We start from the raw sequence: 116354 nt of genomic DNA on the forward strand, positions 1-116354 counted from the left end.
GTCATCAGGGAATCATTTATTAAAGCCATATTAATATACTACTACTCACTTGAGTTGATAAAAATTAAAAAAATATTTTAAATACCAAGTGTTAGCAAGGATATGAAACACTTGAACCTCTCATATATTGTTGGTGAGAATAAAAGATAGAATAACCACCGTAGAAAATAATTTTACAGTTTCTTATTAAGTTAAACATATCCTTTGTATATGACTCTGTAATTCCAACTCTAGATTTTTCTTCAGACAAAATATGAGAACACATGTCCACATAAAACATATGAAAAAAACATGAGAACATGTCCACACAAAATCTTGTCCATTAATGATCATAGCAGTTTAATTCAAATAACCAAAGCCTGGATAATCAAAATGTCCATCAACTGGTAAATAGATAACTTATGGTATATACATACCATAGAATATTACTCAGAAATAAAAAGTAACAAACTAATGATACCTATAATAAAATAAATGAACCTCGAAAGCATTAGGCTGAACAAAAAAAGAAAGATATAAAAGAGTAGATTCTCTATGATTGCCATTTATATAAACTTCTAGAACAGGCAAAACTTACTTATCTTGTCAGAAAGCAGATCAGCAGTTGACTGGGGCAGAGCAATCAACAGCAAAGGAGCATGAGGTTACTTTTTGGAGTGATGGAAATTTTAACTACATGGGTGTAAATACTTGTCAAAATTCATTGAACTGAGCACTTACAGTGGGTGTATATTATTTCATGTAAATTGTAATTCAACAAAGTTGATTGTTCTGATAAAAGAAAAAACAGTTAAAAATGAAAACAGTTGGGCCCCATAAAAGCAGACTAATATGGGGCCCCAAAATCTGCATTTTAAACAAGCTCCATGGGTAATTATTCTGCAGGTTGTTTCACTTTAGAAATAAAATTGGTCTCTATGAGTATCCAACTCTTGGACGACAAATCAACCGAGCAAGCAAAGAAAATTCAGAAGAAAAGTGTTCGTGAGTTTTGTGTGCCCTTATTCCATCCCCCAACCTCCACTCTTTAGTTGGAATACTGATCACTACTAAAGTATCCTCTTGAGTGCTCTATTCTCTCAATTGTTGACTCAGCTGTGGATAATCTTTCTTCACTCATTCTTTACAAAAGGAAGTTTGCTAAGAAAATAAATGGGAGAAAATAAAAACAAAAACACATAACAAGGAAAAGACACCAATATATTTTCAGAGCACAGATCCCTTCCCATAAGGTCATTCAAGTGTGGTGCCAGGTGGGCTTGTCTGGTTCAGGTCACTGGACAAATGGTATCTACAGACATACTTTCCCTGGGGAACAGCAGGCAGCCAGGGAGCCTGATGGAACACCTATGGGGAAAAAAGAACAGCACTACAATAGATATGCTAAGAGCACTCAAAGCCCAAAGGAAAGGGTCATTTTCTCGACAAATTAAACTACAATGCTCTATTTCCATCCTTAGTCTTTTCTTCTGTCTGACATGTGTTGTGGCCCCCTGTTCAGTTTACCTGTTGAAATCCTTCTCATCTTTCATGGCCCAGCTTGAATGACACCTCCTCCTTACCAGGTTCCCATAGTCAGCTCTTCTTCCCTGGAACTCCTATGGCACTTGACCTGAAGAGCTCTTACAGAAATTTTGATTTGTATTTTAATCATTATGTGCAGGCCTTATCTACTCTACCAGATTGTAATCTTGTTGATTATAGAAACTATAACTTATTATGTATGCTAGGTGTAACCTGCATACTTCCTAGTACATTACTTAGAACTTAGCAGGTATTTTATTGTAGAAATTAATGAATGATTCAGTCCAGGCTCATTAATATCTCTGAGCTTTTGCTTACGCTGTTTCCCTCTTCTGGAAAATCCTTCCCACTTAAAGTGCTGTTTCCTCCAATGAGCCTCCCAAGGTTCTCCAAGCTGTTGGGCTCCTATAACACTCTGGACTTTTCCCTATCATCATTTACAACCACCACCGTATATTAAAATTAAACATTTATTACCTGTCTCACCTACTTATCCATAAGCTTAAAGAAGCCAAAGTTTCCATTCTAGTCATCCCTATGTTGCCACCCGTAGCCCAGTGTTGGGTAGCAGCATGCACTTTATAACTGTTTTTCAAACCTTTGTATGATCCTTTCAGAAGCTTCTGGAAGCATTAGCTCATGACACAGAGGGCCTGGTTTACTTAATGTGTGCTCTTATTAGAGTGGTCGAAACTGTCCTGAGCTTAAATTCCTAGAGAAAACCCAGCATAAACAGCCTTGTTATTCTAAGTTTCCTGTTGGCTGAAGGGAGGAGTAGGGCTAGGTGCTCTCCAGGGTTCCTTATAGTCCTATGACCCTTGTCTTCCAGGGAATTCCCCAGTAGGACAGGTTGTTGAGTACAAAAGAGGCAAGTGTGGCCTGTTCTCAGAAGGTCTTTAAGATGGACCCCCTTCCTCTGGGATGGATGGACTTAGGGGAAAGAATTAGAGACCCTGTCAGAGTGCCCATGACTTCCTCTTTTTAAACACATTTCACTCTCTTTTTGCCACCTTCCCTTTTTCTGCTTCCTCGTTCTCTCAGCCTCTCTCTCTTCTTTTCCTCTTTTCTTATCCGCTTGTCTTGTTCCACTGCCCTTTCCCAGTATCTCTACTTCTGCTTCTCCCTCTTTCCGTTGTCTTCAGATTTATCTTACCCATCTTGGCTCTCTTTCGTCTATCCTCTCCCCTACCCACTCTCTCACTCGCCTCCCTCCTCTCCCTCCTGTCAGCCCCGCAGGAAGCGAAGACTCCTCAGGAAGCCCGGAGGTGGGAGGGTGGGTGGGTCCGGTGCCGCGGGCCCGCCCCTTGGTGCGTGTGTAGATGTGTGGCGGTGACGCGGCGCCCGCCAAGGGGAGGGAGGTTGCGCCCGCGGGAGAGGGAAGCCGGCGCATCGCTGGGGCTGCTCCGCTCCAGCGCGCCCTCGCGCTCGCTGCTGCCCGCTGAGGCGCGGGCAGGGTGCAGGCAGCCGCGGGAGGCATGGAGAGCCTGTTGGAGAATCCGGTGCGTGCCGTGCTCTACCTCAAGGAGCTCACGGCCATCGTGCAGAACCAGCAGAGCCTCATCCACACCCAGCGCCAGCGTATAGACGAGCTGGAGCAGCGGCTGGACGAGCTAAGCGCCGAAAACCGCAGCCTGTGGGAGCACCAGCAGCTGCTACAAGCCCAGCCTCCGCCTGGGCTCGTACCGCCATCGCCATCCCAGTTGCCGGCTATCCCGGCCACCGCTGCCACCGCCGCCGTGGCCCAGGAACCTCTCCAGAACCACGGACAGCTCCTGTCCTCCTCGCCACAGACCGCGCCGGAGCAGCCGCCGCTTCAGCACCACGGACAGTTCCTGGTGCAGCCCCCACCGGGCCCTAGCAGTAGAGCGCACGCACCCCAGTCGCCCCACCAGCACCCGGTGGCGCCAGCGGCCGTCGCCAACAAGGAGAAGGAGCGTTCCCCGAGTTGTTGCGCTGCCGCTGGAGCCCTCCTTCAGCACAAATCCCCTGCTGCCCTCGGCAAGGGCGTCCTGAGCAGGAGAACTGAGTGAGTGGGGAAGAGGGGTTGCGGAATGTTGTGGTAGGAGAAAGGAAAGCAAATGAGTATGAGGAGGAGACAAGGGGGAAATTGGGTGCACCTAAGAGTCTGAAGGACTGGGGCAACGTGAAGTGAAAGGGTGAGAAGATGTTTGGGGGTAGAAGTGTGTCAAGGAGAATTGGGCAAAAGGAGATAATTATATCAGTGTTTGAGAGGGGTTGGGAGGGGAGCAAAAGGAAATATCCAGACCATCACTTGGGGCAATGGAAGAAAGAAATTAGGTTCAAGTGATTGGGGGTGTTGGAAACTAGCCGGTTTTAACAGGGACAGACTGAAAGGAAGTTGGGGGTAAGATTAAGCTGAAGAAAAGAGAACAGTTGTATAATGTATTTAAGTTAGGAAAATCTTGGAAGAGAGTTTGGGTAGTAAATTATTTGAGTGGAGAGTAAGAGATGAAAAATACAGAAGCTTGGCAAACAGGCATGTTAAGAATTTTAAAGGGGTTGGGGTCCCGGAAGTGTAGTGTTGTGATCTGAATTCAGGAGGCAGAGGATAAGGCTGAAAAGCAAGAATGATGTGAAAAGTCGGGGGGAGGAGGCTAGAGATAGAAGAAGATGAAAGGTGAGAGAAAGCATTTCCCAGAGGAACAAGGTGGCTTTTTAATTGATGCAGTGGGAGTCGAAGCCAGGAGTAGCTCATTTGGGGAAGGTTACTCTGCTCTATCTAACCTGAGTGGGTGCCTTTCTTAGGAATCTCTACAGAGCCAAAGGGGTGCAAGGTAACAGCCAACCAAGCCAATGGAGGACTGAGTTATAGTGTGAGAACTCGGTGTGGTTATAGCTTTCCCTCTGACTCAAGGAGGATTTCTGTGCAGGGTGGTTGGCAATCATGGAATGGGAACAATGATGAGAGAGACAGTTGGCAAACGAAGTTGATATTTGAATGCAATTTCTGTTTAAATCTCTCTGTTATAGCTAGTGACTGCACACCTTGTTTCCCTTTCGTTTTTTGGTGATGACTGAAATCTCACATTGAATCCAGGGAGAATATGCTCATTAACCCCCCTGGAGGGACTCCAGGACCTTGGGCTCTTTCTTCATACCCAACATCCATGAACTAGGAATATGGAAAGAAGAAATGAAAGGGGACTGGAATATTCTCTCCTCTGTATTGGGAAAGCTGTGATCATGTCAGCTGCCTCTCTCTAATTAGACAGGTGATAGAAAAACGCATAGAAGAACAATGGGGGCGGGGGAGATCAGCACCTGGTCAGCACCTAACCCTGACAATGACGATGCTAAAGGAGTTGGTTAGGGGGAGGAGGGAAGGAGGAAAACCAAGAATCTCATCTTCATCCAGCCTTGGTGTGCTTTAGGTCTGAGGATACTTGCGAAGATTTGATATATTTCTTAAAAACTCATTTTCTCTTCACACCTACTGTAGAGTTAGAGAAGTTGGGTCAGGACATGTTAGCTCACCGGGTTGATTTGACCAGAATCATGAGACGAGATCTAATGGGAAATATCTAGGATGATCTGACTTGGCAAACCTAAAGCATTTGATTCGAGCCCCAAGAAGATGCAGTTTTCTTCCCCAGCTCTCCCTGTGGTCCATTTGCCCTTCTTTCAGTTCCACAATTTCCTTTCCTTATCCAGCATAAAAAGCAGAGAGTAAGTTTTCCCTCATGCCCATAGCTCATAAAAAAATCCAAGATGCTATATGGCTTTTTCCCAAATAGGGTGAAAAAAACTGTTCTATTCCCTTTCCCTAAGGCAGCCACAGCTTCCCGATAATGATAGTTCTTCACCTGATTTACTCATGCCCTTTGTGGTCTCCTCTTCCACTGCACCTCACTTTCTTTGCATCCTTATGTGGGAAGAGGGGTTGAGAAGAGATAGTTTTTTCTTGGATAATAACTTTGCTGTGGGCCCCAAAGTGGTTTGGAGAGCCCAGACTCTCTTGCTGGGAATTCAGAGATTTAGGAATCACCTGGATTCCATCCAGCCTCACATGGCAAAACGAAAAAGGGTATGTCATTTTTTCTCCTCCCTTGTCTTCCTTCTACTTCCCAAAAAAGAAGAACAAAAATAAGAAATAATTAGAATGGTGGAGGAGAGTGGAAATTGTTGGAAATCCTTCACTTAGGAAGTTGTGCCAGGCACTAAAAGGTTAATACCACTGGTAGATCCTTCATTTCCCCAGATCCTCCAGCTTTTTCTCCTTCTCCCCAAGTCTGACCACCCAGAGACTTAAAGAGGCATGGACATATATGCCTCTCCTCCTCCTTATGGCTCTCTCTCCCCTTAGATGTGAAGTCATGGCCATGTTGGCTTACTGAATGCCTTTGGGGCACCCATTTCTCCCCACGGGTTTGCCTAATTTCAACCCCATTTCCTCCCACAGCACCTCAGGAAAGAATCATCTTTGCTGACTACATGTTTGGCCCCAACCTGCTCTCTGTCCATGTCCCTCATTTTATAAGTCTGTCCTCCTCTCCTCATACCTCTCAATAATGCAGGGCTAGATGCAACCAGCAGGCAGGGAGAGATCTCCTTGGATAGATAGGGTGAGGTGAGAAGAAGAACAGAGCCAGCAGGTCTCTCCCTGGCGTTTCTCCTGGGGAACTCCCTGCTGAATCAGTTCTCTACTGGGGATGCTGAAGTAGAAGCAAGAGATGGCAGAGGGGGGTTTTGGATTATAATTTTTCTGAAATCTTTTCTCACTTCTTACTTTCCCTTCTTTGGCCTCATTAGAGTGAGAATATGGCCCTGGTGAGGTTGCTCAGGGCTGGGTGAGAGTTACCAGGGGACAGGTCCCATGTTAGATGCCTTATCTCATCACACAGTTTGTCTCTCATCCCCAGAATTCTTCCTGCCCAAATCCAGGGGAAGCAGGAGCCCTGGGGAACCTGGGACTGGGAAATAATGGATTGTTTAATTGTCACCATATCTGCATTAATATGCAGCTTGGCCTCTCTACCTCTTTCAGCTAAAGGAGATAGAAGGGTGGTGGCCTTGGAGGTCAGGCCAAGGGGAAAAAACTCAGGAAGGGGTGAATGCAGAGACATCATGGAAAAAGAGGCTCAAGGGGTTAAAATTCTTTTTCTGCAGGCATCTTGGCTCTTGCTAAGCTCCAGCCCCCACTGCTTTTGCCTCTTAATGAAAGCAGCAATCATAGCTTCCTCCTCTTTATTTTTTCAATCAAGGCTCACCACATCTACAGAATTGATTATCCCATCCTGGCTGGAGCCAGAGCCTTACCCTGACCTGGCAAAGTCTCCTCCTTGCCTCGGAAGCACACGGCCCTACCTGAAGCTACTGGCTTCAGTGTGACCACAGCTTCTCTGTTTGAGCACGGGTTTGCCTAGCCACCCAACTATGCTTTTAGAGCTTCTGGATCCCAGAGCTTGCCCATGTCCCCAAGCACATGGGTAGAGGATTATTGGAGGCTGGATAAGATCCCTGCATTATAATTCAAATTTATCTCCAACCCCAAACTCTCCACCTCCCAGTAGCCATGAAGTCTAAATGTCTCAGGAGTTTCTGTCCTCTTTTCTCTTCCTTCCTCCTTTATCTTCCTTCTATACACTTCTTCCTCACTAGTCCCCCTTTCTCTTTTTTATTCCCTCTCTTTTCCCTTTCTTCCCTCCCCTCACACACTTTCTCTCTCTCATTTTTCTTCTATGTTTTGCTTCTACTTAGCTACATAGGGAAATTTCCTCCTCTCTACTCGCATCCTCTCGGCATAAAATAAATCTTGGGTCATCATTTGAGCTCTGTGGTCTCATACTGACTGGTATCTGGAGGATGTTTAGAAGATCACTGGATGTGCTTTTTACCCTGTTATCTAAGGTGCTGGTTGGACTGGGTGTCTCTAATTGAAGGTGTAGCTGTGACTGGCCCATCCTGGGAGCTATTAAAAGAGTATGATAGCCTGTCAATCAGTCAACTCTATTGTATCAACCATCCAGTCCATTCAAAACCCTGCACTCTGGGCTGTGAAAAGAGGAAATAATCAAACAGTCCTGGTTCAACATTCAGGGTACACATATCTGGAAACATCTAAACAAGTGTAAATAGATTGGAGCTGCCTAGAGCTACCCTCTGTCAGAACAGCATGGTGAAAGGGGCAAACATACAAGTCACATTCAGACCCCAGACAAGGTTTTCTTGGTTGGAGTCAAGAGTTTATGTCAGGAACAGTAAGAGTCAAGGATAGCTGGATGTTCTCTATCCAAGAGCCAAGAAGATTCAATGCAGGAAGGACATATCTGTACTGCATCTGCATATCATCCCATCCTCTGTGGTACAACCCCCCACTACCCTAATCCCCTCCCACTAGGCTAAACCCTATCAACTGGGCAAGGAGAGCTCCAGTACTCAGGGTCCATGTCTATCTCATGCCTAGAAGGCCTGGTTGCTAAGGAAACAATCTTATAACCAATGATCATCCACCTGCCTATCCTCTCTTCCTCTATCCATAGCAAGGAGAGGGCTCTAACTGGTAAGCTGAAAAATGGGGCCAGAATGAAGGCTCATTGAGAGGAGGGAGTGAGTGCCATTTTGCTCATCTGAAAGCTGACATGGAGTGGGCACTTGTAAAAATTTGCTGTCCAACTCCTTTCTTAGGACCCACACTGCCCCTCATCCCTCCCATTCATCCAAAAAGAAAACAATTTTAGAGAAACAAACCACTCCTGACTCCTGGGAAATGCTGATAGCCTTTCTCCTCCTCACCAGCCCCCTTTGCTTTGCTCCACCCCTGCTCTTTCCTTCCTTACTCCCTAGCCTTCCCAGGCCCACACAGTCAATACCATAGGGCTTCACAAAGGCATCCTGGAACATTTTCTTTTTTTGTTTATTGATTTCAGAGAGAGAGAAGGCGGGGGATAGAGAGGGAAAGAGAGAAACATTGATTATTATTGTTCCACTTATTGATGCATTCATTGGTTGCTTCTTGTGTGTGTCCTGAATGTGGGGATTGGACCTGCAACCTTGGTGTTAATGGTCAACACTCTAACCAAATGAGCTACCCAGCCAAGGCATTCTGGAACATTTTCCAGGTGGCTTAAAACCAAACAAGAGCATCAGTTGGTCCTGCTGATTCTGCAAATATCTGTGCAGCCTGAGTTTCAAAGGTTACTCATGAGAAAAGGCAGATGGAGTCAGGTCTGTGTAGAGAGCCAATGAAAAGGAGGGTGATATGAAAAACAAGTGGGGGTGGGGGGAGCTGGGACAAATAGCTCTACCCATTGTCTGGAGAGAAACTCAGATCCTGAATTCAAATTCGATGTAAAGATTTTTAGATAGACTGGCTTTGTTGTGGAGCCTAAACATTTTTTCACTAGAGTCCCAAACATACTCTCAGTGACCCTGGACACAGGGTATCAGCAACTTAGTTAGCTATTTCTTAGTAAGAGGTTCTTGGGACTCTCACTGTATCTGTCAGATCCCCAAATACAAGGCCATACGGCAGGGTTTCTGAAGCTTGGGCCACTGAGCTCCTTCCTCCTCCAAAGGTTCCCACACAAGCTGCAAAGGGTTTCTTGTTTCAATGGAGCAAGAGGGTAATCATTTCCATTTCATGCAACAAAGGAATTAACAAACAGAAAAAGATCAGGAGTAGAGTGAAGGGGAAATTAGATTTTTCAGGCTGAAAGGACCTTAAGAAAAAGATAGAATCACAGAATTTTCAAGATCTAGGTGATTAACAACATAAGCTTTGCAGTCAGGCAAAGCTGAGAATGAATCCTGCTCTCCTACCACCAACATAAGACCTTACATTCATTATTTACCTCTTTCGAGCCTGTTTTTTCATTTATAAAATAAATAATATGTACTTTGAAGGATTGTTGTAAAGTTTAAAATTTAAGTAGTATCATTTGCTTAGTGCTGTTCTGGGCACACAGTAAGTGCTCAATACATTGTAATATTTCTACAGATAGAGAAGCCAGAGCCCAGGGCTCACCCACAGTCAGACCATAGTGATAGACTGGAATCTAGGTTCAGGATCCGCTTGCTTCTTCCAGGTCAGCTGTCTACATCTGCCCTTTCCTCATGTGCCCTTCTACCTCTGGACAATGTGCACACAGGCTGTTCCAGATACATGAATGTGGAGCTTACACAGAAATGCAGCCAGGCAGGCCAATTCACCACCAATTAGTGACATGTGACGAAGGCTCACACTTTGAGAGCTGGGAAATGTTTCCTTCAGCCCAACTTGAATCTCAACTGTTGCATTTTGAGATTATTTGTACTTTTCTTAAGGACATCAAAAGGATCTGAGTTATCACCCAATGTCCCTCGGCAGGTAAGAATAATCTCCCCAATTTCTAAATGGGGAAACTACAGTCTCATCTAGTATATGAACTTATCCAGGACAAAAGGAGAGGGTGGGAGGAATGAAGCAAGAACCAGGAAAATGCCTCCCTCTTGAAATGAATGAAAGCTAAATCCACTTCTCCAAATTTTTCCATCCTGGATATGAAAGAGTAGACCTGCTCTTTGCAGGACTCTCAGGTCAGAAAGCTGGAAAGTGCTTACCAAGAAAAGCTAGGAACCAGGAAAAGGAGAGGCCTGATGTGTTGTGGGGTTTTGGTGGTAGGTGGTGGAAGTGGAGGTTACAGGAGGACTCTGCTTTATCTGGTCGAGCATAGCACGTAAAATAGTTTCTTCACATAAGGACTTTCTCAGATGAAATACTTTCTAAGAAAAACAAAACAAATGGAAAAGAAAAGATGGTGAGCTTCTAAAATTGTCTCTCAGGGTGGCTGTGGCTGTGAGGCCACAATAGGCAAAGACCACTGTAGGTGTCTGTTGGGGCTGTTTTGTTCTTGCTCTTTGTTTGGAATATCCCATCTGGGAGGGTTATGTAACTCTGCAGGACTGGTGTATGCACTGAGTGGTACCTCTTGTCTTTGGCCAGTGGGAAGGCTACTGTGGACAGAGGGCATGCAGGCCTGTCCAAGTCTCTGCCCACTTTCTGTGCTGGCATCAGGCCATTCCCTCCCTCTAGACTAGAGCTGCAGGGGCTGGGGGGAGGAGAGACTTTAGGAAATGGAAGAGGGTCCCCCTTCCCTCTGGGGAGTCAGGTGAATGTCAGAGCTGGAAAGGTCCTATACAGGTCATTTTGTCTAAACTTCTCATTTTTAAACTTCTCATTTAGAAAATGAGAAAACTGTGGCCTGAGACAGAAGTGACTGGTGCTTCCAAACTAGTTAGTGGCAGAACTCTTCATCCAGTACTCTTGATTATACACAGTGAACTGGGCAGAACAGCTTTATGGGTGCACAGGGCCAAACTTACAGCTAATTACGGGTGGTTAGGAGACTCAGGGAGATCTCTCTGCCTTCCAGAATATCTCACTTATGCCAGATATTAGGGAGGGATTCCTTTGGGTACTTCAAAGTTATACCCTTGTTAAAATGTAAATTATCCCAGGACAAGAGAAAAACAACACACTTAGCTATATAAGCCTTTTACACTTCAGCATGAAAGAATTTATTTGAACCAGGTCTGAGAGCAGGTTTGATAAGGGAGGAGGTTGCCATGGTGACACTGGTTGACTTAGGACAAGGACAAGAGGCTCAGAAGGAGTTGAAGGGCTTATGAAGGCAACTGTCCAGAACTTAAATGATCTTTATCTCTGCTATATTTTGCAGGGAATTGGAACTGCCTTGCCTGGACCTGGCAAGCAAAGGGGAGGGCCCTAGGGCGCTCCCTCATTGGCTTGTCTTGGAAAAGTAATTATCTGGGCCATAGATAATTCCCAATGAGCTTCATGTGTAAAAGTCATAAGGCAGGAATTTAAGGAGTATCCTGGTGCTTGGTAAGTTCTTTTGACTCTTTCTAGGATCTTAAAATAATTTTTTGGATTGCAAAATTTCACACAAGTCTAGGGAGTTTGCTACAGAGCAGGAAGACATGGGTAGGAAGGGCTAGCAGGCAGTAGGGTTGGTGTTGCATGGGTCTGAAGAGAATCGGAGATGAGAGGCTAAGTCAACATCTAGGAGGTATTTTATAAAAACTTCTTGAGTGAATAAACTATCAGTACTTAGGGCCCAGGCAAGTTCATAGATGCTTGAGTGGAGGGAGAAGAGGGTATGGTGTCAGAGTTCAGCTGGAGGGAGATCCCACTGGGCAAGTGGGGTGTGCTTAGGCCCAACAGCAGTTTCTGCAGCTGAGCATGTGGGAAGAGCTGGACTTGAGGCTCAGCTGTTCAGGCTAGTTGGGGAGTGAGGGGGACATAAGTGCTCCTCCCAGCTAACAGACCCTACCCAAATTCCATCCATAAGCATGACGAGACCCCCTCTCCCTCTGTGTTTGCCTCTGACCAGCTCAGTCCTCAGCCTGTGAGGCTGCATTATTAAGCATGAAAAAGCACTTTTGAGTGCTTCATGTCACTCATACACACACACACAGCCTTGTCAGCAGGTTGAACTAGAAATGGGCAATGGGTCTATGGGAATGGGAGGGAAAGGAAGCCTAAATTGTGGCCATGTTTCCAGGTAGAAAGGGATGGAGGAGAGAGAACTGGATTCTGGGGTCACCCTCTGGCCTGGGGATGTGACAGAAACCAACAGCCAGGCTCTAGGACTTTTCTTCCTATTTCTCAATCAGGCAGTGTCAGCTCTGTCCAGGAAAATGTTAGGACACTGATGGGAGGGTGAGTGAATGTGTGTATGGTTTGGATGTGTGTGTCAGACTGCTTATGGGTGAGTGTGCTGCTGACTCGGGCGGGGGGAGATGGATGTCACCCACAGAAGATGCATGGCTCTCACAGTGAAGCTCAGCATAGGCCTTCTTCCTGCCTCCACACGACAACCTGGTTTGTCACCCTGCCAGGACTCAGGGTTCCTTCTTACTCTGCATGGCTTGTTTCATCTCCCTTTTTGGCTGGCCAGTTCCTCCTGGCTCTTTCCCTCTATAAAGTGGGGTGAATCTACAGTGTTTGGCTCTAGGTTTTCTATCCTTCACTCTGTTTCAAGCAAGAAGGAGACCAGGTCCCTGGAGGCTGTGAGCTCCTGGGAGAAGGCTGACTGCAGGGTGAGTGGGTGCAGGGGTGGGCCATCTGGGGCCACTCTATTGAGATGTTATGTTTGGAAGCTCAGGTACCAGGCAGCAGGGAGATGTACCAGATACAGGAAAAAGTGCAGTGTAGTGTTTCCCTGCACATGACTTGGCCTAGCTGTGTCCACAGCCTTGTGCCACATGGCCTCTCATGGCTCTGGATACCTCAGGTCAAACCAGCTGTCTCCCTGCTTCCAAGGAGGAATGCACCCCACATCCCAGGCAGAGAGGCAAAGTAATTCCATAATTTCTTGACAATGATTTGAATTGACCATAATTTTCATTCCACATATCAACTCAGCACAATGATTATTTTAAAACAGCAACAAAAACTCTGCAAAGCAGTTGGGAATCTCTTCCCTGTGTCTAGTTTCAGTGAGTCCAGTGCACAGCCTGGTTTTTATAAACAGATGCCCAAAATGCTTCCAAACTGACTCATTTGCATCTTTGACATTCTTGGAGCTACTTAAGTCATAAGAGCCCATCAGGGAAGGCCAAAGGTAATTCCACAGACAGATAATGGGGATATTTTAGTTCCAAGCAGCTGGTTTCCACCAAGAAGTCAGGACTCCTGCGTTCTGTGCCCACCCTCACAGACCCCCAAGTGTAAGTTTGGAGCAAAGCGTTCCCTTTCCATAGGCCGATGGGGAACAATGATTTTGTGCCCCTCTCTCCCCTCAGCTCACAAAGTTAAGAGGTTGCTACAGCACGAAAGACCTAGCTAAAATGTAAAAAGTGATTTCCAAATGATAAGAGCCTTAGGAAGGGAGCTCAGGATGGGAGACCGATTGTGACTGTATTCACTCTCCCTTCCAAGAAAAGAAAACAAAAGGAGACAGACACGGATGGGCCCCACGTAGGTCGGCCCTGCAGGTCCGGGAAGGATGACGTGAATTCTGCAGGAGCCTCCAGCTCTAAATACCCCAGGAATTTCCACTGGGGTCCTTCCAGCCATTAATGCTGAAAATACGAAAGCAGCTGGAAGGCAGAGCTCAGGAACCAGCCCAGTCCCCACCTCGTGTCTCCTCTCTTGCCTCCTGCTCCCAAACTCGCTCCGAAAGCCTGGGGAAAGCCTGTCCTCCTCCGGCCGCGTTCCCGGGGGCTTCTCTTTGGGGAGGGAACCCGCAGTCGTGCTTGAGGCTGTGTGGGCGGGCCGGAGAGCTGCTGACAGGCAGAATGGAATCTCCTGGCCCACGCACCCCGCTGCGCATCCCCGCGGGGCGGGCCCCCAGCACGGGGAAGCCAAGTACGCCAGCCGCACCCCACGGGCTCGCGCGCGCCCCCACACCCCCACCGAGTGAGGCGATGCTGAGTCACACGCTCAGGAAGCGCAGCCGGGGCGCTGTTCCTGCCCCGCGCCACATCTGGGCGCTCAGGCGCTGGCGGGTCTCGGCGCCCCCTCTGGGCTTCCGGGACCCCACGCTCCCCCGTGTTCCCCACCTCCATCACCGGGCCCGTCTCCCTAGTGTGGCTGTTTCCCTTGGTCTTTCCCCGCCACAGCGCCCTCGCTGGCTCAGCCTGGAGCGGTCGCCGCCCGCCCGCCCACAGCGTCTGGGAGCATCCCCAGCGCCTCCGATGCTTCCGGACCTTGCCTAGGAATAGGGGAGGGAAGGGGGCTTCCGTGGTGCGTCACCGCTCGGCCCTGCAGTTGCTGACGCCGTAGCCCGGGAGCCTGACGGTATCCTGGGCTCCAGACCACTACCCGTTCACCCTCTGCCCAGGCTGCTCCCCCAGGGGTGCCGGCCCTTGGAGCTGATGTGCGCTCCTTTTCCCGGCCTCCGTAGGTCTCAGCCCGGGCTGCTGTGCGTGGATTCCCTTTGAAGAAGAAGGCGGGCGGTGAGGACCGTTAAGAGGATCAGGGATCAGGATGGTGTCACGGAGGTCAAGCTTCTCTACTCAGCTTCTACCTTCCTTGTTCCCAAGACACCTAGGCAGGAGAAGCCCAGCTCTATCTTAGCCTCCCCATATTTATATTTGAATTTACTGGATCACATAATCTTAGAATTCTGGGCCAACCTATGATGAAGCATTTCAGCTAACAGATCTTACCCTAATTCCATCCGTAAGCATGACGGTCCCTCCTCTCCCTCTGTTTGCCTTTGACCAGTCCTGTCCTCAGCCTGCGAAGCTGTGTTATTGAACATGAAAAAGGACTTTGAGTGTTTCGTCTCAGCAACACACACACACAGAGGGTGGCACTGGGTTGGAATCCTTACTGCGTGATCTTGAGCAGTGACAACTTTGGTTTTCTTCTCTGTAAAGTGGGGATATCACTAACCTGGTAGGATTGCTGTGAAAATCAAGATAATAAATCACCACGTAAGCCAAGTGACTAGCACATGGAGAGGACTCAGAGTTGTTGCTGTTATTTTGGGACCCTTCTGGCAGGAACTGGGCCAGAAAGTGCTTTTGAAGGTAGAGCACACTTCCTCACCTTTCTGTGTCTTCCAGAGGGCTCAGAACAGGGCTCCTCTTTCCTCTTTGGCAGCCCTTCAAACATTTGAAGTCATACCTCCTTCCTCTGGCCTCCCTGTCCACTATCTCCCCATCCCCAGTCGCCTTTTCTTTCAGGAGAGCACACCTAAGCCTACCTCTTCCTGCTGCACTTGGCTTTGTGGGTTGCTATGCCTAATCTCCTCACTGCTCTCCAAGAACCTGAGCCGGGAGGGAGCCCTTTGGTCCAGGGGATATAGCTAGACCACCCCTTAACCCCCTGCATCAACCAAGCAAGTTCTGACCCAGCCTGGCTCTGGATGGCACCTAGGAACCCACGAGTTGCTCAGCCCTGGGCCACAGAAGGGAGAGGTCAGCTAAAGCCTCTGGGCTCTTTCTACTAGAAGGACTCTGCTGACTTCAGACCACCTATCGTTATGCAGGTGGCTTGTGTTTTAATACCAAAAACCCTGAACTGTTCACATGGGCCTATTGGTTTTTAATTTGTCAATCTTGTTGTGTTCCTTGAAAAATGTAATTCATTCTTTTCAAGTAGGTAATATATTGATACAGTACAATATTTTAAAGATGCAAGAGTTTACAAAGAAAAGTGTCTCCCCACCTATTTCCAACCTACTCACTCCCACTGCCACTCCACTAGCAGCCACTGTTAGCAATTTGTCATGTATCCTTTCAGGGAATTCTGTGTACGTTCGTGTGTGTGTGCGCACACATGCACGTGTGTACGCTCACACACGTGTGTGTCCCTTTACCCAAACAGTAGTATATTATACACTGTTTTGCACCTTGCTTTCCCCCCTAATAATTTGTCTTGGTGATCCTTCCATCTTAGGTAGAAGAAGAACTGACTCATTGGGGTTTCTTTGTTTTTTAATTTTTATCATTATTCAATTACAGTTGTATGCCTTTTCTCCCCATCCCTCCACCCCTTAATAGCTGCAAAGTATTTCATTGAATGGCTGTGCATCTGGGTTCTTTCTTCTTGCCTGCTGAGAGTTTGGAAGGCAAAATCTGGATAGCCTGCCTCTGTGAGATCAGTTGGGGTGGCCTTTTCTAAAGGTGCAGGGGTGGGAGTGGGCAGACATTATTGAGGGGTTCCATTTGAACTTGGCCCTGCAGCTGCTTTAGTCTCCTATAGATATTGGTAAATTACATTAGAAATAAGATTTATGGAGTATTATTCGCAGCCTGATAATTTTTCAACACTCTTCTAGCTTGGCTCCCCTTTGTTCCCTGGGGTCAGGGAACCTGCCAGGGTGTTATAATCTGGTTCCAAAGGAGCTGAAACCCCATCTCTTTCAGGAAGTCTTGCTGAACTGATATGAGGAATAAATTGAGGTTCTTATAGCCTCTCCCCCTACTCAACACCCTAGACTGAGCATACTCCAGTCCTTAACAAGAATGAAACTAATTCTTTTTTCCTGTGACTTAAAAGTGCTTGTTTTCTTCTCCACGTAAGTTTGTGTTCATCGCATCTGCATCTTTTCTTTCACGTAACAAATGTTTATTGCTTGTTTACTGTGTACCTATTACTGGTCCAGGCACTGGGTACAACAGTGAACCCAAAGCCCACAAATCTCTTCATGAAGTTTACAGACAAAAAATAAACAAGAATAATAATGAACACATATAGTAAGTACATCTGATGGGATAAGTGCTCTGGAGAAAAATAGAGAAGGGGGCCTGGGACTAAAGGGATTTGTCATTTCAAACAGGGTGCCCTGGGCAGGCCTCACTGAGAAGATAATACCTGAGCAAAGACATGGAGAAGGGTGTTCTCTACAAGGGGCAATAGCCAGCACGAAGGCCTGGTGCAGGAGCCTGACTGTTTGGCCCAGTAAGATAGCAGAGGGAGTGCAGGGAGAGGAGTCTGAGGCCAAATCGGAGCCATCCATGGGGTGGAGGAAGGGCAGGAGAAGGCAGGGGCACAGCAAGTGTTGTAAGAGATTCTCAGCTGGGAATGTGTGGAGACATTTTGGTTGTTACATGGCTGGCAGGGTTAAGGGGGAGATTCTAGGTACTTTCATGACAGCATCTTTGCCACAGATTTCTTCTCTATAAGCATTTTTGCTGCGAACATTTTCACCTCATAACTAATTGGCCGTATGGCAATTTTGCTGTAAAAAAGGATAAAATAACTGGTTGACAGTTCTTTGGTTCTTGTTGAGAAGGACTGGGGGTTGGTCAGGTTGGTTTCACTTCTCCATTGAGGAAGTGGTGGTGAAAATAGTCACATAGCAGTGTTTTAAAATAGCCTTTCTTCCACAGGAGGATTTTTACGCCAAGAGCTAATTGGTTTCTTATTTTGAAACCTCACTAGGAGGAGAGAGAAGGCACTGAGTTGAACCCACACTTCCCATAGAATGAAGATAAGTGCTTAGGTACAATACACGATATAAAATCAGTTTTATATTACCATGAATCTACACATTTTAAATGTATTCAAAATTTTGTATTTCACAATAAAATATTTTCATTTTGTTACTCATTTTAATGTCCCTCTTTTGTTATGATTTTATCTTTTTTTTTACAGCAAAACTGCCTTACTGCCAATTAATTATGGGGTGAAAATGTTTGCAGTGAAAATGCTTGTAGGAAAGGTGCTACAGCGAAACCACACCTGTCACGTGAGGGGAAAGTGTTTCTCTGCTGGCATCGAGGGAACAAGGGCTGTCAGAGAGTCCAAAAGTGCACAGGACAGCACCACAAGGAAGAGTTTTCCTGCCCAAAATAACAGGGTTTTTTTGTTGAGAAATACTCTTAAGGCCTTGGAGTTTGTTGTGAAGAGTTCGGCTTTTCCTTAAGAAAATCCAGTAACAGTTGGATAGTTTTGAGCAGAGAATGCTTACAGGGAACTTTAGCTGCTTGGTTGAGTCTGGGTTGAGAATAGACTGAAGGTAGAAGAAAGCCAGAAGCAGAGAGATCAGATAGGAGACTGTTGCAAAGTCCCAGTAAGAGATGGAAGCAACAGTGCTTCCCAAGGGATTAATGTGGGGTGTGAGAGAAAGACAAGTAGAGGGTGAGTCGGAGAGTTTGGGTCAAAGTTATTGGGAGAATGAGTTGGGGAAGTCTGTGGGAGGAAAGATGAGGGGTGGAGACTTAGACATGTTAAGGTGGAGATGCCTATTAGATATTCAAGTGGAGACGATAAGTAGGCTTTTGGAAGACACTGCAGATATAAATTTGGGATGGCTTTTAAAGCCTTGAGACTGGATGACACCTTCTAGGAGTGAGTAAAGAAGACTGAAGAGGAACAGAGATGGAACCTTGGAGCACTCCAATGTCAAGAGGTGGGGACAGAAGCTGAGAGGGAGGGGGAAAGCTGGAAGACCACTCTGTGTTCTAGCAAAGAGGTGTTTCAGCAAGGAAGGCAGGAACATGGAATCAAACCCTGGAGAAGGGTGAGGAATGAGAACTGTCCACTGGCTTTAGCAACACCAAGGGAGTTGGTAACCCAGGAAAGTGTAGTTATGGGGGTGGAAGGTTGGTTAGTGTGGGTTTAAGACAGAAGGGAAAAGAGACTTAAGAAACAAGTCAACCAAATGTAACGTGTGGACCTTGATTAGATCCTCATTCAGATGAAGCAACTGTAAAAAAACATTTTTAAGGCAATCAGGGAAATTTAAACACAGATGACATATTAGCTGATATTAGAGAATTGTGTTAATTTAGTTAGGTGTAATAATGATAACCGTAATATCTTTTAAAAATTCTTTCCTGTTAGAGATACATTCTGGGTGAAATGATATTATTTCTGGGATATGCTTTAAAGAAGTGGTCTCCAACCTCTTTGGCACCAGGGATAGGTTTCATGAAAGACAATTTTTCTATGGACCAGGGTTGGGGTGGGGTTGGTGAAACAGGAGGTGGAGCTCAGGTGATGATGCAAGCAGTGTTTTCTGACCAGAAAGAGGGAGGTTGGGGATGCCTAATTTAAAGTACTGCAGCAAAAATGTTGGGGCTAGCCCTGGCTGGTATGGCTCAGTGGATTGAGTGCTGGCCTGCAAACCAAAGGGTTGCCGGTTTGATTCGTAGTCAGGGCACATGCCTGGGTTTCCAGCAAGGCTAGGTCCCCAGTAGGGTTTGTGTGAGAAGCAACCACACATTGATGTTTCTCTCCTTCTCTTTCTCTCTCCCTCCCTCTCTGTCTAAAATAAATAAAATCTTTTTAAATTTTTCCAAAAAAAATTGTTGGGGATAGAAAACTGGCAAAAAAATGTTTGAAATTTCCCTAATAAGTTTAAAAGATGACAGAATGAGAGGAATTGTAGAACATAAGTATAGAAAACTGTTTGATGAGTTTTACTACAAGGAGGAGTAAGTAAATGGGGTAATAGCTGGTAAGAGACGGTTGTTCTGTAAGATGGGTGTGCGGACTTTGAGCAGGGGAGTGATGTGACCCACAACTACAGAAAACAGATTCAAAGGACTAAAGAGGGACAGCAGTTCTGCATAGATAGCCCTGGAGTTCAATTCACAATCGTTTGATATTTACTTATGTATTCAATCTTTTAATATCCATGTACTAATTTCTACTATGTTCTGGGCATTTATGTACATTTATTGTCTCATTTAATCCGCACAATCCTAATAGAAAGGTATTATCCCTATTTCACAGATGGGCTAACTGAGACTCAAAGAGGTTAAGGTGACCAACCCAAGATCACACAGCTAAAGTGGCATCTTCAAGATTCATATGCAAGCTTAGCCTCTTAAGCACGGACATAGCTATCCCCACTCTAGTTGTGGGGGGTGCCCTGTGGTATGGGAAGTGCCTGCCCCAGTGAAGGCCTGATCCAGAACATGGCTCAGTGTTTAGGGTCAAAAAGTCTGGGGGCAGCATGCCCATGTGATGGCTGTTCATGTTGCTGCAGCTCTGAACTTGGCACTTGGTCCACTCATCTCTGTCCTGCCATGCAAGGCTGGACTAGAGGACTGGAAGAACGCCATCCACGTGTAGCCAGAAAGTGGATGAATTACAGGTGCTTATGGGACATGACATCCTTCCATGGCCCACACGCTCTGGAGGGCTCCCATAGGGGATAGAACATTCTTGTCTCAGTCCTGCATGTGTGAGAATGTGTGTATACACACCTGCACATGCAGGGTTGTATGTGGAAATATGTATTTGTGTATCTATGCATTTAAGAGTATGTGTGCATGCATGTACAGATGTATGCAGAATCATGTGTGCATAGGCTTGGGGAGTGTACATTGAGCATGAGACTGGGACAGCAGTCGGCCCTCCATATTTGAAGATTCTGCATCCGGGGATTCAACTAACCATGGATCAAAAGTATTTGCAAGAAAAAAAAGTTATGTTGTTGCTGACATGTATTATGTAGTAGGCCTGCATGGTTTTGTCTATACTGAGCGTGAACAGACTTTTTATTCTTGCCATTATTTCCTAAACAATACAGCATAACAACTATTTACATAGCACTTACAATGTATTAGGAATTATGAGTAATTTAGAGATGATTTAAAGTTTACCAGAGGCTGTGTGCAGGTTATATGCAAACACTACATATATATGAGATGAGCATCTGTAGATCTTGGTATTTGTAGGGGATCCTGGGACCAATCCCCTACAGACACCAAGGGACCACCATATATTCAGGACCGATGTACATTTTTATGAGAGCCCTGGATGTGTTCATGAAGTAAGGTGTGTGTGTTAAGGTGTGTATGTGCACCAAGAGGCATGTGTGTGTTTATGTGTAAGAATCTTCACACACCCAAGCAGGTGTATGAAAGCATGTTACATGTTAGCATGTAACTGGTTTATCAAAAGCAACAGAAGTTTCTGTAGGTATGTGAGTTGGATGGGTACACATGAACAGCTGGCTAGGAGGTCCGTTGGAACTGTAGGATTGGGGGTTAGCTGAATGAGGTTTTGTGTTTTTGTCTAAGTCCCCAAGAGTCTGCCAGTGCTATGGAGGACAAGATCAAGGCTCTTCCATTCATGGCCCAGTGGTCTCCTCCTCTGCAGATGCCTGCTGTGGGGGTGAGTGGTATAGTGGGAGTGAGTGCCGGGGCAGCGCATAGCATTGGAATGGCGGGGGGTTAGAGTCTCAGCTGTGGGTTCTCAGGAGGTCACCAAACCTTGCTTGGCCTCAGTTTCCTCATCAGTCAGGTGGCATTAATATTAACACTAATTATTATAATTATAATATTATTACTACTACCATTTTCCATAAATCAGAACTACTGCACAAATGTAGTCATCAGTATTGATCGTGACTTATCTTCACTATTCCTAGAAAAACAATGCATGCCCACAGTTGATTAAGAGTGGGTGAGTTAATGTCATGTGGTCAGGCTGCTCTGGTGTCATGGGGTTGGCAGAGGTGCAAAGCAACCTCTGAGGTCGGTATGGGCCAGATGGCCTTGATGTGTCCTCTCAAGCTGGCTTTGCCTGGCAACCAGGTACCCGTCTGCCAGGTAATATAGAGATATCTTTATTCTCTCTTGTGAGGGAAGCTGGCAAGGTCCAGCCAAGCTCCCAGCTTTAACATTCACACTGAGCCACCCTGCCTGACTCCCTACAAAGGTGTTGGACTTCAAATTGGCTTTGAGGTAGGCAACTGAATGGCTTTGGGGTTTCTGGCAGTACCACCCTACTGGGCAGGAAGGAGAGAGGGCAGTGTGCATCTTGGGGCCTGAGAAGAAGCCTGTCAGTTCTAGGGCTTGCCTGGAGTGGTGAGCGTAGAAGAAGAGAATCTTGGGGCCTCCTGGCACACTCAATTTACAGACAGAGTTTCCTGGTCTGACTTAAGGTTCCCCAAGACTGCCAGGTTGATGCCAAAGCTGTGTGATATTAAGCAAGTGTCTTAGTCTCTCTGAGTCTCCTCATCTGTGAAATGAGGGAATGTATGGAAACGGATTGCACACTGCCTTGCACTTGTGATGATGATGTCTCTATGGTACATGCTTGAGCTTTTTCCATGCATGCTCCCATTTCATGTACGTGCATGTTTAATTCCTATTTCTCTGTAGCGTCCTCAGTAATAGAGACTTATTCATGCATTGAGTCTCTATGAGCCGGTACTGGTTGTAGGCATGAATTGGTCACAGTCATGGCTCTGTCCTGGAAAGCTGACTCTAGTATAGGGGGATGCAACATGTATATAAACATTGGCAATACAGTGTGGAAAAAATTGACATTGGAGCCTACTAGGGAGGCTGCTGTGGGAGTCCAGACGTGAGTGCTTCCAGCCTGGGCAGGGGCAGTGGAGGGGACGGGGAGGCACAAGCATGAGCTAGGAAAAACTTTGGAGGGGGAATGTCCTTGGTGCTTGGCTCTGAAAGGTGGGCAGAATTTGGAGATTTGAAGATTAGGGCAGGCTGGGATCTCCATCTGAGACTTCCATCCACTTTAGTCTGTTTCCTAATCATAAAATTTGGCTATAGATAGAAGCTGTGCCATCCCCACAACTGAGGGTGAGGCACTCCGGGTCTAGGAGCAGCAGGAGCATACTAACTGAGCCTGGCACAGTTCTTAACACTTTGGATATATTCACTCACTTAACCCTTATGATCACACTTGGATGTAAATGCTATTAGTGCCCTATTTTACAGGTAAGGAAACTGAAGCTCAAGCAGGCCAAGCTATTAACCAGAAGGTGGCAAAACTGGGCTTCGACACTAGATTTCCTGTACCCCATACCACTACATGGTACAGATTCTCTATGTTGCCCCGCCACATGCTAAGCATTGCATACCAAGTGTGATATTAGGTTATCTTGTTTGACCTTCACAAAAACCCTATGAGGTTATTTCTTTTATGACTTCACCTTTACAGCTGAGGAAACTGAGACTGAAGAAGGTCAGATAATCTATCTAAGATTCCTAGCCACTCCAGTAGCCAAACCTAGAGCCTGCTGGCTTTCTGCAGAACCATGCTACTTCCTCTGGTTTGACAAAGGGCCCTGATGAAATTCATCCTTTGAATATAGGTTCCTCCCTCGCTGCTTCATGGTGGAGTGCTCCTAGGACCATAGGACCTGAGTGCAATACTGGTTCTACCCCTTACCAGTGGTGTGACCACAAGAAAACTGGGTCACAGCCTTGTCCCTCAACTGCAAAGGGGATTACCTAGGTGTAACTCACAAGGCGGTACAAAGATTAAAAGATCTATGAGAAAATGCTGTATAAACTGTGAAGTGATAATAACAAAAGAGACAGCAGCACTGTGTGTCCACCACTGTGGCAAATGTGATAAGGAATGCACTAGGCAACAAAAGCAAAAATTAACAAGTGGGACTACATCAAACTAAAAAGCTCCTGTGCTGCAAAGGAAACCATCAACAAAATGAAAAGGCAACTAATGGAATGGGAGAAGATATTCCCAAATCATATATCTGATAAGGAGTTAATATCCAAAATATATAAAGAACTCAGACAACTCATTATCAAGAAACAAACAATCTGTTTTAAAAATGGGCAAGGGGGGAACTTCTGGCAAGATGGAGGTGTAGGTATATACACTTTGCCTCCTCACACAACCAAAAGAAGGTCAACAACAAATTTAAAAATAAAAAATAACAAGAACTACCAGAAAATCAAACTATATGGAAGTCTGACAACCAAGGAGTTAAAGAAGAAACATTCATCCAGACCAGTAGAAGGGGCGGAGCTGGGCAGCGAGGTAGAGAGGACTTGTGGCAAGGTGGTCGCTAGCAGATCATGTGAGGCAGTGGCTGGTGGACCAGGCGGTCCCACATTTGCTTGCAGATAAACCAGGAGGAACAACTGGGGAGCAAGATAGACCACACAACCCAGGGTTCCCTCATGGAGAAATAAAGCCCCAAAAACCTCTGACTGCGAAAACCTAGGGGGGTTGTGGCAGCAGGAGAAATTCCCAGCCTCATAGGTAGGTTTGTTGGAGAGACCTACAGGGTCCTAGAACATACAGAAATCCGCACACCTGGGAATCAGCACCAGAAGGGCCCAATTTGCTTGTGGGTAGCGGGGGAAATGACTGAAAGCTGACACAGAGCTGAATAAGTGGCACTGTTCCCTCTCTGACCCCTCCCCCTTGTACAGCGCCACAGCACAGTGATGTGAGTTGCCCTGCCCTGGAGAATAACTAAGGCTCCACTCCTTACTGTGTAACAGCTGTGCTGAGACAAAGAAATAGAGCCCAAATGAAAGAACATACCAAAGCTCCAAAAATACAACTAAGCGATTAAGAGACAGACAACCTATCAGATGCAAAGTTCAAAACCCTGGTAATCAGGATGCTCACAGAATTTGGTTGAGTATGGTCCCAAAATAGAGGAAGAAGTGAAGGCTATGCAAAGGGAAATAAAGGAAAAAAATGTAAAGGGGACCAACAGTGAAGGGAAGGAAACCAGGACTTAAATCAACAATTCAGACCAGAAGGAAGAAATAAACATTCAACCAGAACAGAATGAAGAAATAAGAATTAAAAAAAATGAAGAGAGGCTTAGGACTTCCAGGACAAATTTAAGTGTTCCAACATCCGAATCATAGGGGTGCCAGAAGGAGAAGAGAAAGAGCAAGAAATGGAAAACTTATTTGAAAAAATAATTCAGGAGAACTTCCCCAATGTGGCAAGGAAATAGACTTCCATGAAGTCCAGGAAGCTCAGGGAACCCCAAAAAAGTTGGACCCAAGGAAGCATACACCAAGGCACATCATAATTACATGACCCAAGATGAAAGATAAGGAGAGAATCTTAAAAGCAGCAAGAGAAAAGGAGACAGTTACCTGCCTACAAAGAGTTCCTATTAGACTATCAGCTGATTTCTCAAAAGACACCTTGCAGGCAAGAAGGGGCTGGAAAGAAGTATTCCAAGTCCTGAAAGGCAAGGACCTACATCCAAGATGACTCTATCCAGCAAAGCTAGCATTTAGAATGAAAGGGCGGATCAAATGTTTCCCAGACAAGGTCAAGTTAAAGGAGTTCATCATCACCAAGCCCTTATTATATGAAATGTTAAAAAGACTGATCTAAGAGAAAGAAGATGATCAAATATAAGAACAGTAAAATGACAAGAAACTCACAATTATTGATAACTGAACATGAAAAACAAACAAAGCAAACAAGTAGGACAGGAACAGAATTACAGAAATGGAGATCACGTGGAGTGTTATCATTGGGGAGGTGGGGTGAGGTAGAATGGTGTAGAAAGGTATAGAGAATAAGAAGCATAAATGGTAGGTACAAAATAGATGGGGGGGGTGTTAAGAATAGTGTGGGAAATGGAGAAGCCAAAGAATTTATATGTATGACACATAGACATAAACTGCTGGTGGGAGAAATGCTGGCGGGAGGAGGGGTGCAGGGCAGAGGGAAATAAAGGGGAGAAAATAGTGGGACAACTATAATAGCATAATCAATAAAATATATTTAAAAATACAAAAAATATAAAAATGGACAAAGAATCTGAATAGATGTTTTTTCTAAAGAAGACATACAATTGCCCAACAGGCACACAAAAAGGTGCTTGACAATGCCAATCATAGAGAAACACAAGTCAAAATAGAATGAGATATCACCTCACACCTGTTAGAATGGCTATCATCAAAAATACAAGAGATAACAAGTGTTATTGGGACTGTAAATTGGTACAGCCACTGTGGAAAACAGAATGGAGATTCCTCAAAAAAATTGAAAAATAGAAATACTACATGATCCAGCAATACCATTTCTGGCTACATATATGTACAGGAAAACAGGACCTGGAAGAGATAACTGCATTCACATGTTTATTAAAGCATTATTCACAATAACCAAGACATGGAAACAACTTAAGTGTCCATCAATGGATGAATGGATAAAGAAAAATTGAGATACACATACACACACACAATGGAATATTATGTAACCACAAGAAAGAAAGAAATCCTGCCATTTGTGCCATCATGGATGGACCTGGAAGACATTATGCTACGTGAAATAAGCCAGAGAAGGACAAATACTACATGGCATCACTTATATGTGGAATTTTTTAAAAAAAGTCAAACTTAGAAACAAAGAGAAAATTGGTTGCCAGGATCTGAGGGGTGGCAGAATAGGGAGAGTTCGGTAAAAGGGTGCAGATCTTCAGCTATTAAATGAAAGGTCTGATAACCTAATGGAAAACACAATGACCATAGTTGATAACACTGTATTGCATAAGTGAAGAAAGAAAGAAGGAGCTCCTATCCTCAGTGACAGCATGGATGGAACTGGAGAGCATTATGCTAAGTGAAATAAGCCAGGTGGTGAAAAACAAATACCATATGATCTCACCTATAAGTGGAACCTAACCAACAAAACAAACAAGCAAGCAAAATATAACCGGAGACATTGAAATTAAGAACAAACTGACAGTAACCAGAGGGGCGGTGGGAGGGTTAATGGAGGAAAAAGGGGAAAGGGTTTTCAGGAATATATATGTATAAAGGACGCATGGACAAAGCCAAAGTGGGTGTAGGATCAAGGGTGGAAAGTGGGGATGACTGGGATCGGGGAGAGTGGTGGGTAGCAATGGAGACAACTGTATTTGAACAACGATAAGAAATGTGGTTAAAAAAGAAAAGAAAAGAAAGAAACGCAGCTGACCAGGCAGACACTGCCCTCAGTTTAGCAAATGTTGAACAGGTAATCAGTGGCAGGCCCGAGCCTATTCATAGGGATAGAGAGACACTCAAGGCATGGAGCATGTCATTTAATGGGGAAATACAGCAACTAATTCAAGAATACACTGACTATCTTTTAGTACACACTACTGTGGGCTGAATTCCTAAGGTACATTTTCTCATTTAATTCTTAACTATCAAATGAGGTTCTACAGTCATTACGCCTATTTGAGAGGCAAGTGAAGTGCTCAGAGTAGTTCAGAGACTTTCCCAAAGTTACAGAACTATAAATGGCAAAGGTGCTATGTGTATTCAAATCAGACTGATTCTAAGCCAAAGTCATTCCCTTGTGCCTGCTGCCTCCCTGGAATTAAATCATGCTTTCAGAAGAGCATATGGTGGTCCATGAGATGGGCCATTGCAGTAACAACTAGCAATCCCATGCTATCTGTGCTCTGCGCTATCCACAGAGCTTTCATGCTGGTTACCTCTCAGGACACTCAAAGCAACCCAATGACGTAGTAGACTTCACAGATCAGGGAATAGACTCAGAGAGCTCAAGTGACTAGCCCCAAACCACACAGCTAGATGTCTCTAGAATTTGAACCCAGGCCTCCTGTTTGTCCCACTGTACAGCACAGCCTCTTCTGTGGCAGCAGAATAGTGTAGGGGGCTGTGATCAGGACTGGATTCAAGTCCCACCTCAGCCTGTTCCTAGCAGTGTGACTTTGACCTTGTTACTAAATTTCTCTACTCATCTGTAAAATCGTGATGATGATATCTACCTCCTCAGTCTATTGTTTTATAGTTACTGTATGTCAAGTCCTGGCAGGCAGTAAGGACTCAGTAAATAAGTGGACAGGCAAGCAGTTATGGAGTATTCATTGTCTTCTGAGTTCTGTGGGGAGAGACTGAGAAAGGAGAAGAGATGAACCTTTCTGTTGGGGAAAGGGTGCTTTCATGCCCTCTTAAGGAAACGGGAAAAGGGGGTGGGGTCCACTGTTTGCTGTTTGATTTGAACCACTTCTTTTCTCTCAGCCTCAGAAGCCAGTTAGTGAAAGCAAATACCATATGATTTCACCTATAAGAAGAATCTGATGAACAAAATAAACTAATGAGCAAAATAGAACCAGAGACATGGAAACAAGGAACAGTCCGACAGTGACCAGAGGGGAGAGAAGAGGGGGATGAGGGTAGGAAGCAGGGGAAGGGAGTAGTCAAGGAACATTCATGAATGATCCATGGACATGGACAACAGAGTGGGCAATGACTGTGGAAGTGGGGAGTGGGCTGGGCAGAGGAGGGTATGGAGTGGGGGGAAATTGGGACAACAGTAACAGAGTAACAATGAAATATTTTTTAAAGATGGGGGGAAGAAAGGAATGGCAACATTAGTACCCACCCCACAGGGCTAATATGTATGGGAGTACTATATTAATTCAATCGGTATCTGATACAGAGATATCTCTCCCTGAAGTAGCTTATAGTATAATTGGAGAGACAGAGGGGCCAACAACCATAATCCACTATGAGATATATAACAAACCACCCCAAATGTAATGTCTTCTAACCACCCTTGAACTAACACATCAGTAAGTGTTTGTTCAGCTTAGAAATCTGCTTGTTAGCGACAGCTTTTTTCCGCCCACATGACATCAGTTGGAGAAGCTTGACCAAGGCTAGAAGATTCATTTTCAGGATGGTCATCAAATGGATGGCAGATTGGTGGTAGTTGTTCCTTCCCACATGGACCTCTCTGTGGACTTGTTTGGGCTCCTCCCAGCATGGTGGCTGGTTTTCTCCTATTGCCATGAAAACAAGGTAGTAGTAGGAAGAACAGGCAGACCACTTCCCTGGAAATCAAGGGAGGAGGGTGTTACAAGAAGGGGGATTTGGCCAATTAGTACTACTGAAAAGTGAATTAGGAACTGAGAAAGTCCACTGGAGTAGGCAACCAGATCCTTGGGAACATCTCTGGTGAGAGTTCTATTAGGGCTGTAGAGGCAGAACTGTATTCCAGCAAGTTGGCAGGAAATCAAGATGAAAGGAAGTCCCTGAAAACAGACAGCTCTTCCTGAAAGGCTAGCTGTAGAAGTGTGACCAAATGCAGGTCTGGCTGCCTGCTGCATCAAAAGCCAAACTGGTGAGACAGGTGCTGGTGGAATAAGGAAAGTGATTTATTCTAGTCCTGGTATCTTGAGAAGATGGGGGACTCTTGTCTCAAAGCCCATCTCAACATTTCAGTGCAGGCAGAGGTTCTTATAAGGAAGGAGAGGGAAAGCAAAGCAAAGAGATCAAGAGGAGGGGTTGAAAAGCTCTCTACGTGCAGACAAGCACAGTCCATTCTGATAAGGACCTTGAAACTGGTCAAGTGTTGGTCTGGTGTGCACCATCCTGGTTTTCATCGGCCTGGTTTTACATCATCCTGGTTTTATGGTTGAAGGTCAGCAAATCTCCCAAAGCTGGGATGAGTGAAGATCAGAGTTGGTGCCTTTTGAAGTTAGTTCCTGGGATTCTTATATAAACATGTTGTTTATCTACAAGCTAGATATTAGTCAGAGTCAGTACTTACAGAAACAATCTCAAAAGAATGGTGGGGGGGGTTACAGTTCCCCACCATTACAGAAGGAAGGGAAAAGTTATAGGGAAAATAATGTTTTAGGATGAGAGATTGGAGCATATTTACATGCTGAAGAGAAAAAGCCTATGGAAATGAGAGCATTGAAGACTGGTGGTGGGAGGTAGGGGACAGAGGAGGAAGAGTGGTAGAGACTGGATGGGTCTTGGAGAGGTGAGATCAAAGGGAGAGAGGCAAAGTGGCAGAAATGGGACATTAATAAGAGCTGATGTGTATTAAGCATTTACTATATGTCAAGTTCTATCAAGTGCTTTACACATCTTAACTCATTTCATTCTCAGAACAATAGTTTAAAGAAGTTCTGTTACCAACTCCATTTTACAGACAAGGAGACCAAGGCAGGGTTTGTACAGAGGAGTTAGGTAGTATTCCTAAGACTCAAGAAGTCTTCCTCCAGGCAGTGAGAAAGAGAGGGGCAAGCAGTCCTTCTCCCAGAGGAGCTGTGGCTGGGTGAGATCTAGGGAGCTTCAGCAATTGCAGTAGGAGGGCGTAGGGTTAGAAAAATGTTTTCCCAGCTATTCTTTTCTTTTTTGAAACAAGGAAAATTTTTCCTCCAAATTAAACCTAATGGGCATCACTAGTAGGTAAAACAGACCAAGTCAGAGCTGGGTTGAAGTGTAAGGTTCTATACTCTGCCCTCTCCACTTTCCCCTGAGGCTCCTGAGAACACAGGAGAGAAACACAGGGTTACCGCAAGACCAAAGGCATTTTCTCTATATGAACATCTGAAGAGCCTGCAGTGTGTTTTCAGAGGAAATCTCTCTGAAAAGGAGAGGCAGGCAGCTCTCTCTAGGAGTCTGTAACCTTCTATTCCTTGGGGGACAGGGACTAGGTGACCTTTAAAACTGTCCCAAAGGAAAGTGAGCAGAGAATGAAAGAAGAAATTCCTAGTGAGTGTGAGGTCCACATGGGGATCTCAGACCCAGTCAGGACTGAACAATGAACACTGAGTCTGGTTTTCCTTCCAGATCTGGATACCATCAGGGTGATGTTTTCTGTCACCTTTTGTCCCTGGTTGTTGAAACATCTGTAATTACTTGCCTTCTTAAGATCTCTCCAAAACTTCCTGTGGAAGACTGCAGTGGCAGATTCTACCAGTGAGCAAAGGAATTCTACCCCTCAACCCTGAGGCCTGGAGAAGGGGGTGGGAACTAAGGAGAAGGAAGTCAGTGTGGCATCCTGGGAGGTCTCTACTTGCAGTAGAGCTGTGGGTGCTGAGTTCTGTGGTGGCAAACTCTAATAATGTCAATAATAACCACTATAAGATTTTGAATCTGTGCAGGGTTTATTATGTTTCTCCCAAGGTGGTTTCACATTCAAAGTCTTACTGAATGAATCCCTACAACTCAGTGAAATAAACCAGGCAGGAATAGGAGCCTCATTTACCATGACTTCTGAGGGCCAGTACTAGTAGAGTGGGGGCAAGGTCTCATCTCCTTCTCAGCACTGTTACTATTGTACTTCCGAGGACCCTAAGCCCCTAGGCCCAGGTCCAAAAATTTTCCCATTCAACCTTCCCCACCCCTAATTTTCTCATTGTCCCAGTTTCTAGCCCCCTGGACTCCTTTAGGTCAGTCATGAGCCATCTGTTCTCTGAAAATCCAATCTAGCCGTTGCAAAAAAGGGAAAATACAGTGTTTTAATCCTGCTGCTGGCAGGGGGGTTAATAATTAGGTGATCTCAGGGAAATGTGAGAAGGGAAGTTAGAAAAGAAATTATTCTAAAGCCTCTTCATGAGGTATCAAGAAGTGAGAAGGGGAACAAAATGATTTCAGTCTTTTAAAAATGTCAGCTGTATTAAGGTATAATTATATATAATAAAATTTACTCATTTTAAGTATATAATTTGATAAGTTTTGGCAAATATCTACAGTTGTGTAACCATGATCTCAATCAAGCTATAGAAACTTTCCTTCACCCCCAAATGATCGCTTGTTCCCTTTTGTAATTTAACCTCTCCCCTCCCATGTCGATGAAACTGATCTGCTTTCTGTCATTATAGTTTCACCTTTTTAAGAATGTTATATAAATGGAATCATACAGTGTGTAGACTATTGTGTCTAGCTTCCTTTACTTAGAAAAATGCTTTCGGAATTCATCCACATAAGTGCATGTATGAGTAAGCTCACCCCTTTTTATTGCTCACTAGTATTCCATTGTACAGATATACTACAATTTGTTCATCTGTTTCTTAGTTAATGGATATTTAGGTTGCTATTTTTTAATTTTTTTTTAATATATTTTATTGATTATGCTATTACAGTTGTCCCATTTCCCTCCCTTTATTCCCCTCCTCCAGGTTGTTATTTTTTTAACATGAATCTTTGTTTTATTGATAATAACGCCTCTACATAATTTAGAACACACCATCCATATTTGTGCAGGATATACAGACAGTGGTTGGTGTGCATATGCATTAGTGCACTCCTTGTATCAACTCTGAACCAGCTCCCCTCTCCCGGCTAGGGCACGTACCCACAAAGTGAGAGCTACTCACTTTAGTAATATAATTCACAAAATAAATATTCAAACCAAAAGCATTGATGTTTAATTTTCTTTTATTTTGTTTTATTGTGGTAAGAACATTTAACACAAGATATCCCCTCTTAAATGTTTGTGTACAATACAGTATTGTTAACTATAGGCACACAATGTTGTACAGCAGATTTCTAGAACATATTCATCTTGCACAGCTGAAAGTCTATGCCTGTTGATCAGCAGTTTCCCATTTCCTACTCTCCCCTAGTCCCTGGTAACCACCATTCTTGTCTGTGAATTTGACTATCTTATTGTAGATACGGCATATAAGTGGGATGATATAGTCATATTTCTCCTTCTGTGACTGGCTTATTTTGCTTAACATGTCTTCAGATTTTATCCATATGGTGACATATTGCAGGATTTCTGTTTTTAAGGCTGGATAATATTCCATTGTATGCATAGACATTTTTTTATTAATTCATCCATCAATGGACTTTTAGGTTGTTTGTGAACCTTGGCTATTGTGAACAGTGCTGCAATGATATTGGGGTGCTAATGACTCTTCGAGATGCTGATTTCAATTCTTTTGGATAAATCCCCAGAAGTGGGATTTCTGGATCATATGGTAGTTCTATTTTTAATTTTTGAGGAACCTCCATACTGTTTTCCATAGCACCATTTTGCATTCCCATCAACAGTGTACAGGGATTCCAATTTCTCCACATCCTTGTCAACACTTGTCTTTTGTTTATTTGTTTTATTATAGCCATCCTAACAGGTATGAAGTGATATCTCAGTATGGTTTTGATTTGCATTGCTCGGATGAGTAGTGACTTTGAGCATCTTTTCATACACCCATTGACCATTTTTGTATGTCTTCTTTGGAGAAATATTTATTTAAGTCTTGAGGTCATTTTTTAATTGAGTTATTAATTTTGTTGTTGTTGAGTTGCAGGAGTTCCTTATATATTTTGGAAATTAACTCCTCATCTGACATATAGTTTGGAAATATTTTATTTTATCCCATTTTATTGGTTGATTTTCTTACTCTGTTTATTGTTTTCTTTGCTGTGCAAGAGCTTTTTAGTTTAGTGTAGTCCCACCTGTCTATTTCTGCACCTGTTGCCTGTGCTTTGGTGTCACATCCATGAAACCATTGCAAGACCAATGTCATGAAACTTTCCCTTTACGTTTTCTTCTAAGAGTTTTATAGTTTCAGGTCTTATTTTCAAGTTTTAATCCCTTGTGCATTGACCCTTTGTACAGTAAAACACGGACCCAGATGCTTTCTTTTGCATGTAAATATCCAGTTTTCTCAACACCAGTTGTTGAAAAGATTATTTTTTCCTCATTATGCACTCTTGGCACCTTTGTCAAAGATCATGTGACCATATATGTGTAGTGTTGCTGGTTTTTTACTGCTATGAACATTTACTGTTATGAATAGTCTTGTGTCAATACATATTTTTATTTATCTTCATTAAATACCTATCAATGCAATTGCAGGGGCATACAGTAATTTATGCTTAACTTTATAAGAAATTGCCAAATTGCTTTCCAAAATATTGCATCATTTTATATTCCCACCAGAAGTGTGTGAGAGTGATCCATAATCTTTTCAACACTTGGTATTATCAGACTTTTAAATTTTAGTCATTGTAGTGAGTGTGGTTCTAATTTGCATTTCCCTGATGACTAATAATGTCATAAGTTATGTTTTTAGTAAAGAATATGTTCAAATTTTCTGTATATTTTCTATAAAGTTTTTGTCCTTTTATTAGTGTATTTTAAAAATTATTTATTTTTCATAAGATATATGCAGCCCTATGTTCATTGCAGCATTATTTACAATAGCCAAGGTATGGGAGCAGACCAAGTGTCCATCAACAGACAACTAGATAAAAAAAGTTGTGGTATATGTATTTTTATATATATATATATATATATATATATATATATATATATATATATATATATATTGGAATATTACCTGGCCATAAAAAAGAATGAAACCTTACTATTTTCGACAGCATGGTTGGACCTAGAGGGTATTATGCTAAGTGAAATAAGACAGAGAAAGACCAATACCATGTCCTTTCACTTATATGCAGAATCTAAAGAACAAAATAAACAAACAAACAAAACAGAAACAAACTCATAGACACAGAGAATGAACTGATGGTTGCGCATGCGGGGGGTTGGGTGACAAAGTGGTAGTTACAAAACAGTCATGGGGATGTAAAACACAGCATAAGGAATATAGTCAGTAATATCGAAGAACTATATATGGTGCTAGGTGAGTAGTTGAAATGCAGAAGTGGTCACTTTGTAAAGTATATTATTGTCTAATCACTGTGCTGTACACCTGAAACTAATATAAAATAATATTGAATGTCAACTGTAATAAAATCAAACTTAAAAAAGAATTATTTACTTTTCTTAATAGTGTGTTCCAAAGAAAAAATGTTTTAAATTTTTGAGGAAATCTAATTTATGAACTTTTTCTTTATGATTTGTGCTTTTCATGTCCTAGCTAGGAAATTTTTGCATATTCTAAAGTCAGAGATTTTATCCCATATTCTCATTGAGAAGCTCTATCATTTCATCTGTTATTTTCGATCTATGACTTATTTTATATTAATTTTTTATATATGGGGCAAGGTATGGATTAAAGTCATTTTTGCATGTGGACATCCAATTATTTCAGCACTAGCTGTTAAAAAGGTTATCATTTTCCATTAAATTTTCTTGATACTTTTACCAAGAATCAATACAAGTTTGTTTCTATTTCTAACCCCTCTATGTGGTTCAGTCAATCTGTATGTCTATCCTTATGCCAACGCTAAACTGTCTTAATTTTGGTAGCTTTGTTTTAAGTCTTGGAAGCAGCCGGTGTAAGTCCTACAACTTATTCTTGTGTTTCAAAGTTGTTTTGGATATTTAGCCTCTCTCCCCACCGTGCCCCCACCCACTCCTTGTAATAGGAGTGACTTCTGAGGAAATGAGGATATTTTCCCTTCTATTCATCATATTTAAATAGAGAAGTCTTACTGGAGGAGATAAGAAAATTGAGAGAAAGTGGAAAAATAAAAAAGGAACCCATTCTTCAGGCTCTACCAGCATTAGTGATGGTGGAACCTGGGTGAGTGGGGGTAGGGAGGTGACTGGGAATGATTTTATGATGTCTCCCTTTTTCTGGAGCTCAAGACAGTGCCTTTAGAGATGTTCCCTGACTGCTTCCTTTCAAAGATGGGGGGTTAGATCTGCTGCCTTTTACTTGGTGAAGTGGAGCAGGGTTTCTTTCTTCAAAGTTGCCCCAGTGGGTTCCAGCTTTTCCTCCTTGATTCTCCTGCTGGGAATCCCCTTCTCCATTCCTCTGCCAGCTTCACCCACAGCAGGACTGCACACATCATCACTTCCTCCAAACTACTCAGCTGTTTTTATGGCTTTACAGTGGACTCCTGAGTCTCACACTAAATATCAATGTGGGGAGTTACAGGTGCACAGCCTCTGGTGATTCCCCCCTGGCCCTGGCAGAGCTTTAAGTAGCTCCTTGCAGCACTTGGCTTCTTCCCCTTCCAGCCAGCCAGCTGGCCCCTCAGGTCTGCCGCAGCATCACCACCACTCCCTCCTGGGCTTCCTAGTTAAGAAACAAGGTCATATCCTGGCTGATCCCAAGGTTTCCCTCTGCCTTCAGGTCCACACTGCTTTCTTTGAGGACCTTTAATGCCCATCTTGCTTGGGTAATGACTGAAACACCCTGAGGCGGCTGCTCCATGCTCTGCTCCTCCCCTGCCCAGCTTCCCAGCCCCACCCCAGCATGGCCAGGGATTGGCCACACATCATATCCTCATTCCAGGTCCAGACTGCCCCACCTTTAGGTTTCACTACACCCACCTACAATCCAGCTACCCCACCAACACTCATCTACTGGGGGCACGTGAGATTGCTAAAGCCAGGAAGAACTGAATTCTGCCTGAAGTCATAGGCCCTGGAATTAAGAATCCCCCAAAATAAAATTTGGCCTGGATATGACCACAAACTTCCCTCCCTTGGAATTTCAAGAGCCAAGGACTCAGAATGGTTCATTTCTTTTGGTCCCTCCCCGCCCAGCTCCAGAATTCCAAAAGGCTGCAGCCTTAAGCTGTGAACTCCACAGACTGCAATGTGGATTATGCTTCCACAACTGTGCCACATGGTAGCTCTGAGAAAGCCCTTCCTAGCCCCATACTCTGGGCTGAGCTGGGGGCAGTATGATTCCAAAGCTTGACTGGGGTTTAGGCTCTCCTACGAACCAGCTGCATGACCTTGGGTGAGTCACTTACCTCCTCTGAGTTCTGGTTTTCTCATATGTACAAAAAAAAAGACGGGGGTTATAAAACATACCATAAGAATTGTCATAAGAAATGAGGCATATGTTGAATGCATGATATTTCACAAGTGGTTCACAAACTCACTATGACTCAGTTTCCTCATGCATAGAATGATAAGAAAGTGTTGTTCGATGTTTTGTGAGAATTAACAAGTTAATATATGCAAAGCGCTTAGAACACTATGGCCCATATAGCAAATACTATCAAGTGCTAAAATGCAATTATTAGCATTTTGCTGCCCCAACTTTATCATCTGTCATCTGTCCATTTACAAAACTCTAGATTTTATTTGTATTTTATCAGTTTTTTCACTAATATTCTGCTCCAGGTTCATCCAGGATACCACATGACAGTTGTCACGTCTCCTTAGTTTTCTTTGGTCTGTGACAGTTTCTAGCTCTTTTTGGTTTTCATAACCTTGACAGTTTTGAGGGGTGCTGGTCAGATATTTTGTTGAATGTCCTCAATTTGAGTTGGTGTGAAATTTTCTTCACAGTTAGATGGGGGTTGGTTATAGTTTGGGGGAAGAACATTGCAGCAGTAAGGTGCCCTTCTTATCACATCTTCAATTTTATTTGTAATGGCCATGAAGTCTTTGGGTCCCTTTGTTAGGATTCTCCTTTGGAATGGAAGGAAGGGAAGTCTGGGGGGCTGAAAGCAACATTCAGTCAACTTAATTAAGCTAAGGCTTGCCCAGGTCAGTGCACTTGAACCATGACCTTGGGCAGGAGAGGTGGCCAGACTGGTCAGAGGTGGGCAGAATAGGACTTATAATTCATCATGAACTAGACCCCAAGAGAAGGCAAGAAGGTAAGTTCTAATGGGAAGCCTCTGGTTTAGGCTTAGGGGGCTAATGGGGCAAGATAGAGGAGAAACTGGGGAAGGGTTGAAGGCAAGCTTCCCCTCTCAGCTGGACTGTCCTAAGGGACTCCAGCAGCAGGAACCCCCAAAAGAGAGCACAACCCCAATAGCAGTGCCATTCCAAGCCTGAGAAGTGGAAGTCCAGGGAGACATCCAGGTTTATGTTTCCCATTGCATGGGCCAATGCAGCTGAGTCTGGGGACCTGGGAAAACCATCTGGAGCCTACTCAGTGCTTGGTCAGAGGAGTAGCTCCCAGCCCTGGGAGGATGGCTCTGGGAAACGGGCAAGATGAGAACAGCCTGTGGCTGTCTGCATGCACTCTCTTTCCTGAGATGCAAGTGTCTTGGGTGGAGAATAAGCTGTGCCACTTTGCCTAGGCTGTCATGGACTTTTGCCAAAATTCCAAGCCTGCTGTGGAGCACAGCTGCACTTAGCGGTAGGCACTGGGGGGTGGGGTAGCCTCTCTGCTCTATCAACACACCTGGGTCCACCTACCCCTCTATTGTTTGTGCTCTGAGCCTGTCTACCCTGTCTCCTCCTACCTTCTTCCCCTTCTCCTCATGCCAGGCAGCCCTGGGGGTTATCACAAGAATTGAGATCCAGATAATTCTCTAATGGCTCTGCTTTGCCCCAGAACTCTGGGGCTGGATGGGGACTGGACTTCAATCAGGGAACAGCACTAGACTAATCTCTTCCCCACCTCTAGGATTCAGCCTTCTCAACTGTAAAATGAGTGGTCAGACTCAGTTAACTGCTTTATTGCCCTTTAAAAAAGCTATATCAGTTGCATTAAATACGAATCTATAATCTATAGATTATACATAATCTATAATCTATAGATCACATATCATTTATAATCAATCATCTTTTAATAAAAATCCAAAATAAAAATTGCTCATGATTCATCCTGAAATGACATAATATTTATGTTGGTTCCTGACACTTTCTAATCTTTGGCCAAGTACATAATTCAATTTTACTCTATCCATAGTAACAGCATAAATAGGAATTTATACTTAACATTTTCAGTTAAGATTACACCATACATTTTTCCTTCCTTTTTTTACCTATGCCCTTTTTTCCCCATTCTGATCTTGCTGAGGTAACCAATGTTAACAGCTTAGTTACATATGCATTCATATATGAATATAGTACAATGTATAGAATTTGCATTGGGGGGGAGGTGCTATTGTTTAATTAACAAAACTATATACATTTCTCTGCAACTTATTTTTCTCATTTAGCCATATGTTGTGGAAGTCAAACCAGGCCGAGAGATATAGCATATAATTATACACAGAAATATAGCACACACTTCCATGTAGAGATACAGCATGTAGTCCCACATAGAGATATAGCATACAATTCCATGGTATGGATGAGGCTATCACAATTTGCTCAACCATTCCCTGATTGATTGGGACTCAGACTATTTCCAGTTGTTTTGTTTTCCTCTCAGTAACAACAAGGTTGCCACAACATTTGGTACAAACACCTTTATGAAAGGGTACTTGCATATCTGAGGTATAAAATTATAGAGGTGGGATTGCTGGATCAAAAGACCTGTGTTCTTTTTAATTTCCCTAAACAGCTATAAAAATTCACCTCCACATAGGTAATGGATGAGGGTACCTCTTGCCCTACATCCTTACCAGCACTTGTACTTATTAGTCTTTCTTAATGTTTGCCAGTCTGGTGGGTGGGAAGTAGCATCTCAGTGTGACTTTAGTTTGCATTTGCCTATTTACTATAAGGTGGGAACATCTTTCCTTACATTTTTTGGCTCTTTGGATTTCCTCTTGTGTCAACCGGAATTCATATCCTTTTCCAATTTTTTCTACTGAGTTCAAAGTAGGATATTAATGTGCCTTCTGTCATATGTGTTGCGAATATATTTTCCCATTCTGCCATTTGTCTTTTGAGTTATTTTTTAGAGATTTTATTTACCTATTTTTAGAGAGAGGGGAAGGAAGGGAGAAAGAGAGGGAGAAAGAGAGGGTGGGAAACATCGATTAGTTGCCTCTTGCACGTGCCCCAACCAAGGACCAAACCTGCAACCCAGGCATGTGTCCTAACTGGGAATCAAACCAGCAAACTTTCATTTTGCAGGGCAATGCTCACCCAACTGAGCCACACTGGTAGGGCTTGTCTTTTGATTTAATAGGGTATCTTTTTTCATACCAGGTATTTTTCTTCTGCGTAGTCAGATATGCTTATCTTTTTTTTACTGGCTTTTCAGTTTCCTGTTTTGAGTCTCCTTAACATATAGCCTATATTCCTAAGTTTCCCTCTTTATTTTCCCTTGTTGTGTTTTTATCATTTAAACATGCAATCTCTTTGGAATTTATTTTTGTTAAATTAAGGTAAGCTTCAACATTATTTTCTTCCATGAGGATAGCCAAATTTAGCAGCTGCCAGTAAAGACTGGATTTGGACAAAGTGTTCTGAAGCTAAAGAAGTTTAAAAATCCCTTTCAGGTGATCTTTGGGGGCCCTTCCAGGCCTGATATTGTCTGACTCCATGAGGCCTAGTACAGTGACTGCTTGCTAAGAGAGAGAAAGCAATGTACAGTATTACTTTATGAAAAAGTGATTTCAATATTAAGTCCCAAGTTGGCTCAAAGTGGATATTAGAATTGCAGCATTTTAGAGGTGGAAGGGAACTTGGAAATTATCTAGTCTAATTATTCTCAATCCTGGCTGCCTTTAGAATCACCTGGGAGCTTATAAAAATTCCTGGTGCCCCGGAGCCAGGCCAAACCAAGTGAATCAGTCCTTGGGGGTAGGCAGGGCCTGTACAGGATACGTTTTTAAATATCCCGGTTAGTCTAATAAGCAGTTCAGGTTGAGAACCACCTCTCTAGCTCAACTCCATCATTTCATACGTAAATGATTTGAGATCCAGAAGAGGTGAACTAGGTATCACACAGCTGGCTAGCCGGCACTAGAACCAGGATCTCTGCTTCCTGGGTTGGCTTTTTTGCTGCATCAAACAAATCCATGAAACACCATACCTTGGATTTTCATCTGGCAACACTAAAGTTTCTGTCGGAGTGCTTTGTATCTTAGCTTATGAACAGCTTTAAAATGTTTACTGCATGCAGTTCTGTGCATCACAGATGAATAGACTAGTTCTGCCTTGCTGGACCTTCATGGGGAACAGGGTTATAAAGAACTATGATAATGATAAAGGATAGAGGGAATAAATGGCTCATACAAGCAGAGGAGCTACTGAGGGGATAGAGGTGCAGAAGTAGGAAGAGTTCCATTGACAGGAGGGCAATGAAAGCAGGAAGTGGTGACTGAGTTGGGCCTAATGGGTGATTGAAGAGGCCTTGATGACAGAGAATCGATGCTGAGCTCTGACGCTCTCACTCTGCTCTGCCCACAGGAATGAGACAGTGCTGCACCAGTTCTGCTGCCCAGCCGCTGATGCCGAGCAGAAGCCCTCCTGTACTGACCTGGCTTCCCACAGGTGCGCAGTAATTGGTGGGTGGTCCTCCCCTCCCCACCCCCACAGTCCTGTCCCACAGAGCAAAGCACACACAATTGTGCCATTTGGCCTCTTCCTCTTGGGTCTTGTGTTTTCGCTCATTTGTTTGTTTTTACCTCCTTCCTCATACTTCTGTTTCTCTTTGCTTCCTCTGGACCCCAGATGAGCCATTCACAACTTTTGAGGACATGCCCTTTTGTTCAAATCCCAAATCTATTCTCCTCCCCTCTAAATGGCCCATATAAAATACATTTCTAAATGTCAAGGGAAATTAATGTGTGTGTGTATGCACACACACACACATATGTGTGTGATATACATATATATGCATATATATATATCACTCAGTAGGTTGTCTGCCACTCAATAGTTGTTCAATCAATGATAGTGCCCATCTTTCCTCTTAAATCAAATATTTACATTTTTCCTCCTAATCTTTCTCTTTCCATAAAGGAACCAAGAAGACTGAGTTTAATTTCAGGATTTTAGAAACTTTGCTGAGATAGCTGACAACCTGGAAAGGAAGGGGAGTATTGAAAAGTCAGGGTTTGGTGTCACTGTCCCAGACTTTCTTTTTCATCTTGTTTCGAGTTATTCATACGTTCTCTTTTTTCCTGTCACCCTTGTGTTCTCTCTCCATCATGCTCTCACCTTTCTCCTCCCACATTCATCTCTCTCACTGCCCTTCTGCTCCTCCATCTCCTCTTCCCTGCCCACATCAATTTCCTCTCCCTCTAATCTTGATTTGTATATACTCTCAGTCTCTGTACCCCTTACACTTTATTTTCTTCTCTTTTCCATCAATTTTTCTGTCTCACAGTTCTGCACATTTTTCCTGTTCTTTACTTCACTCAGAGACATGATCCTTCGATTCTGAACTAAAATTTGCCCCATCTACAGTTTCCTGTTGTCAGAATGAATTTGGGCAATTTAATTCCCCTGGGCCTCAATGTCCTCATCTGTATAAGGAAGGGGTTGGTCTATTTAGAACATAACATTTACATATAACCTCACTGAGCCTCTCACCTGCTTATGGAAATAAGACCAGGCAGGCTTTGTAGTCCCTGTCTTACGTGAGAGGTGAGTGAAGTTCAGAGCACTCAAGGGACTTGCCCACAGTCATACAGCCAGTAAGTACCAATGCCCAGATGCACACTTGGGGCATTGACTCCCCCTGCTCGCCACTTCAGGTTTAGGATTTAACCATTCCATGATCTTTCCCTTTCTTCCTCGGACAATAACTAGATAATAATCAGAGATGGTAGCTATCGAGCTTAAGGACAGAAAACCATCCCCTGAAAGGTTTTACTACTCATTTCTCCTTGAAGGGAAGTCAGAGGGTGTTGGGCACAAGGTAGGACTCTGACGAGGAAACTACGGCAGTTGGGCCACACTAACCCTTCAGATCCTTCAATCCAAGGCTGCAGGAGGCATGGTTGTTCCCTGCAGCTGACCACGTTGGAGGATGGAAGGCAAAGGAAAGGACAAGGCCCTGTGGGAGGCCCTGGGTGGTCTCTGCGCCAAGTGCTATGCTGGAACATAAGGACAAGGAAGACCATTTAGGTCCTTGAGGAGGCCCCCATCTAGTGGGGCATTGTGATGCCTCCAAATTGAGAATGGCTCACCTGGAAACCTAAAGGAAGGAGGAAAATGCAAGAACAAGAAAGTGGAGGAGAAAGGAGAGAGAACAGAGAGTGGGGTGCCACAAAGGTGGTCTGGGAAGAAAGAGATGGCAGGCCCTGGCTCTTCCCGTGAGCTGTTACTGTTCAGACATGTGTCTTCTTCTAAAAAATCTCCTCCCTAGCAGGGGAGGAGCAGCAAGGAAAACTATCTGGTCTGCCTCCCACCCCATTGCTGCCAGACAAGCACCAGGCATTGGTGAGGATGGGTAACATCATACCCTCACAAAAATCAACAATATAAATCTTCCTTTGGGTTTTCCTTGGTCCTTCTTCTCTCTCAAACTCACCCCTCCCACTCTTTCATGTGCCAACCCTCCTCTGCTTGGCCGGTCCTGCCCTGCAGTGTGGCTCCTGGTGGGAAGCGGTGGGAGAGAGGAGGGTATATGTGGGGGCATGCAGGGGTGCTGCCTCCTCATGGGGTCTGGGCTCCAAGGGAATAAGGGTTCTTTTCCAAGATTTGGGGTGAGATGTTAGTAAACCTATTATCTCAGTTTCCCCCTTGAAGGGCAGGCCCCAACCTTGGGGCAAGGTGCTCTAAGGAGGGAGGATGGATGGTGGCAGATTTTCTTGAATGTTGGTTCTTGGAGGAGACTGTAGGTGCTGCCTACTGCAGCCCTCCCCTCTGGGTGGGGCAGGTAGTTCCACACCCAAGTTGGTCCACTTGTTGTCTGTCTGTGTTCCCAGTTATTCTAAGTTGTCCTGTCTGTCTGGTTGGTAGTTTCCTAGAGTGTGTTTCTGTCTATCTGTCTGTCTGTCTGTCCCTCTGATGACAGTTTCTTGGCTTTTCTGCAAGGAGCCTATCTAGATGTTTTCCGACAGTGTATGTGTCAGTCTGTCTGTCTATTCTTGGATTCATGGGAGAATTCCATTCTGAGATAAGTTTTCTCCCATCAGACTCCCAACATCCTTGCTCCCAACCCTATCCTTGACTCCTTCCCAGCCCTTAATCCCTCTTTAGCCAGGTGTCCCACCTCCCCGTGAGTTTCTCTACAAGAATGCAGAGGTCAGAGACAAGGCTGAGGGCCAGCACAGAGCCCTCTAATACAAGACAGGCTCCTTCCCGTGGGCCAGTCTGTTTTTCCACCAGCTCAGCCAGCCTCCAGCCAGATCAGCCTCCTCTGAGCATTTTTAGGAATAGGCCAAATTAATCTCTATAGGAGACACCAATAAAGAATCCAAACCAATCATCAGATCTCAGGGTCATTGGGGCCTTTCTTGTGTGATCACAGAGCTGGCCACAGAGGCCCCCTTACTTTCTTCCACTGTACCCTAAAGCCAGTGGTGACCAAGGTCAGCACAAGTTTGAGGAGTCTGTCCCCTCCCTGCCCACACTGAAGCTGTAGAGCTGAGCAAGGATTCCTTTCTTTGAGCCTTTAGGGTCATGCCCTTAGGGCTGCAGTGCTGCTGATCTGTATAAGCTGATAGAGAGGAGCTGCTGTCAAGGGTCGAGTGGGGGGTGTAGGGGTGGGGAGGAAAAACCATCAGCCCAGGGTTGAACCCCAGGGCCAGGAGAGATCCTCACTCTCTCCCAAAGAGGGAGAAGCTCCAGTTCTGTTCCTCTGTGCTTCCCCATCTGTAGGACAGACAGCCTTTGGGTCATGGGGTCAGGAGAAATCTGTCTTGGGTCCTGGGGCCTCCCAGGAAGTGATGCTCCCTGAGGTTGAGCAAGTCTGGAAGCTGCGTGTCTGTGAGATGGGAGGCTGGGGGGTAGGCATCAGGGACTGAGGTACAATGGAAGGGCTATGGGGCTGGCACAGTTATCGTGGGCTCCATTGTGCTTAGATTCACACATCCCTAGGCAAACAGCCTGTGCTTACCATGGTAATAGACCCTCAGGTGAGAACTGGGGGAGTGGGCCCAGCAGCAGCTAGAGGGCAGCAAGTCCATGCCAGGCTCTTTCATCCCCCTTCCCCACCTCCTCCCTGCTGCTAGTTGATGGCACAGGCTTTATCCTGGGGAATTGAGGAGGCTAGTAATTGCAGCCCTACTTTCTATCCCATGGGTTCCCCTCCCCATCAGGCTCTCAGTGACATTTGGAACAATGACCCTAGAGCTGGCCAGCTGCCTCCCAGCATCTAGGAGAATGGCAGCCCATTTGTTTCCGTGGGTGGCAATGGAGAGAGATGAGGGAGATTGGCTTCTATTAAGGTAATGACAAAACGCTGGGGGCCAGGTCAGAAAGAGGAGGTGCTGGGGAGGAAACAGAATAACCCCCAGCCTGCTGAGGAGGAGGAGATAACGGTGGGGATGGGGTGCAGTCTGGACCCCAGAAGACTGAACTGACTCACCCCCCAGTGTTGGTCCTTCTTCCTCATTGACTCTGCCCTACTCCAGAATGGAAGAGACACTAACATTTATCGAACAAAATGTTTATTGAACATGCCAGGAATGTTGTACTAAGCACTCTCAATATTTTATCTCACTTAATTCTCTGTGAGATAGCTGCTTCTCCCAATTACAGATAAGGAATCTGTAATAGGATAAAGGATGGAGAGAAATTGGGTATCTTGATAAGGGGACCACCAGGAATCAGTTCTGGAGCTGGAGAGGGTGAGCCCAGGCTTAATTCCAAATGCATCCTCTTTCCACAGAGCTGCTGCTAGGATTTTTTTTTTTTTTTTTTTAAGGAGCATAGGAGAAATTTCAAGATACTTCACTGCATCTTAAATAACATTTATTTTCTCTGATTATAAGTTACACTTGCTAATTGTTTGAAATGTGGAAAATACGGGAATAGAAAGAAAATAAAAATTGAATCCAGTCATACAAAATTAATTTCTCTTAATATATTAGTGTGTAATCTTCTGGGTTTTATTTTTTTATGCACTGGGTTTTACATTTCCTCCCATTAAAAAAAAAAAAAAAAGGATTTTTTAGCCCGCATTTCCCACTCCATACATTGAGACAGCCTCCTGCCTAACCAATAGCCAGAACCTCCTGGTGCCTCCACTCCTCTTGTCTGTCACCTGCTAACCAACCCACAGACCCACAGGGTGTATGTGGCAGTGACTGCAGGCTCTGGAAGAAGGGTCACCCTTCCAAGAATGACTTCAGAAGGAGCCCTCTATTAGTGTTGTCCTGTGCATCCCGCTGCCTTTCCTCTCTCCCCAGCTGTCCTGAGGCATGATCAATGGACCAGCCAGTGTTTACTCAGCCATTATGGAGCAATTAAATTCTCAATCGACATAGTATAGTCTTCAAACTGCGAGGCTTGGGAGCTTTCATGTCAGTGCCTACTCCACTTGACACATCTGAGGCTCAGAGGATACTGGGAAACCTGCCCTACTCACTGGTGGAAAGGGGAGGGGCTGCAGACTGTATTCTCCAAATCCCTAGAGAGGCACATAAAAGCCTCAGCTTCTCTCCCAGGCCTTGGGGTGGGAGTAGGAGTGACGTGGACTCCAACCGGCAGGGTCCATGTGTCATGGCTTCCACGAACAAATTCACACAGGCTACAGAAGTCCTGTGGAGAAAGACGGACGGCATAGCCACTAGAGAGAGAGGGCCCCAACCCCTACCTAGACAGGCTTTTATTGCTTTTCTGGGTACATTACATCGAGGATGGTCCTCATTTATTATGCACAGGTTCACTTTAGGTGGTTACTTTTTACAGATAACAAAGGAGAGGATGTTGCTAAGTACTACAAAGAAAAGGATGTGGCAGATGCAAGGGGAAAAGTGGTTGAACTGGTTACACTCCATAATTAACACAGATTTTAGGAAGTTACTTTAAAGATATGCAGTAAACATTTAAAAGCAAGCCTCAAAGCAGCTTAGGTACAATGTAGGCCTGATTACCCATGGGAAAACCAATCCATGGGCTCGGTTCCTATGTGCCGACTAGCTCCCTGCTGGTTTTCTGAGTCAGGGGTTGGGCTACATTCGCCATGACACTTGGATAGGTTCCCTATATGGGGGTGGGGTTGGGGGCGGGCAGGCCAAGGGGAAGTTGTCTGGTCTCCTTCAGAGTCTAGTTCCCAGAGGCCTTTGCAAGGATTGGGATCATGTGACCTGAGCCAGAGCTGTAGAAATTCCCATGCCCTGCCCTGGAGTGGAGCATCCTGCCTCCCTGGCCTATGTGGGACTCTGGGAACTGAGGACTCTGTCTGGTGTGGGACACAGAAGGGGTAGGGGAGAGGCTTGCTCCTTCTCATTTGGGCTTTTTGAGCAGATTTGCTGACCAGTCTTCTGAGGATCTCCTGTAGTTACAGCAGAATTTACCTTGGCTGGACTCCATATCTGAGGGTGACCATAACAAGATGGCAGAAGAATGTGGTCCAGGAGCTAGTGAAATCTGTCCCCCAATGAACTGTGTGACCTGTCACTTTACCTCTCTGTGCTTGTCGCCCCACCTATGTCTTCCTTGCCAGACTTGGTAGGCACCACAACAAAATAGATGTCAAAATACTGTGATACCTTGGCAGTTGGTAGCCCCACTAATTCCAGAAAGCATTAGGAAGGCTTTGTCTTGTCATGATGTTTGACTTTCTGCTCAGAAGACGTGCCTCAGCTAGGATGTGAAAATCACGTTTGGAGTCAAGTATTTGTCCAGGTCAATTTCCTTGTGTTCTTTTCCCTCCTAGGCCTTGAGCCATCCTCTAAGACTAGTCTCTTCATGAGGCCTAGGTTGTCACCAGAGGGACTTAGGAAACTTACTTGTCCATGGGTCTGTCAGAGTGGGTGAGGCCAGGCTGGGGCCCAACCTCAAAGTGCCGCTATTTAAGATGTTCAACTTCCTGGCAGTGGCATTTAGAGATGATCAGAGAATCTCTCCTCACTCATTTGTGTTTGTGTTTTGTGTCCACACCCATGAGAGAGGAAAAGAGAACACTAGCTGTCACATACTGAACACTTGCTAGCTATGTGCTATACAAGTAGTATTTAATTCTCGCTAAAAGCTTATAAAATATTTCAATGATTGTTCCCATGTCACAAACAAAAAAACTGAGGGTCAGAGATAATGAATGACTTATCCAAGGTCCCAATGTCTGGTAAATGGCAGAGCGAGGATTTGAACCCAGCATCTGCTGCAGTTTCTGCCACTGGAGTCAGATAACAAAATGGAGGTGTTTTTGAGCACAGGAAGTGAAAGTGCGACAGGAGAATTGAGCAGCTGGCTCCCACTTCCCTAGCCACAGGAAGCAGGTTGCTTGAGGTCTGCTCCTTTGGGAGAACTTGACTTGTAGTTCAAGGACTGACAAGGTCAGGCCTTTCTTTCCTGCCCTTCCCCTCTGTGCATGAGGCTGTTTTCAGACTCCTGGTAAATTAAGAAAACACATCAGAGCAACCAAGTTGAGGAGGCAGATAACCCAGAGAACATTTATTAGGCGTAAAAAAAACCCCCAAAACTCTAGGCCTTATTATTTAAAGAAATAAACAACTAAAGATAATACTTCCAGAACAACAAAATGAAATACACAACAAATGTCTGGCCATCTCTGTTCAGTCAGCCTTCATTAATGAAGAGTTTTGTCCAATTTTCTGGGAAACAAATTTTTGTTTCATTAACTGAAAACTTGTTTGAATCTTTCGGATTTTTTTTTTTTTTCGTTTCCAGAAAGAGTCGCCTCTCTTTGCCATCAGGCCTAGAGGTTTATCTGACCTCACTATCTCTTGTGCTTTTCTTGTTTTGTTTGGTCTTTCTCCTCTGCAAGGACATCGTTACTTATTCATTCATTTATCTTCTAACCAACACTATGACAATGAAAATAATTTGTAATTCTAATATGTGTTTCTGATGTATGACAAAAAGGGTTTTAAATTTGTTTTACAAAATCAGAAAAGAAGAAATAATCTTAATCTATAGCAAGTGTGATTTAATCATACCAGGCATTCTTAAAGACTTTACTGCCTTTGAAAGACCTTGGGATGGCTTAAGAAAGGAGAGTTTGAGATTTCTTTGGTGACAATTAAAAAACAAACTGGGATGATGTTAGATGTAAAAGCCCAACTCAGCCCATGCTGAAGAAATTAGAAGTTAACAACATAGGTTAGTTTTGTAAATGTTAAGCTATTACCACTTCTGTTACTGTGCTCTTCATTTTGTACTAAATTTTCCTTGATAGCTTTGAAAAATGACAAATGGCATACAAAAATGTCTATCATAATAAAAATTTATTAAAAACAAACAAACCAAAAAAAAAAAAAAAAAAACCTAGGGAAGACAGCTGTCTCTGAGGGAAGACTGGCATGTGTTGTGGTCTCCAGTGATGAGAGGCCCCAGATGGAACAACGAGAAGGGTCTGTTGATTTAGAACCTCATCATGGCTGGAAGCGTGCCAAGGTATGCAGAGGCCCTGACTGAATAGGTAGGAGACTAAGAACCAGACAAGGGTGCTTTGCCCACGGTCTCCCAACTGGTGAAGTGCAGAACAAGGTAAAAGTCAGGCTTCCTGGTGAAATCTGACTGAGATAAGGAACCCACCTTCTCTGTGCCTCAGTGTCCTCAGCTATAACATGGGTGGGGGGGAACTGTCTAATCCCCAAGGCCCTCCTAGCAGTGATTCTTTAAGATGGTGCTCTGCCTTGGCCAAGGTGGAGACAGACACATGGAGAGACCAGGAGCATCCACAAAGCAAAACAAGGGCCAAATGATGTGATACAAACAGTAGACCCAAGAGGCAGAAGGGAAAGGCAACGTTCGAACTACTACGAGAAAACGTGAGAAAAAAGCCAGTGCATGGGTTTTTTCTTTCTCTGTTTTGCTTTTTGTTAAAACGCAAAAGGAAGTTTTAAAAAGGAGAAAATCCTCACCTTACTCATAACCTATAGTCCTTGCACAAGTGCCTCCTCTCATTTTCCCTGTTCTCCACACATTTGGGTGGCTCAGTCTAAGTGGTGGGTCCCCAGAGTGCCCCAGGGAGAGTGTGGTGCCCCCTTACCTCCTCCATACCATGGGCTTCAGCTTTGGTCCTAGACCCACGTGCTGTTCTAGTCACTCCCCGGACAGAAATGATGGGAAATGAAGGAGGCTGAAGTGGAATGTCAGCCATGACCTTAACAACTCACGTGTGTACAGCATTTTCCAGATTACAAAGCTCCTTTTCATCCTTTCACTCATTATTTGAGCTTCATCACTAGCTCATTAAAAGTCACAAAGGCAAGAATTATTGTGTCCATTTTATAGTCAAGGAAATACTCAGAGAAGAGGAACCACTTGTTCAGAGTCCAAGGGTGGAACCCAGCAGAAGCTAAGACAACAGCCACAGGAAGTACAGTGGTGTGAAGGCCTTGCCTCCTCCTTGTCACTGTTTGAATGTGTTGCCTCAGTCACAGCCCCGGTTTTACCACCCACACAGACTGGTGGGATCATGGGGTAGTCACCATGTTCTAAGTCTAAGCCAAAGTTTTGTAGCTTTGGAGATCAATTAGGCTATCCTAGGCCCTCTTGATTCCAGGGAAACTGACTCACCAGAAACAAATTCATGAGAGACTGATGTAGCATATTGTTGTATCCCGAACGTGAGCAGAAAATCAAATGGCAACGTGTGGAGTGCACTTAGATGGTACTTTATTTTTACCTGCGCAGGGGCGAACTCCCAGGGTGCCCGTTAAGGCTGCAAAGGGGAGTCGCGCCGAATGCTTACAGGCTAGCTCTTTTATAGGCGCGCGAAGCAAGCAAGCAAGCTACCGAAGCAGGAGTTGCAGTTATCTCTGCATAGCTCTGGGGTCAGGAGGAACCTTTGCTCTGGGGTCAGGAGGAACTATCTGTCTGTCTCCTGTTGATAAGAACCATCTGTCTGTCTCCTGTTGATAAGCTTATTTCGGATGACCATTTGTTTCTCTTCCTTATCCATTCTAGTGACCTTCAAGAGGTTTTCTGCTTAGCAATGCTTATAATTGCCTAGCCCTCTTGCCTAGCTCTCAACACATATTAGTATGAAGTTACTAATTCATAATGGGAAATGATCCCGGTGAACAGGATAATCTTAATTACTGATCAATAAAGAACTTCAAATATCAGTCCCCTTTCTTGTCCAAGGGCAGAGGGCTGGGTACCAGATGATCTTCGTGGATTCCCTTCTAGGGTGGAAAGGAAAAGAGAGGACAAGCGCTGATAAAGGAGTGCCCTGAGCTAGAAGGCCAGATCAGAAAGACTTTAAGGGAGCACTGAATATGGTGCTAGTCCTGAGTTCTGGTCCTGGCTTGGCCTCTTACAAAGTCTGTGATTTTGGAGACTTTGGAGAGAGTGGACAAAGGAGAGGGTGTCTCTGAATACATCAAAGGAGGATATTTGCAATGTAAAGGGGGAAGTGGTTGAAACAGGCTAAGCTCCATACCTGGAAGGTCTAGCTCAGATTTGGGGAAGATAAAAAGATACTCAGTAAACATTTGCTTGCCTCAGGGTGAGGGAGTTTTAGCAAGAGCAAGTCTCATAGCAGTCTAAGTACAATGCAGGCCTGATTTCCACTGGAGAACCTATCCATGGACGTGGGTCCTGCCCACCAACCTCGCTCCCCACTGGCTTTTCTGAGTGGGGGCTGAGCCACATTTCCCACGCTTGGAACAGTTCCCCACAGTGTATAGTCAGCCCTCAATAAATGCTATCTATTGTAAAGCTGGACTTTTCAAGAGCAGAGAGGGGAAACCAGTTAGAACCCAGGAGTCCCAGGAGAAGAGGCTAGAGACTCAGTTTAGAGAGAATGGCTCACTGCTTCAGGGGTGGGGTCTTGGTGGCAGAGGCCTGGTATGCCAAATAGTGAGGGACACACTACCTTGCATGTCGTTCAGGGTCATTTAGCCCTGCCTTCACGGAGAGGGTCCCTCCCTCCCTTGGATGGCGGGTGGTGGACATGGAGGAGGAGCAGTTTTTTGGATGTTTCTATTCAAGCCTGGCTCTATGAAATACAGAGCATTGACTGGAAAAGCCCAATATCAGAGAGAGAGAGAGAGAGAGACACTCTGAGACTGATGTGGCCCCTGGTGAAAATGAGTTTGATGCTCCTGACCTAGAGAGTTCCTGAGCCTCCTCATCCAGCTCCCCATCCAACTCTTGGTGCTCCTTCTGGGCAGCCATGACTGCTTACATAAAGATAGGGGGAAATCTGCCCTGGAGGAAAATCTGGGGAATGATAAACACAAATTCGGGACAGGGATTCCTCTGAGGAAGGAAGGAGGAATGCACAGGGTATTAAAGCCTTCTAATGTGCTATTTCTTGAGCTGAGTGCAAGCATACATGTTTCTTTATACCTCACATATGCTATTCATATTTGCATTACAGACTAGTTCATAATAAAATAAAAAATTAAATAAAAGCCAGAGTTCACTGGGCTATAAATATTAAGTGCTGTCTGTATCAGCTGTGAGATGACTGTAGGTTATGTGTTCAGGGTTGGTTTTAAGGGAGTGGTTCCAGAGCTTCATCTTAAGGTTGGTGAGATGAGAACATTGGAAGGAGAAACATATTATCTTAAGGGTAATGGTGCAAGCAGACATACAAGGCGAGAAGACCCAAGGTGTATTTAGGCGCACACTGAGTTGTGTCGGCCCGGGGTTGGAGAAGCATGCTCTTGTGAAACTGTGTGCTGTGGTGGGGGCAGGGAAAAGGCAGGATATGCTTAGGGCTAGATTTTGCTACAGATCCATGCCTATTTGTGAGAAAATAAAATACTCAAAAGTATTAGGATTCCAGAGTCAATAAGATGGCATTGGTCAGTGTGGCCAGCTTGGGAGTTTATAAGGGAACTGTCCTGAGGAAGCATCTAGATAAGACCTCCCTGGGGTGCACCTGGTTTTGACATGCCCAGGTGCTAATGTTCCATTCTGGGGTGAGCTAAGCAGGGGTGCTTTCCACATGGGACATCTGGGGACAGGCTGCCTGAGCTGCTCCCGTGACCCATCTTGAGTGAAGGCCTTGTTGGTATTGTGGGCCTGGGTGTGGGGAGGGCACAAGCTCAGAGAAGTGTTATGATCCCTCCCTTTGAGAGAAAGCCCTACAGAGAAACCAAACTGGCCAGCACCTTTTGGAACAGCTGTGAGACCAACTTCTGGATTCTCCGAGGAGCCAACAGGAGAGAGAATAACTTACTCTCGCAGGGCCCTGGGGAGATGGGAGGGAGATGCATCTGTCAAAACCAATGAAGTCAGGGCAGCCTCTGCGAGTGGATGAGCCCAGAAAGCCACAGCTGCCCTCCTCCAGGGGTTTCTATTCTGAGACCTGGCTTCCAGTTTGGATAATGTAGGTCAAGGAGCCACGGGCCAGAGGAGGTGCTGGCATGGATTAAATGACATAAGGGAGGCAAGGGGAGGCTTGTCCTTGGGTGTTGAGGGCTGACTGGTAGGCATCAGCAGGGATGGTGCAGAAGGAAGGGGTGAGAGAGAAAGCTGGGCCCCTCCTTCCTTCCAGACGTCACAGTATCTTGCTCAAACTCTCCACTTCATGATGAGGAAACAGAGGTCCGTAGAAAAGCCATATGTTCCTAAGGTCATACCACTGCGGATGGAGATGACATTGGACCCTGACTCCCAGGGACCTTTCCACCACCTCAGGCAGCATTTTCCAGACTGTTCTTTGAATCAGCACTGAGTGAACTGTGCTGATTACCTCTGGCCTCTGCTCATCTCGGCCCTCCCCAGTACCATCCGGGACCTCAAAGGATACTTGGCTTCTTTTGGTCGGTGACTATTCTGACCATCTAAGATCACTCTACTGACTCAGACAAGGGAAAGATAGAAGTGTTTCAGTAAAGGCTGAAAAATCTTAAGATATGAGGCGTGTTGTTAGCTTTTATCTAGAAAATGCTCGTTTCTTTGTCCCAGAAGGGCTTTAGAAAGCCTGGCTGAGTCTGGGAGAATCTAGTGTGGGGAAATCTTCCAGCCTGAGGAGGCCTGCAGCCTTCCAAACACTCCTAGCAAGTCTCTAGTAATTACTGTTGTAGCCACGCGCAGATGGGAAAGAGCTTCCCCCCCACCCCCACCCACAAGCTGCCCCCACCATCAGTACCAGTAAGCCTCGGGGCTGGCCCTCCAGCTCTTCCTCATTCCTTTCTCCACATTTGTGCCAAGGGCCACCACCACCCAAGCTAGCCTCTGGTATGGAAGCATGAGCCTGGGTGCCCCTGCCCCAGACGTCTTCTCTCCAGGCAGAGCCCACACCCTATCCTTACCCTCACACAGCTCTTCAGTTGTTCCTGTCCCCTCCAACTCCTCACAGGGACTCAGCTTCCTGGCAGGGGCCACGGAAGCACAGATGCCGAGGTCTTGCCAGGTGCCCTCCTTGTCACTCATTGCTCTTATAGAAGGGCTAAATATCCTGTGGTGGCCAGCATACCAATCTAGGAAGTCATTTCACTTCATCACTCTCTTGGAAGAGAGATATTCACATCCTCGTGTTGCAAATGAGAAAACTGCGGTGCAGAAAAGTAAGGTGTCTTGCTGAAGATCATCAACTAGTAAGTTGCAGAGCCAGGGGCCTCTCTCAATTCAAGCCTTCTTACTTGCAAACAAGGATTTCATCAGTGTGGAGGACAACAGTGATGAATATCTGAAAGCTCTATAGTGTGTGGTACCCAAACATTTTCTCCATATGACCACAGCTGCCTACAACACTTGGCACTGTCCTCAGCATATGGAAGATAATCCATGATCATCTCTTCAGTACAGGGTTTTTAGCCTGGGTCCACAGAGTCTGTAAGACCTCTGAATGTGGAGGTAAAATTTGGCATATGTGAAATAATGTGCATTTTTCTGGGAAGAGAGCCGAGTTCTAGTCAAAGGTGCTGAAACCCAGAAAGGCTCCCAGGTCTGGGGGTAGGGAGACCAAGGTAGTCCTGGCTGTCAAGAAAAAGGAAAGAAAAGGAAAAGCTGGTTATCTGTCACTGATTGGGTTTTCCAAGAAGCAGACACTGAGCTCAGGGTGCCGAATGTTTACCAGGGGATGCACTTCGGGTCAACACCCAGGGAAGGGAGGGGAGGAACACAGCATGGGGCAAAGGGAAAACTCAAATGCAACGGAAGTGCAACGCAAGACTTGGCCAGTCCCGTGGCCAGCTCTGGAATGATAGTGACCTATCAACACACCTCACGTTGGGTCCAAATGGCTAAGTCTTCATATCACCGCCTCAATTCATCATGAAATGCAGTCAGCCCTGGGAAAGACATGACTTTGGGCCAAGTATCTCTCTTCAAGTGAGACAATCCCTGAAGTAGCTGATGGGGCTGACTACTGAAGGCAGCGTCTAACAGCATTTCCGGAGCTGGGCAAGAAGTCATTCCTTAAAGGAGGGTCTGGGTGGTGCATCACCAAACCCACCCCAGTATCTCTGCCCTTGGGAAAGTAGTACATATGAAATGATATTCATTCACCCATCCACCCAGATGTCTATCTACCATACAATTCATTTAACATTTATTAAACATGCTTCATGAGCCAGCCCACTGTGATAAGCACCTGTGAGAAAAAAGTGTACATGGCACAGTCTGGTGGAGGAGAAAGACACATCATTGAATAATTAGAGCACAAAATGGTGTTGTTGCTAGAAGAGAGGCAAGTGCCCACCCAGGGGATGCCCACACTGTGATGGCTACAGTTAAAGGGACTACCTGTAGGTGGCGAATGCACACAGATTCCTCAGAAGCCATGGATCCCATGACTTGGTGACACCCCAGAGCAAGGCCCTTCACTGTATTGCCGTTACCATGATTGAAGAACAGGGGTGGGAGGAAGCCTCAGGGAAGCCATACCATCTTCAGTCTTTTCCCTAGATACCCTGGGAGGGCTGGGAAAGGCCTGGCGGTATGGTGAAAAAACACTATTCTGTTTTGTGAAGGTTGACAGGAAGACTAAATGTTGAGGACACTTTCCAGTTAGGAATTCTCCATGCTGTTTTTCTGGGAATTCCTTTGAGACTCCACACTGTAGGGTTCCAGCTCAGAATGCAGCCACCACTGCCATCACCACCTACCAAGGACTACTGTGTGCCAGGCACTGTACTAGGTGCCTTGCAAGCTATATTTATTTCTCACAACAGCCTTGCCAAAGAGTTATTAAGATGCCCATTTCATAGATGAGGAGGTTAGGTAACTTGATCAAGGTCACATAGTATGTAGCAGACCAGGGTTCTACCTCAGGTCCTCTTGAAACCAAAGCCCATGATCTTTGCCCTCCCTTATATAGTCTAAACTTTGCCATGTTGATGACGGCAGTCCTGGGTTTTCATAGTCACCTTCTATCACACAAGTCTGTGGAGAGGTCTAAGGAAGGGTCCTGTTTCTCCACTTTTAACCGTATATCAGGGAGGCCCACAGTCTCTCAGGTCCCTGTGCACATAGGTGGGCAAAAGTGGAGTTGGTTCCACCAGCCAGAGAGCCTGGAACCTTGGAGTTGGTGGGTCTCATTGGACTGGAATCCAACTTCACAGAATGTCTGAGCTGGAAGGATCCTGAGAGACAAGTCAGTTCCTCTCACGTGAGTGGTGAGAAAACTGACCCAGGAAGAGGACGTGAATTACTCAGAGCCTCACAGCTCTTTAGAGGCACTGCGTGTGCATGAGTGTGTGTGCATGCATGCACATACACATGCATGTGCACATATGTGCATATGCTGGAGACGGCAGCAGGGGCAGCCTAACTCCTAGGCCCTGTGAATGAGTTCAGGTGAGAAGGCCTTGGAGCCTTTGTCTATATCCAGAGGGGTGGCCCACAAAGAAGGCTATTTTAATTTTTTTTTTGTTTTAACACAAATAGTTTATTTGGGACAAGGTGACTCTAAGAAGTGTCAATAGAGGAGTTAGGAATGAGACACAGAAAAGAAGGAGGCCAACACACGTTCATTAATGGTCAGGCCATGCTTTGGCCAACTGGCCAATGTTGACCTACAGGGGCCCTGAGGTAGGTTGTCCTCACAGACGGAAAGCGCTATTTCCAGGTGCCCTGCAGGAAGAATGGGCATATACATTAGCAAGAGGAGTTGAAGATATAGCTTTGAAAGAACCTCCTGGTGATACTGGTTTAAAAAAAAATCAGATATCTAGAACTCATCCAATTATTTAGCTTCATTTATGGCCACACAAGAAATGACAGAGTGACAAAGCAAAGGAATACACAGTAGCAAGGAGGGGTGCCTTAGGGAGCTGGAGGCTTCTGGTTCCAGGGAAGGTCAATGAGCTCTCCTTTATTGGGGTGTGGGGGCAGGAGAATGCTGAGAGGACAGATGGTCCTTCACCCTGCCCTTGGTTATTCTAGCACCAGGAACCTCCAAAGTTAGGTGGAAGCAACAGGAAGAGGTCCCCTCTCTGGTGTGATTTGGGGCATCTGACATGGAGGCAAAGCCTTGGAAGAAATAAGGAAATCCTGATGTTGCCTAGCTTTCTGATTAGGGCCACCCCACCACCCTGGGCCCCTGCTCCTCATCTGTAAAAAAGGGGAATCAGAAGTCTGAACTAGATGACCTCAGGGTCCCTTTTAGTCCTGACCAACTATCATTGTCCACTGCAGAGGCCATCCTCTGGCCCTTGGCTTTTCTTCAATTCTGTCATCAGCAAATATTTACTGAGCACTCATACTTTGCCCAGCACTAAGTGGAAGAAGGAATCAAATTGAATGTAGGCCCTGGCCTTTGGGAAAGGACAGATGGGGGGAAAAGGAGTTAATGTTGATTGAGCACTTACTCCCACGCACTGTGCTGAACCCCTTACCTATACTGACTCCCTTACCTCGTCCACCATAACCCAGGAAAGTAGGTACTAGTACCTCCATTTTAAAAATGAGAAAACTGGGGCTCATAGAAAAAGCAACTTGACCAAAGCCATGCAGTGGCAGAGCTTGGGTTGGAGCCCACACTGTGAGCAATGATGTTTCTCCTCCTCTGTGAAATAGACAGTGACTCTCTAAGTGCAACTCCTAGTACTCCAGCAGATAGAGCTGGGAAAGCTGGAGTCACCTAGGAAGGTTTCCTGGAGGAGGGGGGGTAGCACCAAGCTTTGAAGGGAAGAACTTGGAGGCTGACTGGGGAAGGGAGCAACCTAAGTGAACTAATGTCCCAGGGCATGCTGAGGTGTGGTGTTCCAACTAGCAGGTGACTTCTTTTTTTTTTTTTTTCAAGATTTTATTTGTTTTATTTGTAGAGAGGGGAAGGGAAGGAGAAAGAGAGGGAGAGAAATATCAATGTGTGGTTGCCCCTCGTGCACCCCCAACTAGGGACCTGGCCCATGACCCAGGCATGTTCCCTGACTGGGAATCGAATCAGTGACCCCTTGGTTCGCAGGCTGGTGCTCAGTCCACTGAGCTACACCAGCCATGGAAGCAGGTGTCTTTTTATAGTGGACAGGTTGGCAGCAGCTATAGCTGAGCCTACTGGTGGCTTCATAGGAGAAGAGGAGGGGCCAGGGAGGAACAGACACTTCCCATACCAGCAGGGCAAGAACCCTCTTCTTCACAGATACAGCCTAAAAGAGCTGGTGTCCACCTGCCCAGGGGGAGCTTTATGCCTGAGCCAGGCCTATAAGCATCATTCCACTCCCCAGACTCATCTGGGCAAAAACAGAGCTTGTTTATTGTGGGTTACTTCCCCCTAGCTGCCTAAGCCAATGGCCAGAGAGCTAGTCCACTGATAATTATGATAGTTAACACTTATATGCAGCAATTACCATGAACAAGGCAGTTTTAAGAATTTTAACTAAGTCTTCCAACATCTCTATGAGGTAGATACTATCATTATGCCCATTTTACAGATGGGGGAAGCCAGTACAGTGAGGTTAAGTAATCTGCTCAGAGTCCCACAGCTAATAGGCAGAGCCCACATTTTATTTAACTCAGGCAATCTACTCTTAACCACTCGGCTCTACTGCTTCTAAGCAGAGCTCTGGTTGTAGCTGCTTCTTCCCTCTCCGTGGGATACCCTCCCCAAGTTTAGATCTTCCTCCTTGCCTGGGACTATTCTCTCAAGAGAGCTCCTCCCTAGAGGGGGCTGCAGGACACACCTCCACCAGCCCCCACCAGTAGGAAGGCCCATGGCTGCCAGGGTGCCCAGTTTCTCCCCCACCCCCCACACCCACATGCACCCTGTCCCCTTCTCCCCCAACCGAGCACCGAGCACCGTTGCCTTTTGTTCACAGTGATGGCTCCTGCGCCCAGGCCAGTGGGGGCATGGAGGACTCCGTGGTGGCAGCGGCGGCGGTGGCAGCCGGCAGACCCAGTGCCCATGCCCTGAAGGCTCAAGCCCAGGAGCTGCAGGAGGAGGAGGAGCAGCCAGGGACAGGGGGTGCCTCTCCAAGGGCTGGCCCCCACCTCGCGGCCTCCCCTGGCCGGCAGCAGCCTGCCCTGGCGACAGCGCTCTGCTCCCACGCCCCTGCTGCCTCTGATTACGAACTCTCCCTTGACCTAAAGAATAAACAGGTACACAGGGCCTCCAAGGGGGTGGGAAGGGGGGGGTGAAGGGGCCTTGCCTTTGGGAACTGTCCAGGGTACCAGAGATCTGCCAAACTGGTGAGGTGAAGCCATCTGGGCCGACCTCTGCTGTAGCTACAGCTCTTTTGCCATCAGTCCTCTCAAACTGAGCTAAGTAATCTGCCGTTCCCCACAGCCCAGGACCCAGTGCAACCAGCCTGTCATGGAAGGGTCACACCCTTGCAAGTCAGGCCCTTTGGCACTTTGTCCAGGGCTGTGCTCATCTCTCCATGTGCAGGAAGCCTAAAATGCCCCACAAAGCACTAGGCAAGTGGCCCATTGTTCTCTGGGGAAGTCCCACCCACACTTGCTACTTAGATGAGATAGCCCAGCTTACATGCTCATTCACAGGGCAAGTCCCATGAATGGGCACACACAGGCTCAAATGAGGTTCAAAGAGAGTGGTCTCCTGGTAGACTGAGGATTCCCAAGATTAACCCAGATTGGGGGAAGTCCAAAGCTCCCCTTTTGGAGAGCAAGTCCCATTGAGGGGTTTCAGGCCTCATCTTCTAATCTGTGAAGCAGGAGGAGAAAATGATCAGTCACTGGGGTCCCCATCCAACTTCCCCCAATGATAATGCCACAGCTTTTCTTGATGGACAATTAAGAGACCTGAAGGAAGATCTGTCAGTGTGTGTGTGTGTGTTTGTGTGTGTGTGCATGCACATGCTTAGAGAAAGACATTATGACTTCATGTTGTTAAGAAAGAGCATTGAACTTGGAGCCATAGCTAGGGCATCCAATTCTTGTTCTTGTTCTAGTTAACTCTGTGACTTCAGGAATGCCAGTTAAGCACTCTGGGCATCGGTTTCTTGTCAGCAAAATTGGGAGTCAGAACTTGAATCATCTCTGAAGTCCTTTTTGCTCTGAAATGAGTAGATTCTGAAGAACCAATCTTTAGCCCAGTAACAAGGTGAGTCTTGGGAGTGGAAGCTAGTAGGAAGGTCACTAAGGCTGAGTCAAGCCAAACCAACCTAGTTTCTTTCTTCAGGGATCTATGCCAAGCTATTATCCTAGGTCAGGGACCAGCTGTTGTTCAGAGTGTCTGGATCTCATAAAGTAGTTGACAAAATCTCTTATGATATCTATGTAGACATGATAGAAAGTAGATTAGGTCACAATATAGTCGGGTGGATTGTTCTCAAACATAATTCTCAAAAACATTTATTTATCCATCAGTGCCAATTCCCACATGAGTGGGGCACTGTCCTTGGTCTTGCCCAGTTCAATCATTTGTAACAAGGTCCTGCTTTCGGATGACACCACTAAGGGGGGACAGCTAATACCTTGATGATAGAATCCAAGATTTTAAAAATATCTCATCATGATAGATAGATGGCTTAAATGAAATAAATCAAATGAATTAGGGAAAAATCTAAAGTTCTGGTCCTTGCTTTGAAAATCCCACAGCACTAGTATAGGATGGGCAGGCTCTGTCCTGGGAGAAGGACCTTAGGACCTCAGTTCACTGTAAGCTTCAGGTGAATCAATAGCTGGGGAAGCAGGAGCACTGCAGCTATCACAGAGGGGTAAGCAAGGCCCCAGAAAAAGGAGCTGCCAGCCAGAGCCCCACACTGGTCAGGGCCCATCTGGAGTCTGTGGTTGGTTCTGGGGGCTTCACTTAAGAGAGAGGATGAGAATCCTGAGGTTCTCCTAAGAAGGAGAATAGGATTGGCTGGGGTCATATGGAGAAACTATAGACACGAAAACAAGCTTTAAATATGGAAGCGCTGGCATGTGATAAAGGCATTAGGTGTATTTTCTATCATTCCAGGCAAAATAGTGGTACTAATGTATAAAAGCTATAGGAGAGGAAGATTTTAGCTTGATTAACAGTTAGAGCTGTTACACCTAAAGCATGTCTAACTTGGGAGGTAGTGAGTTCTGTGTTCCTGGAAATGCTTATGCATGGTCCGTTGGCCTGGATGAGAAAGTCCTCTCAATTCCCCATGACTCTGCTCCTTGGGGACAGACACTACCTTTTATTCATCTTTTATTCACCCTCCCCTAGCATCTAGCAGAGTGTCTTGGACATAGTAAGAGCTCACTGAGTATTTTTGAATAACTGTAATGTGCAAAGCCACAAGGGAGTAGGGTATGAGAAGAAAAGAAGCATGGTCCTTACCTGCCTCTCAAAGAGATTACAGTTCAATTTAAGGGGAGTATCTAGTTAGTAACAGCCGAGAGGACGCAGTCTTTGGCTTGGGCAGGAGAATGGCTTTAATTCTGATGACTAGGTGGGATATGGAGAGCTGTCAAGCTGCTGATTATTACCATGGACCTTTTTTTAATAGTGGACATGGTTCTAATAGATGGGTTTGCATGTTCAGGCCAGCAGCAGTGGGACAGGAAAGGGGAGGGCTAGTAGAGGTGATGGGGTCCTCACTCAGGTGGACCTAGCCCTGGAAAGGAGCTCACTTCCCTGGCTCAAGTATTTCTCTGGGCCAAGCATACACTGGGGGTGGGGAAAAGGGGCAAATGGGATTGAGGGGCTAGAACAAAGTGAGTGAAAACATGGCACACATTTACTAGAGACTGAGCTCTGCTCCTCTCTCTTCTGCAAATGGACTGCATGATGCTGGGCAAGTTGTTTAACTTCTCTGGGCCTCATTGCCTCATACTTCTTTGGGGCTCTGTACCTGTTGTTCCCTTTGTCTCCACTGCTGATGTTCCTACTCCCTCCACACTCCTGCACTTGGCCTCCATCACTCCTTCTCATGCTTTGGGACTCACTTTCAGCACTCCTTCCTCTCCCAGGCAGCCTTTCCTGACCTCCCAGCACTGCTCTGGATGTCCCTTCTCAATGATTCTCAATGATTTGGTAGCCCAGGCCTTCCCTGTCATAGCTGTTCAGCCCTATGTCATTGTTTCCTGTTTACTTGACTCCTTCTTGAAGGCAGGGCCCTTGACTTATATTCCCAGTGCTGGACACAATGCCTGGCATGAAGAAGATGCTGGAAAGAGGAAAGGAAAAAATAATAACTTTGACCTGAAGGGGAATAGGGATGAGCATGAAGCCTTCAGCTAAGACTTGACTCTACTTTAGCTTTCTTTGAGATGTAGGATTTAGTATTCTGATCCTACAATCTCTTCCAGTCACACAAATCCTGTAGTCCTTGGGCTGGAGGGAATCTTGGACAATCGTCATTTCCCCAGCCCACCAACCTGCCAGTCCTGCTCCATCAGCCAGTCACTTTCTGTGGTTCCTCTCTCTCTCCTGCATCTGCTCCATCCCCATACCCCACTGATGCTACCTCTTAACTATTTTCCAAATCCTGCCCTCTCCTGCTCCCTGCCCCCACTCTAGGCCAGCCCACCATCATCTCTGGCCTGTACTCCTGGGAAAATCCCCGCAGAAACTCCTCCTTCAGGCTGTGCCTCTTCCAACCTAATCTCCACACAGCAGCTGGGTCCCCCTTTTAAAGAGCACGTCTGATTAAGACACTCCCCCCACCCCATGAAAACCTTCCATGGCTCCTCATATGTGTAGGACAAACACTTCTCCGGGCTCTTCTGTTGCCCATGTTGTGACCCACTTGGAGTTCCAGCCATTCCTATTTACCTTTCCCCGAATCTCCATGCCATCCTTTGCCACTGGGCCTTCACATATTTTATTTCCCCTACTGGGAATACTCCCCCACCTGTCCCCCAATCACCTTTGTGTGGGTGATCTCTCCTCATACTTCAGGCAACAGCCCAGCTGTCCCTGAGCCTGGCTGTGTGCTTTGACTGAGTGCCCCACTGCTGGCTCTGCGCTGTCCAGTAGCTGTCCCACTCTAGGGGCAAGGACTATTTCTTTCTCAGGGATGTCACAGATTTGAGCAGATTGGGCACGGAACACCTCCAGGGGTGCTACTTGCTTCATAGTCTGTGTGAGGAGCCAACACTCTAGAGCTGGGCACTAGGTGCTGCCCTGCCCTTGCCAACCATTGTTTTCCTATATCCAGCACAATCCCTGGTACTTAGGAGATGCTCGTGATTGGAGGAATACATACATGAATGAATGAATGAGTGAATGAATGAATGAAGCCCACCCCAGTCTTCCCCACTTCCCTGCCCCTAGTCTCCTGCCCCTAGTCTCCTCCCCATAGTCGAACAGTGAGCAGGTCCTCCTGCATAGCTTCTGTCATTCTCTGCTCCCTCGCTCACTTCACCTCACTGTGATCCTTAGGGCTACAACCTTGGGAGACATGCAGATCCATTTGGGGGGCCCTTTAGGAAAGAGTGGCTGTGACAAGGATATAGAGGGCACAGGAGTGATCTCCAAAGGCATTCAGGCTCTCTAGAAGGATGTATCCCATCCCTTGCCAGTGTGGAGGAACAGCCCACTGGAACCCATCTCAGATGCCCTTATTATATCCATAGGTCTCTGCCATCCAACTGGGGGCCATGGAGCCATCGTCAGTAGTGTCCAGTCCAGGCCTGCTCCCCAAGTTAGGGTACTGGGTGGAAGCCATATTCTTCTGGACAGCAGCCCCTTCCCTAGTAGATCCCCTATACCTATACCCAAGCCTCAGGGGCTAGCCTCACCATGGAGCACCTCTCAAGAGGAGAAGTTGTGGCTATGTTTCCAATTGTCTGGGCTGCAGTTTCCTCATTTGTGAAACAAGGGATTGTATCAGACGTGTCTGAGGACCTTCTCACTCTGAAGCTGAGAGCTCTCCCATGGGCCTGGGGACCCAGGGATCCCCTCTGCTCAGTGGAATGGTTTTGCACAGCTGCTCTGTCTGGGGCCTCTGAGAGATCTGGGGACACCACAATGCAAAAGACACAGTCCCAGTGCTCAGGGAGCCCACATTCTCGCCGTGGGTGCTGACATGTAACCAGTGCTAGCTGGCATGAAGGGCACTGTGTGTTGAACACAGTACTGGGTGTTTTCCATGCATTATCTCCTCAGATCTGCACCACCGCCCAGTGAGCTAGGTACTATTACTCTCCCCACTTAAGAATGAGAAGACTAAGGCTTAGTGATATAAAGTAACTTGTCAGAGGAGTAATCCCAGGTATGGGGCATCCCTCATGCAACCAAGACTTGGACAGTCTAGGATTTTAACGGAGCGCCTGCCACTATCTCCTCTGTTACAGTGAAGGGTAGTTCGATGTAAGTGGCACCCAGGGCACTAGGGAGCACCAAAGAGGATCCCCCCACCTGGCTTCCCAATGTTCCTCAGCACTGGGCCACCCAGCTAGCTGCTCTTCCTTCCCTACCCTGAGTTGGCAGCCATCTCTCTGTGGCAACGTGAAAAAAGAGGGAGCATGTTGTAATTAACACTTAGAGGCTCATTAGAGAGACAGAGCCCTTGAGCTCCCCTCCACTGCTTCTTCTGACAGAAGCTAAGATATTGCTCTCTTGGGAGGATGGGAGGCCAAAATTACCCATGATTCATGGGGTTTAGAGAGAAGAGAGCAGAGCTGTTCCTTGGCCAGTGGGCCCCAAGGCCCCTCCCTCCCTGGGGCTGTCCTCCCCTCCCACATCTATCTCTCACTCTCTGCCCTGGCCCTGGTTAAAAACAGGGTTAGAGTGGATGGATTTGACCTGGGGCACTGTCAAGTCCCCAAGCACTATGTGAAGTGGGGTGGAGGGGTTGGGGGGGATGGAGGCGGGGTAAGGATGGAGTACAGCATTTGACTCCATGTCCAGATCCGGAAGAGAGCCTGGATTTTTCTTTTCCCCAAGACATAGGTGAGCATTCAGTTTAGTTCATATCTGCAAATATTTATTAGGCCCCTACCATGGCTCTGGTTCAGTGCTGGGCACCAGGATGCAAAGACAGATAATACTGTCCTGCCTGTAGGTACAGTCTGTAGGTGCAGAGAGAGCACTGCAGGTGGGAAGGAGGCAGTGGAGGTCACTGCAGGCTGGGGATGCAGCAGGCACAAGGCTGGAATAAATGGGAGATGGTTGTGTTGAATGCATTGGAGTAAATGGAGAAGACCCAACAACTGAATTCAAATACCACAGTGAGCAGTTGTTTCGTGCCAGGCTCTATGGTGTGTGCTATACTTGGATCAGAGGATGACTAAGGCATATCCAGAGGATGACAGAAGCCTTGAATAATGTATGCTCTGTTGGAGTCTGGGGAAGATGAGGGATTAGATAAATATCAGAGATTAGTGGGGGAAACAATATTCTCCATGGGGGCCCAAGGCAGGGAGATCCCATCTCTTGGGGAAAAGGCTTCATGGATGAGGCACATTTCAGACAGGTGTTAGAGGAAGGAGACAAGTTTTACCTGGAGGGAGGGGGACCAGAGTGGGATTTGAGGGTGGGGAGAACATTGCAGGCTGAGCAAATGCCCAGAGCAAGAGAGCCAAGTAGAGTTGAACTGCTGTGTTCATGGACTTTGTATAGTAGAGACTGGGAAGCAGGGAAGACCAGACTTCTCAGCTTCAAAATGTCAGGAGGAAGGATATAAACTTCTTTTGGGCCCTGGTCTCAACCAATGGAAAGCCTGTGTTTACATCTGCATTTTGAGAGCATTGGTCAGGGTAATAGGGGGTAAGATAGATGGTAGGGGTGAGAGAGAGGCAGGGAGGCAATAAGGAGGTTGCCAGTGTGGTCCAGGTGGGGAGTCAAAGAGGGTCCCCCACCTGTGGCAAGTGTGGTGGAAAGGTCAGGATGACTGCAAAAGATATTGGAGGGGGTGTGGATATAGGACTTTGAGACTGACATATGTGGAGGGTTGGGCAAAGGAGGACCAAGGACAAATGAAGTTTCCAGAACTGATGGCAATACAGCCAAGGTGCTTTTAGGCAAATAAGGAAATCATTGAAAGCTGGTTTGGATGAGGTGGGGGAAAGATGATGGCTTTGCATAGGTGGATGGGGGGATCCATGGGCTGTTGGAAATGCAGGATCAAGGCTAAGAATGGAGATTTGGGAGTCATTTATAATCATCATTGTCATCAAATAGCTACCACTTATTGATCACCTACTATGTGCCACATGCTGTGTGAAATAACTTAAGCCTCACAACAAGCAACAGAGTCAGCATGATTAGCCTTATTTAACAGGTAAGAAAACTGAGAGACAGAGAAGTTAAGAAACATGTCCAAAGTCAACCAGCAGGGAAGAGGCAGATCTGGGGCTGGGTGTATCCCCTGTGGCTTGCTCTTCAACCCATTAAAGTAGAGTGAAGTTATGACAGTGTGGAGGAGGTCCTCAGACAAGAGGGAGAGACATCAGCCTACAGAACATCTTTAGAGTTGCCCCAAAGGCTCTGCCAGAGATAGTTTCCCTCTTAATTACTTGTTAATTAACTATCAGGGTCTGCTATAATGACTTGCAACACAGAAATCACAGAAAATGTCCAGAAGTGCATAAAAAATAATTCCAGATAGTCCAGAAGTCCAGAAAAATAATTAAAATGTGTCTGGAGAACAGAACAGCACATATATGATTTGTAACTAGCACGCTTAGGGATTTGGTGGTCAAAATGTAGAATTAAGGGGCTCTATGGAGACAGGAGAGCTGAGGACAGAGCTTCAGGATGATAAAAATATGAAGAGTTGCAGAAAAGAGAGAGGAGAAAGGTCAAGGGTGGGTCATCAAATTTAGTGATTAAAGATCACAGGTGACCTTCCTGAGAGTCATTTTAGAAGACTGGTGGGGGCAGGAGGCAGACTGCAAGGAGGTGGGCATACAGGTTGGATCGGCAATTCGGTATCTACTCATGGAGTGAGGCAGAGGGTGCAGACTGGTTCTCTGAGAGGTTCAGTGGAGATAGAAAGCAACTGAGCTAGTGCCCCAGAGAAGGGGAGCCAAGTGGAACTGTGCCTTATTTAGCCTGGGAGATCTGGGAGAGTCTGTAGGCAGGTGGAAAGGGGTCAATGGAAGGGTGGGGGTTGAAAATACAAGTAAAAGAGAGACTAGAGGATGAAGTGAAGTTATAAAGGAGGCAACAGAGAGTGAGATCATCAGCTCCGGGAAAGGAAAGTTACAGGTCAGATTAGGAAGGTTTTTTGGGTTACAAAGATAACTTTGGAATTAATTCTTTAATTTATTTAGTAAATATTTATTAAAGGCCTACTATGTCCTGGGCTCTCTCCAAGAATTGCAGATAAAGCCGTGAACGTGGCAGGCAAAGTTTCTGCCTTCGTGGGGTTTGTAGTCTAGTGGAGGACTTGATGGAACAAATTTAAGAATTTAAAATCAGGTTTTCTTCTCTGCGTGGGTGAGGCATGGACAGTGGCTGGTAGAAGTTTCCCAGGGTTATCTCAGCCAGCCTCTGCCTCCAAGCAGGGTGATGGACTATGCAAGGGGGATGGACCTCTTCACTGGTCTGGAAACATGTCAAGCAATGGGATTTGACACTTTCCCTTTTCCAATAGACTCTCATTACCTGAAAAGAATGCTCTTGGGTGTGGGGTTTCCCTAAAAGTATGAATAGACCAGGTCGGAAAGAGGTGTGAATTCCTGTCCGGTGTCAGTTTCTCTTGGTGCTTGGGGAGGGGTAGGAGGGAGACAGAAATTGAGGAGAAGGGGGCCAGTAAGTGGTCAGTCCCCCTCACTCTATATTTCCCCTTAGAGGACTTTCCCGCCTAAGCCAAGGCCAATCTACATTCTAGGCCTCGGGGAACCTACCAGAGATTTCCAGAGAGAACAGCTGAGCTACAACACTCTTTTCCTTCTGGCATGATTTCTGCAAAAGCAGGAACAAAATGCCTGGAAAGCAGGTGTGTTTCTGGAGCTCCTGAGTACATGAGGTCATACTTAGATAAAGACCCAGTAGGCAACTGTCCAATTGGTATGGTGGCAGAATTCTGAGAGGGCTCCTGAGACTCTTGCCCCCTTGTGTACACATCATGCATAACCCCCTCCCCCGAGGGTGGGCAGGACTAGAGAATAAGGGGAGAGATCACTGCCATGATTAGGTTACCAATCCATTGACAGTGACTTCACCTAATCAGGTGAATCCCTTAAAACAAAATGAAGCATCAGAGAGACTGTTGTGTGTTGGCTTTGGAGGGGCAGACCCCCCTGTTGTGAAGACGGCCATGTGGCTGTGAACAGCAGGCAGCCTCTAGTAACTGAGGCCTCAGTCTTACAGTCTCGAGGAACTGCCAACAACAGTGAGCTTGGAAGAGGACTCTGAGCCTTACACGAGACTGACAGCTGGGTATCAGCCTGGTGAGATCACAAGGAGAGAAGCTTGCTGGACTGTGTCCAGACTAATGACATACAGAACTGTGAGAAGATAAATGGGTGTTGTTGTAAGCTGCTAAGTTTGTGGTAACTTGCTATGTAGCAATAGATAACACACACTTTGTATGACTTTTTTTAAGAGTACTTTGAATGCCCCTACAATATGAACATCATAAGGACAGGTAGAGCTTCCTGCCTTCTGCTTAAGGCCTTTTACCTTGTGAAATGCAAATACTTCTTTCTGGGAGGAGTCATATAGGAAGCCTTTTTGGCCATCCAAACCTTAATATGATGTTTTCCAACTATCTTCAGAGAGGAGGTTGGGAATGAGGAGAGAGACAGCACAACACCACCAGGTTCGAGGATGAGTAAAGTCACTGAATGCTTAGGCTGGGAGAGAATCCTGAAGACAAGATTAAGGGCGTTCATTTTACCTGGGATTGTCCCTGAGGACTTGGATTATATCTGTGAGGTCTCCTGGGATAGGAGGGTACTTCTGCTGGTCCTCACAGGGAAGGGATTGCTTGGGTTGTGAGGAGGCAGTCACTCCAGCTGTAGTCTCTGCTGTGTTGAGTCAAGCAGGAAGTGGGTAGAATGGTTCTTTCTATTGAGGAATGAAATTTGGCCTTTCTATCTGTACCTATCCCCACCCATGGCCCTGGACGAACATGGGAGGGATGATGCTATTCTTGCCTTGAGTTGTGTATGTCAGCCCGCCTACCCTGATTCATCATTGAGGAATGAACTGTGTAACTGGGGTGTATGGGTGTGAATAGGACATAATTTCAGGGCCCAGGAACACTGTCTCACTTTCCAAACTTCCCTAAGGACTGACTGGAGCCCACAAGGCTACCATTTGTCCACCCTTTTAACATAGCCCTTGTCCTTATTTAAAGGCAAAAATTTCAGGGAAGAGGCATGGTTAAATGTTATTGATCACTGACATCTCAGGAGGAACATCTTTCTAGTCCTGTCCTGAGAGATTCTGATAAAAGAGAAGTAAGAACTTAAAGGGTAAGAAAGACCATAAACAGGGAACAGAGCTGAGAAGAGGTAAGTAAAGGCCTTGAAGACAAACTGGCCCCTTGTCAGACGTTTTCCTGGGTTCAGATCTACCTGGAGGGGGCAGCATGCCCCCACCAGCCAGCCCCACCAAGTCTGGTGCTGGTTGTACAGCTCCCATTTTTGAGAACAGAGGTGACTTGAATTGTAAACTATGGTAGCCTGGAGGGACTTCCACTCTTGAAACAGCCATCCATCAACCTTTTTGTTAAATTCACATTCATTGAGCACCTACCATGTGCCAGCCCTTGGGCTGGGTACTGGGAACACAGAGATGATCAAACCCCAGTCCCAACCTGTATGAAGCCCCAGGGAACACCCCAATGCAGTAACATGAATGCTGAGAGGGAACGTGGGTGAACAGGACTAGCTGCAATTGTTAGCATTTCTGCTTAATTTTTAAATTATTTTAAATGTGCATAATAGTAGAAAGAATAGTGTAATAACTGCCTTACAACCATTACCCAGCTCCAACAATTTTTATTAATATTGTTTCATCTAACCCTTCCACTTTTTTATGGAGTATTTTAATACAAATTCAAGATATTATGGTTCCAGCCAAGATGGAGGCATAGGTAGAGACCCTTTGCTTCCTCCAACAACCAAAAGGAGGACAACAACCAAAAGGAGGACAACAACCAATCTGAAATCAATAAACAACCGAAAGTGCCAGAAAATCAAACTGCATGGAACTCCAACAACCAAGGAATTAAAAAATAATAATAAACCAGAACAACCAGAATGGTAAGGTGGCAGACCAGGCCAGTGGACTCAGAAAAACCTCAGCAACACATGGACACTGGGGGCAGGGCTGGCTGCCCAGCTCCATGGGCTGAGAGGGAGGGGCTGACTTAAGGGGATTCAGATGTGGCTGCAGGTGGAGTTGCCAAGGTAGGAGAAGCTCCCAGTCTCACAGGAGAGTCCCGGAGTCCATTGAAAAGTGCTCTAGAGACGAGCAGGCGAGCCATACCATTCCCTCTCTGGCCCTCTGGCCCCTCCCCCACAGGCAGCACTGCAGTGCAGCAAGGAGAGTTGCCCCGCTGGGTGAATACCTAAGGCCCCGCCCCCTTACAACCTATCAGCTGCTCCAAGACAAAGAAATGTGGCCCAAATGAAAGAACAGAGTAGAACCTCAGAAAGAGAGCTAAGTGAGGAGGAGATCACCAACCTATCTGATGGAGAATTTAAAGCCTTGGTAATCAAAATGCTCACAGATCTGATTGAGCTTGGTCGCAAAATGAAAAAACAAATGAAGGATACCCAAAGTGAAATAAAGCAGAATGTTCAGGGAACCAACAGTGATGTGAAGGAAACCAGGACTCAAAGCAATGATTTGTAACAAAAGGAAAAAATAAACATCTATCCGGATCAAAATGAAGAAACAAGATTTTGAAAAAGTGAAGAGACTCTTACAAACCTCCAGAACAACCTGAAACATTCCAATATCCAAATCATAGTGGTGCCAGAAGGAGAAGAACAACAGCAAGAAATTGAAAACTTATTTGAACAAATAATGAAGGAAAACTTCCCCAATCTGGCGAAGGAAATAGACTTCCAGGAAGTTCAGGAAGCCCAGAGAGTCCCAGGGAAGTTGGACCCAAAGAAGAACACACCAAGGCACATCATCATTAAGTTACCGAAGATTAAAGATAAGGAGAGAATTTTAAAAGCTGCAAGAAAAAAGGAGACAGTTACCTACAGAGGCGTTCCCATTAGACTGTCAGCTGATTTCTCAAAAGAAACCTTGCAGGCTAGAAGGGGTTCGAAAGAAGTATTCCAAGTCATGAAAGGCAAGGACCTACATCCAAGATTTCTCTATCCAGCAAAGCTATCATTTAGAATGGAAGGGAAGACAAAGTGCTTCCCAGATAAGGTCAAGAGAAAGGAGTTCATCATCACCAAGCCCTTATTACATGAAATGTTAAAGGGATTTATCTAAGAAAAAGAAGATAAAAATATGAACAGTAAAGTGACAACAAACTCACAACTACCAACAAATGAACCTAAAAGAAAAGAAAAACAATGAAAACAAAAACTAAGAAAACAACCAGAACAGAAACAGAATCACAGAAATGGACATCACATGAAGGGTTTTCAGAGGGAAGGGAGAGGGGAGGAATAGTTGGGGGAAAGATACAGGGGAAAAGAAGCATGGTGAGTAGGCATAAAATAGACGAGGAGAGATAAAAAGTGGTATAGGAAACAGAGGGCTCAAAGAACTTATATGTACAACCCATGGATGTGGACTAAGGTGGGGGGTAGGGTGGGGGAGGGTAATGCTGGAGGGTTGGAGGGACAGGGTGGAGGGGGTAGAGAAGGGGGAAAATTGGGAAATCTGTAATAGCGTAATTAATAAAAAATATTTTTAAAAAGATATTATGCATTTCATCCATACATACCTCCATATGCATCTCTGATAGGAACATTTTAAATCACCACCAAACCAGCAATATCTTACTGCAATCTGCAACACCTCTCTTCCCGACCCTACAGCCTCAAAAAGCCCTGATATCCACTCCTACAACCTACAGTTCTAGCGGTCTTGCCAAAGACCTGGTATCTCCTGCCATGACACGCTAGTTTTCAGACCTGAGCCCCTCCGTGCCTCCCAATTGTGCATTCCTGGGTCCCTGCAAAGTTTAACCAGTGACGCCCTGCCTTGATGGACAGCCAGCAAGCACCATCTTTCGGAAGGGCTGTAACGCCCCTTCCCTAACTGCGCTCTTCCTCCTCTCTGTCCTTGTTGCAGATTGAAATGCTAGAACACAAGTACGGGGGCCACCTGGTATCCCGGCGCGCCGCTTGCACCATCCAAACCGCTTTCCGCCAGTACCAGCTTAGCAAGAACTTCGAGAAGATCCGCAACTCGCTCCTGGAGAGCCGCCTGCCGCGTCGTATCTCCCTGCGTAAGGTTCGAGCGCCCACCGCCGAGAGCCTGGCGGCGGAGAAGGCGCTCATGGAGGGCTACGGCCTCCTGGGGCTGCCGTTGGTGCGCTCGCCCTCCTTGCCGCCCACCTTCGCTGGCACGCTCACTGAGCTGGAGGACTCCTTCACCGAGCAGGTGCAGTCCCTGGCCAAGTCCATCGATGATGCCCTCAGCACCTGGAGCCTCAAAACCATGTGCTCCCTGCAGGAGAGCGGCTCTTACCAGATACACCAGGCCTTGCACACCCGCACTGGGTCGCCTGGCCTGGAGGCGGAGATACAGGAGCCCGACAGTGCTTGCCCAGGGCTCGGGGAAGAGGCCGCAGAGGCTGCCAGCCTGCCCCAGGGCCGCAGCAGCACGCTAATGATGGCTTTCCGGGATGTCACCGTGCAGATTGCCAACCAGAACATCTCTGTCTCCTCCTCTACTGCTCTGTCAGTGGCCAACTGTCTGGGCGCACAGACTTCACAGGCCCCAGTAGAGCCCGTGGCCGCCCAAGCTGAGCTGGACGAGGCCTGTGGGCAGGCGGCTCCAGTGGCCCCAGCTGAGGGCCAGGGAGACGCTCCAGCTGAGATCACGTGCGCAGAGGAGGGAGCAGATAGGGCCCTGCAGGCCATCCCGCCTGGGACCAAGGATGTGGTGGTGTTGCAGGAGACCGGGGCAGTGCAGGCAGAGGAGGAGGAGAAGGAGGAGGAAACAGGAAAGGTGGGAAAAGGGGCTGAGACCGAGGCCAGTGACAATTTGGAGAAGCTGAGCAGTAGCAGCACGTCCACCAAGTCTGCCAAGTCGGGCTCGGAAGTCTCGGCCTCGGCCTCCAAGGAGGCCCTGCAGGCCATGATCCTGAGCCTGCCGCGCTACCACTGCGAGAACCCCGCCAGCTGCAAGTCGCCCACGCTCTCCACAGACACCTTGCGCAAACGCCTCTACCGCATTGGCCTCAACCTCTTCAACATGTAAGTGAGCTCTGGCTCCAGAGCGGCAAATGCTTCCTGGGGAGGTCCTGGACGCAGGAAACAAGGGGCGGGACCTGCACTGACAGATTAGCTGGGTGCCAAGTGATTTAGCACATCACCCCAGTACCCTCCCAGGTGGTGTATGTGCCACGCCCTCTCCTTGAGATACTGTGTACAAATACAGATTTTTTTCTAAATCCTCTCCCAAGGATGTTTTCATTAATCTTAGAGAGAGAGGGAGGGAAGAAAGAGGGAGAAATATGGATGTGAGAGAGAAACATTGATCAGTTGCCTCCCCTAAGTGCCCAGGCCAGGGATATAATCTGCAACCTAGGTATGTGCCCTGACCTGGGATTGAACCGGCAACCTTTTGGGATATGGGACCACACCCCAACCAACTGAGCCACCCGACCAGGGCTATAAATACAGATTTTAGTTGTAATTGTTACTAATTTATTTTAAGAGAAAATAGGAACAAAATAGCATTTCAAATCCATGCTTTCACCACTATTACTGCTTCAGATGAAGCTAGGTTTTGAAAAGTGAGAGAATATAAATGAAAATACAGTATTTGGTAAATAATAGCACAGGTAACATGAGGATTGAGCAGAAATCATTCCGGTAGGATATGAAGTTAGGGACACACAGCAATCCCGTGGGGTTGATGAAGAGGAGGAACAGACAGTGGGCAAAGGAAAAAATGAGGAAAGGTGAATGAAGGATTAGGTGGGGGAAGAAGAGAGGCCTACCTTAACGAGTGCAGGTAGAAAGCAGAACAGGGCGGGACAAAGGGGGAGAGAAAGACAGGAAGAGACTGTGAAGCAAGCAGAGGTGTAGTACAAACAGAACAGGGGAATGAAAGGAGAGAAATGAAGACTGTCAGAGTCCCCACCTGGACCTTTCCTTGCCACCAGAATGTATACAGCTGGTGACAGGAAGAGGGCTCACACGTGGAGGCTGCAAGTATATGAGGCACTGGTCTCCACCCTCCACTCAGCCTTTCTCACAGGCCTGAACCAGGAATCACAATATCCCTCCTGCCCACATGCTTGTTACTTATTGAGTGCCAGGCACCATGGCCATACAGGTGAGTAAAACACATCGCCTGGTTTCAAGAAGCATATATCATAGGGAGAAGAGCTACTGTTCATAAAGCATCTGCACTCTTCCCAACAGTATTAGAGATAGTGTTGTTATGCGATTTTATAGAAAGGAAGCAGGCTCACACTAGGAAGGTGAGTTGTGCCATGTGAAACAGCTGGTAGGCAGCTAACAGGTGAGCCAGATCTGTTAAGACTTCCAATCCATTGCTCTTTCTTTTACATCAGGCTGCCTTCTGGTAAGCGCAGCCCCAACCTGACACATCCACGGCATCATCACTGTGGCCGCACACAGATGCTCACACAGGTACTCGGATCCCTCAAGACAGTGGTTCTCACACTATCTGTAGTGAAGGACCAGTTTGGGTTTGTACCTGATACATTGTGGGTCAATACTTGTGTAAAATACAATGAAAATGAACTGCTAGAAAAATAATCACATGCTTGGTTGTCCTGAAAATGTCAAAGTACTATAAAACCGTGGTTCCCAACCTTTTTGGCACCAGGGACCAGCTTCCTGGAACACCGAAGGGGAGAGAGTGTGCTTAGCTCAGGTGACTTCCCTCGCCTGCTGTGGATGGGGGTGGGGCAGATAGGAGGCGGAGCTTAGAAGAGCTTTTCTTCAGCTGGTTCCTAACAGCCTGGGGCCCTGGGGTTGGGGGGGCCCCTGCTATAAAAGGTTCAAAATGCTTACTCTCTGTTTCTGTACTTATCTTCTCCTGGAGCAGTAAGAAACAGTTTGGGGAGCAGCGTGGATTTGCAGACCACACTGTGTGCACAATTGCCTTAAGGCATAGCACCCACACCCACACCCACATATAGAGACTCAGGCCTGGGAAAGTAAATGCTGCAGAGCAGGACTCTTGTATCTTCACCACCCACAGGGAAGAAGGGCTGTGGGGGAGATCTCACCACTGTTTCCCAATCTCATCCTGTCCAGATTTCAGGGTGGCTATAGGCAACAGGACACAGACAGAAAAGACCTTGGGGACCTCTTGGCAGGCCTTGCGGACCTCAGGGGAAGATCCAAGGGGAGTGAGGCAGGAAGAGAGAAAACACCTCTTCATCTGCTCTGGAATTCACTGTACTTGGCTAGACCTCCCCCTTTTCCCCTTCCCACCCCACACTATCTTCACTCCTGTGTGGGGAGGTTCAGGAGACTGCGGCTCTAGTGAGTGGTGCTTGTGATGGGGAACCCCTCTGCAACGGGAGGAGTTCTGGCATTTCCTGAGAATTCTTTCCAAGGACCTTCTGGCACTATTTATGGGTTCCGTGGGCTGGAAGAGCAGCAAAAGAAGTCATGGATGGCCTCACTCACTCTTTACTCCTCCCTGCCCCCATCCACTCCCCCAGAAACCCCGACAAAGGCATCCAGTTCCTGATCTCTCGCGGCTTCATCCCTGACACCCCCATCGGAGTGGCCCATTTCCTGCTCCAGCGTAAAGGCCTCAGCCGGCAAATGATTGGAGAGTTCCTGGGCAACAGCAAGAAGCAGTTCAACCACGACGTGCTGGAGTGAGTGCCCCACCAATCTCCGGGTTCCTATTCCACCCCAGGCTCCCTACCCCCTCCCTCCATTCCGTCTCACCTGCCCAGTTTGTCTGGATGAGTCAGGGTCCTCAGCTGCAAAAGGCTCAGGGAAGAGAGAGGGGCAGTCTTGCAATTTCCCAGAAATCCTATCCCTGGTCCTAGCAGCTCTGTGCTTGGCCCTAGGACCCAGAACCCCCATGGCCTTTAGTCCATCCCTGCATTCTAACCAACCTGTTTCCCCTGGAAAGTCTTTTTTTCATTGAGCACATTGTGTGCAGGGTGCCATCGTCACAGAAATAGTCAAAGGAGACAGAAAAGCCGCCCTTTCTGCCATCTAGGGGGGAGAGAATGAGCCTGGAAAAGAAGAGAACTGCCCGCGCTGGGGCATCTCCACCTGGGGGACAGGCTCCTCAGCCCACCCTGTCCCTGCCACCCATCCAGCCCTCAGGCCCCCACAAGCATCTGCCTGCCCCCCACCCAGGATCATTTTCATATCAGTGGAGGCAAATATGAGACAGAAAAATGAAGGGATTAGACTGAGGGTTTTTAAAACAGGAAAATACCACAATGATAGACTGACCATCCAAATCACAACAATCAAAGAAAATTACTTTGAAGTCAAATAGATGGTTGGGGGTGGGGTGGGGTGAGAGGGCTGCTTCTGCTAGTGTGAGACTCTGTGGGTGTGAACAGGCCAGAGCTGCAGGACAGAGGTAGCATTACTTGGGGCTGAGGAGCAGGACTTTGGAGCACCCCTCCCCTGGCAAAGAGAGGGCGAGGCCCCAGGAAGTGTGCTCCAAGCCCCCACTACTCCCCAGATGTTCCCTCTCTCTTCCACTTGGTCCCTAAGCTCAGTTGTTCTTGAAGGTCATCATTCTGTAGGGAATCACCCCCTCTTCCCTCTCCCTTTTCTCCTTGGATACAGTCAACAGCCGTGTTTCCCCTGGGGTCCTAGGAGAACCTCTCCTTTTTGTTCTGGCTCTTGGAGCAGCAAGGGCCTGCTACACAGGGGCAGAGGGCTCCCTATCAAGGGTTTAGAAGTGTGGGAGTCACCCAGCCTTGCTGGCAAGGTTGTCAATGTTCCTGGAGTGGAAGCTCAGAGACCTGGCTTAGTTTAAGGATCAGTCTTGGTGCTGTCTTCTGACAAGTCACCGCCCTCTGGGCCTACATTAGCGCGCCTGCAGAGTGGGCATGCTGGGTTATGAGGAGTGGGCCAATTGCCCTCTGGAATCCTTGTCACATTCCTAAACACACTGATAGGATGGTTGTGTGAGTGCAGTCAGAGAGTGGGAGCTTGGATCCGTCTGAGGGACCGTGAAATCCCCAGAATCCTGTACCTGCCTTTGACTCTCAGTGGCTTTGGCCAATTTGCTGTCCTCCTCAGATCTGATGGCTGAGATGCTCTGAGTTCCTCTCAAAGGAAAGTAAGCTGATGAATGCAGGCATTTCCTTGTCACCCTCCTTACTTCTCCCTCTGCCTCTGGCTCCTCTTTCCCTTCACCACCAGCCCTGCTGACAGTGCCCTGAGAAATGACAGAAAGAGGAGAAAGATGGAGTTTTCCAGGCACCTTCCTTCCCCTGTTTTGGTCTCCATTTGGTTCACCTCTCGGGCTTTTTCAGTGGCGTTTGTCCCTTTTCCATGCTGTGGGAGAGTGAGAGGCTGAGTCGTGGCCTATGGCTCTGTTCTTTGCACTGCCCCATACCCCCCAGGTGACTCTGCTTTGTCCCTGTGCTCTGAGAACAGAGGTGACTGCTTCACTCACAGACCCTGACTGTCTGCTCTGTTCTCTTCTGCCTCCCCAGTCCCCATGTCACCTGGCCCTGGAGTTTTAACCTGTCAGGCTCACATTGACCTAGAACGCTGGGAACACATGGTTCCTCTCCAGCCCAGGTCACACAGCGCAGCACAATGAAAACTAAGCCATCTTCCCTGGGAGACTGAGTATGTGGGCTGGAGACTCAGACCAGCCGTGCAGGCTGTGCTGGCAGGAAACGGAGGCTGGGGACTGATCTGGCAGCTAAGGTGGGCTCAAGCCTGGGATGAAGAGGCAGTGTGGTGGGTCAGAGAGATGGCTGGACCTGAGAGGAAGGGCCCACCTCTGCACCTGGCTCTGCTCCTAGCATGCTATGTAGCTTATGGAAGGCACTTGTCCTCTAGGCCTCAGTTTTCTTACCTGTAAAGTGAGAGGGTCGGGCTGTGTGATCTCAGAGGTCCCTCCATCCCCTGCAAATCTATCATTTTTCCCATTGCTCATTACATTTGTAGCCCACTGCTATTGTGTAGGACCGCTTGTCCTAAATTTGGTGGCCATCCTTTGTCATCCTGCCAGAGCGTCCCTCAGGCTCCAGGGGAGTGCTGGGGCACCAGAGTTCATGGGACAACAGGGTGACCATTCATCATTCATTCAGTAAACACTGAGTGCCCACCCTGTGTAGGACATGGGGCTGAGCTGGTGGTCCTGTGGCAGGGGTGGGGGTGGGTGGGTGGTAGAGGGAGGAATAGGAATGGCTCATGGCCTCAGGGAACTTACAGACCCAGGCATAAACTAGAGAGAAGAATGGAGAAGCCTGGAAAGGGAGGCAGGGGAGCTGAGCAAGCTCCAGTAGGCATTGTGGATTTGAGCAAGACCCAGGACAGAGCGGAGCTCCAGTTCTGCCCCAGTGAATGCCTTGGCCCCTCATACTTTGTTCTGCAGCCACACAAGCCCTGGGCTCTGAGGTGCCAGCGTGTTCAGCCTCTGCACACAGAAAGGAGCCCTCCTCCCCTGAGTCCAGTTTGCTGACCATTTGGTTTGTCTCTTGCGAAGTGCCAGAAGAGAGAAGGTGGAGCAGCAGGAAGAGGCAGGCACTATTAGCAGGGGAGCCAGGCGCTGGGGTTTTTGGCATTTCCCTGCTTCTCAAGATAACTGTCCTGGTACCTTTCAGGATCCTCTGCCTCTTTCTTACTCTCACCAGAGAAAACAAACAATAAGAAAAGTCACCAGTGCCATTTTGCCCAGGCCTGGAAGGCTTCATTGGAATTCTATGCAGCTCCCGTGCCCCCACCTGGTGACATTCAGCAAGTTGCATCCATTCTGTACAAAGCTGTTTGCTGAGTAGAAGGACATAAATCACCCATCGCCTTGGAGACTGAGACAGCCCAAGCCACAGCACTCTCCAAGAAGCAGCCAGACAGGAAGGGGATAGGCTGAAAGCCTCTGGAAGGGGAAAGGGTGGGACCCCTGAGACCCATCCCAACTCTTTTGCCTGTCGGGGACAGGAAGAAGGGCTATCAGCATCTGCCTCAGCACTGACCTATGTCTGAGCATCACAGAAGCAGTAACATTTGCCTCCAGAATCACGCCCTCAGGGCTCATAGAAGCTGATCTCTCCATCCCTTTGTGTCCTATTTCCATAGAAGACACATTCCAAGAAGGAATGTGTTCAACCAAGCTTTATTCAAATTATAATAGAAGGCATTCTGAGCTCAAAGGGTCATGTCCATTAGTGTTTACCTGGAAAGTGTGTTTGATTTGTTAAGGGGAAACCAGCCTTACTTTCATTTGTCAAGTGGGGATAATATGAATTAGATCTTTTAAATGTATATAAAGTGCTTAACTCAGCACCTGACGCTTAGGAAGTTCTTTTAAAAACGTTAGCTATTTCTATTATTATCTTTCCCACTTGAAAGCTCAAGGGATTAGATACCTTCCCCCTACCACACACACACACACACACACATACACTCACACACCCAACACAGGGAAACCACAGACTCCTGAGGTCTGGTTTGAGATCGAGTCCATTCCCCACACAGCAAGAGCTTCTGGGGAAGGAAGGGAGCTCATTTGGGGACCAGGCTGGACTCTGGGGAAGTCCACCCAGTGCTGAGGAGAGAAGGGCAGTGGCTGGCCCAGCAGCAGGATCCAGACAGCAGCTGGGATTAGGATCCTGTGGGCCTGAAAGCTTCTCCCTCTCAGTTTTCACATGGCTGGGAAATTTGGCTCTGCTCTATTTCCTTTCTGAAACATTCACTTCAGCAGGATTGAAGGTCGGTGAATGGGGTCTGTGCCATGCGGGCAGTGAGGAGTCTCTTTCCTGGCCTGGATGGTCTCTCCCATTGTGGATCTCACAGAAACAGGGCATCGGTCTCTGTGATTTGTGCCGAAGTGCACGAAGGGTAGCTTTTGGTGTGAGCTGCCAGAAGGAAATTTCCTGAGTGTTCCTTCTCTCTGTGTCTACTTCATTCTTTGTTAGAGATTACAGTTTGACATATTAGTCACATTTCATTTCCATAGAAATGTGTTGGCCAGCGTGTAACAGATTTGTTCTTCTTAGGGCACATTCAGAAATGAAGACAGATTGTCTGTCAAACTCAACAGGCTGGAAGGCTCTGGACTTTCATCGCTAGGAAGAAATTATTTGAGAACATCCTGCCCATAGTGCTGTGTGGAACCTCAGAACGGTTTCCTTGTTCTTGAGGAATTCCACGAGAAAGAGGAGAGTCCACTGGGGCCCGAGCAGACCCTGATGTGTCTGGGGGAGGATGGAGAGAGGCCCGAGGCGGAAAGGGTTAGAGACTTTGGGGTTATTTCCACTGCTCTGAAAACTAGACCCTGCCACCACCCAGAGGAATGGAAGAGGGGTTCTCTTCTAAAAAGTCATGTTTTGGGGCTTACAGCCTTGACCTCATACCTCTCCAGGGCCCTTCCCCCATCCCCAACCCACCCATCCACTTACCCCCCTCACGTACTACCCCCCCCACACACAGATACACACACACACAACACATAGATGAAAGATTCCCCTTAACAGTAAAGAGTTGTGAGCATTTAAGAGCCATTTACTCCTACGGAGATCTTGGGACCCCAAGTGTAGAGTGAACAAGTCCAGAGTTGAGACTCCCTCTGGCTTGGTCACATTATCGTACAAACTGGGCTTTTACCCAAAATGAACATACTATCACTCAATTCCTTCCTGGTTACTCAGGTCCTAGTCCTGGAGGGGTCTCTCTCAAGCCCCATGTGATATTCAGGTGTGGCTGAAACTGGCCACTCTTAGAAGTGGGACTTAAGAAGAGGTTTCCTGGGAGTTCCCCTCTCCTGGGGGTTTTTAGGGTGACTGTCAATGAGTGAGCAGGCCTTGAGAAATAACAATGACCGCTCACATATATATATATCAAGAATTTGCTGTGTGTCAGCAGGCACTGTTCCAAGGCCCATAACATGCAAAACCTCATTTCATCTTCGCAGCAACTCTGAGGTGAGTGCTATGAAACTGCTGAGTGAAGGCGCCGAGGAACAGAGGTTACGTAGCTTATCCACAATCACACAGCTAATCAATGGCTGAGATCTGAAGCCAGGCAGAATGTTCCATAACCTGAGCTCTTAGGCCTGCATAGTCCTACCTCTGCATTTCATCCCCAGAGAAGTGTGGACTTAATGCCTTTATAGTCCTTGTCATATCCCAGTGTGAATCGTGCCGTTGGAAGACCCCTTGGATGTTCAGCCAGTCCAGCCCTCTCATTTTACCCAGGTAGAAACTGAGGCTCAGAGAGAAGAAAGGACTAGTCCCCTGGCCAGTGGCAGAGAAATTTAATGGAATCAGGTACTATCCCTTGACTCACTTTTATTTGCTGTTCTCTGACCCTCTCATCCGAGAAGGAAGCAGGCCCATAAATCTTACGAAGCCTGCACCAGACTCAGTTTCCTCTCCCTGGTGTATGTATAGTTTAAAGGGTCAGTGGGCATGTCTAATGGTGTGATTTCAGGCAGAGTTTTCTGGTGGTGAGGGAAAGGGTCTTAATGCCTGTGCTGGAGGGAAGGAACTTCAAGTCCACCTACTTACCTGGCATGTCAGTTCAGACTTGGTTTCCAGGTATGTAATGAAAACTATCATTTATTAAGCTCTGTTATATGCTAGGAACTCTACATACATTGTCTCCTTCAAAACTCTGCCACCCTGCCCATGAGGTGTTATAGGTATCAGCTCCATTCTACAGATGGAGAAAGTGAGGCACAGAGAGGCTAAGTGACTGAACAGCTGAATGATAGAAACCAGATTCAAACCCAAGGGCACCTGACACCAGAGGCCTGATGTCTCATCTCACCCACTGTTACTCACAGAGCGGTGGTCCTCAGATGTGGTCCCAAACTGCAGCAGCAGCACCTGGAAACTTGTTTGCAGCATCAATTCTCAGACCGAACCCTACACCCACCGCATCAGCAACTCTGGGGCCAGTACTTTGTGTGTTAACAAGCCTGCCAGGTGACTCGGATGCCCACTCAAGTTTGAGATCCGCTGGCAATCAGGGATGCTGCCAGGCCCAACAAAAGAAAAATCATCTCAGGCATCCACACTGACTTCTAATGTGATTGGTAGTTGAAGCTGAGTTCTTTTGGTTCATGAATCCTCAAGGTGTGACTGGCATCTATCTCTCCTGAGCCCCTCAAACAAGATTTTCTTCATCCTCATGTCATCCCCAGAAATTCTGGTAGGTCCTCCTGCATCAGCTTCCTTCTTCTCCACTTTCTCAGCCACTCTGCACTTTTCTGAAAAGCCCTGACCTTTGTTGGCCATGTTATGAGTTCTGACCAACAAAAATAACTCCCTGGCGAATGGGGATATTTTTCACTGAGTTGTACGAGCCAAGAACTGCAGAAATAAAACAAGGTTTTCTATATCCCATGGTACTGGGTGGTTTTGTTTTCCACCCTCCTCCTGAAACCTGAAGTCAGTTTCCACCTAGACCACAAGTCCCAGGTCTGCAGCGTGCATACCTCCACCTGGTCTTGGCCTGCACCTCACCTTCCAGATCTTTGCTCTCTCTTCCAACCAGTTAGAAATCCCTGCGGCTATCATTACCTAGTTTCAGCTCCCAACCAGTTCCTTTGTCTGCCAGACACTGTCTTACAATCATAAAAAAAGCCGAGATGACGAAATTCATTTTGATCAGAGATCATTTTGATCTACCTGCAACACCAACTGATTCTACACACAGATCAGTGTTGAGCCATTTTTGTCACAATTATCCTTCTACACACAGATGCAGGGAACATCTGAGCTGATGTTTCCCCCACCCTTGTGGGGTACTTGCTGCAGTTGCTGCAGACACTCAGATGCCCACAGGAAAGAGGGAGGCCTGCGCAGAAACCGCCCCACACCACTCGCAACACACTAGCTCATCAGCGGCCCCTGCCGAGGCAGGTCCAGACAAGCTCAGGTGGAAGCCATCTAATCAGCCCCAGTTTGCCTGGATCTCATCACTCACTTGCCTATGCAGCTGAGGGAAGAGGGAAGGATGTGCACTCCACACTACCATGCTGCCTGCCATCTGGAGTCTACAGGCCTATGTCCCTAGCAGCTCATCTAAGCATCAGGTGAGCTCCAGATGATTTTGCACAGCAGGCCAGTAGGCCCAGCCATTCTGGGTCACTGGGCAGAGCTTCCAAAGGCACTGGCCACTGGGTTCCTTCCCCAGCCAACTATGTTGCTCAGGGTCTCACTTATTCACTCATCCTACAAATGTTTATTGGATTCATATATATGGCAGGGATGCAGAGATTCAGAGCACTGCCTCTTCCTTCAGGAGCAATAGCCTGGTGGGAAGACAGGCAGGTAAATGTTAAGACACAGGACACAACTGCAGTGATAGACAGAAGACATGACCAGGGTTTGGTGGGGTCAAGGAAGACTCCTGGAGAGACTGACAACTAATCAGAGACCTGCAAGTTAGGGGCTGGGTGGCAGGAAGAAAGAACAGCATGTGCAAAAGTGTGGAGGTGGGATAGTGAGCCAGCAGGAGGGGAGCCAGTGTGCCAAAGGGGCAGAAGAAGCTGGGAAGCTAACAGGGCCTGGCTTGTTTTGCTGAGGAACCCAGGTTTCCTATATGGGACGTGGGAAGCCCTTGAAAAAATATAATCAGAGGAGTGAGTGACAGGGCCAGTGGTATCCTACAAGGATTGTTCTGGAGATGATTTGGAGGCAGCAAGGCTGGTTAGGAGGCTATTGCAGTCATGTTGTGGAGAGAAAGATGCCCTAAATCTCAGCAGTGGCCTCAGGGAGGGTAGGAGTTAGTGGAGCCCAGAGGCATGGAGAAGCAGTGAGCCTGGTGGCCAGACCCCAGTGGACAGCCTCCTGAGCCACTGAGATCTCAGGGCACTCAGTCTCTGCACATGGTATGTTTGTGTTTCAGGCCCAGGACAGGAACGGGTGCAAATTATACTAAATAAACGTCCATATATCTTCCGTTTTGGAGGGGAGGAAGATGCTGGATTTGGGGACTTCAATCTGAAGAATTCTTCAAACCAGACATCATCAAATATTTACTGAGAACAAGTTAGAATATTAAATACCAAGTAAAACATAAAGTGTATACAACCTGAGTTCTTTTTAAGAGATGCTAGCACAACCTGTGGCCTTGTGAATATTGCCCATGACTGACAGACAAGAGCGCCCAGACACATTCAATGGGCCAGACTCAGAAGTGGGCTGGTTAAGCTCCAGTTGAATGCACAGAGTTGAGTTTACATGAGCCCTCCACACTCAGCAACACCGGTACTGAACATGGTCTTTTATAAACAATACAGATCAACCAAAAAGAACAATAACTAGTTAGTGACCAATAATAAAGTAATAAAGGTGAACTCATCACAAGAGATAAATACAAGAGTGGTCAGCATGCAATTGGCATTGAGAGTGCTTGGAATGGGCGAGGCCGCCTAGAGAAAAGCTGTCAAGGGGAGAAGGGAGCCCAGTGGCCAGCCCTCCATCAGAGGCCAGGTGGAGAGGGAGGAAGAGACCTGTGATGGGGAGGGTGCCTCCAAGAGGGAAGAGTAACTTAGGGGAGAGTGGTGTGGTGGGAGCAAGAGAGAGGAGTGTTTTAGGAATGGAGTGATTAACCGTGTCAGGGCTGCCAGGAGGCTGGTCGAACAAGGACATTGGACTTGGCAATGTGGTGGCCGGTGGTAGCCTTGACAAGAGGTTTTAACAGAATGCTGTGGGTAGCTGTTTGGCTGGAGCTGGGTGAAAGTGAATGGGATTGAGAAAGTGGAGTCAGCATGGTAGGGATGGCTTCTAGAAGTTTGGCTCTAAAGAGCTATAGAGAAAAAGAGTAGGTTCTAGAAAGCAAAAGGTCAAATCAGGGTTTTAATTTGTAAAATGGAAAAGAATTTAGGTGCCAACGAGAATGATTTAGTAGAGAGGAAAAACTGATACTGTGTGAAAGAACATCTCAAACTTAATGTGTCCAAAACTGAAGTGTCCATCTCTCCTCCAGCACCTGCGTCCACCCTATCATCAACTCATCCTGAAAATGAGCACCAGGCCCCTAGGTGCCAAGCCAGAACTCTGAGACTCATCACTGACTCCTCCATTTCCTCACTTCCCACTTCCCCACATCACCCAATTCCACATGGTCTTCCTCCGAGATGTATCTCAGATTGTCCATTCGGTGTGTCTCTACTGCTTCCACCTTAGCCCAAACCCCATCTTCTCTAACTTGGGCCTCTGCAGTAGCACCTAGCTGGGCCTCCTGCTTCGTTCTTGTTCCCTGCCCTCCATTTTCTGTTCATTCTCTCCCAAGAGCCAGGGAAGACTTCTTAAAACAAACTGGATCATATCACTCCTCTGCTCATACCCTCCCATTGTCTCCCACTGTGTTCATTATAAACTCCAAAATCCTTCTTGTGACTCACAGAGCTCTTGACTGGTCAAGCCCCTGCCCACCTTCCTAGCCCCACATTAAGCCATTCTCCATTCTCCCCTTAACTCTCTGCATTGCCACCTTGTTGACCCTTTCTAGGTCCTTGAAAGTTCTTTGCTACCACAGGGCCTTGGCATATGCTTTCCCCACTCTGCCTGAAAGCTCTTCCCCACTCCTCCTCTTCCCTTGGTCGGCTCCTAGTCATCTTCCAAGTCTCAGCTCAAAAGTCATATCCTCAAAGAGGCCTCTCTGAGCATACCAATATAAAATAAAATACGTCTCCTTTGTCCTCTTATGGAACCCTGTTTTTGCCTACGTAGGACTTGTCACACTTACAATGAAATGATTACTTCAAACTTGGTTCTCCTCTCTCATCAGGACAGTGTCTGTGTTTGTGTTGTTTGCACTTACACCAGGTCCTCAGCACAGCATCTTGTACACAGGAGGCACGAAATGCAGGTTGGAAGGAAGGAAGGAAGGGGAGAGGAAAGGAGTAAGAAAGAGAAGGAGGGAGGGACGGAGGGTAGACCAGAAAGGGGAAGGTAGGAAGTCAAGGATTTAGTTTGCTGCTGTGACCCGTGTGCCCGGCCAGCTCTGAAACTGCAGGGTGGCCACACAGCCTCATGCTGACTGCTGACAATGAAGTGGCTCCTCACACATGACTGGCCGTGGCCAGTTGTCCCGCCTCAGCCCCTCACAGGCTCCCATCAGGCATCTGGGTAAGGTAGCAGCCCCCAGGAAGACACATTAGGGCCAGATGTTGAGATGGGGAGCTGGCAGGTTTGCCTGGCCCTGGAGATGCCAGCAAGGAATTCAATGTGCAAAGTCCCCCTGCAGGGCCACCTCTCTTTTGAGCTTCAGTTTCATATATATATATATATATACAATAAAAAATAACAGGATACAAAAAAATAACAGGATAATGGTTAATATCACAGGATTGAGAAGACTGTCATTACACACTAAGTGAGGCACTAAGAACAGTACTCAGTAAATGAGAGTACAGAAAAGATCCCCCCACCACTAGCGTTAGGACCCCTATCCCCCATCCCACCCCATCCCCCACCGCCCCGGAGAAGTGGAGAGGGCTCAGAGTGGGGGAGAGGCCTCCCAAGCAGGAAGCCAAAATACCTGCTCTTTGTAGTTGTGGGAACATGGAGCAAGCCCCTTTGTGGTCTCAGTTTTGCCTTCTGTAATATGGGGAGGTTACACACCAGAAAATATCACCCAGAAACATGTGCTCTTTCTCACCTTAAAGATGATCAAAGAGGAGAGATGGTGATTGGCTGTTCTGGGTGGAGGCAACAGGATAGATTTGAAAAGTTGTCAACAATCCGCTCCCCACAAGAATTCCAGGGTGGCAAAGAGAATAGGGAAGGGGAGATTTTGAGTGCTGGTAGATACTACAAAATAATAGAAGCAACAGAAAAGGATGAGAGGAGAGGAAAGGAGAGACAGCAGAGGTCAAGGTGCAGGCCAAAGTTTCTACCTAGGGGAGAGAAAAAATCAGGGACAAGGATAGTGGGTGATTCCAGGATAATGGAGCCCTCTGAGGTTTGTTAGAGAGTGCAGCCTCGGCCCAGCCACCTGCCCCAGGAGGCACAGGCCCCATCAGGAAGGTTCTCTGGGAGGCATGGGAGAAGCAGTCATCGTGAACTGTGTTCCAAAGCCAACCAGAACTGATGCTCAGTGTCCTGCCATCCCGGAGCACCTACAGAGCCTGTGAAGACTGACTGCGGGCCATCTCTGCTGAGGTCCGTGGTAGAGAATGTCAGCGTGCGGAGAGTCCTGAGAGGCCACCTCGTCCAACCCAAGCCTACAGCTCGGAAGACATTTGTCTGCTAGGGGCTAATAGTGCCTTTCCACCATCCAACACAGCTTCTTCCTTCCATCTGAGGGTTCTGCAGAAAATACTGAGGTTTTTCCCCCTAGAATCTGAGAACCCCAGGGCACCAGCTGCCCATTAAACACCCCTGCCCCATGGCAGCAATTGCAAGGAGGAAGGCATGAGTATTTGTGTGTCCGTGGCGGGTGGGGGGGGGGGGCAGCATCTGTCTGCAACCCCATCCGTCCTTCCTTCACCATCCCCACCACAAAAGCAGCCCCGAGAGCTGGTGGGGACGCATGTGCCCCCATGAGCTGCTGCCCTGGTGGCCTGTGAGTTTCTGGACTCGCATTTTAACGGCTTCTATGTGAGCTGGGTCCCCACCTCCCCTTGCACTCAGCTCAACTATTAGTTTTCAATCTGTAAGAATTGGCTGGAGAGCTTTGAAGAACACTGATTCCCAGGCCTTGCCTCCAGATATTCTGGTCGGTAGATCTGGGGTGGGGTTCAGGGATCTACGTTTTAATAAGCCTCCTTCCATGGGGTTCAAAGATGTGAGATGTACAGACTGTCCTGCCCCACAGCCCGGGTGTCCTCCCCAGAAGCCGTCATCCCTGTGGTGGTGACTGATTTATGTAGCACTCCCCATTCGTGGGCTGTGCTTCCACCTGGCTGCATCTCCCATCCCAATCCTTGACTCTCAGGCTCTGGGCTTATTAGTGGAGCTTTTAGCTGCAGCCCTGAGTGAGTGAGGCTTTGTGTCACCTGAGTGAAGAGCTGGAAACTAGGCCATGGTGCTTGGCCAAGCAGATCCCACCCTTTCCCAACTGCTCCATCGCCTCCTCCTGTCAACTGCCCACAGTGCCTGGGCCTCTGGGCACCCGCCTCCTCCTCATGGGGTGAGGGCTTGTCCAGAGTGCTGGGGCAGAGGACACACACACAGAAGCTCTGGAAAGGACACCAATGAGGGGTGCAGGGTGCAAGACCTCAGGGTTCAGGGGCCTGCAGAGAGAGGGCAGAGGCAAGTCTTGGGGGGTGGGGCAGTTAGAGGCCAGACTAGGGAAAGTAGGGGCCATTCTGGGGTCCACCCGAGGAGCAGGCCCTGAAGACAGGGCTGGCCAGGCTACAGTTCATTGCCCTTCCCCTTGGCCTTGCAAGAGTCAGGATGGGAGTCCCTGGAGTGAGAGACTGCAATGTGGCTTTCCCCTCCCCCACTTCATGACCAGGTCCACCGGGTCCAGTTTTTGCTGTGTTACTCCCATCATTGCTTCTGTCTTGTCCTGTCCTTGTCTCCTCCTCCTCCTCCTCTTCCTTTCTTTCTGTCTCTCTCTCCCTCCCTCTCTTCCCTTTTTCTCCTCTTGTTTCTGTTTTTCTGTTGTTCTCTCTCCCCTCTTTTTGTCAGTCTCTCCCTCTTCACCTCCTTGCCTCTCTTTTATTCTCCTTGAGTGTCTTTCTCCCTCTGTCTCTCTTTCCTTGTTCTATCTGTCTCTCTCACTTAACTCTCTGTGTCTCCCACTGTCTCTGTGTCTCTACCTCCTCCTTCCCCCTCCTGTCTCCCTGGCTCAAGACTGACCAGTTTACCTCCTCTGGACAGACAGCATCCCTTTAGGGCTCAGTCATGCTGGATTTATAACTCCTGGCTGGGCTGGGCTATGGGGACATGCCAATGTGGGCACCACAATACGGATCTCAGAGCTTACATTCCACTGGAGAGGGTTCAGGGAGGAGGTGAAAGGGCTGCCAAGAAACCAGGCTGAACCTGAAGGCCCCTACTGCCCCGCTGTTTATGTCAAATGCTCAGATGCTGACATTGACAATTCTTGAGCTTGGGCCCAATTCTTGCCTCCTGTCACCACCCCACCCTCTCACCCACTCACTATCCAGGTGGACAAGCCTGAGAGAAAGCCGGGTTTGACCAAGAGGAGGACAGGCTCCCAGCGTGAAGACGGCCATCCTCTCTGCCCTGGGGGTGGGGGAAGCAGAGCCTCTACCAGCTCTTTCCTCTCTAGGAGTCTTTGGGGATATTCTCCTTCCCTTGGTCCCCCTGAAAAGAGTAGGGGAGGTAGAGCCCATGGACCACCAGGTCCATGATCACAACCTCACAGGCATCTCCACTTGCTTTCCACTAAAAATTGACAGCAGAGCCAGAGCTGAGTCGGGATCTCTGCACAAGCAGCAGGCCTGACACAGGATCCAGGATGATGGCAGGAGTGGGGCCTGCTCAGGGCTCATCCCTCTGCTCAGGCAGCCACTTATCTGAGTCCATCAGCTGCTGGGCCCTGAGGCACACACTGGGCTCAAGCCCTCCGTGGGTTGGCAGGCAGGTAGTGAACAGGACCTTGAAGCCTGGGGTCATGATAACGCTTTAGCGGAGTCCCCAGGGGCTATGGGCGCAGAGTGGGGGCTGCTCACCTGCAGAGGGCAGTGAGGGGCTGGGCATAAAGTGACCAGGAGAGAGGAGATTGGAACAGAGCGTGGGTGCAGAGAGGGGAGGGATCAGCTCCTAGAGCTTTGTTGGCAGGTGTAAGCTTTTTTAATTCTCAGGGAGAATTAGGTCTGCGGCTTAGCCAGGCCTAGATCCCTGCCTTGCTGCTCACAGTCCTGGGGCAAAGGAGGGCAAGGCAGGACACAGTGGAAGGGAAGGTCCCCCAGGAGCAGGCCAAGAAAAAATGAGACCGCCCAGTGGGGGTGACTGGCACCTGCCCCCCACTTCCTCCTGTCCCCACACACCAAAGGGGGACATTCAGAGGCAAACTCTCCAGAATCAGAGGTGGCATTTCAGAGATGGAAGGACCCTTGGGGAGCAGAGGAATAAACTGAGGCTCCAAGAAGTGAGTTTAAACTAAAGTCACAAAAAATTCAGTGGTCAGCCCAGGCCCAGAGTCTGGCTGTGTTTTTTCACACTGTCCCCTCCCACGTTAGGCCGATTTGTCATTTCCTCTCAGTGGCCACAGCTTCCCCTGATTGCTGGGGCTCCTTGGCTGCACATGCAGGACCTGGGAGCCTATGGCAGAACCAGAGGGCTCTGCAGGAGGAGAGCCCATCACCTTGAAGCCCAAATGGGACCTAGAAAGGGAAGCTAGGGAGACACACGGACTCCTAACAGGTCTCTGAAAGAATAGAGGAGTAAGCTGCATTTATGCACATCGTAAACCTTTGTCTGACCCTGAGATGCTCTGAGGTTGAGAAGAAAGGGCTTGGCCTTTGGAGGTTCAGCCTCCTGACGCCTCCATGGCCTTGGGCAACCAGCTAGCCTCTCTGGGCCTCAGGTTCATATAACAGTCAGCCATCTGCCTCTTCGGCCATTGTGTTAGATGAGAGGTATGAGAAAGGGTCTCTTAGGTTATTAAAGGGAGAACCCCTGGCATGTAAGTAAGGCCTGGGAGGCCTAACCAATTCCCTCCTAGTTGGTCCCAGGTACCAAAGTCCCTCCATCATCCCAGCAGGGCGGGGTCTCCCAGCCACTGGTGGGCTGCACCTCATTCCTCAGCTCCAGTGAGATGGGGGAAGTTTGGGAGCCACCTCTCCTCATGACCCTCCTCCCACCTGCCCTCAGCTGCGTGGTAGACGAGATGGACTTCTCCAGCATGGAGCTGGACGAGGCCCTGCGCAAGTTCCAGGCTCACATCCGCGTGCAGGGGGAAGCCCAGAAAGTGGAGCGGCTCATAGAGGCCTTCAGGTAGCACCCCCTTCTGCAGCACCCGTCCCTTCAAACACCCTTCAAAACATACACCTGGGGCACAGCAGAGGCTGGGGAAGAAGGGCTGCTGTGGGCCTGGGGACTGGAGGTGCTGGCGGGTCAGTCAAGGGCTGGGAGAAGCCCTCGTTGTGAGGTGCGAGAGGTGGGCTGAGTAGAAAGGAGAAAAGGAAAGGGACAGAGCCCTCGAGCTCTCCAAGACAGAGCAGCCCCCAGGTGGCCTGCAGGGTCTCGCTCATCCCACACATGTGCAGATATTTACTGAGCATCTGTGCAGGGCTGGTGCTGGGGGATCTGTGGGTGTGTGACACCTGTCCTGTCCCCTCAGAGGGGAGAGGGCCAGGCTGCGAGTGGGATCAACAGTATGTGGAGACTGGGATGGTGGTAGGGGGTGCTACCCAGACCTAAAGCCTTGCTGGAGCTGGGGAGGGTGAAGAAGGGACCTCAGTCCCACTGTGTCCCCCACCACAGCCAGCGCTACTGCATGTGCAACCCCGAGGTGGTGCAGCAATTCCACAACCCTGACACCATCTTCATCCTGGCCTTCGCTATCATCCTCCTCAACACTGACATGTACAGCCCCAATATTAAGCCTGACCGGAAGATGATGCTGGAGGACTTCATCCGAAACCTTCGAGGTGAGGAGGTGGGGGCAGGGGGAGAGGCCACTGCTCCGGCCTGATCTGTTCAGTGCTAATTCTGTGCGTCTGAGCCCAGATGTAGATTGTCACTCCAGCAGCCAAGCGCACTGGATGCTGTTCCCTGGGCCTGGTTGCACATAGCAGCCTGGGGAAGTTGCTTGCATTCCAGGCATGTGGGGACTTTCCAGGAGCCACTGTCACTGGCCTGTACCAAGCAGCAAGTGCCCTTGGGCACTGCCCCATGCCTGGCACAGACTGTCCTCCACTGGTTTACCTCCAGGCCCCTGGCACCATAGTTGCTGCCTAAGTGATACAGCCCTCCCCACTGCACAACTTATGAGGGCTTTTAAGTCTTGGGTCCATTTAAGTCAGCCCTGCAGGCGACGTACAGCATGTACCAGCCAGGTCCTCTTCTAACTGATACAGTGTGCCACCCCGCAGGTATGGAGGAAAACTGGCAGGGTGTGATGTGTGCTCAGCTGATTGTTTCCTTTTTTTAGCATCTTAAAAATAAAAGTTATACATGAAAATAATTTAATAAAGTCAAATAACTCTACAAGACTTGCTAAAAAAATTAGTCCTGCCCTTCTTACCATTCTTTCTTAGAGGCACTTTTCTTGTTTTTTTGCTCTCTGTTGGGTTTCCTCTACATCACTAAACGACATGCTTCCTTCTGCTTCTTTTTTTTGTATTCCTTTTTTATTGGTATAAAAATGCATACTGTAAGGCCTATAAATCTGAGCTCTTGGCAAATGTTTATATTCCTATACACCTATGTAATTACACCCAGATCTGAATAGAGATTGCTACCCTCACCTCGGAACATTCTTTCATGTTCCTTTCCATTCAGTCCCCCTGCCCAAGAGTAAAACTCTGACCTTCCAACACCACTGACTAATGGTGCCCGTTCTTGAACTTCATATGAATGGGATTATACAGTACATGTATACTTTGGTATGTGGTTTCTTTCATTCTCTGCTACTTATTCATTTTAAAAACCTTAAGTATTATCTATTAATTTCTGTCTTAGTTTGTTCAGGCTGCTATAACAAAATACTGCACCCTGGGTAGCTTATAAACAGCAGACACATACTTCTCACAGTTCTGGAGGCTGGAATTCCAAGGTCAAGGCACAAGCAGATTCAATGTCTGGTGAGAGCCCAATTTCTGATTCTAGCTGATGCTTCTCACTGTGTCCTCACAGGTGGAAGGGGTGAGGAAGCTCTGGGAGTATCTTTCATAAGTGCACTAACCCCATTTGTGAGAGCTCAACCCCCCTGACTTAAGCACTTTCTGAAGGCCAACCCCAATACTTTTGGGCATCAGGATTTCAACTTATGAATTTAACAGGGGCACAAACATTCAGACCACAGCAGTCTCCCCTTGTGGAATATAAGGGTTTAGCTCTTTCATCCACTTTCCCCAGACCATCCCCACTAAAACCATGTCACAGCCCCATGCTCTTGCTATAGTTTTAGCATCCTTTTTGTGACATCAGTGTTTATGTAATGAAAACTAGGTAAACACAATCCAAAGCTAAGTGTTGAAGATACAATGATTGCAAATCCTTTCTATTTCTATTTTCCTTGGAGTAAACACTCATATTCTTTGTCTATTTGCTTAGCTCTCTATGCACCTGCCATTAATTCATCTCCAAGCTCTCCACCTTAAGTGTTAAGTCCCTCTAAACACAGTGAGCTCCACGAGGTATTCCATGAGGTTCACCTTCTGGACGCATCTCTCCCAGAGCCTCCAGCTCTGATCTGGACAGTGCACAGCCATCATCGTAGCATCTCCATTCACCATTGTCTGCAGGTCTCCTTCACCTTGCTCCAGTGTTAGATTCCTCTTTCCCAGAGTTCATAGCTTCCTGTTTGACAGAGAAAGGTACACATCATTTTTCCAGAAAAAAAAAAAAGGTACACTGGAGGCAAACTTTTTGAGAACTTATGTGTCTGGATATATCTTTTGCTATCTTCACTCTTGATTGGCAGTCTGGCTGGGAGGAGAAGTCAAATTGGAAACACTGAACTCAGAACTCTGAAGGCATTCCTCCATTGGCTTATAACTGACAATGCTAAAGAATTCTCTGTTGTTCCTCTGGCCTTTGGCTATTATTTTGTCTTGCTTGCTCTGAAAATTTATTGGTTCTTCTCTTTGTCCTTTCTGTTCTGAATTTTCATCTTGATGTGACTTTTGTTATGGTTTTTTTCCATTTGTTGTACTAGGCACTGGGCTGTTCCTTTAGTCTAGAAACACAAGTCCTTCAGTTGTGGGAAGCTTTCCAAATATCCTGTTTGTTTCTCCCACTCAATTTTCTCTGTACTGTTTTTCTGGAACTCTTATTATTTAGACATTAGATCTCCTAGTTTGATTATCTGATTGTTATAGTTTTCTATATGCCGTCTTTGTCTTCTTGTTGACTTTCTTGAAGGTTTCCCTCAGCTCTACCTTTCAAGTCTGCTACTAAACTTTTCATTTCTGTTGTCATATTTTTCATTTTCAATAGCTCTCTTTTTGTTTTCTAAATGTTTCTCTTTTATAGCATTTTATTTTTGTATTGTAAATGCAATGTCTTCTTATATGTCTCTGAAGACAATAATATGTTTTTATTTGTTTGTTTCAGTTTCTTCCTGCTTGCCTCTATTTCTTCTGGCTTCCATTTTCTGTTTTTCCCATACTTCTTTCTTATATATAATTGATGAAACTTGGTTGTCCATTTATATTTAAGAGTGAGCCACTAAACAGCTGATTAAACTCTCTTTGAGTACAGGCGGGCTGCGGAGTGGTGGACTTTTTCATAGGGTGGTTTAGTTGAGCTGCTTCATTGGGGGACCCCTACTGTGGTATCTTTAGATGTTTCCTCTTGTGCTGGTTGATCCCCCAGAAAAGAAATATCCCATCTGTTGTCCAGAAGCTATGAGTCTGGCTGCCAACATCCAGAGATCTTTGCGGGTACACAGGGTTGAGGGGAGTGTCTTAATATGTAGACATCAGTTCCATCCTCCAGTATTCAGCACAGACCCCACCTTCAACTGGGCTTGGGTCCTGCAGCCTGGAGTTCCTGGTTCACACCTTCCACAGGATTAACCTTCAGTGTTCTGCTGCAGTGGAGGAAGGGATAGGGAAATCTAAATGTTTTCTGGATTTGTAACTTATTTTTCTGTTTTGAGCCCACCTTCACCTCCACTTTAAGAGATCCTTTTGCCACCAATTCTAGAGCTCTTCTAGGTTGTCGTTCTTCCTTGTCCAGTTTCTTAGGTTTGCTAACTCATTCATTCACTCTTCTGCTTTTCAGGCCCCATGGTGCCATCGCTTCTTCCTCATTGTCTTTGTCTTTGTGGGTGTAGCCTCTTTTTAAAATTCCTTTTCACCAGAATATTCATAAAGAGATGTGAAACCTGCCATCTTTACCTGGGAGCCTCTGTGTATTCAGTCTTGATTCCTGCTTTTTCTTGCCCCCAGCCTGATTTCTCTCATGTCCCCAGAGGTGCTGCATGGCCCATTAGCTCACCTTGAAAAACCAGGTACAGCCCTAACTGGTGTGGCTTAGTCAATTGAGTGTGACCTGTGATATGAAAGGTCACTGGTTCAATTCATGGTCAGGGCAAATGCCTGGGTTGCAGGTCAGGTGCTGGTTGTGGGTGTGGGAGAGGCAACCAATTGGTGTACTCTTCTTCCTTTCCCCTCCCTCTAAAAATAAATAAATAAATAAAATCTTTAAATAAAAAAAAAAAGAACCAGGTACATATGTGGAAGGAGCAGGGTTAACACAGAGAGTTGCTCATAGAAGGTGAATGTCCTTTCAGTCCTACAAAAACTCCTTTGAAGACACTTGCCAAAGTTGCTTTATTTTCAATTTTTTCCTCTTATCAAAGAAGCATATTGTCATTAAAGATTTAGAGAAAGTAGAAATTTTTTTATTTCCTCTGTTTCTGCTTCCAAAGAAATTTGTTTTCATGTTGATATGTTTCTTTTTAAAAAAAAATTTAATTGATTTTAGAGAGAGCAAGGAAGGGAGAAAGAGAGAGAGTGAGAAAGAAACATGGATTTGTTGTTCCACTTATTTTGGCATTCATTCGTTCATCCTTGTACATGCCCTGACAAGAGACTGAACCTTGGCATATCAGGATGATGCTCTAACCCACCAAGCTAACCAGTCAATATACCCTCTGGCTATATTTCCTGCTAATAATATTTGTTACCAGAGTTATACCATTACTATGAAATAGGAGATGGGTAGAGGGTCTCTTCACCTGCATTGCCACAGGGGGCTCCTCTTTAATCAAGGCCCAACTCCCACCACATTCCCAGTGAAGGAAGAATCTTGTCAGCCATTCAACAACTAATCATGGAATACCATGCTCCCTATTGGAAGGGAAGGAAAAGCCTGAGAGGGGGTGAAAACTTAAAAGAAAACAAGACAGAGCATTAGTCTTCAAGATGCTCCCCTGGCAGGGCAGGGGAGGGAAGGTTAGACAAATGCATGGAGGACAAGAGGACCGCAGAGGCAAAGGCACATAGCAGTGCCATGAATGCTGTATTTGGAGATGAGGACAGAGGCCTGGGAGGTAGGAGTGGAGGTTCTGGAACAGCAGGAGATGAGGCTGGAAATGTGTGTTGGGGCCATATTATAGCGATATAATATGCTTAGCCTGGCTAAGGAGTTTGTCCTTAATTTAATGGCTATGAGGAGCCAACCATTGAAGGCTTTGGAAAAGGGACAGGGCAAAATGAAGGCCACTCTTTAGGAGCATTTGTCTGGGAAGGGGCTTCCCCTCTCTGGCTCCAGGTCTCTGACACCTCCCTCCTCCACCTGCTTGCCCCCCTTCTCCCACTCCAGGTGTAGATGATGGCGCTGACATCCCCAGGGAGCTGGTGGTAGGCATCTATGAAAGGATACAGCAGAAGGAGCTCAAGTCCAATGAGGACCATGTCACATATGTCACCAAGGTGGAGAAGTCCATCGTGGGCATGAAGACAGTAAGTGCCTGCTGCAGAACAGTACTCCCCTGTGGGGGTCATGTCCTCTCCTGTGTCTGCTAAGCTCTCCCTTCTCCCACCTCCTTTCATTTCTTTCGTCCTGACATCTGCTCCCATCCTCTTCCTTGCCTTTCAAAAACACTTTTCCATTACTCATGCACTTAGTAATTGCTGAGTTCCTACTGTGTGCTGCACGCTGCACCCTCTTCTTTCCCTTGCCTCATTTCCTCATTACCTCTTGCTCCCAGCTGCTGCAGCAGGAGAGACTGAGGTGAAGTGTTGGGCAAGACTGCCCAGGGCCCTATTGTTGAAGCATCTGAATGGCCAGCCAGGAAGGTGTAGGATGGGGTGGACACTATGCAGTCCTGGCTAGTCCTACTGGATAGAACACAGAAAATGGGCTAACATACAATTTAGACTGTGGTGTCTCGAATCATTGGGGCACCCCTTAGTTGTGATCTACGTCTCAGGCAATATGTTGTGAGTTTGCAGTGATTTTTAAGGTGAGCTTCTTTGTAGTTTACTACTTTGCTTACATGCCAGCAGAGGCTGTTTATGCCATAAGTACAAAGGGTGTGGAGTGGGTTCTCAGGTCTGTCTCCAGTTCCTCCTCCCTAAATTGCTGGGGGTCACTTTGGGGACCTCATCTGAGGCTGTGCACTGGCTCCTCTGTCCAGTTTGTGCAACAATGGCCCTTTTCTGCCTGGAGCCCATACATATATTTAAATCCTCACCCAAGGATATATTTAGAGAGAGAGAGAGAGAGAGAGAGAAACATTGATTGGTTGCCTTCTGTATACGCCCCAACTGGGGATCAAATCTGTGATGTAGGTGTGTGCCCTGACTGGGGATTGAACCTGCAACCTCTTGATGTACGGGATTACACTCCAACCAACTGAGCCACCCAGCCAGGGCCCAGGACCTATATTGCTGAGGTTTTAGCATCTCTCTGGTTTGCAGACACCCTGGAGCAGATTCAAGGTGTCCCTGTAGTCCCCTCCCTCTTGCACACTTTCATTTAGGTGTGCAGTGGAGAAGGGGTGGGGTGCCATCCTGCAGGCCACAGCCTCAAGAAGGTCTTGGTGGGAAACAGGTTGACAGCGACTGGGTGTCAACAGTCTGAAAGTGCTTATCAACTGTCTTTCCCACCCCTTCACCTCCTCCTTTACTCCAGCATAATGAGCCAGACTTGCTCCCTAAGAAACACGATGAGAGGGAAAGAGCCCCAGTGACAAGAGGGGAGGTTTAGAGTCAAGTTCAGGCCCTGTAATAAAGCCCTAGGCCTCCATCGGCTCTCCTGGGACATGGGTGCTGTGCAGGGGTGGGGGACCAGGAACCCTGGCATCTCCTGCTGAGTGTGGGTCTCTCCCCAGGTGCTGTCAGTGCCCCATCGCCGCCTGGTCTGCTGCAGCCGGCTCTTCGAGGTGACGGATGTGAACAAGCTGCAGAAGCAGGCCGCTCATCAGAGGGAGGTGTTTCTCTTCAACGACTTGCTGGTGGTGAGTGGACTGGCCCAGGGCACTGCTGCCCTGCTCAGCCTTGGCAAAGAGTGGCAGAAGGGGCCCTCCCAGACTGCACACTGGATGCTGTGTACTTAGCATCTGATTTACCTGTTGGTAGCATTTTCACATTATGGGGTGTGAGGTAGCTTAGGCAGATAGGGGCATTTCTACTTCATAAGTTATGAAATTGAGGCACAGAGAGGTTAAGTCATTTCCACAGTCATGGTGGAAATGAGTTAGATTCTGGATCCTCCTCCTCTCCATGTCATAGGAAGCCTGGGGCAGGCGGGTTACAGGGACGGGCTTCATGTCCCACTGCAAGGGCATACAGTGCTGGTCGCTGGACCTAAGCAGGGCAGGCACTGTCCCTGGGCCTGGAGGGATGCTGGTGTGTGCATGTGCACGCACTCACACGTGTGTCTGTGTGCCTCCACATCTGTATGGCACCCATTCTTTGGTCTTTGAAAACAGGCATCCATTCCACACATGTTCAATGAGTGTCCACTGTGTGTCAGGCATTGTTGTAAGTGCTGGGAAGCAGCAGTGAACAGGCTTTGGTTTCTGTCTTTCCTTTGTACCCCATATCTTCTCTATCTGTGAGTCATAGTGGCACCACCTCTAAAATTATCCCAAATCTGATGATCCTGTGCTAAGGTCCATCTGCCACAGAGCCAGGAGCGATCTTTCCAGAGTGCAAGTCAGGCCTGTCTGCCATGCTCCAGACCTGACCCTGCTTCCTGTGCAGGAGAAGGACTTCCCATCTCCCTGCCTGCCGCCTCCAGGACCCCTGACCTCATGCCCTACTTCTTCCCCGGCTGCTCTGGAACCTTGCCCGCAGCCTGCTTCCCATGTGCCAGGCTCATTCCATCTCAGGACTTTGTTCTTTCTGCTCCTTCTGCTTGAAAAGCTCTCCCTCTCATCCCACCTACTCACCGCCCCCCCCCCCCACCCGTCTCCGCCCCACGTTTTCCCTACCTCCGCCCTGTCTTCATTCAGGTCTCAATTCAGACATCACCTCCTTACACAGGCCCTCCCTGGCCACCTAGCAAGGGAGCCTGCCAAATCACTGTCTAATCCTTACCCTTTTATTTTCTTCAGAATACTTCTCAGTTCCTGAATTGCCTTATTTCTCCATTCCTTCACCTCAGTTTTTGTTTGCTCACTTGTTTTTATTGTGCTGGTCTTCCTCCCCTGAAGCAGGAGCACCCTGAAGGGTGGGCACTCCCTGTCTCCCTCCTGGGGCCCCAGAGCCCAGCTCATGGAAGCTGCTCAAGAAATATTCGTGTATTGTATTGTATCATCGGCTTACAGAGCTTTCATTTTAGTAGAGAAGGGAGATAAAAAATAGGTAAGAAAACAAACAATGAAGATGGTACCAAACTGAGATGTTATGAAGACAGTGACAGGGTGATAGGATTGACAGCGACTGGTGTTAAGGTGGACTTTTTAGGTTTTTTGTCTTTTTAGATAGGATTGTCAAGGAAAGAACCTGTAAGGAGGCAGTATTTCATCTAAGATCTAAGTAATGAGAGTAGCCCAGCTTTGCAGAAAGCTTCAGGGAGAATTATGGAAAGGGAATAACATGAGTGAAGAGTCTGCCGTTGACTGAGCCTGCCCTGTTCAAGCTACAGAAAGGAAGAGAGTGTGGCTTGAGCAGGAGCCAGAGTAAGGCAGGGACCAGATCCAGTGGGGCAGGAAGTGGGGATTGGCTTCTTCTAAGAGCAGTGGGAATAGCCACTGGAGGGTTTTATGCAGGAAAAAAACATATTTTGATAGAGTGAGTGTTGATTGTATATGTGTGTGTAGATGTATTCAATAGATGTATATGCACATGTGTGTGAACATATCCTAAGTATATAAGTGTGCATGTGTGTGCATGTATCTTTGCATGTGTTTGCCTGTGTGTTCAGGGTCATCCCTGGGAGTTCATGCAGCCACACACGTGAACACCCTCCAGTGCCTCTCTGTCTCCCTCTCCTGGACAGATTCTCAAACTTTGCCCAAAGAAGAAGAGCTCCTCCACGTACACTTTCTGCAAGTCGGTTGGCCTGCTGGGCATGCAGTTCCACCTCTTTGAGAACGAGTGTGAGTCTCGGTGGGACCAGAGATGAGGCAGAGAATGGTTGGGGGGCGTTGAGGGCTGCAGGGAGTGGGAGGGGGAGAGCGTGCTGGACTGGCTCCTGCCTTACCTGCTCCTGCTCACGACCACGCCTGGGGTCTGGTTTCCAGATTACTCTCATGGCATCACCCTGGTGACCCCGCTTTTGGGTTCTGAGAAGAGGCAGGTGCTACATTTCTGTGCCCTGGGCTCGGATGAGATGCAGAAGTTTGTGGAGGACCTGAAGGAGTCCATTGCAGAGGTGACGGAGCTGGAGCAGATCCGGATAGAGTGTAAGAACACAGTGCATCCCAGGCCTTCTGAGGCGGTTGGCAGGGAGAGTGGCCAGCTCCCAGTCAGCAAGGGGCATAGTCAGCTTGTAGACAGGCAGGGCTCTGACTTTTTTCCCCACTTCGGAGTGAGTGTGGGATGAGCCAAGGACAACCCTACCATCCTGAACTTCCCCCAGAGCACTGCACCACCACGGCCCCCGTGGGTGCACTGCCCTTCTGTTTCTCCGTAGTTACGGTGAGGTAGATTAGAGCATGTGCATGTGAGGCCGCGAGGGAGCCCTCACAGCTGAGAACTCCACTGCGCGGGACCAGGACACTGAGCCGGCTGACCAATGCAGGAATGCAAACCAGAGTCCGAGCCCCAGCATTTCTCTCACCAAACTCTCTGTGCCTCTTCCCCTGGATCCGGTCCCGGTTCACATACTACATTTGGTTGTTTCACTTCTCCCATCTCTTGTCATCTGAAATAGTCCCCCCGACTTAATTTTTTATAGCATTGTCTTTCAGAAGAGCCCAGGCTGGTGTTCTGACTGTCCCTCATCTTGGCCTTTCTGTTCCTAAGCAAATCCTTGATTCTTGATTGTTCCAGTTCAGGCATTTTAGAAAACATGGGTCTCTTCGTATGTCAGGGTGGCTTACTGGTTGCTTTCCGGCCTAAGAAAAGAGCGGCAATGACCTACGACCTCTGCCCATTTGCAAGCTTTTACTATTTAAGCCCTGCTGCGGCTTCAGATAACTCTGTAGGTAATTAAATAACAATGGACTCAGATAGTAAAACAAAAACTAAAACTAGACCTTATACGGCCACTTAGCTGAAAAGTATTTCTAAGTTCATAAAAATCCATTAGGCACCGGAAAGGCAGCGGGAATTTTTGAGCAGGGAGCTGGATTGCGGAGAGCGGCTTTTTAGTCAGTGTTTTGGACCATCTACCATGCACTAGGCAGTTTGTTCATCTCCCCCTAATCCTCACAGTGATGCTGCACAGTAGGTGCTTTGTCCTCATGTGCCAGATAAGACTCAGAGAGGTTAAGGGGTGTGTCCAAGGTCATGCATATCAAAAGCAGAGGAGCTGGAATGTGCATTTAAGTCTGACTTTGAGGTTCACCTATTTCCCACTATAGGAGGGACAGAAGAGGTTTTGTTGATAGTTTCCAAAACAAACAAACAAAACTAAATCAAGTTAAAACAAACAACAAAAAAAGCCCCACCAACTGTATACCTCCCGTAACTGCTTGGGTGGAGAGGGTATGTGAATCCCCTTTCCGCTCTGTTGGCATACTTGAGTTCAACAGTATAACAAATAGACTCTTTTCGAGAGGACTGGGCTGGATGCTCAGAGATGCAACCTCCGCTGTTGATCCTGAACATTTTCAAGCACACACCCTGAAATAGCTTCACTTCTCTCATTGTCCAAATGTCACAGGAGGCTCCACACAGCCCTGGGGAGCCACAGTGGGCCCACAGGCACCAGCATTGCTGGAAGAAGCACCTTTTCCCCATCAGCCTGGGAGCAGCACTTCGTATATCTCCCCAGAGTACAAAGGAGCAGATATCGCCAGAATGTGTATGTCAGGGAGTGAATATCCTCTCCCGCTGTCTAGGGGGCAGGGGAGTAGGGAGAGAGGCTCACATATGGCTCTTAGTCTTCAGATAGGGAGAAAGGGGAGGGGCAGCAGAGGGATGGCACAGGGCTGGGCAGGGAGGCAAGTAGAAAGGAGAAAATGAAAATCAGCAACAGCTAATCTGTATTGAGCACCGATTTCGTGCCTAGACCTGGGCTGAATGCTGAACCTATTGTGTTATTTAATTCTTGCCACAACTTTCCATGAGGTGAATAGTAGTATTCTCATCTTAGAGATAAGGAAACTGAATCTAACAGAGCCTAAGGAGGCAGTCCAAGTTCACAAGTCAATGACAAAACAATGTTTGCGCCCAGGTTCCTTGGAGTCCTTGCTCATTTCACTAAAGCCAAGAAAGCCACTCTGTGGGGAAAGGAACACATCTCAGTTGGGTAAAAGTGTTTCATATTGATTGATGCTGTGCTGTGATCCAGGCAATCAGGACAAACGGCTTTGGTTTGGGGGGCTGCAGTGTGGTGTTTCTGGACTATAGACAACCAGCGAGGTGGAAAATAGGACCCGGGGGGAACAGCTTTAATAAAAAGAACTTGAGTTATGTCTCCTAGAAAAGAGAAGCTGAAGGAGTGATTTAATAACGACTGTCAAATCTCCACGGACAGTAACTTGCAGTTCTCCAGCAGCGACCAGAGAACAAGAAGGGACGGGTTTGCAGTCTAGAGAGGGACAGTGAAATTGAGTACCAAGACAGAAGCCTCGGCCACACAGGTCGGCAGCACCAACAGGCCCTCAGGCATGGGGGTCCCCTCCTGGGGAGAGCTCTGAACCCTGCACAGACACAGCAGACTGGGGGCTCAGTGCCATGGGAAGCACAGTGAGCAGGTCAGATGGCAGCAGCCATTGCCAAGGTCTGCTCGGCCAAGTGATCTTATGCATTGTAATAAACACTGGCGTTCATTGAGCACTTGCCACAAGCCTCCTCAGTGCCTTAATGTATTTCCTCATGTACATCCCCTTAAGGACACTTTGAAGTGGGCACTGTTGTCCCTCAAGTGAGGCATGGAGAAGTTCCATAACTAACCTAAAGATACACAGCTAGAAAAGTATCAGAACCAGGAGTCAAACCCACACAGCCCACCTTCCTCTTCTTAACCTCTCTACCGCCTGTCTGGCATTCAAGCAGGTACTGTGATCCCTGTAGACAAATGAAGAGATGGAGGCTCCAGAGGGCATTTAACTTGCTGTGCTGTAGGTGCCAGACTCTGAGGCCCATGTTTTGTGGCAAGTGTTAGGGACTCGTCCTCCTCCTGCTCTCTCTGTCTCCTCTTTTTCTTTTTCACCTCGTGTGGTTGAGGTTAGGGTTTCTCTCTGTTCATGAGCCTCTCCATTCCCTAGGGGAGCTGGAGAAGCAGCAGGGAGCAAAGACACTCTCCTTCAAGTCTGGAGGAGCCCAGGTGGACCCACAGTTGAAGCAGGGATCGCCTACAGGTGAGCCTTGGCTCTGCTCCAGAGTTGCAGACCCCAGGCCTAGATGGCTGGGGCCCTGGGTGGCATGGAGGCCACTTATGGCCCCTGGGCTTGGATTCCTGGGAGATTTGGGTGAGGGAAGTGCTCATTTCCATGGCCATCCTTCCTGCTGAGGAGCTCCAGGCTTAATCTCCTGGGGCCTTAGCTGTGGGAGTGGGGAGGAAGGCAAGAGACACTCTAGGGCCCAGGGCCCCATGTTCCATTACTGTCCTGCCTGGAGGAGTCAGGCCAGGAGTCCTGATAACCCTGTCCCCAGTGAGGTGCTTTCCCCCCTCACACACCCCCACTCTCTGAAGTTCACTGGAGGTGCCATCCAGACGAATGAATCCAGCTTCGGGCTTTGTACCCCCTTTGGCCACGTCCTCTAGGCCTGCTTTCTTTCTCCCACTGACACCTTCTATCTTCCTGTGCTTTGCCCTCCCCTTACCCACCCTACTGGGAGCAAAGGAGACGTACCTCCACCTTCACCCGAATGAAAAAGAATTAGAAGGAGAGGTGACATGAGAATTAAATCCCATCCCAATAAGCCCCAGCAAACAACCCAGAACTGTGCGCTCATTAGTCAATTCAGGAATTTATGTTACATGTAACACACACTTACTGAGAGCCTGCTGTGTGCCCCGTGCCCAGCACTGGAAAACCAGGGTCCTGGCAAGACATCAGTGTGAGCTGAGAAACTCCAGTGGGTTTCATGCAGGTCCACAACCCTCAGTGATGGCCAGGAGGCCATGGTGCTGCGAGGGACCACAGCGCAGGGCGGGGCACGCCAGCCGGGAAATGGATTCATTTTCTAAGCAGGACTCAGGGCTCCTTGAGCTGTGTGGAGATTCTCCCTGTGATGGCACCTTCTGACCCAAGTGTGACCTGCCATCAGGCATTTGTGATTCTCCCACCCCTGCTTTTCAGCCAGCCCCTTCATTTCCACCAGGTCACACTTGGTCGCTGCTTGTTTTCACAGCCATTTACACGCAAGAGCTGAGTCTCAGCTGTGATTCATTCCGACAGCCCACTGCATACCGCACGCCCCAGCCTGCCTCTTTTCAGCTGCAGCCCCTGGCCAGACCAGGCTGTGTCTCCAGGGCTGTTGTCAGGGGACTCCACAAAGAGTGCTTCCTGACCCCAAAAGCTGTCCCAGCTCCTCTTGTGCTACAGAAAGAACTAGTGTGGGAACTGGCAACCTCCCCCACCCCAGGGGCTGTGAGAAATGAGAGAGGCTCCAGCAGAGGAGCCCTGGAAGGCCTTTTGGGCAAGAGGTGGGGGTGGATGGGTGAGGGAGGTTGACTGAGTCAGGAAAAGTCATCAAGCTGTCGCTGGGGTTCCAAAGGGTCCTGGTGCTGAGCCAGGCCAGTCAGAACACCCTTGTGGCAATTACAGAGCCATTATGGGCTCTGCTGAGCCGGGCCCTGGGGTGAATGCTCTGTAGATCTCACCTCACTGAACCCCCACCCTTGGCTAAGAAGCAGGAATAGGAACCAAAAAGGAACATGGCCCCTCCCTCAAGGAGCCTGTATTTGAAGGAGACAGATTAAAATGGTGCCCACAAATGCCCAGTAGAGACTCCTTGTGTTTCTAGGAGCCAAGAACTAATGCCAGCTCATAACCAACTTGCACAGTCCAGGTTGGGGAGGTCTTGACTGTGGGTAAATTAAGCTCAACAATGCCCATGTGACAAGGTGTGTCAGAGATCTTCAGGTCTGGGGAGGTGCAGAGAGGTATAACATCCTGCCTACGGTCACACAGCTATTAAGTGGAAGAACTGGGCCCCAGTTGCCAGTCCACTGACCTGGCTGCCTCTGTCAGGAGTGGCATGGTCCCCAGTCTTAACGACCACACCCTCTAGTTGCAGGCTTGTGCAGTTTGGAGTGGGGGGGGGGGGGCAGGGATTTGTATTGGGAGGGTGGAAAGTGAGCCCTATGCTCTTTGCATTCAAAGCCAAAAGGGAAGCCGCGCTGGGCGAGAGGCCTTCGGAGAGCACAGTGGAGGTAAGTGGAGGCCTGGGTGCCCAGGTGAGTGATTCTGTGCCCCACTTGTCCTTCTTCTCACCGTCTCTTGTTTCTCTTCTCAGGTATTAATCAATGCCTCCCCAGCCCGACTCACCATTTTACCAATTTCAAGAGATACAATTAAAAGTTACTGCTAGCATGGGTAATGCCACTGTTCCAGTGCCTAATTAAGCTGCAGCACTTTCTCCCATGCCCCAGCCTGGCCTGCCCCAGCTGATTACCCTCCAAGGTCCAGCTCCCAGACTAACACCATGCACATGAAGTCCCCCACAGTGTTCCCTCCCACACACCCCCAGGCCCACGTGCCCAGCACACTGCTCTCTGATCCCCTAATACTTGCTATATATCAGAGAGCCTAACATTCCCCTCCCTGGAGCCCTCTTATCCTCCACGAGGGAGCCTGGACCCCCTCCAGAGAGCCACCCCTTCCAGGGTGGACCCTGCCTTCTCAGATGCTTCTTGGAGAAGTTGGAGACTTGAGAGTGGGTCAGCCGGGAGGGTGGGGCTTCTCTCTGGAGCAGCTGGTCCATCTGGAAAGCTGGCCACGAGCTAGGGATGTGCACAGTAGAAGAGGAGGCAGAGCAGGGTTGGGGTTGTTTTAGGGGTTTCTTGGGGGAGAGGCAAGCTTTCTGAAGACTGTCCATGTCAAGGGAAAGATGGCCCATCCTCTAGCCACACAGGAAGGGACTAGGGAAGTAGCAGCAGCAGCTGGTCCTTCCCAGGCCCCAAAAATGTCACCTGAGGGGCATGCACTTGCCCCTGCAAGCCTTTCTGGATCCCTGTCCTGCACTGGCTCCCCTCAAACCCCAATAAGCCCCGTCACTCCTTTTCTGCCAAGCCTCCAGGGACCACTAGCCGCTCACACAGACACAGCCTTTCCCAAACCGCATCCCCAAGCTGGAGAATCCCCCATGCAGAGGTCTGAGAGAGGAGCCCTGCCACCCACCAGTCTAAGCTCAAGGAAGCCCCAGGACACTCCAGGGGAACCCAGTTTCTTCTCTTTCCCCACAACCCCCACCCCCCACACACCTGTGTCTGGAGGAGGCACCTTTACTCGGAGGAGCTTCCTGCCCCAGCAGCTGACAAGCCCCCAGGGTGGGTATTCCATCCCCTGCCCTTCCTCCCCCCATCTTCCTGCAGCTGCCCATTCTCTAGCCTTGCAGATAAACACACGAAGCTACCAGCCCTGCCTGCACCGTAGCCCGACCTACACAGGGAGGACAAGCAAGCTGATGGCCCTGTTCTTCCTCCGACCCTGCCCACAGGGCTATGTGACTATCTGCAAGGCTGCCACCCCCAGCTAGCCCCAGGGCCCTGCCAGCCTCTGCTCCCCTGCACATGGGGCAGCCTCGCTGCCCCTCCTCTCAGCTGGACCCTGAGCTCTCCTGTCCTCTGCCCTCTGTCATTTCCTCGTTGCCTGGCAGAGCCCCTCTGGCAGGTGCTTCTCCATCTTCAAGCTGTTCTGATCTGCTACTCATGTTCCATTCTCTCTCTCTCTCTCTCTCTTTCTCTCTCTCTCTCTCTTTCCTTTCATCAGCAGGGAGGTGAGAAAGGGGGGTCACAATGAGAGAATGTTTTGCTGTCACTTCCTGCTTTTCACTTACTATTAAAGATAAGGGATCAGGTTGGGGTGCGAAGGAGGGAGGTGAGAGTGCAGACGACATCAGGGAACAGGAGGTAAAGAGGCGGTGCAGGGTGAGGCAAGGGTTGCACTACGTGGGGGGCAGGGGGAGGAAGGGAAAGGAGGCTCAGTGAGTCTGGACTGGGGCAGCTAGGCATTGGCCTGGGGAGGGGCTGCTATAGAGGGGAGGTGGGGGTGGGGGGTGCAGAAAAGACCCAGCTTGCCCCATTGTCTTGGCCACTTTTCTCCTGGGGAAGAAGTTAGAATATGAGCAAGTGGGGAAAGCAACCAGTCTGCCCAAGTGAGGACCACAGAGGGCTCCCCAGAAGGAAGGAGGCCCCACCATGCTCTCTGCCCCGTGTCTTGGCGGGGCCGAGCAGGGCTCAGGAGCCCCACATTAGCTCGGGGCGGGGGGATCTCAGGCCTGAAAGTACTGCCAGGCTGGAGGATGAGAATGAAGAATAAAGACTGCAACCTGCTGAGCATGGCGTGGGGCTTGTGAATATTGAAGGACAGAGGACAGGGGCTTGGGGGGCTGTGGAGGACGAGCGCACAGGCCCTGGAAGGGGTCCCTGCAATTGTGCCTTTTGCCAATAAATAGTGTTAAGATCTGCTGGTTTAGGGCTGTGAGGTAGTTTGGGGCTGGGCCATCTTGGTCTAGACTTGGGGATAAGGGCCACTCCCTGCAATCTGGACCTTCTCTGTGCTCTGAGAAGCCTGTCCTGGGTGGTGGTGACAAGGACAATAGGAAGCATCCTCAGAGAGAAAGGCCCCTGCCACCCACAAAGGGCTCAGGTGTTGGAAGGGGGTTGTGGCATCTAGACACTTAGGGGATGAGAAATTAAACCCCTCTCCTTCCAGAATCCTCTAGCCTCCCTTCCACCCATGTCTTCCCCCTCCCCCTGCCAGCAAGAGGAAGCTAAGCTGGTTCACAGTGACCTCCATGGCCACCTCCTTACTACCCACTTAGGAAATAAAGATTAGAATCCTTTCTGGGTACCCCCTCCTGCAGCAGAATAAATTTAACCAGGACCCAGGTTGGGTTAAAGAGGCAGCTGGAGATCTGACTCTGGCCTTTGCTCTCTGGGCTGCTCTTGAGTGTGAGGTCATGGCCTAGGGGAGTCTCAGGAGGATGGGGTAGATCCAGACCACCTCTTAGGGGCCCCTGGCATTCTGGGGTTTGGGTGCCTTCCTGATGTCAATAGTGACGATGAGGCTTCCTCTGTAACAAAGCCAGAGGGAGGAGAGGGCTGGAAAGTCTCAGTGATGCTCAACCCTGTCCCTGTGTCCTCCCTTTGTCCTCAGCTCCTCAGCACACCCCTGGGAGGTGGTTGGGGGGGTGGGGAGTGTGGCAAAGACCCTTACCCCTGCTTTTCAAGCTCAGACACTGGTAAAAAGGAAGGTGGGGAGAAGTGTACCCACAGCCCCAAAGGTACCCAGCAGGCCCATGAAGTCAGAATGCAGAGCTATGCAGAGCCTGAGAGTCTTTGGTCTAACTGCCCACCTCACGGATGAGGAGACTGAGGCCTAGAGAAGGCCTAGAGACTGAGGCTACTCGTGGTCGGTGGCAGAACATGTCAGTCTCTTGACCGCACCCAGGGTCAGAACCTCTGTCGGCTGCCAGTTTTCCTCCAGTGGGGAGATGGGGAGTGGGTCAAGGTGAGGGCTGAGAGCCCCTAATGTGCACAGGAGCCACAGAAGGGGAGAAGGGAGGCTCAGGGTAGCCAGTCCTAGCAGCTGGGATTTAGTCTTGTAACATTTCATGCTTCTCTGGCTGTTTCTAAACTAGGTGTCAATTCACAACAGGCTTCAAACGTCCCAGCACAACTCCGGGCTGGGGGCCGAGAGGGGAGCTCCGGTGCCACTGCCAGACCCGCAGCCTAGCCCCCTGAGAGAACAGCCCCTGCCGCCGTTGCCACCGCCGCCACCCACGCCCCCGGGGACCCTGGTGCAGTGTCAGCAAATTGTCAAGGTCATTGTCCTGGACAAGCCCTGCTTGGCCCGCATGGAGCCCCTGCTAAGCCAGGCTCTCTCCTGCTACGCCTCTTCCTCCTCTGACTCCTGCGGCTCTACACCCCTGGGCTGCCCGGGCTCCCCTGTCAAGGTCATCCACCAGCCCCCGCTGCCCCCACCCCCGCCCCCCTACAACCACCCTCACCAGTACTGTCCGCCAGGCTCCCTGCTGCACCGGCGCCGCTACTCCAGCGGCTCCAGGAGCCTGGTGTAGACTGTCCCACACTGCTGTCCTAGGAGGGCTGTTCCCAGGGACCCCGGCCACCCCTTAGCTGCACCCCAACCCTGGTACTCTGTGTTCCTGGTCACCATCCCTGTTGTTTTGGAAAGAGAACCCCAGTCCCTAGCACCTGGAGTTGCCTCACCTGATCAGGCTTCCCTTATTCAGCTGAACACCCTCTTCTTAAATCTGGAGACACCACCACACTCTCCTGGGCCCTGCATAGCCAGACACAGCCAGGCCTCCTCATCCTCCTGCCATCACTCGCCACATGGACCTTGGACTGGAGAGAATAGGAACTGGGGGCCTACCCGGCTTCTGGGTCCTGCGTCTATTGGGCCCTGGGCCTCAGGCTGGGAGGGAGGTTCTGGAGGCCAGTACCCAAGCACCAGACAGAAGGTGGCCTGGGTCCCTGCGCAGCACTAGGTGCCACCCTGGGTGGAGGAGGGTTGGCCCTCCATCTCTGGAAGAACCAAGAAAGTGGGAGTGTGAGGGGGGCTTTCTCTGCTGCCCTTGCCCCCCACACAAGCTCCCACAGGCTCAGGAGGCTGCTGGTCTGTCCGCCAGGATGTTGATTATCCTGACTACTTCCTCCCCCTGCCCAGGACCTGCTCTTTCTCTGGAGTTGGGCCCTGCCTGCCCGGGGCTGCCCAGACTCCAAGAAAGCTTTGGCAAAGGGATGAGGCGAGGGGGACCAGTCTCAGCTCTCTCTAGGTCAATTCAACAGGGCTATGGAACCATGAGGTCATATGTCTACAAAATGAACCTCTTTAAAGTTTTATTCCCTAGCCCCAAATAATACCCAGTCAACACAAAATGTGCACTGGGCACAAACATAAACACGTGTGAGAACTAGGTTAATTTCTTCCACTGTGGCAGCAGAAACAGGGCGAAAGAGTAGCGGTCCGCCCAGGGGCAGATGCAGCCAGCGAGTCAGGGCTCCCTGCCACATGACTTCTGGGGCCTCCATGGGGGGGGTTAGATGCAGAAGTGGGTGAGAGAAGCAGGTGCTCCATGGGCACTTGCATTTCCCGTGCTGTCGTCCCAAGCTTGCCCCTCAGCCTTTACATCTCCCATCTCCAGGCTTCCCCCAGGAAGGCACCAGGTCCGCCTCCTACAGGGGGCACTAAAAGAGTTCCTATACCCTCAAAATTGCAAAGGAGAGCAAAGTGGGGCTCACTGACCCCCTCAGGACCAAGCAGCATTGGTGACCTTTAGGTGACCCCCCAGAGCCTAGGCAGTCCCCCTCAAAGACCGCAGGAGGCCCCAGGTCCCAGTCATGCCTTCCAGGCAGCGTCTGTCCCGAGCCAATCAGGACTCCTCAGCCCAGTGCCATCACCCCAGGCTGTCCTTCACTGGGCTCCCCTCCTCCGTGGAGCCCATTACCCAAGCAGCCCGAGCGATGGAGGTAAACATGGGCTAGGTCTAAAGTGAACGTGCTTCTCCTGGACCCCACCCCATGTCCCACTGCAGTCCCCTGGGCCAACGAGGAGACCGGGTTCTTCTCCCGCTCTCTGTGCTTCCAGATGACCTAGTTGTGTTTGTACGTGTGGAGTCACCAAACGTCATTATGCTGTCACCCAGCGAGTCTATTTCTGGCCATGTCTTTGTTAGCCTGGATTCCATAACTTGTGACCAGTTGCTGTCTCCTCCACTGTGGCTCCACAGCCAAGCTGTTTTTGTCCTGTTGTCCTGCCCCCTCTGCTGTGTCTCTACTGTGACAGGGACACTACAGTCAGAGCCTTTCAGAACAGTGTGGCTGACAGGTGGGGCGCACAAATTCAGACACGTCTGATGCCCTCGGCCAGGGCAGGCTCCCCCCTGTAGGGCGAGAGCAGGGCATCAGGAGCAGAGTCGTGGGGATAGGAGCGAGGGGGTCTTGAATGAGGGGCTGGAAATGGAGTGAGAATTATGGAGGGGCATCAGGGAGGGTGAGTTAGAAAGGAAGAGGAGTTCTGAGGCGGCCGAACATGTTTATGGAGTGGGGACTGGGATTGCCGGGGCTGGTGAGGAAGGAGCCCAGTCCTGGCTCTCAGGCCCCTTGTCAGCTGCTCACGCAGGGCTTCCAGGTGACAAAGTACCATCCTCCCTGTCGATGGGCACAACAGCTCTGGCCCACCCTCCCACCTCTGCTGCATCCCTGACTTTCTCTGAGAACCTGGATGCTCAGGTCATAGGGGCTTCAGCCCCACCCCCACCCCAGCACTTTGGTGGCTTCCTGGGCCCCACTGGCAGCACTTGGAGTCCTGGCCTAGGAAACAGATCCACCCAGGCTCAGCAGCATGTGGGGCCAAACCTGAGTTGTGAGGGGCTTTTAATCCCCAGCGGCCTGGGGCAAGGTACAGCTGGCCCTCCCCACTGTTAAGGGAGCAAGAGTCCCCAGTGTCTGCGTCCTCCGTCCCCTGATCAGCCAACAGGCTAAGGCTGGGACCCACCTCTGTCCCCATCCCCAGGGCCTGGCCCCCAGAGGCCTTGGCCAAGCCTCCTGCCCTTGCAGAGGCCCAGCCGGAGATGTGCATGGGCCCTCCTGCTCTCCCGCGCTGAGGGGCAGTGTGCGACAGCCGAGCTGCCGGACACAGCCTCCTGGGTGTGTGCCCAGTTACCCCAACATGCCCCGCTCCATCAACTCTCTAGGCCTTACTTTGGGGGACCTGAGCCCCTCTCTCAATTTTACCCATTTGGCTTCAGCTCCAGAATTAGGAGTAGAGATGAAACTAGCTTTTCCACCCACTTTTGGGCAAGTCCCACCTCCAGACCTGCCCCGGCAGCTTGACCTAGAAGCTTGCCTGCCTGCCCACCTGTGTCCAAAGGCACACACCTTTATCAGCTCTGGGTCCTTGACCCCTGAAATCCTTAACCCCACCCCCACCCCACCTGTTCCCTCATAGCCTGCCAGAATGTCTCTTTGTACCCAATAGGCTTCCCTGATAACCATCCATCTGTCCCTGTGTTGGGCTGTACATCCTCCCTGCTGCACCCTCCTCCCTGCAGACGCCCCTTCACCCCATTGGAGAGGAGCTTCTCTAGGGAAAGGCAGGGTGGCTGCTCCCAGCGACTAATCCAAATGGCAAATATTTTGTAACAAAATAGCCCAGAGGTATTTTATCTGTTCAATTCATAGAGTTTTAGAGATTATATTGAAATATGTCTCTTGAGCAAACTGTGTCAGCTGTGTTTCTTTCGTTCTGCAAGAGGGAGGGCACATCTGAACTCTGAGCATCTAACTGGCAAGAGTCCGGAGCCAGAGGACCTTCTGATGCCCTCAGCCCTGGGGTCTCTGGGGGGCAGCTGGGTGGCCAGGCTGCTCTGCTCTGGCCACAGCAGCATCAGGCTTGTCCCCAAGGGTGACACACTTCTGAGCCAAGCTGTGACATGACTGGGGGCTCAGGTGCCATCAGATGGGTGGGCACTGAGTAGGAGATGGGGTGCAGGGCCAGGGAGGTGACCCCCACTGACACACACACACTCACACTCAGCTTTGAGCCATTGAGATAGCATGTTACAATGGAGACCAGGGGTGGCTCTGAAGGAGAAAGCACCATGACGGTCATTGTGCACCCAGCAGAGTGAGGGGTGAGGGGCCAGAGCCCCATGGGCCCTGCTTGGCTTTCTGTCATGGGAGTGAGGTTGTGTTGGGGGTCAGGGTCCCACTGTTAGATCACTAGCCTCAGGGGACTGTCACCACACGTCAGCTCTGAAGCCTGACCTAATCACAGTGGCTGGTTTGGCAAGCCCTGGGGTATACTCTTCCTGTGTGCACGGGGCAGCAGATTCAGGTGAAAGGACTGGGGGAACATTGGTGGGGACAGTGCATGGAGCCAGAGAGCGGGGTAGAGCAAACATCTACCAAGTCCCACAGTGTGCCAGGTCCCCTGCTTATTGCTGGAAGCGATGCCAAGATTCTGCAGAGGGATGTGACAATAGCCGAGTGGCTGCAAGGCAGGAGAGAGACATGCACAGGGCGCTTGGCGAGCATTCATCGCTGCGTGCCGTGCTCAGGCCAGCCTGCAGCAACAAGCTCAGCACAGCGACTGCGGCCGGGAGAGAGGAGAGGGCCTTCCACCAAAGCTGATGCGTCAGAGGCACTGCACTGTGGGAGAAAAGCAACCAGCCAGGATAGCTGGTCCAGGGACACTGCAAAGACAGCATCCAGCTTCCCTGGCAACTGGAGGTCTGAACACTCAGAAACCTCAAGAGCTCCCCAGGCTGAATCCCCTCATTCCTTGTTCAAGTGAAAGGGAACATGACCTCATCCTCCTCCCAGGACAAGGGAAATTCCAGGAGAAGCCTGGGGCCAACTTTGACCTGTCACATCCTGGGAACACTTTGACCCCGGAAGCTGAGGACTGGCCCCCTGAAAGGCCTGGGAGAAGGCCGAGGGTCAAAAGGACCCGCTGCTCTCTGTGTGGGACTGTGGAGCCGTGCCACCATTCTCCAAGTCTTCGGGCCCCTGAGAGAGCCCACTAGTGTCCCAGGTCCCTCTGGGTCATCTGCCAGAGAGACGGGCAGCTGTGGTCCATGCAGCTCCCTTGATGACTCAAAGGCATCAGCCAAGGACTTGGAATGTTTCCAGGAAGGTGTCCGGGATTTAAAGGTTCCTGGCTGAAAGCAATGGGCCAGAACAAGATGCCAGTGCTGGACATCAGGGAAAACTCAACAAGCCCAGGAGCACCTGGCACGCACTAGGTGCTGATCTAGGTGTTGGGACATGCTGTGGACAGGACAGTGTTCCTACTCTCAAGGAGTTCCCTCTGGGGGGTAATCGACTAAGGAACCAGCAGAAATCAACTAAGGAACCAGCTATTTTCACATAGCAGATGGTGGCGCACTAGAGGTGAAGGGCAGGGGCTGTTTCAGAGTGAGCATTCAAGGAAAGCCTCTCCAAGGAAGCAGGTTCCACACAGTGAAGGTCAGGTCTGAGGACAGGTGAGCCATCCAGAGACCACCTCTACGGGGACGGTCTGCATGGGACTATTTCCTGATGTAGGAATTTACTTACGTGAAAATTCTTCCTAATCTTACTTAGATGCATTTTTAAATCACCTGTATTAAGGAAATAATAAAACTGGGCTTCTAGAAAAGCTGGGACACATGGTCCCCATAATCAGTGGGGAAGGAAGTGGTGGGAAGCAGGCAGGCAGGCCGCTTCAGAAGGCAGGTGGATGAAAGTAACATTAAAGGCTAGGCCACAGCCGGAGGACCCAGACCACCCGTTCAGACCCTGGAAGGCAAACCCCAGCAGCCAGGGCAAGCTGGGACAGCAGCCCCTACTGAGGAGGAGCCACCCCAGGGCCTGGTCGGCCGACAGACAGAGCTCTGTCCACCTCCTCCCCATCACCCCAGTCCAAGCAGATCGGGTTTGCTGTTTAGAATAATAACGGGGTGCACTTTGTAGCCTACTGGCCACCTGCTCCTGGGGCTGACAACCTCCTTCACACCTCAGCGTGAGCTACATAAAACTGCCATGATATGGATTCCTCCCTCAACAGGGCCGGCAGATCGCACCTCCCCGCTTTTCCCCAGCCTGGACAGGCACGTCTAATTGACAGCGGCTGTCCAGGAGTCGCCACCAAGCAACGCATGTGGAACCCAGGATGAAATCAACTTGCCACCCGGCCCTGTTGTCCTGGTTGAACCCCTTGAAGGAAGGCATTTCGGATGCGGGTGGTTTTAGGGCTAAAGCTGCGGGCTGTGAGACCAGGGGCCCTGGGAGAAAAGCTCCGTGAGGAACCGCAGCAGGTGTTGCTTGGGCTTGGCCCACTGTTCTCAGATTGCTTGAGGAAAAAGCTCTGCTTTGTTCCTTAGCTCTCCAGTGCTCTTCCCTAGCGGTGCTCACAGCTGCTTTCTTCAAGAACTCCCCACTACTCTGGCAGCTTGTCAACTCCCCTGTCCAGCAGGTCCCCTCACTTACTCCACTCACCACCTACCAGCGCCCTCTGCTTTGACCCAGAGATGGAGCCACTGAGGGAAAACATGGTAGCTGGGGTCACAGATGCAGATCAGGAATGCGGGGGGAGAGGTCCCTCAGAGGGGCTCTCCATCCCAGGGCGAAGCATGGCCTAGAGAGGCCACAGCCAGGCACTGCCGACCTTGGGAGAGGCCCTTCAGGGGCAGGCGAGGTGCTCCATCCATGAGAAGGTGAGGCCCAGATAGAGCCCACTGGCCTGGCATCACAGGCTGAGTCCTTATCTGCTCCCCACTGCTGCCCAGGAAGGTAGCCAAGCCCAGGGACAGGCCTCACACCCCAGCTCTGAGTCAGAACTGGTCTAACTGGGAAAATTCCATTCTGGAAGAGAACGGGAGGATGAAGGGGCTGGGATCAGGGAATGGGGAGGAAGGATGGGAATTCTTTCCTCCCCCCACCTACTGACTCCCTGCAGGTCTGGATGGCTTCTTTCCCTAGAGAATCAGGCTGGCTAGCCCCACTAGCCAGCCCCTAGCATCTCAGTGCTTCCTGCTCCCATGACCCTAAAGAACCCAAGGCAAGCTCTAGAAAAACTGTGGGAACCAGTCACAGGGAAGGCAGGAGACCACCAGGAGAGCTGGCTGTTCCCATATGACTAGCTTCCCTGCACAGACCCGCTGCCCCTGACCCTGCCGTGGGCCTCCCGCCCCCTCTCCTTCCGAGACATCTGGGCTAGGAAGTAGCACCCTCCCTAAGTCCACAGGGAACAGTGCGTGCAGAGCCGTTTCCACTGGCACAGGGAGCCACGGGACCCTGCAGTGTCAGACCGGGAAGCAGACAGGTGAATCGGTCCAACTGCTTCCTTTTACAGACAAGGGGACTATTTAATTTAAGAAGTTACAAAAAGAACAGGAGGATAATCCCAAAGCAAGTAGAAGAAAGGAAATAATGAAAGTAGAAACAATGAAATAGAAAATACATATACAACAGAAAAAATTAGCAAAGCCAAAAGTTAATTCTAAGAAATGACTAATAAACTTACAAACCTCTGATAAGACTAATCGTGAAGAGAGTCAGCACAGATAAATAGTCAGGGGGACATGTACCTATACTGAAGAGATGCTTTTTTAAATGGAATACTACAAATGAACTATAAACCTATGATGGTAAGCTTGAAAACCTGCACAGAATGAACACTATCCTAGAAAAATATCTTACCAAAACTTGCTCAAAAACAAATAGAAAATCTGAGATGTATCCCCCTTAAAGAAATTTAAATATGCAGTTAAAAATATCTACCCACACCCCCTCTAGAAAACCCCACATAACACCAGGCCAGATGATTTTACAAAAACCTGCTGTGCATTCAAAGAGCAGATAGTTTCAATCTCTTATTAACTCTTTCAGAGGAAAGAAAAAGAAAGTTCCCAAACTCCTTTTTATACCATTAGTGTAAACTTAAAAACAAAAACTAAGTCACATGA

General features: G+C 48.1%; 1 protein-coding gene across 5 annotated transcripts; it reads left to right on the forward strand.

Moving 5' to 3' along the window:
* The first annotated feature begins 2947 nt into the window (after positions 1-2947).
* IQSEC3 (IQ motif and Sec7 domain ArfGEF 3) lies at positions 2948-112063 on the forward strand. Of its 5 annotated transcripts, XR_008426522.1 has the most exons (15): positions 2948-3550; positions 40400-40483; positions 58237-58516; positions 71523-72652; positions 75106-75267; positions 90346-90468; positions 90958-91124; positions 95971-96110; positions 97484-97609; positions 99598-99697; positions 99842-100003; positions 102977-103069; positions 105041-105090; positions 105174-106206; positions 108539-108580. XR_008426522.1 is itself a non-coding variant. In XM_053921717.1 (14 exons), exons 1-14 carry the CDS (start codon positions 3000-3002, stop codon positions 108957-108959), a joined length of 3606 nt encoding a protein of 1201 aa, XP_053777692.1. In that variant the 5' UTR covers positions 2948-2999; the 3' UTR covers positions 108960-112063. The 5 variants fall into 5 exon arrangements, 4 of the variants coding, with proteins under 4 accessions (XP_053777692.1, XP_045054530.1, XP_045054553.1 ...); XM_053921717.1 differs by lacking the exon at positions 105174-106206 and having other exon boundaries at positions 108522-112063; XM_045198595.2 differs by lacking the exon at positions 105174-106206 and having other exon boundaries at positions 108539-108685.
* Positions 112064-116354: the final 4291 nt, after the last annotated feature.

This window comes from Desmodus rotundus, chromosome 3, assembly GCF_022682495.2.
Source record: "Desmodus rotundus isolate HL8 chromosome 3, HLdesRot8A.1, whole genome shotgun sequence".
Classification (NCBI taxonomy): Eukaryota; Metazoa; Chordata; class Mammalia; order Chiroptera; family Phyllostomidae; genus Desmodus; species Desmodus rotundus.

What these genes read in the sequence shown, in the direction of transcription:
- IQSEC3 (XM_053921717.1), top strand. Translation starts at nt 3,000, where the DNA reads ATGGAGAGCCTGTTGGAGAATCCGGTGCGTGCCGTGCTCTACCTCAAG. An exon ending in GTCCTGAGCAGGAGAACTGA is followed by an intron (nt 3,551 to 40,399) that starts GTGAGTGGGGAA and finishes CTCTGCCCACAG; the next exon opens with GAATGAGACAGTGCTGCACC. An exon ending in GGCCTCAACCTCTTCAACAT is followed by an intron (nt 72,653 to 75,105) that starts GTAAGTGAGCTC and finishes CCACTCCCCCAG; the next exon opens with AAACCCCGACAAAGGCATCC.